Source organism: Delphinus delphis, chromosome 5 (assembly GCF_949987515.2).
Source record: "Delphinus delphis chromosome 5, mDelDel1.2, whole genome shotgun sequence".
NCBI lineage: Eukaryota > Metazoa > Chordata > Mammalia > Artiodactyla > Delphinidae > Delphinus > Delphinus delphis.
Genome location: NC_082687.1, coordinates 18,310,599 through 18,454,777, shown reverse-complemented (window position 1 = coordinate 18,454,777; position 144,179 = coordinate 18,310,599). Strand labels below are relative to the sequence as shown.

The window sequence follows — 144,179 nt, the reverse complement described above, 5'->3', positions numbered from 1 at the left end:
AGATTGATTATATAAGTCTGGAAATGTCAGATATAAGCCAAATATCATTTTAAATGAAGATTCCAAATGTGGACAGAGTTTTCTATAAAAATAAAAACCAGACTTGGTACTAGATGTACTATTTCTAATTTATGCATAATTATTCTTCCACCAAAAAAAATAAACTGGAATGACATTTATTGCTAGTTTCTAATTCATACTGCCATAAAAACTTATTTCGTTTCTATTTTTCAGTTTCTTTTTCAATAAAATAAATACCTTGCAATTGATAATAGCTATCATCTGTTCTATATTTAAAATTCTAAGCTACAAATGGATGTTATCATTTCTTTTTTAGCCTTGACAAATTTTTGCAAAAAAGGTAAAATGATCTAAGGAACCAAACTAGAAGAGGCGAATTCAGGCTGTGTATCTCAGTCTCTAATGAAGCCATAGACAATTATTTAATCCACAGAATTATCTGAATCTTCCAACATTTTTACAAACTTAAAATGAAGCTGATTCTTAAGTTTTGAAAACTGTTTTTCTGGAATCCAATAACAATAGATAATATAATGTCAGTCACTGTGCTAATCATTTTATCAAAATCACCTCACCTGTTTTATGTAACTCCAAAATTTTTTTGATGTCTCCATTTGTAGATGACGAAAGTGAGTTATGGAAATTTTAAATAACTTGTTCATAGTCAAAATGTTAACTTGTGGAAGCAGAAAGCTAAAACTACTGTCTGTCTAACTTTAAAGCTCAAGTTGACACCAATGATAATAATTCTGGCATTAAATGTTAAAGTGCATAGATAATTTCTATTTCATTTTGACTTGTGTTTATAAACCCAAAAACTTCCTGATAAGAGATTCAAATTTCAGAAATGAAAATTATAATATGAAAAGAAGGTTTGGAGTTTGCTATGATTCTAGCCAAAATTTCCATCCTCCTACAAATATTCTTCTGAATTCAGAAGCAAAAATATTTATAATTACTGTTACTGTTCATCTCTGTCCAGGTAATCAGTACATGACAAAAACTTACCTTGAAAGTGTCATTATTTTTTAGGGTAAAGAACAGATCTGTCATGGCCATCAATTCAGAATACCATCACAATGATGAAAAGAATCTAAACCATTCATCTACTCAGTCCATTTTTTTTTTTTTAAGAAAGAAAGAGACATTGAAGATATGTTTTCTTGCTCATGCTAGCAAAGGCTGTGTGCTTCCAATTTGAGTAATGCTCCTAAGTCATTTTTGCAGGTAGATAAGGAAAAGGATGGGGAAGGCAGAGGACCGTGCTTCTGTATAGAATTAATGTGTTTATGTAAAATTTGTGTCACATTTAGGTAGTATTTTTATGCATAAAATCCTTGAACTCAAAGTAATTTTACAGAAAAAGAGTTATATGCATAGAATATCCATTTCAGTGAGTTAAGCACTTCTGAAGACCCTTTCTTCATACAAGAGTGAAAAATACTAGGTATGAGTTGGTGGGCTGCAGTTCTAGTTTATCATTCACTAGCTAGGAGATCTGGGCTAATCCCTTCGCTTCTCTTAGCTTCAGATTTTCATCTGAAAAATGGTGATAATATAGAGTTTTGTGAGCTTAGTGGTCAGCAGAGCACTCCCTAAAGGGCAATAATAATTATAGCGCTTATTCATCATTTCATTGCATGCTATTCTCTGCTCTCCCTCCTCCTAGGATGCTCAATAGTCTACCTCCATGGTTTTGAGATACATGATGAAAATTCCCTATGCTCCCCCCCTCTTCAACTACTATTTAAATCAATTAGTTTCTCCTTATATTAACTCATTTATTTAATATATCCTGATATATCTGCCTTGCCTTATCTATTTTAGATATGCCCTTCAAGCGCACCAGTTTTGTTCATACACTGTTATCATGGTATTGCTATCTATTTACATATTTGTCTCTCCAACTTCACAAAAACTTCTAACAGCAGGTACCGTGCCCTGTTCCATTTTTCCATCTTCATCATTTTAGCACAGCATCTGTTAGCAAATGTTTGATGAATGAGCGTTTCTTTTGCTTCACAGATTGATCACTACTGTATGCTAAGAAGTATTCAAGCACTTCTTTTGATGATCACAGTGAAATGAAGACTAAAAATAATAAGTTTGAACAGTAGGTATATAATAGTATAGTAATAGAGAATATTGTAGTTATCAGAAAATAAATATAAGTTTTAAAATCAGATCAGATCTTTAAATGGCTTCACTGCCAGTGAGGTATATATTTTTCAGCATCCTTCTGTAAAGTCCTCACCAATCCACTCCAAAAATAAAAAAATGCTACATGTCAAATATGATACTGGATTTTAACAGTGAGGATTCTACACTTTACTCATGCATTTTAGTCAACAAATATTTATTGAACTTGCTATGATGAGCGCTTTGTTAGGTGCTGGGGAGCTTATGGTGGGTCAGAAGGAAAGAGTCTCTGCCTGCACAGAGCTCACAGCCCCCTAGGGAAGTGGGACATATGGACAAGTTACTGATGATTACAACCTGCGGTGAGGGCTATGATGGGCAAGCAGAGGGAGCTGGTACAGCATCAGGAAGGCCACTCCCACCTTCTAGAAGCTCTAGCAGTCACCTCAGTTCACTGTGACACTTGACTCCTCTCCCATTGGGATCTCATTGCTTTTGTAACTTCCACTTTCAGTCAAATGATCCATCTTCACTCTGAATTATTTTTTATGAAATTGAAGGCATCTTGGGGGGTTCTCATTTATTTAGATTACTGGTTACTCAGTTATCAACTGAAAAAGTAATGTTCTTTGAACTGAAGATCATCTAACCACTAAATCCAATGTTCATTAGATGAAGCATTTTAAAGCTAACCCTGAATCACTTTTAGGACTAGTGAACTACAAAAATAAGAAACTTCACAAGACAATAAGGAAAAAAAATCCAACCACACTTTTACATAGAATCAGAGAGATTTCCCATTAGAAGTGTTTGCAGCAGACACCCGTCCACCATCTTCCTTTAATTTGATAAGACTTTATCTTCTTAAAGTCTCCTTTGGCATAGAGAGCTCACTCTCGGAAAGGTTAGCATTCCATTTTTGGATACCTCTACTCATTTTAAAGATTTCATTTTATCACAGAAAAAACATGTTTAACTTCCTCTGAAACTACTAGATAAACAATCTCACCCATCTTTTACATGATAGGCCCTCCTTTACTTACAGGCAGCTGTTATCACTCTGTTAAACCTTTTCTTTAGATGAAAATTTTCAGTTCTTTTTTTCTATGCCCCATGTTACACAGTGTCCCTGATTTATTAATTCAACGCATATTTACTGAGTGCCAGTTTTATTCCAGACCCACAGCTAAGCAGTAGAGATATGGGCGTAGTTAAAATATTCATTGATCTTTCCACTCTTTGTATCTGTCTCTTTTGGGTGAACTTTATTATGGCAATGTATCACTTAAAATACGCTTTGTGTGGTCGTGCCAATGAAAAGAAACGAGGCTGAGATGGATCTATCTACATGAAAAGCCATTTTATACTGTTGCCTACAATTGAATTTGTAATAATTAAAATCTTCTGGGACTTTTTTTTTTAATCATACGATGAAATATTAAGCCACAAATCTTCCCTTTGTTAACACTGAATTTTTTAAACTCAGTGTAAAACTTTTTATTTCTCTGTTAAATTTCATGTGGTCTATTGACGTATCAAAATTGGGTTGCATTTTTATTTAGAACGCAATATGTTAGCTGTTCTTCATAATTTTCAGCATCTAGAATTTTTTAAAATACGCCTCATGCCTTCATTTGTGATGTAGATTAAAATGTATTAAAAGAGGGTCAACAACAGAGCCCTATGGCAAGTCACTAAAGACTTTTTTCCAATAAGCTTTTGAGATAATTTTCAACCAGCAGCACACACATCTACATGTATCATTAAACATTAAGACATCAGAAATACGTGTGTTGAAATATTTGAGATGTGTTGTCAAATACTTTTCTGAAATGATAATCATTTGCAAATTAAATATGATACGTACTTCTGGGAATCACACAGCCTCCTCATGATTACTACTTATTTTTAAGTGTTCATATATCATTGGTGAAAAACCTGTTCTTAAGTCGACATTGGATTTGCCTATTTATAGTTTCTGAAATATATATACATATATATTCCCCCTTTGAATACTCAAGTATTTGTACTTTTGTAGTATCCTAGGAATTGCTATATTTCCAATTTTGTAGAATGACAACTGATATTCTACAACTACACCTGCAATTACCTTTGCACCTAGGTTGTGACTCATATGAACTTTTACTCTCTAATTAAGAGAGAGTCACAGAATAGAAAGGAGAAAATTACATGGCTTCTAATGTCAGACAGGGTTAGATCCCCGTTTCAGTGTTTCCTTTAAATATGCGTTATATCTGTGGGTGGCTTAATGACCTTCTCTTAGCCTCAATTTCCTCTTCTGTAAAGGTAATGATACCTCTTAAATTCCTAGGAATGCATGAGATGTGTGTATAAAATTTCACTGGTGATCAAAGCTTTTGAACTCATGTATTTAAGTTACTCATCCCTATACTCCCAGAGTCTGTAAGAGAACATGTAGCAAATTTCCCAAAAAGTAATTTTTGAATAAATGTATGGCACTGAGTAGTTACCAATTAACATAGGTTTAATTTCTTCTTCCTCGCCTACTTTGGGCCTAACTTCTTCTTAGCAAAGTTCTACCCTGTACACTTTGAAGATCATTGGCTTTCATGTGGAAAGTAGAGGTACAATAAACTCATGGCCAAGACTAATCCTTCCTTTATGGTCTTTTTTCATATAAAATAGAAAAACAGACATTTTTGTTGTCCTCAGTATATTTCACAAACCCTAACTTATTCGGGATTTTAATATTTTTGTGATGAATTTTCTAGCTGGAATACTTTATATTCTTCCATTGAAATTGTGCTTCTTTCTCCATGATGTTGCATTCTTAGATAACTCCCTCTAGAGCTACACTGATTTCTTTAGAAGTCACCTCCTTTCCCTTATTTAGAGGTTTATTTATTTTTTTTTTTTCCGGTACGCGGGCCTCTCACTGTGTGGCCTCACCCGTTGCGGAGCACAGGCTCCGGACGCGCAGGCTCAGCAGCCATGACTCACGGGCCCAGCCACTCCGCGGTATGTGGGATCTTCCCGGACCGGGGCACGAACCGTGTCCCCTGCATCGGCAGGTGGACTCTCAACCACTGCGCCACCAGGTAAGCCCTAGAGGATTATTATTATTATTATTATTTTCGGTACGCGGGCCTCTCACTGCCGTGGCCTCTCCCATTGCGGAGCACAGGCTCCGGACGGGCAGGCTCAGCGGCCATGGCTCACGGACCCAGCCGCTCCGCGGCATGTGGGATCCTCCCGGACCGGGGCACGAACCCGCGTCCCCTGCATCGGCAGGCGGACTCTCAACCACTGCACCACCAGGGAAGCCCTGAATAGTCAGAATTTATTTTCTTAGAGATTCCTACCCTTTTTGAATTACCCTCTTCTTTTAAGTTCCTGAACACAGACTCCTGTTTTTTATGAATATTTTGAAGCTGCTTTTCTAAAGGCCAGTGCACACATCAGACGATACCCTGTATGCACCCTTCCTTTGATTTTATGCCAATGTTTATACACCAAAAATCAGCTCTTCTTTTTTTTTTTTGCAATGATTTTCAAAGTAGCAATCCCCATAGTTGCTTCCATCACCTTCTAGAAAATGAATCTATTAGTGAGAAGAGTCAATAATGTATCAGGTTTTCTATTTTAAATGGAATGAAGCTTCTAAGACATCTTTATATATAAGGGCTGCAGTATACTTCTGTACCTTTTATATGTTAGTTACACCTCGGTATCCCTGTATTTTAATTGCATTATACAACTTAACCAACTCATCTAATATGTTAGCTTCTAAAATAGCAGCTGCTAGTACTTTTCTGTCCTTTATTTTTCTTTCAAATGCCTTCCAAATGCAAACCACCACAATAACCTCATGATTTCCCCTACAGTTGAATGCTACAATAACTTGAATGAGACTTGGTTGTGAGCTCTGTGAGATTCTTATCCAAAAATGTCAGCACGAAGATGCTGGGTCAGGCTGAAGTGACACTGACATAGTATGATCCACCCGAATTTCAGGGCTGGCCCTTAGGTGGGGATGAGATGAGCAGCTGAAATTCATTATCTAGTTTTGCTTGTAACAAACCAAGCTAGAGTTCATCTGGTGGGGAAAATACAGCAGCATTATTTCAGACTATAGGTTGAAACTGGAAGTCAGATGGACAGAGAAGAGCCCTCAAGTCTACGACAACAGTAACTACTGCTGAGTAAGGATGGGAAAAGCAGGGGTAAGTACACCTTCTTACACATGCAAGTACGCCACCCTTTCTAATCAGCTCAGCTCCATAAATAAAGCTTTCTTTTCTGGGAACACTTGTGCTCTGTTGGTGGGATTGTAAACTGATGCAGCCACTATGGAAAATAGTGTGGAGGTTTCTCAAAAAATTAAAAATAAAACTACCATATAATCCAGCAATTCTATGTCTGGGAATATATCCAAAGGAAATTAAAACACTAACTTGAAAAGATATCTGCACCCCTATGTTTATAACAGCATTATTTACAGTAGCCAAAACATGGAAACAACCTAAGTGTCCATCAGTAGATGAATGGATAAAGAAGATGTGGCATATATATATATGAATACTATTCACTTTTTTATTTTATTTATTTATTTATTTATTTTTGGCTGCATTGGTTTTTCATTGCTGTTTGCAGGCTTATCTAATCGTGAAGAGCAGGGGCTACTCTTCATTGGGGTGCATGGGCTTCTCATTGCAGTGGTTTCTGTTGTTGCAGAGCACAGGCTCTAGGCACGCGGGCTCCAGTAGCTGTGGCAGGCAGGCTCAGCAGTTGTGGCTCACAGGCTGTAGAGCACAGGCTCAGTAGTTGTGGCACATGGGCTTAGTTCCTCTGCGGCATGTGGGATCTTCCCAGACCGGGGCTCAAACTCATGTCCCTTGCATTGGCAGGTGGATTCTTAACCTCGGTATCCCTGTACCACCAGGGAAGTTGTGGTACATATATACAATGGAATATTACTCAGCCATAAAAAGGAACGAAATTGAGTCATTTGTTGAGACGTGCATGGATCTAGAGACTGTCATACAGAGTGAAGTAAGTCAGAAAGAGAAAAACAAATATCGTATATTAACACATGTATGTGGAACCTAGAAAAATGGTACAGATGAACTGGTTTGCAGGGCAGAATTTGAGACACAGATGTAGAGAACAAATGTGTGGACACCAAGTGGGGAAAGCCGCAGTGGGGGTTGGGGATGGGGGTGTGCTGAACTGGGCGATTGGAATTGACATGTATACACTGATATGTATAAAACTGATGACTAATAAGAACCTGCTGTATAAAAAAATTAAATTAAATTAAAAAAAGAATTCTAAACTTTCTTTGGGTTATTTATATGGAAATATGTTAATATAAATGTTTCAGACATTACATGAAATTCCTAAATATCTTATATGTTCTTGTATAATGTTATAAGGCATAATTCTAGTTGTTACTTTAAAATATATATCTCAGAAATAACTAAATTTCCTTGTCAATTGCATTATTATGAACTTTTCATCAAATCTTTAACCGTGGTCATTTTTAAGTCTTTTGTCATTTACAGACAGTTCTGGGTGTACTCTGATGCTTTTGCAAAAATGCTCCTATAAAAGGGTTTCATCTTCAAGGAATACATGGAAAAGACTCTGACAAGTACAGGTTTCTGGTAACTGACTATACTGCTGAACTGAATGAATAAACATTTTCAGAACTCTAATGGAAAACTGATGAACTCATAAAAGTGGTAAGAAAAGATCAAGATAAAAAAATTAATTACATGAGACTGAGTGAACTGATGAGGATGATTATAATTTTTATGACTTTCTGTTTGAATAAAAAAAAAATGTTAAAAAAATGCATTCCAATATGCATCAGGTGCAGACAAATACTGGTTGATTCCACTTATATGAGGTACCTAGAACAGTCAGTTATAGGTCAAAAAGTACAGTGGTAGATGCCAAGGGGGGGTGGGGTGGAATGGGGAGTTAGTGTTTAAAGGGGACAGAGTTTCACTCTGGGAAGGTGAAAAAGTCAGGTGATGGATGATGGTGAGAGTTGCACAACAATGTGAATGTACTTAGTGCCGCTGAACTGTACAGTTAAATATGGTTAAATAGTATGTTTTATATTATGTGACTTTTACCATAATACAAAAATTTAAAAAGAAACCACGTTTTCCTTGTGATGAGAACTGATGATTTACTCTCAACAACTTTCATATATAACATACAGCAGTGTTAATTATATTTATCATGTTGCACATTACATCCCTAGTACTTACTTATAACTGGAAGTTTGTACCTTTTGACTACCTTCATCCAATCCCCCCTCCCCCAATCCTTCGCCTCTGGCAACCACAAACCTGGTCTCTTTTTCTATAAATTCATTTGTTTGTTTTTGAAGTATAATTGACCTACAACACTATGTTAGTTTTTGGTACACAACATAGTGATTCAATATTTCTATACATTTCAAAAAGGTCACCACAATATGTCTAGTTATCATCTGTTACCATACAATATTACATTATTATTGACTATACCCCCCACACTCTACATTTCATACCTGTGACTCATTTATTTTGTAACTGAAAATTTATACCTCTTAATCTCCCTCACCTATTTCTTTCTTAGAAATATCTCTCATAGGAAATATCTGTTTACTTATTGAGAAATAGCCATTGGCTCTAAATTCCAATTTATAATGTTTACTTCTTTGAACATAATCTTAATTGAAACATTAAAACATATTTTGCTTTTCTCTTCATTTTTATTCTTGAAGAGAAAATGATGAAAACCTGTGGGCATCATCTTATAGTCAACTTTTAAAACACTTTTCAAAGGCCTGACTCTGTTGCTAATTGTTCTTTAGCATTTATGTCACATGTTGACTTTTGAAATCTTGGTTATGCTATCAAAAATTTGTTCAATAAATCATTTTAGTTATGTGAATACTAATTTTAAATAGGACCACTTTTTTACATTTAAATACTATAGCTTTAATATTATAATAATATTTATTTTACCTTGACATTCATTTGTCCAGGTTTCTGGAGTAAGTCCTCTGTGCTAATTAGATTTTTCCATTTTCTATAGTCCGAAATTGAAGAATTTAAAGAATTTGCATGTGGAGTCACAGGCACTATATTTTTATAATCTTAGTTAACATTTCATTATTCCTACTCACTATTAATAAAGAAGGAAAACAAGCCAGTGAAATTTATACAGTGATCTCCACCGCGAATTAAAGCAGAAGAGAGAATAAATGTGGAGTGAATGCTGAAATACACTTGGGATATCACCTTCCTACGCTGCCCATTAAAGGTGACATAGGCCCAGAAGAATGAGCTCCTCCTGATCAGAGGAAAAAGGAGACAAGATTAGTGTCTGGGTAGATAGTGATTGAATTTTTCAGTCTTCTGGAAAATTAAAGCCTGACCCAAACATACACTTCTGTTTTGTTTCCTTTGAGACAGCCAAGAGTATGAGATAATAATTCCAAGCATTTCAAATACCAAGAGATGCCAAGACTGATGCACTGTTTCCTATTTCATGAGCTCAGGACAGGATGCTCAGCTCATAAACACATTTAGGGAGCTTCATGGGACACAAAATCACTTACACAGCACTATGAGTCGCCATGTTTAATTCCCCTCCAAATTAATTTTTATGACTTCTCAGGGAGTCTTTTCAATTCCCTACACAGGTCATGAAATTTTGATTAAACATTTAATGAGATTCTTTGCATAGATCTTATTTCCCAAGCTTCTTCATTCTACCATGTGTATTCAATTCAGTGGCCCATCCCTAAAATAAACTATTAAAAGAAACTCATTATCCCTTCATAGTTTTAGAGCATACAATTTTGCAGTCTCGGCCTCCATAGTTGTAAGTTTTTTAAAAATATGTTTTTATCTAACGTTCGTTGGGAGCCTACTACGTGCTAGTCACTGTGCTGGAGGGTAAAAAAGAGATAAATAAAAATGGTGCTTTTTTTTTCTCTCAAATAATTCACAATATATTTGGAGATGTCAAGAAAGGTATTTGCAGTGTGAAGGTGAGATGAACACAAATTGCTAGGAAATATCTGGTGCACTGGTACTTCCTGGCACATGATTTTTTTTCAGTATGGTGTGGATACAAATTCACTCAGAAATTAATCTAGATTTAGCTGTTCAAGGCAAACAATAAAATTAGTCACTGCATCTTGACTCTTCTACCAATAAACATGCAGCATATCACATATACAAATATTAAAAAAAACCTTTATATTATTATTATGGTGATAGTTATTAATGTGTGTCTGGTGTCCAATATTTCAAGCGTATACTATAGATTTTGATGTTAAAATAAGGTAAAATAATGATAGAAGAAGAAATTAAAGCACTGTTGATGTAAGAATAGTAAGAACAGAGAACAGAGAATAATGAGGAAGAAGCTACTAACTCTGCCTGAGGCTGAGGAATTAGGCAAGGCTTGACAAGAGAATCACATTTATATTGAGATTCAAAGAATAGACATATAGATAGACACATAGCTAGCTCGTTAACTAGATGATTAGATGGATAGATAGATCGATTGATCGATAGATAAAGAGTTCGTGGTCAGGAAGAGATGGGAGAGAGAACACCTTAGTCAGTAAGAAAAGTAAATGTATGATTAAATTTGTTATTAAATATCTTACCGTAAAGAAATTCAGATCCAGATGATTTAATTGGTATTTCATACCACACATTTAACGAAGAAATAAAGCAATGTTATCCAAACTCTTTTGGAAAATATAGAAGGGAACATATCCAAACTTGTTTAACGAGGCATGCTTAGCTCTATTACCAAAACTTGACAAATACACTAGAAAAACTAGAGTCCATTAAACCTCCATGAACATAGTGACAAAAATCCTTAACAGTAGCAAAAAAAATTCAGCAATATACAAAATAAATAATTCACTATTGAGGGATGCAAGGCAAAAGCAGTCAATGTAATTCACCATATTAAAGAGAATAAAGGGAAAAATACCTAAAAAATGCAGAAAAAGCATTGGACACAATTTAAAACATACTCATCAAAGTTGGAATCAAAGAGAATCTCCTCAATCTGATATAGAGCATCTACAAAAAATACCTGTAACACATATTTAATAGTAAAAAAAAAAAGAACGTTTTCCCATGAAGATTGAAAAAAAAGAGAAAAGTGTCTGCTCTCATCGTTTCATTCAACTTTCTATTGGAGGTCCTAATCAATGCAATAAGTTAAGATAAAGAAACAATAGCCATAACGTTTAAAAGAAAGAGTTAAAACTCTCTTTAACAGGTGCCAAAATTGTTACATACAAAATGTTTAAAACTTTAAAAAAATAAGCTTATAGAACTCAGAAATAATTTTAACAAAATCACAGGATATAAAGTCAATATACAAAATCAACTGTATTTTTTAAAGCTAGAGGCAATAAATTGGAAAGGAAATTTTAAAAACCCATTTACAGTAACGTAAAAAATATAAAATACTTAGGATTAAATTTAATGAAAGATGATAAACCACTGCACATTGAAAACTATCAAACGTTTATGAGGAAAACTGGAGAGATGAGCCATGGTCAGGAGTTGAAAAACGGTTGTTAAGATAGTAATTCTCTCCATTGATCTACAGATGCAACTCAATCCCAATCAACATCCCAATAGACTCTTTTGTAGAAATTTAACAACTGATTTTAAATTTATGAAAACACAAAGGATCTGGGATAACCAAAATAATTTTTAATAAGAACCAAATCTGGCTTCAAGACTTTCTATCAGGCCACTTTAATCATGCTAGCATGAAAACAAAGTGACCAGTGGAACAGAGTCATTTGTTTTTTTAAAAAGGTGCCCAGGTAATTCAATTGGGATAGAAAAAATCTTTTTAGCAAATTTTGCTGAAACAGCTAGCTAATATATAGAAACACAAACTTAAACACTTGTCTCACACCACACACATACATGCAAATGCAATTCAGATGGATCTTAGACTTAAATGTAAAAGTTAAAACTACTAAGCTTCTTGAAAACAATAAAACGTTATGAACCTGGAGTACGCACTGTTTCTTTCAAGATGACAAAGAAAGCACTACTGGTAAAAGAAAAAAAATAAATTGTACTACGTTAAAATTAAAACCTTCTGCTTCACCAACCAGCATTAAGAGAAAGAAAAGGGAAGTCCTAGACGGGGAAAAGATATTTTTAGTACATATATCTGATAAAGTCTTGTATCCTGAGTATATAAAAACTTCTATAAACCAACTTGTAAAACAAGTAATTCAATTAAAAAATGAGCAAAATACTTTGTTCCAGTTTTCTATCACTGAGTAATGAGCCACCCCAAGATTAATGACTTGAAACAAAAACTATCATTTATTTTGCTCACAAATCTGCAATTGGAGCACGACTCAGAAGGGATAGCGTATAACTGCTTTATACGGTGAGAGCTCAAATGGCATGAAGACCGAGGGTAACTCAATGCCTGGCGGTTGGAATGAATTATCTGAAGGCTTACTTATTTGCATATCTGGAAGTTGTTTTTGGATGAAGACTGGTACCTCATCAGGGACTGTTGTGCGTAACACACTGCACGTGTCCTGCCCATGTGGCTGCTTGGCTTCCTCGTAGTGCAGCAGTTGGGTTCCAAGAGTAAGCATCCCAAGAGAATGTGGAAGCTTCAGGTTATTAAGGTCTACTCAGAAACTGGCACTGTTGAGTAAGTGGCATCTGTTGCCTATTATCAGGAGTAGAAGTCTGAACACTTTTGCCCATCGCATCTTGGTATTGAAGTTGCCAAGGAAAATACAAGACAGTCAAACACGTGTATAGAGAAGAGACAGAGCTTGCTTCAGTAGTGGGTGTCTGTCTCCCATAGCCTGTGGGTTCCTCCTTGCATCCTATGCAGGGCAGTGAGCCTGCACACATCCTTCCTGTGCTGCAGCAGAAGGATCCTATACCCTTCTTACAGGTGACAGATATTGCAATGGGGCTGGTCAGGTGCTGTGTGACATGTTTAAGCAGAACAGAGGAGTACACATTGAGTGTCAAACAGGGAAAGATATTTTCACACAAGTTGAAAAGTCCAGCACTGGCTATGAGGAAGAAAGTGTTTGGTGAGGAAGTGTTTTGGTCGCAAGGCCCATTCTTATGTGACTAAGTAGGGGTTGGAAGACTGCAGGCACAAGACTCTTTCCCAAATGTCACAATGCTTTTTCTGCCATATAAGATTAGTCAAACTGTCACAGAGCCTAGAACAATGAAAGGAGCTATAGAACCTAATGAAAGAAGTGTCAGTGAACCTTGGGACCATGTTTTAGAACTGCCACCATCTACCTTCTAGCCACAAATTACTAGTATTCCTTTCACAATGGAAATACACTCACCCCCTTCAAAAAACCCTTAAGTACATATCTCATCCATTACTTCATCAGGCGCAATTTTAAAGTCCAGGATTTTGTCATCTAAGTGAGATATTGGTGAAGACAACGTGAATTTGTTTTAACTTCTAAATGTGGTTCGTTTCAATATGAAGATGTGTGAACTAAAGAAACAAGTCATCCATCCTGTCCCCCCATTCCCCCGCCATCCAACATATACTGGTGAAAGAGGCAAAGAGTAACTGAATAACTGCTACAGACACGTTCAAAAGGAGGGAAAATTGGAGACACATATCAGTTACCAGTCAGTAGCAAGTTAGAGATCCAGCCGGGCATACGTCATCACTTTCTTGATTAGGGTCAAGTACTGCTCCCTGAAAATGATTTTCTGTAACTCATGGCTTCATACTTTTTTTTCTACTTAAAAGATTTTATGAAGCATCGCCTTAGATCTTCCTGAGCTCTTAACAATGGATCTTAAGGTATCCCCCTAGATTGAATTTTTTTCTCTGAAATTTTTTCTTACTTTGAGAATTTTCTGCCATCTGGAAAGGCTGGGAATGAGGAACAGTTTTATTTTCAAATCCAGAAAGTACGGGCTGCTTTATATTTAACCAGTCATCCTTAAACGCATCTCTCTCTTGAATTTTATCACAAACAAGAATACATAAGGTGGACCTTTCAATATTCTACCTGGATATCTCTTTAACTGTATGAGGGCAGACTATGTCCTGCGATATGATGTCTATTTCTGTAAACAAAGTTTTACTATAATACAGACGTGCACATTCATTTATGTATTTTCCATGCTTGTTTTCACACAACAATGGCATAGTTCAGTAGTTTTGACAGAGATTGTACAGCCAGATAGCCTGAAATATTTACTTTCTGGCCCTTTAAGAAAAAGTTTGCTGACCCCTGATAAACTTATCATGGAGTTCGTTTGATAAATTTGGCAAATTTCCTATTTTGCATGTAACCTCAGATGCCAGTATCACCACATATCTCACCAATAAATTACGAGGGTCCCCTTTCCTCCTGCTTCCAGTATTTTCTTCACATAACTTTAAACCTTCACTGCCAGCCTTCTCTTAAGCTTCTACTTGATGTCTTTAGGATTTTACTAACATCCTTTGGTTTTCTCTCACCATTTAATCACAAAGCCATTGTCACATGCTTTAGTTGTTGTTATAAAGCAACCGAAGTATATTCTAACGTTGCATAGCAAACCATTCTACAGCTAAGTCTCAAAACAAAAACAATCATTTGTTTTGCTCATCAGTCTGCAATCTGAGTAAATCTCAGTGGAGACAGTTTGACTCTGTTCCACTTGGTATCAGCTAAGGCAATTCAAATGGGGCTAGAGGACCCACTTGCAAGATGGTGCACTCACATGATACAAGATGGTGCACTCACATGATACAAGTTGGTGCTGGCTGTCTCTTCTTATCCACGGGGATCTCTCCACAAGGCGGCATGGGTTTTCAAACTGTGTGATGGCTGGGTTTCAAGAGAGAGCATCCCCAGAAAACCAGGTAAGGTAGGCACTGTCTCACTTGTTTTTAAGATGCAGTGACATACACCCCTAGTGGCAGGAATGTCAAGAAAGCATTGTATGAGAAACATACGTTATGGGCGATATTATTGTGGCTATTTTTATTATCATTATTTTGGAAAATGTATCTGCAACAGATTTCAACAGATCCTTCACAAAAGAAGATAAGATAGATGAGGGGTGAGCACACACAAAAAGAAGTGCTCAACGTCACTTGTCAACAGGGAAATGCATTTCCAGGGTTTCCAGGGAAACCCCAACAAGGCACTATTTCACAGCTACAACCATTTCATTTGACTAAAATTGAAAAGACTGGTAACACCACACTAAACACTTGCAAAGATGTGGAGCGATTGGAACTTTCATATGTTGCTGGTGAGGACATAATATGGTACAACCACTTTGGAAAACTGGCAGTTCCTTAGAAAGTTAATAGCAATTCCACACCTACGTATTCACTCAATAGAAAGAAAACATTGTCCGCAAAAGCCTTGTATAAGCATTTTTGTAGCTGCCTTATTTATAAAAGCCAGAATACAAGATACAACCCAACTGTCCATCAGTAGGAGAATGGATGAGTGAGTGTGGTATGTTTGTACAGGGATGAATAAATAAAAAGTAGTTAATTATTGATATGTGCAACAAAGTGAGGTGACTCTCAAAAGCATTATGTTGAGGCAAAGTGTCTAGATACAAAAAAGTACATAATAATACTTAATATATACTACGTAATTAAGAACAAGTAAAACTATCTATGGTGATAGAAATTAGAGCAGTAGTTGCCTTTGGGGATGAAAATTAATTTGGTATGATGAATATGATATATATCCTGGTCAGAGTGGTAACTGCCTGGGTGTATACATTTGTCAAAAGTTATCATGGATTTTTTTGCATGTAAATACCTCATTAAAATAGTTTTAAAACTCCTTGAGTTGTACACATGATTTGTGCATTTTTTCTTTTATGTTCTATTATAGTAAAAAAAACATTTGAAGAAAAATTGAGATAAATCTGTGTGAGTTTTTAGGAAAAATGTGTGAAAGGTATCTGTCCTGCCTGTGACCCTCATCACCTCTGCCCCCTCTTTAAGAGCTATGTGGATGCCCCTGAGTTATTCTTGGCAGTTTTATATAATTTGAATTTGCTTTTGAATTCCCAGTCTCTGTGTGATTCCGAACTCTGAACTCTCACATTTTCAACATCAACTACATCTCTTGACATTGAAATCCCAGCTCTCACTAGTGTAGCACTTTTCAAACTTTACGGTGCCCAGGAATCTTGTCAAACTGCAGATTCTGACTCAGGAGGTCTGGAGTGGGATTTGAGAGTCTGTACTTCTAACAAGCTCCTAGGTGATGTTGCAGCTGCTGGTTCAGAGGCTGTCCTTAGAGTGACAAAGCTCTAGTGCACACTGTGTGGCTTTCCTCTCTGACTCTCACTGCCCTGAGTGGTCTCAGGCAGGAATCCTCCCCAGTTTCTGGCACCATAAATACAAATTATGACACTACCCGCCAGACCACTTCCTAAGCCAGGCTAGCCCCAGGTCCAATACAAGGGAATTATTTAACCACTAACCACATGGAAAGTATGTTAAGTATCTCATTTATCTGGGGATAAATTTTTCCACTTCTGTTAATTTTCCAAATAACTGAAATTTACTCTAATCTACATTAATATTATTTTTGTGCATCTAACTCTTTGTAAGACTCATTACACTTCCCAGAAGTCATATTTGGAGAATACTAAAAATGATTGAATCTTTCATTAGTAACTCAGGGACATTACCAGTCTGAAATTCAGTGATACCGTCTGGAGCTATTGAGATCTGTTTATCCCTACTTAAAAAGGTCCTAGACTGCCATTCTTTCTGGGCTTTTATTTCCAAAAAACTTTTGGAAATAGTTTTTGTTTTCCTCATTCCCCAACCGACTCTCAGCTGTTCTTAGTATTAGACTTCAGCTTGCCTGCCTCTAGCAGGCATCTTTCTCTCTTCTAATTGCTGTTTTGATTCAATTATAAAAATTAAAATAAATGATCAAGCATTATTCATTTGTTTAAAATAAAATTTTAAAAAGCTCTTAATGAGGCCATAGAATTTCCTCCTGTTGGAAGACGCTGGAGCTTTAGTGTCTAACTTTCACCAATTTGGTAACTTAGAAGCTAGTTTTGCCTTCTTTTTATTATGGACTATGTTCTACAACAGTGTTTGTTTGTATCTGGTTTATAGACAATGTACAATAGGATCAGCTGTGGGACTGACATAAAATTAAGACTCTAGGGCCCAGCGTTAGAGGTACTCACACTTAGATCCTGAGTTGGACCCAGGAGTCTGCGTTGAGCAAACACTTTGGAGGCTTCCTGTCTCAAGCAAATTTGAAACCCACCGTTCCTGTGCAAGTGTCACTACTCATCTGAGGATCATTGTGCCTTCTTTAAATTCTCTTTACAGTATCTCTTTTATCTCCCATCTTCTCGATTATAGCTGAGACACTCTTCATGCTGCATTAGAAGACTCGTTTGTCACAATTAGGAAGCTTCTTGTCACTTAATGACTCAATCCTTTCCATTTCTCGGGGGTAGAAAATCAGAAGGGAATGTACTAACTTACATATCAGTCCTCCACACCTGATCTGTGACCCTTCAAACTTAAACACTGACTGGGTAGAGCATCTAAGCTGCAAATTCACAGATCTGCCAACAAATACACGTTTTTCCTAGATGAAAAAAACGGGTGTAGAACTTAAGGTTTAAACTGAAGCTCCTCTTGTGGATGTGGAAACAATTTCCTCTATTTGAAATACGTATCATGTATCCAACAATTAATAACTCTTGTCTGAAATTTAAGAAGTCCTCCAAAAGTGACTCATCTTTCATTCTTTTCTGTCTAAAGTTGCATGAGACATAAAAGGAAATCCAAGATTTTGTCTAAGGTAGAAAACCAGAGAGAAAAGACATCTCTGAGACCAATTCTGGTGGAAGAAAAGCCCTCTCCTTCTCTGTCTCCCTGTGCCTGTCTCCCAGCAATTGACAGCTGTGGAAGGAAATCACATACTCGTGGTCACCACTCTCAACTTTGTTCCTGTATTACCTTAGCAAGTTTTAATAAGCACCTGACTCTCCACTCTCTATAACAATTCATTTATTCCACAAATATTTATTGAGCATCTATGAGGCAGGAACTGTGCTAGTTGCTAGGGATACAGGAGCAAAAAAGGAGATTAAAAAGCTCTGCTTTCCTTGCTTTTACATCCTAGTGGGAAAGGTAGACAATAAACAAGACAAAAAATTAAGTGTATAGTATGATAGGTAATTATAAGTGCTAAGGAGAAAATAATAAAAAAGGGATGGAGATAAGAAATGTTGGTAGGACAGTTGACATCTTAGTGTGGCCAGGAAAATCTTCTCTGAGAGGCGAGTTTGGGGTAATCCTGAAAGATGTGAAGAAACTAGCCACTTGGACATCCGGAGAAAGGGAATCCCAGGCTGAGGAAGTAGTGAGTGCAAAGGTCTTGCACTGAGATCATGGCTGGTGTTTTCATGGAAGGCTGAAGCTGAGTGAACAAGGGAGAGAGGAGTAGGGGAAGATCTCAGACAGGAGACTAGGAGGGACAGAGGCGAATGATATGATGCACAACAGGTCTTAATTCTTGCCCGGTTCTTCATCTGAACCAGACAAGTCATTGGTGGGCTTGAACAGAATGATATGATGTGAATTGAGTTTTAACAGGATCATGCTGCTGCTACATTGAGAACAGATTGGAGACAGATGAAGATAGAAGCAGTATGAATGGACTAGAGGTTATTGCAATAACCTAGGCTAGAGATGAAATGATTTCTACTTTTCTATACTGTTATCAAGTTCCCAACATACCCTTTTCCTGCTCACTCTTAGATGATGGTACCATCCACCGGGAAATGTGGAGCAATCCCACGAGAAGTCCCTCACCTTCCCACCATGAACTTAATTCATATCTGCAACTGTGGCGAACCTCTCTTCCTTTCTTCTAACCACAATGGAGGAAATTATCTTCTTCTAATAAAAGGTACGTAGTAAAATACACTGAGTGAATACTGGCTCTGGAACTAGATGCTTGAAATATAATTTTGTCTCCTCCACTTCAATTTTCTGTGACTTGGGAAAATTCCCTGTAGTTCTACACCTCAGTTTCTTCATCTGCAATATGAGGACAATGGTGAAAATCACTTCAACACATTGCGTGAGAACTAGAAAAATAATAATGGTATATTCCTGTCATTGAGAAGGGAGCCTGGCACATAATTAGAGCTCAGTAAAACTTGGTTTCACTTTCCACGCATGCTCTGGAGCCCCTCTTGCCTCTGTCCTTGAAAACGACACCCCAGTGATGAGTCTCCCTTTCTCCTGCAGTTTCAACAGTTTCTTCCCGACAAGATCCTTTTCTTCAGTGATTAAACGTGCTCAGGTCTCCCCTATCTTTAAAAAAAAAAAGGGTCCCTGGACTCTTTTATTAGCTCAGGTTTACTATTAACTAGGAAGCCTGTGACAAAAACTGAAGCACGAATGCCATATTTGAAAGGAAAAGAAAAGTGAGGCAGGGAAGGCGTAAAGCAACATAAAATGAGGTGTTATCAAACAGCTACCCCTTCGTTATTAGCTCTCAAGTATGCAGAGGGTTATTCAACAGATAGGACTGCTTGACTCTTGCACTTTCTCCGGAAAGGCTGCAAGAAGAAAATGTGCCCCTAGGAATACCGGGAGGAAGAAAGGTGAGGGAATCGATTTGCCTAACTCTTGTGTAGCTCTTGTTTTCCAGAGGGCTATGCATGGCCTTTGAGGAGTGAATTTCTCTGCCCTTTAGAGTTTGTGGTCTGAGTCTCTGGGATGCCAGAATCCATACTGGAATACGTCAGTCTGGCTGTGGTTGCGATTCATCCAAGTTTAGAAGTGACAGGAGAAGCCAGAAGATCCTGTGGTGCAACTGGTCAGCTTGGCCACCTAAAGGAGCCTAGAGAGAGCCTATTGCGCTTAGGGGCAAGTGATGGGTCAGGCCCAGACAAGGAACCTGTGTTGGTCAGAGCTGTTTAGCTGCCACTGAGGCTGAGCATCTGAGAGGCGGGTGGTGCCAAAGGAATATGAGTCACAAAGTACGTATGGCTGATGCAGCCTCATAGCAGCTCACATTTACTCCTGTTTCTTCAACTCTTTACCAATTTCTTGAAATAGCAGTCTATACACTCTGTCTCTTCTTTACATCCTATTAGTTCTGAAGTTGTTTTCACACTAACCCTAACCGTGTATTCAAATGGCTCCCGGTATAGTCATCAGCGACCTCTATGAGCCTAAATCCAAGTGACGTTTTTCAATCCTTATCTTATTTGACTTGTCAGCATCATTTGCTGCAGATTGATAATCTTCTTCTCTAGTCATTCTCTGCCCTTGCCTGCCAAGACAGGGACTTCTAGATTTCCTCCTATCTTTCGGCTTGCTGCTTTCCTTCTCCTCTACCGCGATTCCTTTAGGTGGTAGAGTTCCTCAGGGTTGCATTCCAGATTGTCTTCCCTCCTTTCTCTACTTGCTCTCCCTTGATATCGCATCCATTGCATGGCTTTAATTACCACGTATAATCCAGAGCTGCCTCCTATGAAACTATACCTTTGACCCAATCTTCTCTTCTGAGGCCCAACCCAACTTCTGTTTATTTTTATTTGGTGTTTTTATAGACACCTCAAACTTAATCCATACTCAAAATTTAATGCTCAACGTGGGAATCATCCTTGACTCCTATGTCTGTCTGTCTCTCTCTCTGTGTACATATAATCACCATGTCTTGCATATTTTACTTTCAAAATCTTTCTTGAATTCATCTAGCTCAAGCCATTTCTTTCCTAGGTCAAGCCATCTTTTGCCTGTATGAAAACAATGACCTTATCTTTAGTTTCCTCTCATGGGCCACTCCAATCTGTTTGCCACACTGCAGTGTAAGTGATCTTTCAAAACTATTTCCTAGGCCCTACACCCATCTCCCAGTAGTAACTTCCCTCTCCTCTCTTCTCAGCTGAGCAGAAAAATCTCTAATATGTACTTGGAATCTACATTTCCTGTTTCCCATCTCCTAATCATAATTGGCCCACTCCAAATGAGTTTCCACCTCCCAGTAATTCCCTCTCTTCTCCAATTCTTCCCAGTTAAACTAAAAAAAATTAAAATTGCTGATATAATTGCAGTCTACATTTTCTCAGGATAGTTCCCAATCTTCTAATCATGCATTAAACCATTCCAAGATGGCTTCCATCCACATTGCCTGCTGAGATGTTGCTAAATCCACAGGGGCACTTTAAAGTCCTCATCTTATTTAACCTCATAGCAGCATTCCAGAGTGTGGGTCTCTCCACTTTTCTTGAGATACTCTTCTTTTTTCTCTGTCAAGAGGTTTTAATCTTATATTTTAGAAGTTCCTTTTGTCTTCATAGACTCCTCATCTTTCATCCAACAATCATGTGTTAGAATTACCATAGACCCTTTCTTCCTTTTCAATTTTATCCATTGCATTTATTTTAAAGGACAGTGTATGTATAACATACACTAAATTCACATCTCTAGCTCATGCTTTTTCTCTTATCTTCAGATAGATATATGCATGTGGCTACTTATATCTCATCTTGAATAGCTCAAGAGAACCTAAAACTCAACATCTTCAAAACCAAACTTAGGAGCTCACTCCTGAAACCTTGTGTATTTTTATTGTTCTTTGTCAGTGAATGGCACCACTAGTCTTTGAAGTTTACAAGTCAGAATCTTAGCAACATTTTACTGTCCTCAATTGTTAATTCAGTCCTGCATCAGGTCAGCTCAATATAACCTTCTGCATATCTCCTTAAATAATATTTTCTTTCGCAAGGCATCAGCAGCTCACTCCCCTGCCTAGAATAATTCCCTGAAAACTTTTGACCCTTATGATAAATTTCAATATCCTTATCACGGCAGGCTTTTGCATGACCTGGGTCCTGACGATCTTTCTGATCTCATATTGTATTACCCCCTCTTGCTCATTTCTCTCTAACCACAATGACCTCTTTTCCTCTGCCTTGAATGCAATAAGGTTTTCAGTTTCTGGGCTTTCACAATTTCCCAACGAGGTCTCTCTTTGCATATCTAAGACTCACTCATCTTCTAGGTCTTGAGTTAATGTCTAGTCCTCAGAGAATTCTAAACGACTAGAATAGAGTTTCTTTGTTATATATTTTCACTGCATAATTTACATTTCTTTTGTAACTCTCATTACATCTTTAATTAAATAATGATTTTAATGGTTTTATATTTTTTATTAAGTAAGTGCTATGGACTGAATCCCCCCCCCCCCCCCCCCGCTCCAATTCATTTGTTTAAGTCTTAAGCCCCAGTGTGATGGTATTTGGAGATAGGGCCTTTGGGAAATAATTAGGTTTAGATAAGGTCATGAGGTTGGGCCCTCATGATGAGATTCATGCCCTTAGAAAAGAGACACCAGAGAGCTGGCTCTTTCTCTCCCACCATGTGAGGACATAGTGAGAAGGAGACCCTCTGCAAGCCAGGAAGAGGGTTCTCACCAGAAACTGAATCAGCAGCATCTTGATTCAGTCTCAAGAACTTCCAGCCTCCACAACTGTGAGAAATAAATTTCTATTGTTTAAACCACCAGTCTGTGGTATTTTATTATGGCCGTTTGAGCAAACTAATACAATAAATCATTAAATATTATTAATTAAATGATTTAAAAATAAGATTTGCATTCACATCTTAGATATCATGAGAGCAGGGACTATATCTGTCTTATTGTTTTATACCTGTTCCCTACACCAGGGATGAGCTCATAATAGGTACTCAATAGATATTTGCTGAACAAATGATGATTTTATCTTTATAAACTGCTGTATCTTATTTGCTTGATTCCAGTTATTCTGAGAATTCCAAAATTGTCCACAAGTCTTGAACTCTAACTAGGTTTTAAGCCCTGGGTTTATTTTTTATTTTATTTTATTTTTTGCGGTACACGGGCCTCTCACTGTTGTGGCCTCTCCCATCGCGGAGCACAGGCTCCGGACGCACAGGCTCAGCAGCCATGGCTCACAGGCCCAGCCGCTCCGCGGTATGTGGGATCCTCCCGGACCAGGGCACGAACCCGTGTCCCCTGCATCGGCAGGCGGACTCTCAACCACTGCGCCACCAGGGAAGCCCCCTGGGTTTATTTTGTGATGCTGAACCTTAATCCATTGCTATTTTAGACCTACCATCTCTTGCTGGAGTTCTGGACAGAGAATAGGAGTATAACCAGAAAAGCACTGGACCAAGAGCAGGGAGGCTTGTTCAGAGCCTGACACTGACCTAGTTAGCTTCTGAGACTTTAGTATGAGTGTTATACCAAATGAGGACCTCGCAAGTTTATTAGCATAAACTCATCCAGCTAAATGTTTTTCCTTTACTTCAAAGACTTTGTACAAAAAAATAAATCCAGTCAGTAGTTTTGTAGATTTAGTTATATATGATCTATTCATCTGATCAAGGAATATCTTCCTTCTGGTTTTCTCAGAGAGAACAGAGCCTTTCTTCCACATGATTTTGAGTTGTGTTCTTAGTTAGCATCTGCAGCATAAGTAATCAAGGACAACTGCTCAGAAATATAAGAGGAGTTTAAAGATTTTCTCTCAGGAACCCAGAGCAGGTAAACATTGTTTAGAGACATAAAGGCTTGAGAAGAGTGATCTTTCCAAGTAGATTTGGAGTCAATAGAGGGGAAGTATTATTTGGTCTTTTGGGGAAACAAGAAAACAAAGTTACTGTAGAATTCCCTCACTGAGGCTTAGTGATTATCTATGCAAATTACAATGTTGAATGTAGAGAATGTCTGTTCTGTTCTCTAAAGTATGAAAAGCCAAGACAGCCTCTGTGTGTGTGTGTGTGTGTGTGTGTGTGTGTGTGTGCGTGTGTGTATGTGTGTGTTAGAGAGAAAGAGAGAAAGAGAGAGAGAATGAAAATGAAAAACAGAGAACTGGTACAGTTTCATGCTACCTGTACAGATTTAGAGACATTTTTCCAGAACCATATTATTTTTTAGTTGAATATTTTAGACATTTTAACGTCCTCCATTTAGCTCCTCCAGGAAGGACAAGAAAAAGATTTTGTGGGAACTGAAGCTTATAAAAAGTGATAGTTATTTTTAAGGAAAAGATATAAGGTATGAAGGCAATTATTCATTTAGAATGAGAGGAAAAAAGCACAACTGATGATGTATTTTAAAAGCCAACAAGTATCACAAAAGTCACAAAATACACAGTTCTGTAATACTTATTTTCTACATATTTTGGCTTTGTAATATTTGATCACTTCCTCATATGACAAAAATTTTGTAAAATCATTTTCTACAGGGAGAAGAGAAAGATAATCATTCTTTCTCTAGCTGGGTTGAACAAAATTTGTTCTAGGTTACTTATAGTTGAGATGTCTAAACCTGTGACTGCACACGTTTATACTTGCTACTTCTGCTACTAATCTAAGAAATACTGGCAACGTGATAAATTCTATTTCTCATGATTCTTATCAAAAAAGAAAAAAATTACATTGCATTTTTATGTGAATATGTGGCATTTGTTGTTTTCCTGACAGAAGGGAACAAAAGGAACCACATGTTCAGCATGTAATTTGATGCATCTCATGAGTAGAATTATTCACAAACTACCATTTGACTCCATACATTTCAAATATTATTTTGCTTCCACAGTCCACAAAATTCCAGTTCCAAGAGCTCTCAAATGCATTCATATCATAATCAGACACATGCCTATCCATGTACAGCGCAAGGCCTGTCAGTGCAGTGACCGGTAAAGACATTCCTGAAAGGCAGTAGTGCGTTGAAGCAACTAGCAACTTAATAATACATAGAAGTGACTGTAAACCACAAAAAATACCTGTCACCAAGTCCTAACTAAATTCCCAACTCAATTTCCCCTAAGCCATATCCTCATAATATTCATTCCAATGCTACCCAGCAGAAGAGGAAGGGAGACAAGGGAGAGAGAGACAATAATCCTAACTGATTTCAGCTAAAGTGTCTTCCTTTTATAAAGTTTATAGCAAAAACATATAACTACATGAAAACTTTGCTAAGTCCCACCTAGATAACCTTGATATTAGTATATGCAAGTGAAAGTCTCTGAAACATAAGTTTCATTAGCTTTGTGATAAATCTGCTTTTGCCCCGAGGTCTGTCTCCGGTGGAAGTTTCATTCATCAGTGTATGGGGTTTCATGCAGAATGAAGACTGTGGAAAGGACAGTAGGTGGAGAGGAAGCCTGGCCTCCTGCAGAGTAGAGGTTCCACATGGCCTCTTAAAGGGCCATTAGTCCTGAGCCTCATATTTTGTCTTCTCCATCTTTGTCTCTTGGAACATCAAAGGGGAAAAATATGTTTAGTATAGCAGGAGCTTCCATTTTTCATTAGTTTCATCATGAAGAAAATCAACCAAAGGAATAAGCACTGCTTTTCCAGTGTTGCCCAGGCAGGGCTGTCATAGAGGGAATACGTGGTTGGGCCACAGTGGATCAGTATCTAGCGTTCAGTTTTGTAGCCCCAGAAACTCAAACTTGTTGAATCTGGAGAATTAAACCAAGCTAGTTACACTCAAAGAAGCTGGTTGGAGAAAAACACAAATGCTAATATAGTAATTTAACAGAACATAATTACTGCTAAGGAGCTGAGACATTTGCCCTATGGGTCAATATGTTTTTTGGTTGTTTTTGGTTTTTGTTTTTTCCCAAGAGAATTCTACTTGGGTTGCGAAGGTGTTATTAGAAGATTATTTGGGCAGCACGAAACAAAACATGGTATTATAAACTGATTAGATAGAATGCCCTTCTAATAGAATCACACCTTGGTCACCATGTCTCAAATTTGAGTGTTCACAAAAACACCTCGGCCAAATAGAAAGGAAAAAATCTAAAACCACTTTGAATATAACCATTACTTCACGAGTTGGCAGTATTTTATTCTTGTTCTATGAATCAGGATGCAAATATAATGAGATTTAAAAGGGGTTCATGAACAATTATTCAAGGCAGTTTGGAATGTTTGGGATTTAAGAGCTCAGAATCATAAAAACTAAATATGTCTTTCCACATGGCCACTTGAAAAGATCATGACAGGCTTAATTAGCTGTGAGGCTGACAATATAAATGGAATTAATGGAATTTATATTTTAATTTAAAGCAATAAAAATTCTGTAAAAGTGAGTTTCTGAGATATTGTTGCTGCTTTTTTTTTTATTTTTGCAGTATGCGGGCCTCTCACTGTTGTGGCTTCTCCCGTTGCAGAGCACAGGCTCCCGACGCGCAGGCTCAGCGATCATGGCTCACGGGCCCAGCCGCTCCGCGGCATGTGGGATCTTCCCGGACCGGGGCACGAACCCGTGTCCCCTGCATCGGCAGGCGGACTCTCAACCGCTGCGCCACCAGGGAAGCCCGTCAGCCAGTTTTGACAAGAGTCAGGGTGGGGTGTATGGAACATCATAATCTGGGAAATCTCTCCACAGGTTAGTAAAATGTTGATCTGGGATACAGTATCCAAGGGGAAACCAAACTGAAACACCAGTAGGTAGAGGCCATTATGAAGGGCATCGACTGGATCCTGGGAGGGAATGACCAAAGAAGATTGGGAACAAAATAGACAAAGAGAGCAAACAGCAGTTTCTTGAATCCCCGGGGGAGTCGCCCAGGAGCCATTAGTAAGGTAACTCTTTCACTGAGTTATGTGTAAAGAGTGGTTTATTAAGAGGAATGAACCAGTACAGACACTCCGTTTCTAACTTTAAGTTTATATGTTTCTATGAATACCAGAAAGCTGTGCCTGCAGTTGGCTTTCTTTATTTGGAAAAAAAGAGAAAAAACAACCCAGTTTCTAGAGAATTAACTTCAACTTCCATTTGTCTGGAAGTTTGGAAGGGCGAAGTAAATAAATCCCTCATCATGCTTTTAAATTGTTTCCGATCTAGTCCTATGAAAGATTCCTCTGAGTATTACGAAATGGCCACAGAGATGAACAATGCAAAAAGGGATTGGGGAAACAGAATAAGAACTAAAATGGGTAGAAAAAAGGAGGAAAATCTGAATAGGTAAATTAGTTAAGCTGGATGGAGTATATATGAAGTGAAAGCACTTAGATGCCATGCAGTTAAGTCACACTTTTGTATGAACATAACTGTAAAAAATCCCTGGCATAGACTACTCACTCAATTTTTATTAGGTATCATTTGACATAAGAAAAGAATATTCCCCTAAGATACTATTTCTAGCACACCAAAAATAAGACATCGGAGCAGAAATCTTGGACATAGGGTGTGTGGTAACAGCTGAGCTAAATGGAAAGTTGAGTAAATAATGAAGTACTTTATATTTGCTTATTTATCAGTATTTCTGAGTTCATTTACATATTACAGAACTCCAAGGAAGTAATCATACCTGTGCTTCATTAGATATAATTCAATGAATTATATTCTATCTTATTCCCCAAAAGTGCTTGTAAAAATCTCATTTCCTTATTAATAGAATTAATGGAAAAAACCCTTAAGCTCAGTTTTGTACACAAAAAAACCAATTTATGACAATGATTTCCAAAGCTTCTTAAGGCAGATAAGGATGAGACATGGTGATTGAACTTTTTAACAAGAAGCATAGCCCAACAGGAGAACTGCCTCACAGAGTAATTTCTACTTTTGACATGCAAGCTCGTTCACCATTTGTCAGGGGGATTCCTGACAAATGATGATGCTACTAAGAATTTTGTACTAAAGTAACTTTTTTGAATATCTTATCCACGAGCGACTGTGCTTTTACAATTTTCCCATATTTATGCCCTTATATATCGAGACTTAGAGACTGAACCCTATAAGGTTAGGGAGTTAGTGTGAGGTGAGAGCCTTGTCTTTATATGTTGAGGTGTAAAATTATAATGGACCATTGCAGAATGTAAAAGACAAGCTCTTCGGAAACTTCAAAAATCAGCGTACCGTGTCTTCTTTTAACTTGAGCAATAATGAAATAGCACTGGCCCTTGGCCACTGGGAGTTGATTATTAGTAAGTGAGGAAGATATTTTACCGACATAAGTTTGGCCAAATGACTGGGCCCGCCCACTATTGATCCTCGTATCCATTTTGGCTTTGCAGGAGGGGGACTTAATATCTCTAGGACCACGAGCCTGTTTGTCTTCAGCTCTGTTCCCAATACCTTCAGGAGATTCCCCAATTGCCATTTCAGATAGACAAGTAACAAAAGGAATCTGTTAGGTTCTATCTCCACTGAAGAAAGGACCTGATATTTAAAGAAACTTAAAAGTGGAACATGGAATAAATTCCTAAATATAAGATTTGAGAGTCTGTTTAATCTGCTGTCAACAATATTTTGGGACTCTCATCATCGGAATACTTCTTAGGAAACTGGTCAATCACTTTGGAATAATATGGTTTATTTAAAATCTGAACAACCTGAAAGCATACCATGGAACGAAGACAATCTATTTTAGCCTAAACTACAAGGTTAAGGTTTGTCGGTTTTAATATACAATTTTAGAAGACTTTCTGGAATCTCACTTAATTCTCTAAACACATTTGAAGTTTCCATGGTGATTATCCCCTTTTTTTCATGGGGAGACCAAGGCATAAAGAGGCCAAGTAATTCAGTTGAGCCATGAAGGACCAAAAGAAGGAGCCAGGATTGAACACAGAGCTCACGCTCTTTGCTAGTTCATGATCCCTTTTTTTTTTTTTTTGCGGTACGCGGGTCTCTCACTGTTGTGGCCTCTCCCGTTGCGGAGCACAGGCTTCGGACGCGCAGGCCCAGCGGCCCGCACGCGGCATGTGGAATCGTCCCGGACCGGGGCACGAACACGTGTCCCCCGCATCGGCAGGCAGACTCTCAACCACTGCGCCACCAGGGAAGCCCCATGATCACCTTTTGGCCTTCCTACCATTTTAGGTGATTTTATTCAGTGACGCGCTAGGAGAGAGGAAGGAGGCAAGGATGGAAAGGAAGTTTAATTTGGGGCTCAGTAATAGTGCCGGCTGAATAATCTTCTCAGCACCACACAAGTTAAAGTAATGCCCATCAGTGTTGGAGTCTTCACTATACAATTTCTTCAGTGTCAAAGATGTCAATTGCAAACCTTGAGATGTGCTGGGAAAGAATTCTGAGATTGCTCTTGCATGACCTCACAACAGCTTATCTCTCAGATTCAACAAGAATACAGAGGACGCATTGTGAAAAAAACAAAAGCAAAAACATCTTTTCATTTCTCAGATTAGAGTGGTTTAGTTCTCTTCACAGGTTTTCTTTTAATAAAGTGCTCTTAAATCACACACTTCCAAATAATGAAAACATTCAAGTAGGTTAGAATAAAAAATGTTTGTATAAATATTCCCTCAAAATATTAAATTAAACAAAAAGTATCAGGTCAAACAAAAGTTTTGTTTTGTTTTGTTTTATGATAGAGATAATACGTTTTACTCTGAAAATTTTTAAGAAAAATAAAAAAATACAAGATAAAAACCATCCACAATTCGCTGCCAGAATATAAGCACTGTTAACATTTTCTATTCTAAATACATGTATATGTTCACACATATGTATATATGCACATGGACATACAAATGCATAGATACATGCAACAAAATATCATGAAGGTGTTTCCACATCCATAAAAAATGTTTTAATACTATTTTGTGGCAGAATATTCCATCTTATTCCCCAATACTTAATGTCCTTGACAAGTGTTTATAATAACATAAACTTTAATGAGCATCTTCCTTTTTAGAATAAGTTCCTAAACGTATCATTGCAAGTTCAAAGAGTATGGTTCTTTAACATAGATGTGTATTGTTTTGGTGTATCAATAACCTTGATGTATATTGTCAGGTCACACTCCCCTGAAAGGTCATACCCCAAGAATAAGACAGTAACTTTCCTTGAACATTAATTAAAACTGGGTATTGTCAGAAAAGATACCTAATTATATTGGAAAGGCAAAAAAAAAAAATCTGTTATCTCAGTTCTTGAATATCCATGTGTTTAATTTCTACTGAGATAAATATACTTTTCCATTTTGTTTGCCTTCTGTTTCTTCTATGATGTTGTTATTTTCAGGTACAAAGTCATTGTTTTATTATTGATTAGCAAAAGGTCTTTTCATATGAAGGATATCAAATCTGTATTATGTATTATTTTTTCATGAACTTTTACATTTGCCTTTTCATCTTGTGTGTTGAGCCAAAAATCTTTTAATTCCTATGTAAGAAAAAAGATCAAGTCTTTCTTTTATGTATTCTGCTTTTGGAGTTATGCATAAAATGTCCTCTCTACCCCAGTTATATGCAAATAGTCACCCATGTTATCTTTTAGAATGTTATAATTTTGGTTTTTATGTTTAAATCTTTAACATATAAGAAATTTATTTTGGTATTTGAAGTAGATGCCTAACTTTAATTTTTTTAAGATGGTTAAAAACCTGTCAAAAATCACCTATTAAATAATACATTCTGCTCATCACATTTGCTGAGATGAATTTGATATTAAATTCATCTATATCTAAGCTCGCCACACACACATATGGGCAAATATACCTATGTATATATGTAGATAGCTATATATATTTCTGTGTCTGTACTTTCTATTTTATACCATTGATCTGTCTCTTCTTGCAGTCGCCACTGTTTCAATGAATTCTTTTACCTTAAAGATACCCCTGATCTATTAAGATAAAGCTGACCTACTGTATTACTCCTATTTTTCCTTTTTTTTTTTTTTTGCCTAACCATTTAAAAATGCATTTCTCAGATTTTGTTTTTATTTTCTTCATCTACAGGTCTTATCTTTTAAATAGACATAATATTCTATTATCAAGCATTCTTGGAATAGGCATCTAATGTTTTTCACGGAAATGCCTAGCAGTCAGGCATCAGAATCAAAGAAATCAAAATGCTATTGAATTCCTGCAACAATGATTGTGACCAACATCAGGACTGACCATGTGTGCTGAAAACTCCCTAGTTAAAGCAGAGGAAGGAGCAGGAAGTGAGGTAATGTGAGTGGCTCCACTGTGAGTTCATGGCCACACCCCAATTTATTTCTGGAAAGTGCATGTGACATCTATTCACATACATTGCTATCTTTATACTCTCCAGGATATGACAAATAAAGTAACAGCTCCAAAGGCAGTCTGTTTTAGAAAATTACTTAGAAGAAAGGGTAAAATTAGGTTTTATACACAAAATAGACACTTAGAGGCTCTTCTGAGACTTGGTATAACTTAGGATAAAACAACCTAGTTTTTGGGGTGTTTTGATCAATCAACTTGCTCTATCCACTCTCGGAATAAGTCCTTCCCTGCACCGTGCAGCAGTGAAATGTATGTCCTCCTTATAAACAGATAAAGGTGTACTTTTGGAATAGTTTTCTTGGCGGAACAGATGAATTAATATTGACCCACTGACACTCTTTTGTCCAGGGGCTTCATGCCTAAAGGTATATAAAGGACGATTGGCTGAGTTTAGACGTGTAGCCTGTGGCTGGGGAGAAGTGTAGAATTACTTGGCGCACACACACAGGGATTTTAGTCAGGGCTGAGCCTGCGTTAGCACCATGTTTTAATCAATTGCTATTAACATCAAAGAGATCCTTAATACACAGAGTATCTTGCCTGATTGACATTCTGGTCCAAAGACTCCATCTCTCCCTACTTCATTGACTTGTTACAAGGGCATTCCATCCCAGTGCCATTCCCATCACATTTCCTAGAGAAGAGTATCCACAGGGTATTATAAGTATTTTTTCCTTTTCCTTCATCGAATTCCAACAATAAGACCAGGAATGAGCCGTGGGCACTCACGGGTCTTTACTTAATTCTATTAGAAATATCCTGAAAAACCTCCCTGGCCATCAGATAAGAAGTCTTTTCACTTACTCAAGTCAGAGCATGATCTACTTAATAAAGTTTTGCACTTATCTCCAGAAGGTGGTCTTTACTGATCTGGCTTTCAAGTTGGAAAGAGAGAAGAAAAGTTGATTCTTTGTGGATTCTGCTCTCAAATTTAACCCTCAGGCAATTAAAGCCTCTTTATCCAAACCAAGTCGTTGTTTAATAAGGCCCCTTTATAAACACTCCAAAACATGCTTTCAAAACAAAAGTTAGAAAGCCTGTAAGATCCATTCTCAAGAAAGATCTCTTTCTGTTCAAAACCCGTCCTGACCTTTTTGTTGAAGAAGAACAAAATAATGTAGTAACAAAAACACAAGTGGCTGCCAAAGGAAGAGAAAAAAAAAAGTTCCTGTAAGGGACTGAAACAATAAATCTCCTCTCTGCTGAACTCCCAAAGGGAGTGTGTGCATTTCCTCCTGTTCTTTATCAGAGCCCCCGAAATAAGTAGGCATGGGCAGTGGCTGTTCAAGTCCAGCACACCTTTTCCATTTGCTGAGAAGGCCCTGCCAGGCTGGGAGGGAGTTGTCCCTGCCTGACTCTGGAGAGAAGAGCCACTGTGACGAGCCACAGGCACCATGAAACTGCTTCAAGGGACCATACTTTGTCTTCTTCTGTCCAGTCTTTGTAGCGGTTTGGACGACACAGGTACCCTTTTCTCTTATTGTTCTGACGGTGTGGATCAGAAATCACTAGTGGGCGGCTCTGAGCCTCAGTTTACCTTCAGGGAGCCTCCCCTGAGAAGTAGACGCAGCAGTGCGTTTGCTGAGTTGAGTGTGTGTGCGTGGACGGGGGGATGCGTGGAGAAGGCTCCGCAGAGAGGATGTTTGTTTTCACGGAAGGAAAGTGTTTGCTGCTGCAGCGGCCTTGAAGTGTGTTCCATGGCATCGTAAAGGTACCGGGAATATACAATAGCCTTTTCAGAGAGTAACAATCTGGGGATCAAATGCTGGCTAAAAATGGACTATTTCTCAAAAATGTGCTCTTTTCAGACGTAAGTCTAGAAATAACAAGATTGTCATGTACCGGTGAAAGGCTGTAATCAGAAACATTGCTCTGCAGACGCTGGCCTATATTTGTCCCAACTATCTTTTGGCTCTGATAAATTGAGAGGTTGGATAAAACTGCCTGGGCAAGTGAATCTTAATATCTTGAGGGTGAGGGTGAGAATGGAGGAGAGTCACTTGATTAAAGTTTATGGATGCTTGCTCTAGAAATTAACACAGATCTACACACATACGTACAATATTTTGCATAACATTTCAGGGAATTTATAGACATAAAAACCCTACCCATTGACTGCAGGTTCTGAAACTTAGATAAAGGATATATATGCACCTACATAAGCCCTGACTATATTACTGACCAGTTGCAAGAAATTATTACATTTGACTTTTAACCCTTCCGGAGGGATTTACTGTAAGCAATTAGATTTAATCAATATTTATTAGGCTCTCACCATGTATTCAGCAGTGCAAGGAATACAAAAATGAGTTAAGACATTGTCCTTGCCCACAGTGGCAAATGCACTATTGGGAGAAATAAGCATGTAAATCTAACATAAGACAGATTTAATAGGTGCGAAAACTAAAGTACAAACTATCATAAAAGAACACGGTTGGGACACATTGATTCTGGCTCTGAGGAGCCCTGGAAAAACCTCAATTCTAATTTTATTGTGCATGTGCTCTTTTCAAACTTCACTGCTTACAAAATTCCATTTGCAGTGATTAGGTAGGAAAAAATAAACACACTCCTTCTTGAACAATATTTATCATTAATTTCTCAAAATATGTTATATAAATCTAGTACAAATGCCCAAACACTGCAAAATCACATACGATTGATTACAATCCATCTGGGACTTTCCAGGGTTAAGCTGAAGTGGGTATAAGACCAGAAAATTTCACTTAGATGAGTTACAAAGTTCTGATTTTTTTTTAATAAAGAATATTTATGAGATGACACAGAAATCAATGCACTAGCTTATAAGTAACTCTTCAGTTTGCATGGGAGAGATAGATAGGAATGGATTACATGTACTTCAGAAAGCAAAGTGGAATAGAATCAATAGAAGTAGCCTACAAAACCTGACCGTAAGGAAGCTGGAAAGGTGAAGGATAACCCAGAGATGACCTGGAAGATTTTTCTATTATGATCATTGTAGGAATAAAACCAGCGTCCTTTAGCTCATTGGTAATGAGCCCAACCTCTCTATTAATAGTGTCTTCTTTCTAATGAACTATTAACCAAAGTAAGATAATTTCTTTTCTTTAATTTAATTTTGTTTATATTTTTATACAGCAGGTTCTTATTAGTTACCCATTTTATACATATTAGTGTATATATGTCAATAGTAAGATAATTTCTTATTTGAGCAGAGACAGCGGTTACATAATGACTATCTCTTTCAACCTCTGCCAGGGAGCCTTTGTTAATTTTAAGGCAAGTGTCTGTAAAATCTACCCCATTTATCCTAGAAAAAGAAGTGCTGGTTCAGGAGCATAAATTGACCATCGGAGTGAGGCCTACAAGGAACTGGAGGAGATTTTCCCATCCACGTGTATGATTTTTTTTGCACCTGGTTCTGCCTGTTTTATGTTTTCCTTCCCAGATACGGTTCAGGAAATGAAGCATTTCCTAAGCTGATTTATTAAGTTCTTTTCCTAACCCCCTGTACCGGAAACACATTGATTTCAAAGCTTTATATGTTCCCCAAGCTTAGAATGCTTAACATATTTCATCAGCAGAGTTGATTATAGGAGTACAGAAGGAGGCATTTCATCTGCCTTAAATTCACAAGTTGTCAAGAAGATCCATGCTTTTTTGCATAGTAATTTATTCCTAAATAATGATCTTTTAGAGAAATTGACTACTTTTCTTTTTCTTTCTGTCTTTTTTGTCAGTTTCAGATTTAAATAAATACAATATAGTTTTTTGTGCTCTTCGTGAAAACCAAGGAAATCTTTCTGCATGGCAGTGAGTGACTTTATTACTTGGTGAGCAGTACAATATTTTACAGTTTCCAATTTGGAAAGCTGTTCTATTGAAATATGTATGGGAGGTTCTTGAAAAGGAACTGTCATTCTTTCCCAAGGTTTTCTAAATTGTATTTAAAACTGAACAGACCCCTGCGTGGCTTTTAAGCTCCTTTGGCTTTTAAGTCTAGACTGATGAGCTTTAGACTGTCAGGACTGAGAAAAGTTAAATGAAGAAGGATTCCAAGAAAAAAGAGGCCCTGGAAGCAATTTACTTTTCAAGTGCCATTTGCTTTTTGAACTTTACATTAATTTAGGAAAGATTAAAATGTTTTAGCCATCTGCAAGCAGGAACACACGTCACTTTATTGGTGTCTGAAGAAGAATTTAATTGCTTGTTGAAATTCATTTGTTAGGGATTGAACATTCAGTGTCATGGAAAAAAAAAATGGATTGAACACCCTCTAAGACAAACACTATGCTAGACGCTGTAGGTTTATAGCGATCACTGTGACTCAGCCCTTGTCCTAGAAGTGGTGGGGAGAGAGGAGCGCCAAATAATTACAAGTTTGATTCTATCGTAAGTCTTAAGTGGTAAATAAAGAATGCTGTGGAGAATTCACAACTAGCTTAGTTTTGGGTGTAGGAACATCAGAAAAGCCTTCATATAAAAGTGGAAATTATGATAAACTTTGAAACTTGAGAAACAGGTTGGATGGATGGAATTTCTTGAATAGGAACTTTAAAACATCAGTATGTTCCAGTCTAGAAATGTAAGGAGGTCACAGATTGGACAGAGTTTAAGTGTTGGAAATATAGCCTCAGGATATGTTGAATACCAGGATGAGTAATATTGACTCAGGTAGTTAATTACATTGGATTCTCTAAATGTGTTTGAGCATGGGAATTATCTGATTGGGACCATAAACTGAGAAGATTAATCTGTCAACAGGGTATACATTAGACTATTGCAGTCAGGAGAGAGAAAAGCTAAAGAAAATGGTTCAAATGTTATTCCAAGTCTGAAAGTCTGTCAATAAAATGAAAAGAAGGGTCTAGGGAAGAGCTTTAAAGAAGTAGGAAGTTTGTGACGCCGTATTATTGACTGGCTATGAGAGAGATAGTGACTGAGGTGTAGCGTGTTATTTGAATAACAGAAGTAGGGAAATGGATTGGGACCAGACGTATGGAAAGATAGGAGGAGATGGTTTCGGGAGAAAGTGATGAACTTGATTTTGGACATGGTGAGTTCGAAGTCTTAATAAGATATTCAAATAGAGATGTCCAATGGTAGGTTAAAATCGTCTGGTTGGTAGGTGGAATGCCCCTGGAGGTGATGGTGGGGGATGAGTGTTCTTTACACTTGTCTGCCAAGAGATTTTAGTCCTGTCCTACTCACTGGAAGATTAGTAACATAGCGAGGCAATTTATTTCTCTGCTGGACGCCCATATTTGTAACTCTCTTATGGCCCTTATTTTCCAACTTTATCTTAGTTATTTGTGTGCACATCTTATCCCCTGTACCAGACTATAAGCACCATGAAAGTAAGGGTCATATTTATTATAGTCTGGATAGTAACAGTTCTAAACACATAATAAGGATATAATAAGCTGAATGAATGCATAAATGAATGATATAGTTGCCTATCCATTTTTAATTTCTTCCTCTGATAATCACTTTTTGTTTACTACCTTATCCTTGTGAAAGAGTTGTGGACAGGTATGAATCACAGAACATAACATGAAAACAAGTGGAGTATTTTGATCCCTGGCTATGAAAGCGCGAGCCAAATACATGGAAAGGGGCTTCTTATCAAAGTAGGTCAATTCCCAAACTCCAGCAGAGGAGAAGATGTTAGGGGTAGGTGGACAACCTAGTACCAGGTGACAGTAATTTACAGCAAACCTGGACGAATAAACTACTCTGACTATAATCATTGGGAGGAAGAATATCTAAATAAAATTGATTCTACTTCTCCTTTTTTGGGTATCAAATACTTTATGTAATATCTTCTATGGCTATAAATATTCAAGGAGAAACCTTATTACCAACCAATTTCTCAAAAATACAAAATGCCTTTTTTTCTAAAAGCAAAGTTCACATAAGAGAAGTTGGAAAAAAATTAAATAAATATCGTACATCATTAACTCATGTGTTATTTTAAGTAACATATGTGTTGCTTCAGAGCAGATTATCTTACTTGTTACTTCCTCTTAGCTTAGTCACTATCAATAGATCTTACCTGAAGTGGGTGATCTATTATAGAAAGAGTGAATGAGTGTGGAAACAAATTCAATGGGAAAAGTTTCCAAGCCTTTTATTTGGCATGCTTTCCTTACTACTCTTTTTTTCTTCAATGATCTTTAAAAGTAGAAGTGATCATTCTAGAATTCTTATTTTTAAGAGACTCATAACAGTTGTCACTGGCAAATTGGCAATTTTATCTTGCTGATTGTAATTATTCAGATGTTGAGAAAAAAAGATGAACGTCTGAACGTTTCAAAAAGCTTCTAATTTACTGGATAGTTGCCCATCCTTTCCTTTTCATTGATGACATTATATTTCAAGCTTCAGGTAGATATTTTAACTTGTAAATAATTATCTAGTCCAAGTTCCTTATATTCTTTTTTTCTTAGTCATCACTTTCCAACTTCCTCTTTACCTCTGAGAACAATCTGAGATGTGTTTTTCTAAACCTTGAATGTCAAAGCAGGAATTGACTCTAAACGACATTCCATTCCATTCCCGTGTAGTAAATGTCTCCATTCCTGTTAGTGAATTCCTGTGGGTCATTATAGCTCTGTCAGGTTAGGCTAATAATGCCTGTTGAGTGTTAAAAGAAGTTCTTTTAGTTAACAAGTAAGATCCTTTTTCCTTTTCTACTGTTGCACACAATATCAACAGTAGCATGGGAAAAATTAGTGGTGTCAATCACATCTAGAAGGGCCACTATATGATTCCCAAAGTTCGGCAACCATAAAAAAAATAGTTTTCTAAACTTGAATAGAGGTTTTGTGTCTTGTAGAATGACATATCAGTAGAGGTAATCATAACTAGTCTCTATATAGAAGCAGCCACCTACATCCTCTCTGGATGCCTTTAATCTAACCATTGCTATGGCAACCTCTCAGGTGTAGCTTGACAGTATCTTGTCTCGCATGAATGAGTATCTCTTGCTTTCCTGTCTCCTGTTGTTCTCATACTAAGGCATGCTTCACCTACAGAAACCCACCTGGCACTGTTGTGTGTCTGAGCTAGAAGTGCAGGAGCCTTAGCACTCTATGAGACAGGCTTTGCCCAAAAGAAGAATGGGGCCAGTGAATAAATGCTTTCCTCTTCTATTGCTGCTCCATTTTCACTATTTTAGTTCTCTACTCCTTTTCTTGACATCACTTTCCTTTACAAACTGCATACAAACCCTTGTCTCAGGCTCTGCTTTTTGGAGAAATTCAGGATTGATTATTTTCTGATGGGAACATTTTGGTTTGGATGATAATATATACATTATACCAGAGTTTCTCTGATATTCTAATTGATATTCACTACCTTTCTTCCTCTTCATTTCAAGAAAAAATTCGATAAAGCTTTTGTTGAATAAGTTAAACAATATTCTAAGCAAGTCCTTTCCTAAGGCAATCATTTGTCTGTATAGAGTCAATAAGGAACTATATTGTGAGGTTGGTAGTCAAAAATGTCAATGTCATTGATTCTATTCTTAGTGTGCTGCTCATCTGAAATGTAAACTGATTTTTATTCTGTTTAATCAGTCATATTCTGGCCTAAACCTAAATTAGTTGTGTCAAAAAACAGAGAATGGAGACTCCCCTGGTGGTCCAGTGGTTAAGACTTCCACTGCACTTCCACTGCAGGGAGTGTGTGTTCTATCCCCGGCTGGGGAACTAAGATCCTGCAAGCTGCAAGATGCGGCCAAAAAAAAAGAAAAAAAGAAAAATGGAGATCACAGCTAGGTCTGGTCCAAGTTAACCAAGATATGTATTGTTACAACATCTACTGACATCTACCATTTGTTGTACCTGGCACTTTACACACATTACTTCCATCACAACATTTCAAGGCCAGCTTTGTCATTCCCATTTTACTGATTAGGACACCGAGGCTTGGAGATAGTGTAAAGTTATCCTAGAGTGATAGTGCTTAAAATCAAATCAGAGAATATTATTCTTCAAAATCTTCCCTTCTAGCTTGCTATCTTCCAATGCAGTACAACTGCAATAAGTTGAGTTTTTCTGATCAAAAGAATAAGGGTAGAGACGTTCCACTTGAGTCGTTTGGAAGCACTGCTGCCTCTCATAGCCCCTTCAGCACCTCTAAACTGCAAACTAAGACCACAGTGCTATGAATGAATTTCTACTTAGTGCTAATTAGCCACTTAATATCCTGGATTCAATTAATTATTAGGGGATGGGTTAAAGGAGTTGTAGGCATTTCCCTACCTACTCACTGTTATGTTGGTTGGAAAAAAATAATGTTCTTGGCTCTGATACAAATGTCAGTGCAGCTAATATGGGACTTAGAAGAGAAGGAAAGAAGCAAAGAGGAAATAACTATTAGTGAAATAATTACTTAGTGTCACATCTATAATTCTTCTGGAGCCAGACTGTCTGGGTTCAAATTCCAGCTCTGCCACTTACTATCTGTGTGAACTCGGGCAAGTTACTTAACCTTCAGCTTTCTCAGCTATAAAATAGGGATAAGTACAGTCTCACCTCATAGGGATATTGGGAGGATCGTGTGAGGTAATACACAAAAACACTGAGAATAGTGTCCAGTATACAATGACTCTATGTTTTGCTGAGTTTGGGAACTCAGAATCCTACAGATTATAATATCCAATTCCTTAGACAAACTACTTTATTGCCAAGTTGATTCCAATGTGGAATCAGCAAATATTTAAATAATTACAATGTTCATTCTCACAAAGAGAAAAACCAGCACATAATTTTTCACAATAGAATTGAAGTAGGAATGAAATACGATTGCCAGTTATGCTCTTAATCATAATATATACAGGCACAATTTGACATATACAGACTGGTATATTATCTAAGATGCTTTTCAGATTTGTAAGTTATTTAACTCACCGTATAAACTAATCACTCAAATTAATAAGCAAAATTGTACTTGTGTTTAACGAAAATTCTAACTTTTTAGTCTGAGAATAGTCAGCATCCTCAAATATTATTTCTTATCTTAAAGTATTGAGCATTGCTTACTCTTAGAGGTGGGATAGGTTAGTGGAAGGAACTTTGTTCTTAATGTGAGAACCAACCAACTTTGGATCCAGCTTCTTAGTATGCTGAAGCCGGCCAAGACACTAAATGCTTGTTACCCTCAGTTTCTTTATCTAAAAATGAGAAAAATGGTAATTGTTGACACAATATTGGTGTTAAATGATAATTGGAAAACCTATTTTAGATGCTCTGTAAGTCATAAATCACTATGAAAATTTAGTTATTAATATGCAACCTAACATTTAACTCACGGAATCAACAGATGAAGGGGAATGTACTTCATAATTTGAGGATTTTTCTTTACTGTCTGGGCCTTTAACTGCCAATCCGTCATTGCTCTTTGAGCCATGTACCTTTACATATTTTTTTATGGCTGCTACACACTCAAATTGCTATGTGTTGAAATTATGCCCAAGTTAAAAAAAACACACACACAAAACACAGAATATCATTTGTATCACACATTGAACTTATTTTTTTTTCCCACATCTTTATTGGAGTATAAATGCTTTACAATGTTGTGTTAGTTTCTGCTGTACAAAAAAGTGAATCAGCTACAAGTATACATATATCCCCATATATCCTCCCTCTTGTGTCTCCCTCCCACCCTCCCTATCCCACCCCCCTAGGTCTTCACAAAGCATCGAGTTGATCTCCTTGTGTTACGCAGCAGCTTCCCACTAGCTATCTATTTCACGTTTGATAGTGTATATATGTCCATGCCACTCTCTCACTTCATCCCAGCTTCCCCTTCCCCCCGAACTTATTTTTAACTGAAGTGGGAAAAGGAATGATTTGTGTGTGTGTGTGTGTGTGTATGTGTGGTATGAACTGTGAAATTGTCCTCCTAGGGCATTCAGCAAGTATGAGGACATAAATGCTGAACTCTCACACACTTTCCCTAGGGAAGAGAGGCCACTCCTGCATTTGTCAGCTCAAGGCTATTCTGACAACTCCTCTGTCCAACAGTGAGACATCCCCCAGTTATCTCTCCCCCGCAAATCCAATTTTAAAAAGTGAGAATCACCTTTTTAAATGCACATAATTAACTAATTTAAAGGTTTATTAATGGTAATTGCATTATTGGGATTAAGATATTTAAATTATGTGAATCTATAAACTTTTATTTTCTTTTTCATTTTCTGAAGGCCTCATTTGTTGGGTGCAAGTTTTATATCAATTAATGTTTAAAACTCTATAGATTTGCAAAGTAGAAGAAAAATGACAATGTTGTCAATCATTTAAAAAACCCTTATTAGAGTCCATTACAACCTAACTAAACATAAATCTCTTGGAAGCAAGGACAATGTCTAATTGATCATTGTTTTCCCCATGACCTATCTTTGAACACATAGGTGATGCTTACCAACTGGCTCTTGCTTTAATTTGGAGAACTGTATTTCTTCAAAAGTCAGCAGAGTTGAAAATACCCAAGGCATTCCTGGCTTTGTTTTCAGTGACTTGAGGACAATATTTATTTATTTATTTATTTATTTATTTATTTATTTTGCGGTACACGGGCCTTTCACTGTTGTGGCCTCTCCCGCTGCGGAGCACAGGCTCCGGACGCGCAGGCTCAGCGGCCATGGCTCACGGGCCCAGCCGCTCCGCGGCATGTGGGATCTTCCCGGACCGGGGCACGAACCGGCGTACCCTGCATCGGCAGGCAGACTCTCAACCACTGCGCCACCAGGGAAGCCCACAATATTTATTTTTATCCTTGGCCTGGGTTGTGGAGAAGCTGTGAGTGTCATTTTAGGATACTCTCTTCATTGGCTGAACTTATTTGATTTGCTCTATGAAGTTGACCTACTGTCTTATATTTGTATGAATAACAGAAAATGCCTGCCTTTCGTTTACATCAACTGTCCAAATCACACCAGAATGGTGTGATTATCTGAAGGCAAGTATTGAATCATTCCTGTGTCTTGCTCACAAGAAAAAATTGGTATCCTTTTATTCTAGGCACCATTCATCAGGTAATCCTGAATCATTTAGCTCAGAATAATCCTTACCCCCACCAGAACAAAATGTAAAATTATGGAAATTCAAGACACGCTGATTACAGAAGTCACCTCTCTGTTTCTGAAGTCTTGGTTCAGAAGGTCGAATAAATAACTTTATCCTATCTGATCCTGTTCAGAAGTAAAGGGATCCAATAATTCAATTATTCCCAGATTTTTAAATTGTCACTGATCAATAAATAATCAAAATGCCATCTGGGCAGTTGACATGGGACGAACAGCTTTTTCCTTTGTCAAATAAAAACACAGAAGTCCTACAACGCATATACCATTTTACGATCGTATCACATAAAAGAAAACCTGCTGTAGCTCCTTCCATATATTTGGAATATAAGATGTTCTCTTCCCTTCTTTTCTCATTGAGCTCTGGCTGGTGTCACAGACCAACGCTGTGCACCTGTGCGGGGTGCGCCGTCCTCTGAGCCAAGACCCTTTGGCTTTCGTCACCAGCAGCCGCAAGCTTGCTGTGTGACTGAGCTAAGCAATTTTTTTTTTTAACCTCTCAAGACTTTCATTTCTCCATCTATAACATGATGTGGTTTGACTAATCGATATCGAAGTTTTCTCCTGGATCTACAATTGTACGATCTTCCTGTAGCGAGCCATTTCTGTACATTTCGCCTCAAGTTATCTTGCTCCATTTTCATTCTGTGATTCCTAAATATGTTCATTCTGGAGCAAGATGTTCAATTCTGTTCCCTAATGTTTACCTCCTTCGGGAATTTTCAGATAGGGCTGTTAGAACGGATCTTCTTTGCATGTGAAAAAGCCAATTCTCTGCCGTGAGCAACACTTCTCAGAGTACATACCAATGAAAGATCTTTTTTCCATTTTTCTACATGGCATTATTTGTATTTGGCTTGGCTGAGGGAGGGGTAGAAAAAAGGACTGCGAGAGAGAGAAGGAAATTTTCTGACATCAGAAAAAGATTGAGAGGAAAAATGAGGTTAAAAGAGATGGAGAAAGTGATAGAGGCTGATAGAGAGGCAGAGGCTCTCTGAAGGGGCTGGGATGGAGAAAGGTCAAGAATGAGAAGTGGAGGAAGGCTGATAGAGAGATGGGGAGACATTCTTTTTTTTAACATCATTATTGGAGTATAATTGCTTTACAATGGTGTGTTATTTTCTGCTGTATAACAAAGTGAATGAGCTATACATATACATATGTTCCTATATCTCCTCCCTCTTGCTCTCCTTCCCACCCTCCCTATCCCACCCCTCTAGGTGGTCTCAAAGCACCGAGCTGATCTCCCTGTGCTATGTGGCTGCTTCCCACTAGCTATCTATTTTACATTTGGTAGTGTATATATGTCCATGCCACTCTCTCACTTCGTCCCAGCTTACCCTTCCCCCTCCTGTGTCCTCAAGTCCATTCTCTACTTCTGGGTCTTTATTACTGTCCTGCCCCTAGGTTCTTCAGAGCCAATTTTTTTTTTTTTTTTAAGATTCCATATATATGTGTTAGCATACGGTATTTGTCTTTCTCTTTTTGACTTACTGCAGTCAGTATAACAGACTGTAGGTCCATCCACCTCACTACAAATAGATGGGGAGACATTCTAAATGCTCTAATGATTTGGGAGGAGCTTTCCCCATCGGCCCTCTAGCCACTTTTACAGATCCAATACCTTGTAGATTTCTTTCTTATCATTAAATCTCTTGCCAGTTCATTCCTCCATCCATTGCTTTGGCTGAATGCTGAATTTTTCAAAGCACTTTCACTGATCAAATATCTCATTTAATCCTTGACATTTGCCAGGGGATTGGCCAAGCTGGTGTTATCTGTGCTCATTATCAGAGGAGAAAAGCCCAAGGACTCGCACTTAGTGACTCAAAGCAGTAGCCCTCAATGTTAAAATATCTATTAAAATATTTTTTCCCAGTGATCTCCAGGCCACTCCCTTTCAGTAAAACACAGAAAACTATTTTTCCAGCAGTTACTGCAGATAATTTTTATACACTTGTACACTGAAATACCCTCTGAGAAACCCTAGACTAGACTCAAGTTTGTGACTAGTCATCTGAGCTCTTTTCACTGTCCCATACCTGCAAGATAACCAGAGGTGTCTGGAGGTGTTTATCTTTCAGAAAAGTGCTAGGGTGTAGTGCCTTCAGGGAAAATTTTGGTATTAATTCAGTATAACCTAATTTCTTCTTTTCTTTTTTACTTATACTAGTTTAGGATAATAGGAAACTTGATTTGGTCAAGACAAATATTAGTGGAAACGTTGAAATCTTCCTAGTCACATAGGCTTAAATTCCAGCTTTTTTTGGCCATCTCTTTATAAAGAGAGAGTCTTTACTCCCAACTCATTGTAAGATCTTATTGATTGCTTTCCATTCTGCTATTAATCTCCCTTCTGTTTTCATTAATACCAAAAGACCAGGAGCCTCTGCTGTATAGGCTACTCAAGAAAATTAGCCACCTTGAATAATGGATTGATTAGGGAAACAGCTGTAGTAGTCCTATCAAAGTTTCAAGTGGGGTCAGGATGTGTGTGATAATCCAAACACAAGTATTTCTGGTTCCCAGAGAACTGTTAAGAGCCAGAGGAATTTGAGAAGGTAGGGAGGATTAAATGATTAGCATTTGAGCATGAAGAGAAATGGAGAAGCGGTGAAGTTATGAATCTGGGCAATATATACAGGAAAACCTCCAGTATTAGAAAATGACAAACAAATCTGTAAACTGGTCATTACCCTGCTATTTCTTAATAAACCAGGATAAGATAAGTTTTAGAAAGAAGTCAACAGCCTCTCTTCCAGAGTTTTACAAACTAGAAACCTCTGATATCTAACTGGCAGAAGTGTGTTGTTTGGCCACACAATGTTTTATGACTACAAGCTACTATTTAAAAATCAGCAAGTTTCACAAAACAACAATGGCGACAGAGAAAGAAAGAGAAAATCTTATTTTCAGCTCTTTTGGCAACTCTAGGTTTCATATTTCCTCACAGCAGCACTCGGTTAAACCTGAGTAATAAGTGCCCCCTTTAAATTGGGGAATGCTCTCATTCCTACAAAAGTATGTGCACTTCCACCCAATCTGACTCTCTCATTTGCTGCTTCGCAGATGTGGGCATAGGGTTAATCCCTTCACCTGTAGGATTTCATCTAAGCATTACGTGTGCAATTTGCAAAGCTATCACCATGTGCATGGTGGTTCAATAGATTTTTGAAAGGACAGGGTTCTGAGACAACTTTCTACAACTAACTAGGCTTGCCAGCTCAATCTCAGAATTTTAAAGACATTCCAGTCACCATTTTCTTTTTTATTTTTCTTAAAGATTAATGCTTTTATTACAATATGCTATAAATAATTAACTTAGCCCTGATTAGTACTCTTGTTTCACAGTCTCGAGAAAGCATAAAACTTAGAAAATAATTTAAAGAATTTAGAAACGACAAATCATAGCACACGATTAAAATGTTGCTTGGGGTTTCCTTTGCCTTTACACCTTTTTCTGATGTATTTATTTTTACCCTGTTTTACTAAATTTGCACATTTTTTGCATTTGCTCTTTTGTTGTTTATATTTATTCCTACTAAACTTCGTCCTGTAAATGAATAATAATTTAATTATTTTATATTGCAAATTTCCTTACTATTATCCAAGATATTAAAAATGCAGCTCAACACACTCTCCTTTAAAAACCTGATTTAGATTCTAACTGGATTATTGTAGGTCATATGGCCCCTTTTTTTAATACAGTTGATCCTTGAACAACATGGGTTTGAACTGTGTGGGTCCACTTATATGTGGATTTTTTTAAATAGTAAATACTACAGTACTATGCAATTGGAGGTTGGTTGAATCCATGGATGCAAAACCTCAAATACAGAGGATAAGGAAGAATTGTGGAGAAGGAGGGCAGACTATAAACTATGTGTAGACTGCACAGAGGGTCAGCACCCCTAGCCCCCATGTTGTTCAAGGATCAACTGTATAACATTTTCTCCACATAGGTATTTGAGACATTAGATAATTATTGATCACCTATTCAGCCCTTAGTTTCTACTTGTATTATCAGTCCCTTAAACAATACTAAGCTTTGGGCTGCTTTGACCCTGATTGTTAAAGAAAGATGGGAATAACGCATAGTGGTATGAGATGAAAAGGGAAGGATAAAAATGGAGTTTGGGCTGACGTTCTGTCATATGGAGAAGCTAAAATTTAGGACATTACAAGGTACTTTAAAACTTACTGAGTGGGGGGGCTTCCCTGGTAGCGCAGTGGTTAAAAATCCACCTGCCAAGGCAGGGGACGCAGGTTCGAGCCCTGGTCCAGGAAGATCCCACATGCCGCGGAGCAGCTAAGCCCGTGTGCCACAACGACTGAGCCTGCACTCTAGAGTCTGTGAGCCACAACTACTGAGCCCATGTACCACAACTACAGAAGCCCACACACCTAGAGCCCATGCTCCACAACAAGAGAAGCCACTGCAATGAGAAGCCCTTGCACCACAACGAAGAGTAGCGCCCGCAACTAGAGAAAGCCCGTGCGCAGCCACAAAGACCCAATGCAGCCACAAATAAATAATAAATAAATAAACTTATTTAAAAAAAAAAAAAAAAAAACTTACTGAGTGGGGACTTCCCTGGTGGTGTAGTGGTTAAGAATCCGCCAGCCAATGCAGGGGACACGGGTTCAAGCCCTGGTCCAGGAAGATCCCACATTCCACGGAGTAACTAAACCCATGTGCCACAACTACCTAGCCTGTGCCCTAGAGACTGTGAGTCACAACTACTGAGCCCACAAGCCACAACAACTGAAGCCCACGCACCTAGAGCTCCATGAGAAGAGAAGCCACTGCAACAAGAGAAGCCACTGCAATGAGAAGCCCGCAGACTGCAATGAAGAGTAGCCCCTGCTCGCCACAACTAGAGAAAGCCCATGCGCAGCAACGAAGACCCAACACAGCCAAAAATAAATAAATAAATATATTTTTTTAAAAAAAAGACTTACTGAGTGGCCTTAAAAGGCTCTCACCTAAAGCAGTATTTCCAGGGTGTGTAATGGGTACAACTGGTTGTACTTGAGATAATTTTAGGCATAAACGGAATTAAACAATATTGACTCAAATCTCTATGATTCTTACAGTTATACAGTGTATGTTTGGTGTTATGTCTTACTGTGCTGTAACACTCATTAATTTCACTTTTCAACATAGGGAGAGCAGGACTCAAGCATGGAACCATCATAGTCAATGATATCTTTACAGAATATGAATTTTATCATAGTATTTATTTATTTATTTACGGTACGCGGGCCTCTCACTGTTGTGGCCTCTCCCGTTGCGGAGCACAGGCTCTCGACGGGCAGGCTCAGCGGCCATGGCTCACGGGCCCAGCCGCTCCGCGGCATGTGGGATCTTCCCGGACCGGGGCACGAACCCGTGTCCCCTGCATCGGCAGGCGGACTCTCAACCACTGCTTCACCAGGGAAGCCCCCATTGTGTTTATTTTTATAGTTAATTTTTTAAGTGAGTTGATTTTAAGAAAAAGAGTAAGGAACCAATAGCAGATAGAGAGTATGAATAAGCTCATAAAACTCGTACAGGAGTGAATGAAATTTTGGACACACTTTACTAGAGATTAAACCTTAGGAGGCTGCTGTAACCAAATATGGCGTTTCCTTTTGCCAGCTTTTCTTTTCTCACTAGGAAGTTGCTAAAATGCACAAGAGTTTTAAAGACACTTTTATAGTTGGTAAGTGACTCTTCTGAATTTTAACAAACATATTTCACTTCAACCTTTATCACCCAGGAGAATAGGAAGTGTAATGCTTTCAAATGTTACAGAAGTCTCACTAGAAATAAGAAAAATGCCCAAAACATAGAAAATTCCCCACAAATTCTTCCCAGATTTTAAAATGACCCATATATCAGAAAAAAATCATAAATCCAAGTTTATGCAGCATTCAACACTGTTGAGTTCACAAAAAAAGCAGAGAAATGTTTACAAATAGTAGTAAAGCATAAAGGAATAATGATTCAGCAACAAATTTAAACTCAGAAATTTTATTTCAGTATGAAGTTTCAATAGTAGATCATACGTTCAATATAAATTCAACCCAAGTTTGTATTTTCTATTTTTAGTTTAAAGTGATAGATTAATTAAAATAGTTTGAAGATTCTGGCTATTCCGGTAAAACTTATATTTAGCATATAATAAACAGTTAATAAACACCTATTGTCAAGCACTAGTAATGGGAGATACACAGATAAATGTTAATGCTATTAGAATTGCTTGAAAATTGCTTATTCTGGTATATTTTACATAATGATTCTAAACTAATAAAAATGTTTAGTTATCACTAATCAGTAGAGAAATGCAAACCAAAACTACAATGAGTTATCACCTCACACCGGTCAGAATGGTCATCGTAAAAAATCTACAAACAATAAATGCTGGAGAGGGTGTGGAGAAAAGGGAACCGTCTTGCACTGTTGGTAGGAATGTAAATTGATACAGCCACTATGGAGAACAGTATGGAGGTTCCTTAAAAAACTAAAAATAGGGGCTTCCCTGGTGGCGCAGTGGTTGAGAGTCCGCCTGCCGATGCAGGGGGCACGGGTTCGTGCCCCGGTCTGGGAAGATCCCACATGCCGCAGAGCGGCTGGACCCGTGAGCCATGGCCACTGAGCCTGCGCGTCCGGACCCTGTGTCCCGCAACGGGAGAGGCCACAACAGTGAGAGGCCCGCGTACCGCAAAAAACAACAACAACAACAACAAAAACTAAAAATAGAACTACCACACGACCCAGCAATCCCACTATTGGGCATATACCCTGAGAAAACCATAATTCAAAAAGAGTCATGTACCACAATGATCACTGAAGCACTATTTACAATAGCCAGGACATGGAAGCAGCCTAAGTGTCCATCAACAGATGAATGGATAAAGAAGATGTGGCACATATATACAATGGAATATTACTCAGCCATAAAAAGACGAAATTGAGTTATTTGTAGTGAGGTGGATGGACCTAGAGTCTGTCCTACAGAGTGAAGTCAGAAAGAGAAAAACAAATACCCTATGCTAACACATATATATGGAATCTAAAAAAAAAAAAAAAAAAAAAAAGGTCCTCATGAACCTAGGGGCGGGAAAGGAATAAAGACCCAGACATAGAGAATGGACTTGAGGCCATGGGAAGGGGGAAGGGTAAGCTGGGATGAAATGAGAGAGTAGCATTGACATATATACACTACCAAATGTAAAATAGATAGCTAGTGGGAAGCAGCCGCATAGCACAGGGAGGTCAGCTCAGTGCTTTGTGACCACCTAGAGGGGTGGGATAGGGAGGGTGGGAGGATACCCAAGAGGGAGGGGTTATGAGGATATATGTATATGTATAGCTGATTCACTTTGTTGTAAAGCAGAAACTAACACACCATTGTAAAGCAATTATACTCCAATAAAGACGTTAAAAAAATGTTTAGTTATACAGAGCACCATGCTTCTTAGGCATACTGGATAAAAGAAACTAAGTATGTATCAATAATAATGCGAGATTACATCTATTGGTTTTCTCTCATTAATATTGCTGTTAGGAAAGTAAATTTAATTGTTCTGGCATGAATTCATCTTCAAAACCAGAAAAATCAGTTTACAAATAAATGCCAACTGCAATCTAATGGTAACCTTCACACTTAGAAAACACTTTATTACTTAATAATGGTGGTATCTCAGATTTAAGTAATTATCGCTGCTGCACTGAAGTGCTTGTCCTATAGCTCCGTAGTCTATTTATTCTGATTATCCATCCTGCCATATTTGTGAAGCAAACAATTTATAGCCAACTCTGGAATAATTTGGTATACAGCAAATTTACAATTATCTTCTGCAGCAAGCACATAACTGTGACTCAGCCAATTTGATTCTGAGTCTGGTAAACAGCATTTAATAAAATAAAAATAATTTTATATAATTCAGATCGCTCCTGGATATCTCCAACTTTAATGTAAAAACATGTTCAGATTATAGACTTCCTTGCTGCTCTGGGAAAAAGCCCAATGCAGCCCATTTCTTCAAATCTTTCGTGGTGGAGGGAGGATTGAGTTCTCATGTTCACCTTTCTTTCCACCTTCTTGCACCCTTCAAATTTTGTACTCCACTTGGTTTCTTGTGACATTTTCTTTAACTTTGCACTGGCAACAACCAAAATGTAGTTCTCCTTTCTTTCCTGCATGCCCAGAAAGATCCACTTAACTAAAGTCTTGCTGGGTATTTGCGGACTGCATGTGGAATAGGTGACTTTACTGAAGGAAGGGAGGTTTTACAACAGAGTGGTGCAAAGTTAAGAATGTGTTTTAGATATCTCCGTTCTTGAAAGTCTTTTGGATGCTTTACCTTCTTTCTTGGTCTATTCTCTCTCCTCCTCCCCCATATCTTCTCCTCTCTTACCCTCAAGGGTAAAAAATAACAGATCATTTCCATTTTCTTGGGCAGAACAATTCAGTTCTCTCTAGCTCTTTCTCTTACATTTCTTAAAGTTTTGGACATCCTTTTGAATTTCCAAAATCACTCTGACAAGTGTACACCTGACTGTTTGCTCTTAAATAAGAACAAATTTTCCATCCTAGTCATCATCTTGGCATTTGGGAAGGGATTTTGGAATGGTTCTTTCTTCTAGTTAAATTTGAATGATATTATGCGAGAGGGCACTACTTTTAAATGATGAGGCAAATTTGAGTTGATTGAGAAATAAAAGTATACAGTCATCCTTCTCTCTAAATATGGATTTCCTGATTTCTTCCATTGTCAGCAGAGCTGAATGTATCAGAAAGATACTTTCCAACCAGGCTTTGAAAACATATTCTGTAAACATGTCTGTTGCCTACTATTAAATAACAAAAATCTGTTGCAATGTTCAGTGTAAGCTCTTTCTTTTTCCAAAGGCTGCATCTGTCCCACAACACGCAGCGTTATTTTTAAATGTGTTAGATTTAATTAACCCATCACAAGGGACTCTTCGATGGCATCCTAAAGGTATGTTCAAAATATTTTTAATTTGGAAAATATGCCATATAAAAGCTAGTCTCCAAAATCAGAAAGTAGACACCGTGACTTCTTCTCTGTTCTTATATAAATACATGATAGGCTTCTACTGGGCATGTGGTTCCATCTGAGCAAAACTGAGCAGCTCTTCCATCTCCAGCGTGGAGAAACCGATTCACAGAAAGAAGAAGTATGCTGTTATTCTAGCACTTAGAGCCGGCACATATTGGAAACAAAGAGCCATAAATCCCCTTCTCTGTAAGTCGCTGCTTGTTTGTTTCTAATTAAAAAGTATGAGTCATGGGTGTTTAAAGACTGACCCTAATTATTTGCAGGGAATGGATAAGACAAGATATCAAATTCCGGCTCAGTTTGTGATGCTATATAAAGTCATCAGTCAAATAAACAAAATTGTACTGTTACTGACATACTAAGATCCACAAAGGAGTGGTCCCCCAATGTTTTGAAGATAAGTGCCTCATTTACATGGAAAGTGTGAACCCCTTCCCAGTAAGATAATAATTGCACCCACTAATTGAGAAGACAGAATGCTGCTAAATATTTAGCAATTTTTAAACAGTTGTATTTCATTAATCACAATAGAAACTATATAAATTTTAAAATGGTAGCGTATATGTGTGAATCATTTTTTTTCAATATGCAGACAATAGTTACTTGGAATATAGATTCAGCGATCCCTGGTTGAAGCTCTGTAGATCCCAATTGTACCAGGCCCACCACATGGTAGCAACCATGGACCTATGGAACAGCAACATGGAAAACCTCTTTCTTCTACTACATGAAACTGACTTTCATGTTTTCTTTATTCTATCCTGGAATCTTTCTGTTCCATTATTATAATCACAGTTTCTTAAAAGAAATGGTATAAGGATATCAGAAAAAGATAATACTAAAAATAATTTATAAAATCTGGCAAAGTTGTTGTCAAATTTAGGATGTAATTGGAAGAATCAGGTTATGATTTAGGGAGGAGCTTACGTTTTATTTAGAAAGACTTTACTAGCTTGAACTTACTGACTGTGTTGGACATGGCTCTGTAAATAGTTAATCAAGTATTTAGGGACAGTATAAGCAAGAAACATCAATTTGTCTGACCTATTGGTAGAGCTCTAAAATGTATCTCATGTCATCGACTTTTTTTTTTTTTTTTTTTTTGGTACGCGGGACTCTCACTGTTGTGGCCTCTCCCGTTGCGGAGCACAGGCTCCGGACGCGCAGGCCCAGCGGCCATGGCTCACGGGCCCAGCCGCTCTGCGGCATGTGGGATCTTCCCGGACTGGGGCCCAAACCCATGTCCCCTGCATCGGCAGGCGGACTCTCAACAACTGCGCCACCAGGGAAGCCCGTCATCGACTTTTTAATCAGGATAAATTCAAGTGTAACCTAGATGTTAGCTGCATCTCTCAAGCTTTTATATATATTAATGTTTTGCTCTGCACAGAAACCCTATGTTTCTATAATTTTAAAAACAGAGGCTAAAGAGATTAAGTAATTTGCATAAGGTCACATAGCTCGTAAATTGTGGAGACCTGCAGTCACCTACTTCCTACACTACACTGCCTCTTGTTTTATTCTGTGCTAAAATATTTTTTTCATTTATTTAGTGTCTTTTCTTGCATTCACAAGAGACCCTGAATATATATGCTAAAAATAATTTGATGCAAATGAAATAAAGAAGGCAAAATAGTTCTTTGATGTGATCAATGTAAATTAATTGGTGATTTTGCTGTAAAAGTGAGACTGAACAATAATATATTCACTATATCACTGTTGCTTTACCCCAAAACAAGAAAGGAAAAAAAAAATTTTTTTTATCATTTCCCTAAATCCAGAACTAACAAATAAAGGACACTGAAAAAAATCATGTCTTAGAAAGCCCTTCATAAATTTTCTTAGTCATATGATATTACAATAAAAGTTGACTTTCTTACTTTAAAATTTTTTAATAAAGTTGTTTCGCACTAATATTCTATTGATGAACAAGATAAGATATAACTTTGAGTGAAGAGATTTTGCTCTGTTTTATTTAATAATCCCTGATGGATGATGTGACTGGTCAACAAAAACAAAAAAAACGGAGGTACTACTGATGACAAATGCTTTTTACTTTCAGTAATTTACCTTAATTAGTTTCATTTGTTTTCATAATTAATAGCAACAATATGAGAAAAACAATTGTGCTCTAAAGTACTCTAAATAATACCGAATAGTAGCACAGAAATACTGCAACCACAAACGTGACATTGCAGTTCTAAGACTAGCCAGTGTAGAGGAAAATCACAAGAAAGATGGGATTAGAACATCTGAGTGTAAACAAGGCTCTAACATCTTCCGCTGCTGCAGAAGATAATTGTAACTGTGACTCTTGGCAAGTCACAATCAGACCTCAGTTTCTTCATCTATGAAATGAAGATAACAGTATTGTCTGTTCTACTGTTCTATGAAATTGTTAAAATCAAATGATGTCAGTGAAAGCAATTATTGTTACACATGTTTGCATTCTTGGAATGTCTGTCATTTATAAAGTTTTTTGTCACTTCAAATAATTCTTTTTAGGGCAAGAAAAGATTGTCTTTGACTTTTCAGAAGATAGAAATAACATTTTGTCCTTTTATTTTACCCCTTAATAACTGAAATTACCATCTTTCAACAGATACAAATTAAAAAGCATTTAAAATCAGTTAGAGAGTTTTTCTTTACACTTAGAGAAGACAAAAATAGAGTAGATGAGGTGATAAATATGACATCTCAAAGTCAGCCAAATATCATTTTCTAGCTTCAAATGCAATACTGTAGACTTTTGTACAAACTCAGCTGTCACTCATTAAGTGTAGACATGAACACACACACACAGACCTACACATACACATTGCTGAGAAGGAGCTGTCTAGCTTATTGTATATGAGCTCTATTCATTCACGTAGATGCTAGTTTACCTATAATAAAATATTTCATCATTTGTTCTGCTATGTAAAAGAAAAGTTTCGGGCTTCCCTGGTGGCGCAGTGGTTGAGAGTCCGCCTGCCGATGCAAGGGACACGGGTTCGTGCCCCGGTCCAGGAGGATCCCACATGCCACGGAGCGGCTGGGCCTGTGAGCCATGGCCACTGAGCCTGCACGTCCGGAGCCTGTGCCCCGCAGCGGGAGACGCCACAACAGTGAGAGGCCCGCGTACCGCAAAAAAAAAAAAAAAAAGTTTCAACACAAAGTATTCCAAATACCTATTCCCAACTTTGTCTTTCACATTTTCTCTATTTCTGGGTAGACTAACACCCTAAAGGGAAATACATTTTGTCCAGGTAACATTATCAGATTGCAAATAAACATAATCATTTTCTCCCTTGTAATACAGAATGCCTTTTGGGGCTTAGATTTCTCCCAGGTGATGAGTTTATAACTCTATAAAGCCTTTGTATATAACTGCTAAAGTACAAGCCTCCTTCTTGGTATGTAGAAATGCAACTTATGCTCAATTATTTGCCATAATGGATATTTACATTGTAATTTAATCTTACAGGTAATATAATTTTACAGTTGAAGAGATTTTGTTCAACAGACACTTTTCATAGAGAGGAAACTGAGGCCCAAAGTGGTGAAGTGGCTCACACAGTTACATAATTAGTTGATGTCACAATTGCCAAGGCTGTGTGTCCTTCCACCTCCCGTGGTGTCATTTCATGTGTGTCAATCACTCTTCTAATGTCACTGCTGGTGGAAAGTGTCTAGTGAGACCTTCCCTGTTCCTGAAGAAATGCCAGGAGAGCCTGTAGTGAAGACCCAGGATTTCAAGTGGCGACATTCTAAGCTCAGAGGAAAGCTGGGGGCGCCATTAGAGAGAGAAGAGGAACACCTCCTGCTCCGTTATCACTGCCCCTGTGTGGAGCCCAGACAAGGGACAGAGCAGTGCTGTTCCTCCCAGGACTGAGAGGGCCCTTGATTGATCCCCTTCCTGAGACAAGCCCAAGAGACTTGCTTGTAAGGTTTGCTGGTGCCGACAAGAACCTGCAAAGCCTAAGCATCTTGTTTCCTGGGAAGATGCTTTTTGAGCCACAGAATCACAGCTCCTCTCTGGGGTCAGAGCAGAGCATGGTAGGAGGGATCTGGGGATGGTTGATCTAAGAGCCCAGGAGTATGGCCAGGTCACTCCTTTCCCCTAATACTCTCACTCCTATAAATATTAAATATAACCTTTGCTTTTTTTATACCTCAAAGAGCTGAAACTTTCCAAACCTGATACAGTATACAAAAAGTCCCCTTATAATAGAGTCCACAATCTCAAATATCTTGTTATTATGCAACCTGAGTTTTAAAGAATCACAATTAGTTTGTGAAGGAAAAATACCTGCATTGCCCCATAATTTCAAACCTGACACGTGGGTGAGTGGAGGAAACTTGCCTTGGGAGGCTCCACCTGTGTGTCAGCCAGAACACCTTGGATTCTCAGGTCCATTTTGCAGATATTGTTGTTTTCTGTTTAAGAAACTCGCCAATGTACTGCTGCCTTCCCATTCTCCCCAGAGGGGCCAGGTGGCTGAGACACCTGTCCATGCTTGAGCCTGCCAGGCCTGGCACTCCTTCCCCACCTCACAGATGGCTGGCAACCTGAGGAGATTCGTCTTTAAGGCATAGCTCTCTCCCACTTACCTGCATATTTTCCTCTCTGTGAGAGATGAGATCTCCTTCTTTTTATTTTTATTTTTTTAACATCTTTATTGGAGTATAATTGCTTTACAATGTTGCATTAGTTTCTGCTGTATAACAAAGTGAATCAGCTATACGTATACATATATCCCCATATCCCTTCCCTCTTGCATCTTCCTCCCACCCTCCCTATCCCACCCCTCTAGGTGGTCACAAAACACCGAGCTGATCTCCCTGTGCTATGCGGCCGCTTCCCACTAGCTATCTATTTTACATTTGGTAGTGTATATAAGCCCATGCCTCTCTCTCACTTTGTCCCAGCTTACCCTTCCCCCTCCCCGTGTCCTCAAGTCCATTCTCTACATCTTCGTCTTTATTCTAACTTATCCCCCAAATTCATTCCACCTAGGAAAGGTAAGCATTCTAAAACCTTTTGTGCTCACTACAGTATTTTGTTAGCCTTAATCGAAAAAGTAAACTTCAAATCCTTTTTTTTTTTTGAGTTGCCACTAGCTCTGATGTTTTCATTGAAAATTAAATTTTTCTGTTTTCCTCTCCCCAAAGATTCTATTTTTAAGTGTCTAATATCCCCAAGGCCCCATTTCAGGCCTTATGTTATATAGCCTCTGTTTTATTTGGCACTATTGTCTTTGCCCTTCTCTTTGAATATCCTTTCTTCTTTTTCTACCATGAAGCATGATTTTTCTTTCTTTCTTGTGCTCATTTATCTGATTCCTTTTGAAATCTGTTCCACGGAGAAAATGATTCTCATTATCCTAGACACATAGAGAGACATCACCTTACTTTGATTTCACTCGTATAGGATGAGCTACGCATAGCATTAATTATACAGCACCATTTTCCTGTGGCACCTTAGCATAACCTTATAGGTGTTTCATGCATGTAGAGCTTGAGTATCAAAATAAAGTCTAAGATCCTCTAGGAAAAACATATTTTTAATTTTTGCTTAGGTCTTATTGAAATAGATGCTTAGTAAACGTTTATTGAGGTAGGTTACTCATTGGCTAGTAGTTTACTTATAAATTTCATATAAGGTATCATGAAATTTTTAGATCAATGCAAGTAGAAGTCATCAGGAATACATCATCATGTAATAATTGTTGTTTTCTTTGAATTGAGGAAAAAAATTAACTTCATTTAATTTGGTTGGCAATGAACCAAAGTGACCTGTGCTGTATAAAAGAGCAAGGACCACCATTAATGGAAAAACGTGTTGCTATGACACTGATAATCAAAAGGAGTTGGTGCCCCGTCTTTCACAAAGGCTCTCTTTTGATGGGAATATAGAAAGGGTATCATATTTCCTTTATTTATTTTTATTATATTACTATAGAAATATATTTTACTTATATATAAATTTTGTATATTATACTATGTAATTAACATTTTAATATATTTTTAATGGGTGAGGGAAAATTGAAATTTTCCACTTAAACTTTGCTAATTCTTTGTTACTTCTTTTCTGACAAAGAAGATATAGCGTATATGTTGAACAAAAATTATAATGCTAGTAACTACTGACAAAGTACTACGAAAAAGGACCTTCTCACTATTTATGATACCCCAATTTGTGCACTGCCATCACATACAAACGTTAAGAAGTGGATCTCTATTCACTATAAGCCATGATGCATAGGGGAGAAGCAACCACAAATGACAACTGAAAATTGACAATTACTTTATTTCAAGATAAAATCTGTATAAAGTTCCTAAAAGCCTAAGGGGTGGCATATATGGGAGGTGGCACTGCATGAAGACAATATGAAATAGTAGAAATAGTATGTTGTAAGCTATTGAAATATAAAATTAGCTACTTTACCATCAATTCCATAGAGCAGTTGATCTAAGTGATGAGATTATTACCTAATAATGGTACTTTGAAGGTTTATAAGACCATTTAGTAGTTAGCATTTTGAATTTACTGTAATTATATATTTCTAAAGAAACCGTTCTTCTGTTTCCTTAAAGAACTTAAAACCTTCTTCTGAAATTGTGTTTATGGTTAAAACTAGCAAAGTAAATATTTTCAAAGGGAAACTTCAGCACTGTCTCTGCCACAATTGCATTCCACATACCCAAATGGTAGAATTAGAAAAAAAAATCAACTTTTTACTAATTGGTGCTATGATCTTTTGAAACTACCTTAAACTCATACATTTTCTGAGCTATAAAATGTAGGACTTCTATTACATTAAGATCTTTTTGAAAAGTTCTTTCCAGATCTCAAGTTCTAGAATTCTAAGTTACTGTCATTCGGTGTTTGTGTTGATCTAGAAGAAGCAAGATCAATCTTCTTTAGTAGTGGATTTTCAGTGGACTTTAGAAACAGAATTGGTAGGGAAAAAGAAAGCTAGAGAAGCAATTGCTCCTTATGAGGATGGATGAAATTCTAACTCTTAGAGACTATTCGTGAGTTACCTCTAAATGTAATTACAAAGCATGTCTGAGAAGATTGGAGTCGATGACTTGATCATTTGAAAACAGGAGAAAGTATGAATCTTGGTTTCTAGCCATAAACTGAATTCTCAAAGTTCTTATGATTTTTATAATTAAAATAGTTATTTTATTAAAATCCCAATAATGCTTCATCCTTTCATAGCATAGGAAACTGGTGCTATGGCATCCCTTGTGCTCTCTCAGTTGGAGTGTATGGATATAGGGTAGAGTCAGGATGAAATGCCATCTGTTTCTCCCCAAAGCAGCACTATCTGGTTTGGCACAAGCAAAGCTGTGAGGCACAGGTCTCCTTGTTAAATTATTCTTTAATCACTTTGGAGATAAAGAGAGGGGAAATGCTACCTCACAGTGTCCTATGAAAACACTTCAGAATTAACCATTTTCCTCAATGGTTTATTATGAGATCAAATCAGACCTAGAAGAGATTTACAGATAATACAGTAAAAGCATAATTGATGGTTACTTGAATCCTGGTCAATAAAACCTTCAACAGTGGTAGTTACAGGGAATAATTCTTTTCCACCGTATGAGGAGAGAAAGTTTCTATTTGCAGCATTTTTTTAAACTCAGTAAATCTCTATTTTTATTTTTCAATTATAAATAGTTTTAAAAGATTGGAAATATTTTAAAGCTTTCAGTCTACTATGGAAAAATTTTATATGTGTGTTTATGTATAGGTACACGACAGTATGAATGCTTGTTATTAAAAAAGAAAAAAACAGTGAGGTGTTTTGTCTGTTTCCTCATCCTAGGCACGTAGAGGTAAAACATCGGTGCATCTAGTCACTTCCACATTTTTGATATCACACTCCGTCAAAGGCAGAAAGCAGGTGGGGCAGGGGTATGTGGCTTGGCATGGAGCCACCTTCCCATGGCCAGATGTGTGACGCTTCAGGGTATCTTCTCCGGAGTCAAAGGTGTCTGGATTCAAATTCCAACTGTATTACTTCCTATAATATGGACAAGTTGCTTACCATTTTTGATCCTCTTCTGTAAAATGGTGATCTAAGCGTATAAACATTGTAGGGTCTTAGAATTAAATGATATAATCCATGGAAAGTATTCACATACTACCTGGCGCAGAGTGACGCTCAGTATTCTTAGGGGTTGCTTGTCAGTCCTTGCCAAAAGAGGGAATACTCTCTGTTGAACAATCTGAAGAACTAGTAATGGAGACATTGATGAGTGCTAATGGATTAAGGTTTTACTCAGGGAAATCCGTGGCCAAATGTGTAGAAGGGCGGTAAGAAGGAGAAGCCTTACAGCACATTTCAACCTGACCACATAAGTAGCTAGAAATGTGTCTTGTTGTAGTTTGCCTCAAGTCATTGTATGGATGAGAACTCACTGATCTCACATGATGACTTCAAGAGGGCCGACCACATTGGTAAACATAAAAATGGCGGCTTTCAATTCTGTTCCACTGGTATCTTCTCATTCTCTGCCCCACTTATTTCCCCATTGTGTTTCCTACGGTTGAATTTCCATTTGGTCACTTCCTATGGCTCCCCACAGACTCGTAAATAAAGTCCTAAGTCTCTGGCTTGGTGTTCAAAGTCCTTTACAATCTGGTCTCCAGAATTTTACCAGACACATCCACCATGTCCTGTCGTAGTACACAGCAATCCAGCCAAACAGAGCTCTTTGCAGTGCCCTCAGATATGTCTCACTCTCCCACTTCAGACCTTTACTCATGCTCTTTCCTCTTCCTGTGTCACCATATTACTCACTCTTCAAGCTCCAGCTCCTATGTCAACTCTCTCATGAAGTATTCCTTGCTCATGCCAGCAGGGTGGTCATTTTTTATTTTTTTTTTAATTTTGCTGTACGTGGGCCTCTCACTGTTGTGGCCTCTCCCATTGCGGAGCACAGGCTCCGGACGCGCAGGCTCAGCGGCCATGGCTCACGGGCCCAGCCGCTCCACGACATGTGGGATCTTTCCGGACCGGGGCACGAACCCGTGTCCCCTGCCTCGGGAGGCGGACTCTCAACCACTGCGCCACCAGGGAAGCCCAGGGTGATCATTTTTTATCTTATAAATTCTTGCCCTAACTTTTTCTTGTCCCACAGTTTTCACATTTTTAGCTGGAATCACAGTAAGAGATACATTTTGCATTCACACACATTTCATTCTCAAACACACACACACACACAATGCTAAACAAAAGCTTCATGAAACAATACTTACCCTCATTATTTGCAGTATTAATCTAATATTGCCTCTTTTCTCTCTTTCATTTGGAAAAAAAAAGCTCTGGCTGCAATGTATTAAATAGACTTAAATTACTCTTTTTTTTTTTTTTTTTTTTGGCGGTACGCGGGCCTCTCACTGCTGTGGCCTCTCCCGTTGCGGAGCACAGGCTCCGGACGTGCAGGCTCAGCGGCCATGGCTCACGGGCCCAGCCGCTCCGCGGCATGTGGGATCCTCCCGGACCGGGGCACGAACCCGTGTCCCCTGCATCGGCAGGCGGACTCTCAACCACTGCGCCACCAGGGAAGCCCCTAAATTACTCTTTAATTGTATCATAACCTGAAGTTTGAAAAACACTGGTCTACACAACTCATACAGAATATTCTTTATTATTTATTGTGTATAGGCATTATGTTCCCTACCAGATTAAAAGCTACTCAAGGGTGATACTATGTGGAGCAACATAGAGTCTTTTGCAGTATCTAATCATGCTTTTCATATTAGTTCCCCAATAAGTATGTGTGGAAGCAAAAAAGGAAAGAAAAAAGTAAGGGAGGGAGGAAAGAAATATGAAAAATATCTCTGGAGTTGTTGATTATACTCAGAAATTAAGGTTGTTGCTATTTAGCAAGTCAACAGAGAGATATCATTCAAGTTATTTACTGGTGAAATTTCCAGTCCATGGGGTATATGCCTCTTCAAATAACTTCTTCAATCTCAGTTTAAACTTAGAAATTAATGTTACCTCATGGACTCTAGGACAGAAAGAAAAATAGTGAGAACAAAATGACTAATAGAGAAAAGGTAACCTCATACACGCTGTGCTCCTTTTCTCTGCTGAGTATTGAGGGGAAGGAGAGGATGGGAGTAAGACCAAGGGTGTGAAGTGTTTCTCCAGAGATGAAAAATGCTTTTGACTTGATTTCGGTAAAGCCCTTGAAAAAGCTGTTCTGTCATTCTTGTATGTGCGGAACACATCGGTATGTGCTGCATACACCAAGCAATTTCTGTGAGCTGTCTGTAAACAAAGTCAGCGCTAAGCATAAACACTCCCAAGGCCCTCAAGTCTATAAAATAAAACAGGAAGTACACTCTATCTCATGACATCTCAAATATTGCTTTTCAATGACTTGAAAGATTTTTGGGTTTTTTTCTCAGATTCAAAGAGGAAAATTTTGGATGAAATTTAAATTTGAGAAGTCATACAAATGACATACAATTACTGTAATGACATACTCAGTTTGACTGGGATTTGAACATGAGTCTTTGTTATTCAAAGTCCATCCTCTCAACTACCTGTTGTACTGACTCTGTATACAACTGACCCTTAAATAGCATGAGTTTGTACTGTGTGGGTCCACTTATACACAGATTTTTTTCAATAGTAAATACTACAGTGCTAAAATCTGAAGTTGTTTGAATCTTTGGATGCAGAGAAACCTCGGATAGGAAGGGCCACATATAAGTTATACTTGGATTTTCTATCGCGTGGAAGGTAGACGCCCCTAACCCCCAAGTTGTTAAAGGGTCAACTGTTCTGTATACAAAGGAACAACATAAAAATAGTGCTTTCCATGAACAGGAATATTTTTTCCACATCCTTTGTAAACATTTGTTTGCTGTTTTTTGATCTGCAACATAACAGTAAGTATACAGAGACAAGTCCAACAAATGCAGGATTAAAAAAGTATATAAATGCCAATAAGCTACAATAATATTATATGAAACAAATCTTTCCATAGATCACTGAGAATTAAACCCTATATACTTCACTTTTAAAAAATAATATTGCAATGGAAGTTTTAAGAATTATTGTAAGATATTGGCTTTCTATTGCCAAAAAATAATTATTAAAAATAAACATAGGGCTTCCCTCGTGGCACAGTGGTTGAGAACCCACCTGCCGATGCAGGGGACACGGGTTCGTACCCTGGTCCGGGAAGATCCCACATGCCGCGGAGCGGCTGGGCCCGTGAGCCATGGCCACTGAGCCTGCGCGTCTGGAGCCTGTGCTCCGCAACGGGAGACGCCACAACAGTGACAGGCGCGCGTACTGAAAAAAAAAAAAAAAATATATATATATATATATATATAATATACATAACAATGTATTGTCTTCACTTCTGTGCCTTTGAGAGAAATAAGTCATTTGAAAAGGCAGATTTATGGTGGCTCTATTCCCAAGAATGTAGGCTTGTTGCAATTGTTGAATTTCTTTAAAATTTATTTTCTCTTTAGAATATATATGTAGTATATGGAGAGAGAGAGAGAAATGCTATGTACCAAAAAAAGATGCACTAATACTGAGATTTTAGTATTTAGTAACTTTAACATGCTCTAAAGCATTCAGTAAAATACCCACTGCCCAGAGAGTGCCTGTTTAATTATTTCATCGGACAATGTTAGTTCAGTTGGATTAAAAATATTGTTAAGCTTCAAACTCATACATTTATTCCTCACTAGTTTTGTCAGATATTATTTTGTTTCGGAACCACAGACTGATTCTGCCAACCATCTTAAAAATTCACGCCGTTGGTGAGAAGCAGATGGAGTTAGTGAATGAATACAGAAATCAAGGCTGAATTCATTACAATTAGAAAATTAATTCCAAAACCATACCCGATGCAGTAGTATACATACAGTTTACTTTGTTTAAATATACTAGGCTGTTGATTGGCAAAATAAATGTAAATTTTAATGCAACTGCTTTAACACAATTTACTTTTTTCCAAAGTCAAAGATACAGCCACTCCTGTATTATCATCAATTTCTGCAACAAAAACATCTGTACCAACATCAAACACAACGTCATCACCAAATGTTGCAGAGAAATCAACAGTTGAAATATCTGCTAAAGGTAGGATTAACTCTTCATGACACTTACTTTAACAAATTAAATTAGTAGCACCCATGTAAATTAATCATAGGAAAATAATTTGGGAATCTCATATCTGTGTTATAAAGGTCTAGGTTATTTCACTATTTTGAAACTCATGTGTTATTTTGGGTTGAATACAGAACCGTGAGATCACAGTGGGCTTCTTCGATGATATCGCTTTGGGTCACTTCCTGTTTGGGAATGATCCTATTGTGATGGTTACATATACAAAGTTTATTTTTAGAGAAGAAAAAATTGTCATTTCTCAGTCATAAAAATATCTTTCTAAATATTCCAGTTGCCCACTTAAGCAGCACAGCTCACAAGGTGAAACTGTATTAATAACAGAGCTGCTTGTATATTTTGGAGATTAATCCTTTGTCAGTTGCTTCCTTTGTCAGTTGCTTTGTTTGCATAGTACAGGGAGATCAGCTGGATGCTTTGTGACAATTTAGAGGGGTGGGATAGCGAGGGTGGGAGGGAGGCTCACGAGGGAGAGGATATGGGGATGTATGTATACATATAGCTGATTCACTTTGTTGTACAGCAGAAACTAAACACAACATTGTAAATCAATTATACTCCAATAAAGATATAAAAAAATAAAGTACTAGGTAAACTGTGCAGAGCCAAATATCTCCTCCCCCAAACACAGCATGTGTATATATAAGAACCAAGATTTTATGAATGTCACATAGTAAAAATAGAACCCTTGCCCTAATCACAAAAGGACATTCTAACATGTTTTAAGAGAAAAGGGAATGCTACCATGAGTAGCAAATCAGTAAGTTGTGTTCCCTACTTAAAGCAGATCTTTATCCTTTTGTTGGTCCCCCTGTCCTGTGTGAGTGCCATCTTGTCTGAAACAACATTTGCTACATGCTCACTCTATGCCAGGAATTATTCTTCATACGACGAAGATTAAAAAGATGACTAAGGGCCAGTCGGAGCATGCAGCAACTGCGGGGAGTGGGGGGAGGGGCATGGGAAAAAAGAGGTGACTAAGGGTTAGGTACTGCCCTCAGAAGCCTAGGAGAGGGCTTTGTACAGAGTGGGAAATCAATGAATTGTATCATAAATGAAAAAAATTAATTACAGGAGTTTGCAAGTTCCTTTATTATTTATGTTTATTGGAAGTTTCAAAGCCACAACTAAATCAACAAAATGAAATCTCATTTTGGGAAAAAAAGGCACATTACTCCTAGGTCCTATTGACCAGGTAATTTTTCCCACTGGGAAAAATAAAATGATTTTAAATACTTCACTTTTAAAGAGACCTAAGTAACAATCTGCAGTAGAAATTTGCTTTTGGGACCTCTCATACAAAAGTGTGTGTGTGTGTGTGTGTGTGTGTGTGTGTGTGTATTTATCGGGCCACCCAAGCATTCAGTACTTACATTCCTCACCTTGGACAAAAGAAGCTGGAAAATGGAAAAATAAAGATAGACAAAGGTTTACCCAGTACCTATAGAAGGATTTTAATTCACCTTCAGATTTGACTTACTTTTCTTTACTCCATGACAGGTGAGATGAAATTGTAATTAATAATAATGTCATCTATCTAGGAGCTACCAGCAAGGAACCCTTAGAAACATCTCTGCTGTCAACACTGTCTTCAGTAACCACAGCAGTTAATGGTGAGTAATGTATCTGCTTTGCCACCATTTTTCTTTTATGTATATCATCACATACCATACCATAATAGTCACCCTTTTAAAGTATTCAATTAAGTGGGCTTTAGCATATTCACAAGCTTCTGCACACATCTGGGACATTTTCATCACCCCCAAAAGAAACCCTACATCTATTACCAATCACTCCCCCACCCTTCCTCTAACCCCTGGCAACCACTACTTTCTGTTTCTATAAATTTACCTATTCTAGAAATTTCATATAAATGGAATCATATGATATATGATCTTTTGTGTCTGGCTTCTTTCACTTAGCATAATGTTCTTAGATTCATCCATGCTATAACATGTATCTGTAGTTTATTTTTTTCTATTACTGAATGATATTTCATTGTGTAGACAGACCACATTTTGTTTATCTGTTTATTAGTTGATGGACATTTGGGTTGTTTCTACTTTTTTGCCTATTGTAAATAATGATGCTAAGAACAATTATGTACATGTTTTTGTGTGGCCATGTGTTTTCATTTCTCTTGGGTATTCTCAAAAATTAATGAACAGAAACCTCAGTATTTTAAATAGAGTTGATGGGCCAGAAGAGGGAGCTCTCACACCCTGAGACAACAGCAGAGCCCAACAGGAAGCAGAGACTCTCTTCTTTCCTGGCAAGGACTCAATCAATGAAAAGTCAGGGACTCTTTGTGTACTATCGCCCTCCCCACTTCCTTTTCCCCTCTATAAAAATTTCTTCTTCCCTTGCCATGTGGGAACTTACACATGACTTGCCATGGTTGCAGACCCTGAATTGCAGTTCTCTTCTGATCCCAAGTAAGTGCATCTTGGCTGGAGAAATATCTGTCAGTCCGTTGGCTTCAGGTCAACAGTGAATACCTTGAAGTGGAATTGTGGAGTCACATGGTAACTCTATGTTTAACTTTTTGAGGAACTGATTTCCAAAGCAGCTTCACTATATTACATTCCCACCAGAAAGGTATAAGGGTACCTTCTCTGCACTGATGAGTCTGTCTCCGGTAAAAGGAAAATTTATATCCTGCCTTTAGGCAGATAAGGGAGGCATTTTTATGCATTTGCTACTTCTTAATTGCATTCAGTTTAAAATAATTTTATATCAAAGATGCATATTTTGGGGTGACATATTCTGGTTTCCTTTAGTAGTTTATGCTGTGGATCAAATCAGAGAAATACTTGCTCAACTCAAGATCACAAAGATTTAGACCAACGTTTTCTTCTAAGAAGTTGATACTTTCAGCTTTTAAAGTCTTTGATATAGTGTGAGTTAGATGTCCAGCTTCATTCTTTTGCATGTAGTCATCCAGTTGTCCTAACACCATTTGTTGAATAGACTATTCTTTTCCCATTTGAATTATGGTAGAACCCTTGATAAAAGTCAGCTGGCCATAAAGGTATGTTTTTACTCCTGGACTTTCAATTCTAATCCATTTATCTATATATCTATTCTTATGCCAGAATCATACAGTCTTGGTTATCATAGCTTTGCGTTAAGTTTTGAAATTGGGAAATGTGAATCCTCCAACTTTTTCTTCTTTTTCTAGATTGTTTTGACTATTCTGGGTCACTTGAATTTCCATATGAATTTTAGGATAAACTTGTCCTAACTTTCTGCAAAAAGTCAGCTGGGATTGTGATAGGGATTGCATTGAATCTATAGATCAATTTGGGAAGTACGGCCATCTTCACAGCTGTAAGTCTTCCAAATCATGAATACAGGATGCCTTTATTTAGGTCTTCTTTAATATCCTTTGATAATGTTTATAGTTTTCAGTGCAGAAGACATTCACTTCTTTTGTTCAATTTATTCCTAATATTTTATTCATTTTATTGCTACTGTAAATGGAATCATTTTCCTCAATTTTGTTTTTGGATTGTTCATTGCTACTGTATAGAAATACAATTTATTTTCATATACTGGTATTATATCCTTCCACCTTGTTGAACTCATTTATTGGTTCAAGTTGTGTGTGTGTGTGGTGTGTGTTTTCCTTAGTATTTTCTATATATAAGATTCATCTGCAAGTGGAGATAGTTTTACTTCCTCCTTTCCAATATGGATGTCTTTTATTTTCTTGCCTATTTGCCCTGACTAGAACTTCCAGTTCAATATTGAATAGAAGTGGTGAGAGAGGGCTCCTTTTCTTGTTCCCAATCTTAGGGGAATGCTTTCAGTATGTCACCATTAAGTATGATATTATTGTAGGTTTTTCAGAGATGCCCTTAATCAGGTTGAGGAAGTCCTCTTATATTACTAGTTTGCTGAGTGTTTTCATCATGCAAAAGTGTTAGATTTTGTTAAATGCCGTTCTTAGTGTATTAATATTATTCTGTGGTTTTTAATCCCTTATTTTATTAATATGGTATATGACACTGATTTTCACATGTGGGACCAATCTTGCATTCCTGTGGTAAATCCCACCTGGTGATGGTATATCATGCCTTTTATATGTTGCTAGATTTGTTATCAATTATTTTGTTAAGAATTTTCATGTCTGTATTCATAAGAGATATAAGTTTGTAGTTTTCTTCTGTTGTCTTCGTCTGATTTTGGTATCGGGTTAATAATAGCCCCATAGGATGCACTGTGAAGTGTTTTCGTCTCTACTAATTTTTGGAAAAATTTGTAAACAATTGATGGTAAATATTCTTTAAATGTTTGGTAGAAGGTACCAGTGAAAATCTGGGATTTTCTTTGTGGAAAGCTTTTGATTACTAATTCAATCTCTTTACTTGGTATAGGCCTTTTCAGATTTTCTATTTCTTCTTGACTCAGTTTTGGTAGTTGATGCAACTGGGGTGTTAAAGTCTTCTATTATTATTGTGTTATTGTCAATTCTCCCTTTATTTTTGTTAATATTTGCCTTATATATGTAGGTGCTGCTATGTTGGATGCATGTATATTTACAATTATTTGATCTTGTGGGTTGATCCCTTGATCATTAGATAATGTCTTTCTTCATCTCTTGTTGCAGTCTTATTTTAAAGTCTATTTTGAGTAACTCAAAGTGGAGTAAATACTGCCAGAAGTTTACGTTCAAGAGTTCAGAATGCTACTCCCACTGGAAGGGCTGTGTCCTGGCAAGCTGCCCTCTGCCTGACTTCCTAGAATGCTCTGGACCGTGCATTTTTCAGACCAACAGTCAGAATTAATTACTTTTTCAATTGCTAAAATGTGGGGGCCAGAGCTGTGTAGACTTAGATGAAAGGGAGGAAAATATTTCGATTTTGCAACTCCAGCCTGAATGGGCAATATTGCACATTGCTCAGCTTGATTTGTTTGTTAATTCAATTAAACTCAACAGCCCACCTACAGGGGTTTGGTTAAATAAATTATAATACATGGATTTAAAAAGAAGTAAGTAGCTCTAATATATACCATCATAAAAATGTGTCTAAGGTATGAAGTGTTTAATGGACTTTGAGCAATCATACCCCAATAAAGTGGTTTTTTAAAAATAAATTTTAAAAAAAGTCTAAATTGTCTGTTATGAGTACTGCTACCCCAGCTTTCTTTTCATTTTCATTTGCATGGAATACCTTTTTCCATCCTCTCACATTCAGTCTATGTGTGTCTTTAGATCTGAAGTGAGTCTCCTGTAGGCAGTGTATATATGGGTCTTGTTTTTCGTTTTGTTTTTTTAATCCGTTCAGCCACTCTATGTCTTTTGACTGGAACAGTTAATTCACTTACATTTAAGGTAATTATTGATAGGTATGTATTTATTTTCATTTTGTTAATTGTTTTCTGGTTGTTTTGTACTTCTTTTCTCTTCCTTTCTTCTTTTGCTCTATTCCCTTATGATTTGATGACAATCTTTAGTGTTATGTTTGGATTTCTTTCTCTTTTTTGTGTCTCTATTATAGATTTTTGGTTTGTGATTATCATGAGATTTATATATAATTCTCTCTCTCTTTCTCTCCCTCTATATATGTTTAATGTTTTTGACATCAACTTCTACATCTTTTTGTTTTAGGTATCCCTTAAATACTTATTGTTGGTCTAGATGATTTTACTGCCTTGTCTTTTAACTTTCCTACTAGCTTTATGAGGTTGATCTACTACATTTACTGTATGTTTGCTTTTACCAATGAGATCTCTACTTTCATAATTTTCATATTTCTAGTTGTGGTCTTTTCTACTTCACTTAGGGAAATCCCTTTAACATTTCTTGTAGAGCTGGTTTAGTGGTGCTGAACTCTTTTAGCCTTTGCTTGCCTGTAAAACTCTTTATCTCTTCTTCAAATCTGAATGATATGTTTTCCAGTTAGATTATTCTTGGTTGTAGGTGTTTTCCTTTCATTACCTTGAATATATCATGCCACTCCCTTCCGGCTTACAAAGATTCTGCTGAAAATTCAGCTCACAGTCTTATGGGAGTTCTCTTGTATGTAACTAGTTGCTTTTCTCTTGGTGCTTTTAAGAGTCTCTTCTTATCTTTAATATTTGTCATTTTAATTATGTTTCTTGCTGTAAACCACTTTAGGTTCATCTTGTCTGGAACTCTCTGTACTTTCCAGAAATAGATGCATGTTTCCTTTCCCAGCTTAGGGGAGTTTTCAGCTATTATTTCTTCAAATATGTTCTCTGCTTCTTTCTGTCTTTCTTCTCCTTCTAGGACCCCTTATAATGTGAATGTTAGTATGCTTGATCTTATCCCAGAGGTCTCTTAAACTGTCCCCACCTTTTAAAATTCTTTTTCTCTTTTTTGTTCAGCTTGGGTGATTTTTCACTCCTCAGTCTCCAGTTCACTGATCGTTCCTCTGTATCATCTAATCTCCTGTTGATTCCTTCTACTGTATTTTTTATTTCAGTTATTGTATTCTTCAGCTCCATTTGATTCTTTTTATATTTTCTAACTCTTCATTAACTTCTCAACGTGATCATTCATTCTTCTCCCAAGTTCACTGAGCATTTTCATGATCATTACCTTGACCTCTTCATCATGTAGATTACTTATCTCCACTTCACTTAGTTCTTCTTCTTGGGTTTTGTCTTGTTCCTTCATTTGGAACATATTCTTTTGTCTCTTCATTTTGCCTATCTCTGTACATTTATTTCTATGTCTTAGGTAGGTTGGTTATGTTTTCCAGTCTTTGAGAAGTGGCCTTATGTAGGAGACATCCTATGGGGCTCAGCAGCCCACATCTTTCTGGTCACCAGAGCTGTATGCTCTAGGGGTGCCCCCTGTGGTGACTGTGTGGGTCCTTCTGTTGTGGTGGAACCAACTACTGTGGGCACACTGGTAGGCAGGGCTGGCCCCAGGACAGTTGGCTGCCAAGCTGTGACTCATATGGTGGCTGCCAGCCCACGGGTAGGTAGGGCCAGGATCTGGCATGGCTGGCTGTGTGACCCAGCAGGTCCCGGAGCTGGTGCCTTCCTGCTGGTAGATAGGACCAGGTCCCAGTGTGGCTGCTGTGCAACCTGGGGAGTCCTAGGGCTGGTGACAGCCTGTTGGCAGGTGGGGTTGGGACCCGGAGCAGCTGGTTGCAGAGCCCCAGATCTCTAGGGACTGGTGCCTGCCTGCTGGTGGGTGGGTAAGTCCCTGGCGCTTCAAGGCTGGAGGGAGGTTTCCAAAATTGTGCTTGTCATCGCCAGCATCCTCACGGTAGAACAAGCTCCCCAGAATGTTTGCTGCCAGCATCTATGTTCCCAAGGGGAATCCGCGTGGCTTCCTCTCTCTCTGTGAGGCTCTCCAAGATCAGCAAATGAATCTGACGCAGGCTCCTTTCAAATTACTGCCTCTGGACTGGAACTCGGAGCATGTGAAACTTTGCGTGAGCCCTTTAAGAGTGGGGTCTCTGTTTCCTATAGCCCTCTGGCTCTCCCATTGCACAAGCCCTGCAGGCCTTCAAAGCCAGGTGTTCTGGGCACTCATTTTCCTGGGAGTGTAGGACATGCAGGTAGTGGGTCCCAATGTAGAATTCAGACCCCTCGCTCCTTGGGGAGAGCCTCTGGAATTGTGATAATCCTCCCGTTTGTGTGTCACCTATCCGTGGGTGTGGGTCTTCACTATACTTCATCTCTACCCCTCCTACCTGTCCTGTTGTGGTTCCTTCTTTGTATCTTTAGTTGTGGAAAATCTTTTCTGCTAGTCTTCAGGTGACTTTCATAGACAGTTTTCCTGTAAATAGTTGTAATTTTGCTGTACCTGTGGGCAGAGTTAGCTCAGCGTCTTCCTACCCCATCCTCTTGCCCACACCTCAGGATATATTATCATTTTTTAAAGATTATTTTAAAATTGTTTAAAAACCGAAAAACTGAGTTTCAGAGAGCTTAGATGACTTAACAAGAAAGCACAAAATTCGTAATAACAATTTGGAATTTGAAAGTTGGCTCTTTAATTTTAAATTTTTCTCTCTATTGAACTAATTCATAATCAACTATTACTTAATGAGTATTACTATTTTAATCTCAACTATTTAGACTTCACTATTTAATAGTGAGCCCCTCAGGTTTTAACAGTGCTTATATAGCACTTTTCTTTCCTACACAAAATAGTCACAGAATTCTGTAACTTTTTGCCTTTCTTTTCCCTTTTTGGTGCATGTTCTCATTCTTTCCCTGCTTTTAGGCTATATTTTGGGTGAGATTGCCAGCCTTCTATGAATGGTTATTTCTTTTAGGTTGCTCCTTTAAGTGGAAAACACATACACACATACATAAACACACACAACCAACTTGTTAGCATTGTGTTTTAAAAAGAGTAAATAAGTCCAAGTGAAAGGTGATATTCTTGAGCATAGTGTAGAAACATTATTAGCACATGAATTTCACAATAACACAAGATCTTGTTATTTCTGCCTACTCTGCTGTTCATCTTACTTTCAGTGTGGTCAGACAATGTCTGATTTTAGGACCCTCATAATTAATGCAATTAGTTGTTGTCTAAAATTGTTTGTAATTAGCAGGAACGTTTCTCATAAAATTTTTTGCAAAAGTCCAAAATGTGAATATATCAGACAAATAGAAGTTGAACCGCCCAGTTTGAAGCAGTGTGGTGGTATGTGCAGGGTGGACTGCCAGCCATTTCTCTCTCTTACCGCCAAGCCTGTGAGGCTTCCCTACTGGACCCTTAGGACTTTAATAGTACAGTTAAAATTTACTGAAATAAGTCATTATTCTGTTTAGTTAAATTCTATTCATAGTAAAATAAGTAATGAATGTGTTCTACAACTGGAAAACAAACAAAGCAATTCTTTTGCACCCTCCATCTAAGCTGGGAATAACCTCATCTGTAATGGTTAATTACAGTTTTTCCAAAGGGGCAGCTCAAATGTTTGAGAAGCTTTTAATGTCCCCATAAGCACTGTTGCTGATTTTTCCTATGTAAGAATTTATGGGTAAATAGGATCAATTGATATGAGAAAATAAAGAAGAAGCTCCTACCAATATTTGCTCTGGCTCCAAGAAACACTGTTAAAATAGATCTTAAGGAAATAGAAAGTCAACATCTATTTGTTAGTGAAGTCTCCAAGAAAGAACGAAGGGATTAAAACATTACTACATTGCTCCGAGGGCACCAAATACCTCAACCCACTTGATTTGGGGGATATATAATGCAAAAAGCCACTCTAAGTACAGATGTAAGTTTATTCATGACCTAGGATCAGTCCCAAGTTCCTATATGAGCTTACCTTGGTAAATTGGGTTAGAGAATTGATAAATCTGGAGACACCTAAACACCTTATTAGGCCAGGCCTAAACAGCAGGGAGCTCTCAGCAGTCTGCTGGGGCCTACTTTCCTGGGGTCATACTACACGGTACTTGATGGTTTTGCAAGAGGTAGGATATTGCTAAACACCCAATTCCAAGGGACCCTTAATGCCTACCTTAATCTACCCTCTAAATAATATGGAAAAGAAAAAGGAAATTTAAATCTATATAGAAATAAAACTTTCCCCTCTTCTTGTCTCCCACTGAAAGCTATAGTCCTACTTTACGTACATTCCTCCACCAGCACCATTTTGTGCTTCTCCAGAATCTCTGGGGACACCAGGATAGTCTGGTTGCATGATCTGAGCTCCTCTTCCTCAGGAGTGAGTACTGGAGAGAACGACGTCTTACGTTCTCTTTGAATTGTTCAGGTATTTGGCCGACATTCCTTCACATCTTTTTCCCTTGGGTTTAGCATTTTAACTTATTTACATTCTGAGGTATTGCTTTTCACTCCAATGGAGGCGTTCAGAAGAATCTGAGCAAAACCTCAAGCAGCTTCTTTTCCGTTCTTTGCCACTGCTTTGACACATCTTCCTAGGATCATTGGTATAAACATATAGGCCCTTCACAGTCTTTCTGTGGGCTCTTTAATATTACCTCAGAAGTCACTTGAGTAAATCAGGATATTAAATAATTTTACCCCAGACTACCCTCATTGCTATGGGTACATAATTTCTATGAAGCACTAGCCCATAAAACGATGCCTGAAAATGGAGCTACGTGGGCAATTGTTTTAGAAAATACTACCCTCAGAGGGTTTTACAAGGCACAATAACATCTGTAAAAATTCTCAGTAATCCTAACACAAAGACATTCATTTGATGTTTTTTCAGAAACTATGCAGCTCCAAATAATTTGACTATAAAAGTGTTTTTTAACATAAACAAAGTAACATACCAAAGTACTAGTATTCTATAGCATGTTTTAGTAAATGTTGATTTCGTCAAAAAGTCACTTATCCCATATTCTATTTCTGAAGACAAAGTGACCACACAAGAAGCTTTTGTTACGCATATTGGACAAAACAATACCGTAAGTCAAATTATGTAATTTCAAAGGAATAAAGCTGCTTAATCCCCTTTGCTTCGCAATTGAACTCCATACATCCTCCCTTCCAAGTCAGTCCGTTGTAAACACACCTTAAATTCCTAATATAATTAAAGTTCACATTTGTTGCTTACTCCCCAAAATTTAACCCCCCAAAACATACAACATGAATCTCACATTGATAATACCAAGACAAATTATAAAACAGCCCATATTCCTCATTCTGCTTAGTTCTAGCCAATGGTTCTAACTTAGGGCTCTGGTTGGAGTCAAAGTCTCTTCTCTGCATTTACACTCTGGTATCGATGAGACTTTCTCAAGCATCTCTTGTGTTTGATTCTTTATTTCAAGTTCAATATGGTTTAAAAATTCCTCATATTTTGTCTTTCATACATTCCACCTGTATCAAATTCTAAGACTTAAAAGAACATAAATTTCAAAAACACAAGTCCTAAAGGTAAAGCCACTATTATCTTGATGCTGTGATTTAAATTAGTATTGCTCAAGCAAAATAATGTTTGTCAAATCTAATACATATATTATTACCTAGACTTAACAGTGTGAGTCACACCTGTAGACCACTGCTGATATATAGTGTTTTCTGGGGGAAAATGGACAGACAGAAAAACTGAAAGAGAGCAAACCGTATAAGTTTAAAGAACAGCTTTGAGATTGATTTCCTTTTGCTCTGGGGTGTCAATCACTTCTTGGCAGAAGTCCAGAATCTACTACCTGTGAACCTGAAGTGCAATTGGGAACATTTTCCCAAGAAAATGTTAGTATAAGACTATGATTCTCATATTTTAATAAATGTAGGTTACTCATTTTCTTTTCTTCTGAGATTAGGATTTGAAATATTTAGTACACCAGTAAAGTTTGAAAGTTTATGCCTGTGGCAGCATTAGTCTCCACATTTTTCATTCTTTTCACTTTTCATTCAATACATCTTTCATTCTATTCTATTTTCATAGTCCACCATGAATATTTCTAAATATTTGGATCACTTTCAAAACATTCCTGTCTCCTTCCATGGCCTAATTGACATGTGTAATTGACAACCTGTCCTGAATTGAGTGTGGGCTCTAATTCTATTCTCATTTGTGAAGTATATTCCACATTAATAATAAGCAATTCTCTAAATAAAATTTTGGGGGTTGTACCCCCAGCTACTCCATTATTCTCCTTTTCTCTTTGTATTTTCGTAAACTGGCAGCTCCTCGCATCTTCCTTAGCTATACATTCTATTTTTTCCCATCACCGAGACTGTTGAGTCTGCTTTATACAAGGGAATTCTTTAGCCCATCAGGATAGCTTTTTCATGGTTTCCAATTTTAGCTCAGAAGAATTCTTCTCTGAAGATTTCTGAAGAAGAACTCCTGTTCTGATGTTTTCAAAGCATATGTTCTTGGAGTTCCAGTGAGAAGCAAGATCTTTATCCCCACGTTCCTTCATCCTCAAGTGTTGAGTTTCTGTAACTTTCCCACTTCCATACTATTACAAAGATCAATTTCTGCTTTCCTTACATAATAAGACATTTCTTTTCTTCCTCAAGTATTTCCCTCTCAATTTAATCAAGATTCCTCTGAAGTTGGTGACCATTTTCACTCATTCTTTCTCATATGCAGTGTTAATCCTATAGCCTCTATTCAAATTTATTCACTTTCTTTAGCATATCAATTTCTAAAGGCTTTTTGCCTGAAGACATATTTACCCACCGTCTATGAGGTCTTCCTGCAAACTATAAACTTCTCCAGCATGAATCTCTCAAGTGCACTAAGAATTTGCATTGCACTATAGATGCTTATTGCCACAGAATGAAAGCTGATTGGCACTTCTGGAAGGCACCAGCAGTTCAGGCTTCCAGACCTCTTTGTGGGAGGAGTCTATCAAACTGTCTTCCCCCCATCTCCAGCCAACATCATATCTAGCTAAGCGTGCACTAACCAGCATGCCTATCTTTTCTTTACTAACTCAATGTTCCCCATGCTAGACTTTGAAAAGACTGAAGGTCATCAATCATTTTGTTTTATAATATTTGTGCAAATATAGACTATTTAAAGTAATCTTATTCCAATGCTATTTCTGAAAACTCAGCTTATTTTTTCTTTGTTGCTGAATTTCCTTTTTGCCCCCCCAAAATGAACTAAATATAATTAAAAGTTTATTCTGTTTACTTCTTGTTATCTCTCTCCTCCCTGCTATTCCACCTACCTGAAAATTCTCTCCTAGACAGCATGGGAATCATACTACCGCTTTCAACTACTACTGCTGCCTTACCACCCCATTTCTAGGGTAGCTGAGCAACTAAGTTTTACATCAGAAACGTTTGGCTCTCTGTGACTGGGGGAAAATTATATAACTTTTCAGAATCATACGTAAAATTATGATCATAATTACTACTTAATTCATAGAATTACTGTTATGATCAAGTGAAATAACCTATATCAGACATGTAGGAGAGTCTAATGTCCCTCCACTTTTAAAAATGTAGTTAACTGACTCACCAAAAGACAGACATCAAAACACTGGATTTCTATATCTTGATCAGAGGACTTTAAGTAACTAATCTTCAAGTTGTAACTGGATGTTTATATTAATATTAATGATATGATCTAGTGATTGTTTACACCCCTGATGGCTACTCATTCTTTTTTACATAATTAGGATCTACAGCCAAAGGTGTCACGAAGACTGCGTTCATCACTACAAGAACAACAGTGATAAATCTTCCACTTCCAAATGCTACTTCAACATTACAAAGTCCCCAATCCAAGAGTAAGTACAAGAATTTGTGCTGAAATGTTAAACTAGTATATTGGATAGAACTAAACTCAGAATGTTTTCCAGCCCACAGCTACCAAAGAACAATGCCTTACTTATATTCTCTCCTTGTCTCTACCAAATGGGACAACCATTTAGCGACTTTGCTTTGTACAGTGATACTCTATCCCTCCATAGCCACAAATGAGTGGATGCCAAGGAGGATCAGTCCAAGCCTGAGCAATAATCTATGATATCACCTGGCACAAAAAGGTGAGCTTGGCCAAAAAATGAGACAACTTTGATGAAATGGAAAAATTCTTAGAAACAAATTGCTAAAACTGCCTCAAGAAGATAGGAAGACTGAAAAGACCTAAAGCAATTTAAGATTCTGCATTAGAAAGTTAAAAATGGGCCCATGGAGAAAACTCCAAGCAGGATGGCATCAAGTGTGGATTCTATCAAAATATTCACAAAAGAAGTAATACTAATTCTTCTCAAACTCTTTCATGATGTAGAGGAAACATCGCACAGATAATTATCTGAGACCAGTATTACCCTAACACCAAAGATAGAAAAGAATGAAAAGAAAACACAAATAAAGAAAGCTACAGACCAATATCCATCATGAACACAGATACAAATATCCTTAATAAAATATTACAAAAAAATCTGTAACATATGAAAAGTGATATAAAGAATGAACAAATGGAATTTATCCAGGAATGCAAGGTTGGTTTAACATATGAAAATCAAGTAATGTAATACACCATATTAGTAGACTCAGTAAATGCAGAAAAAGTATTTGACAAAATATAACACCCACTCATAATTAAAACTCCATTAAATATAAATAAAATGGAACTTCCTCAAACTGGTAAAGGATATCTATGAAAAATATACAGCAAACATCATACTTAATAGCGAAAGACTTAATACTTTACTCTTAAGATCTGGAACAAAACAAAGATTCCACTCTCCCCAACTCTATTCAAAATTATAACTAGAGGTTCTAGACAGTGCAATAAGCTGATAGATAGGTAGATAGATAGATAGATAGATAGATAGATAGATAGATAGATAGATAGAAAGGGACAGATAGAATGATTCATCCAGATTGGAAAGGAGGAAATAAATGTGTTTCTCTCAGTAGACTGCATCATTATCTATGTAGAAAACCCAAAGATTTCACAGTAAAGCTACTAGAACTAATAAAGAGTATTCTATACCAGAGGATCCAAGATATGCACAAATAAATCATATTTCTTTACGTTAGCAATGGCAATCCAAAAAATAAGGAAACAATTCCATTCATAATAGCATCAGAAAGAATAAAGTATTTAAGAGTAAATTTAACAATAGAAATGCAAGATTTGTACACTGAACTATAAAACACTTCTGTGAGAAATTAAATATATAAATGGAAATTTCTGATTTGGTGAACATGTGAAGATTTGAGGAGAGTGGTGCACTAGGAGAGGACATGGAAGCTCCACATCCTTTCTCCATACCTTGTCCCGTGCATCTCTTCCATCTGGCTGTCCCTGAGTTATATCCTTTTATCATAAGCCAGTGATCTAATGAGGTAATGGAGTGAATTATCAAGAAAGATTTGTCCCCATCAGTAGGGCTAGTGAGTACCAGAATTAACAACTGGGCATATCTGATTCCTTGCCCTGTGTTCTCTTCTTCATTGCACACTGCCACCTCCCTGAGTTTTTTGTCTTAAGGCAGATAGTCATATGAGTATAACTGAACTAAGTAAGACTAGTCAGTGGTACCTGGCACATCAGCTGGAGGGGCTCTAGTGGGTGTCTGGGACCCTAAAAAGGACACATCATGGGGTCAGTTTCCAGGCAAGAGGAGCAAAAGAACTAAGGGACCCCCAAAGCCAAAGCAGAGCTGAGCCTGTTCTGATCACATGCTCTGGACATTCACATTGTGGAGCCTAGTATCAGAGCACATACGGGAGATGTGGCAGGTGTGAGCCAGCAGGCCAGACACAGCAGAGCAGGGAGCGAAAGGCAATATATGCATTTTTAATGTAATGCACACACAATTTAAATAATACATTTATTTTAGTATTATATGAAAAGACCACTTGTTAGTTTTAGTGATTCAGACAAGCCCACTAAGGATCAAAAAAGAAAATTTTTCATTAGTACAATTACATCTGGTACTTGAGCAAAGAAATCAGATTTTAAAACATTACTGCCGGTGGGAAAGTGCTAGTGAGATGCAAAAATGACATCATTTTGATTCTGACTTTAGCCACACAAAGCCATTTCAAGGGTTCACAAGAAAGATGGAATCGCGGGGGAAAGAAAAGTAGAATGTGAGTGTGTTGCTTCTGTATGTTTAAAATTTTTTTAAAGCCAATGATGAATGTTTTGAACATTTGCTTCCTTAGGTTTTATACTGTAATAACCTACCGTCAATTTTCGTAACAAATATATTTGTTTCTAAGTATATGACCATCAACAAAGACAGAAATAGAAAAAGTTAAATGCAAACAGAAATACTTTACCTAACCATATATAAAATTGTTTAAAAAGCACACAAAAAGAATCCAAGTACTTTAAACAACATAGTCTTAGCTGCATACCCTCCTCAGTAGAACAGATAAAGAGGGGGAGAGAAAAGGAAAACACTGCAGAGAAATCCTGAAATTCACTTGATGAGTTTGTTTTATTGAAATGAATATAGCGAATCTAAATACTTGGTACTACAAGATTGAAAAAACATATAGATGTGTTCTCAATGTGAAAAGGGGAGATACAAATACAGAATGGGGGAAGGAAAGAAAACACTGCATTATCATATTGAAACCAAAGGCATCAGCATAACCTCACGATTAAAATTCAAATACGTATTTAACATTGCAAAGAATAAATAAATAAATAAACAAACAAACATTACATGTTTATGGATTGGAAGACTTGATATTTTAAGACGGCGGTTGCTTCCAAGTTGATCAATAATTGATAAATTAGTCAGTGCAATCCCTATTAGAATACCAGCAGGTTTTTTGCATAGAAATTGATAAATCAATCCTAAAATATATATGGAAATGAAAAGGACCTTGAATAGTCAAAACACTTTTGAAAAAGAACAACAAGATTGGAAGACTCGAACACAGCCAATTTCAAAATTTACTCTAAAGCTATAGTAATCAAAACAGGGTGTGATTAATGTGTTAAGAATAGCATGATTCATAATGGTCAAACACTGAAAATAATCCAAATGTCCATTAAGTGGCGAAATAGAATATCTCATTTGATTTTCCATTTGGAATTCATCTGTAATATTCCAAAACATGGGATATCCATATAATAGAATACTATTCAGCAATTTAAAGGAACAAAATCCTGATACATTCTGTAATAGCATGAATCTGAAAAACATCATACAGTGAAAGAAGTCTTTCTCAAAATACAACGTATATGATTCCGTTTCTGTGAAATATCCAGAAAGGATATTTTTATAGGGACAGAAAGCAGATAAGTGGCTGTCTACACCTGGAGATGGGCCTGGGGATTGACTGCAGAGAGACCCAAGGAAGTTTTTTGTGTTGAAGAAAAGGTTCTAAAACTGTAGTACAGTGATGGTCACACAACCCTATACATTTACTAAATATTATTGGGTTGTGTACTTAAAATGAGTGCATTAAGTGGTGAGTTTCCAAATAAAGATTTGTTTAAAAAGAAAGAGAATGTTGATCTAGGCCAATAAAATTCCCTTCTGGGTAATCTGAACTAGAAAACCCAAAAAAACCAAAAAGTCAGAGGAACTGTAGTAGCAAGGTTTTAGTAGAGTGAGTCTGAGACAGCCACGGTGATTGGTGTGTATGCCTGCGGCATAAGGAAGCAGGTATTATGAGTAAGCAGAGTTGGTAGAAGAAGAATGGAGAGAGACTATGTGCGGAAATAGAGAGACCCCGCGAGCAAGATTAAGTTGTTCAGGCGAGACAGAGAGAGTAGCAGTTCTGAGAGATCCCCTGATTCCTGACAGTTTTCCAGTTCCAGTCCACATGTATCTTCACAACAAGGACTTCCCTTACTCTGGCCTCTGTGACTGGAAGTAATCTGTACTTTTAGTCAAGCTATCCTGAGTACAAAAGCTAGCAATCTTCTGTAAGAGCCTTATCAGATCCCGTTCATTATAAACACAGGATGCACTGTTGGCATACCCATAGTCCTTAAGAAAAAGCAGCTGCAGGTGACTCACAGTCTCCAAGTCTCTTCTTGGGAGACCTCTAGGGTAGAATGACACAGCAAGTGGGGACTGTGGACGCCCAAGGCCCACTGTTGTCTAGAAACACATCGAGAACCTCCCTTTCCCCCCTTTTTTATTGTAATCATCTTAGGCACGACATAAAAAAGGTTATCTAGAAAAAGTTGAATTTCACACCATAATTGTAAACTAATCATTCTATTTAATTAGTCACCACATAAAGGAACTTAAAGAAGAGGGTAATTTTTCCTTCATAAGAAGAACATTGTTTTGTGGTAGTGTTGTGGGCTCTGATGAGTAGAACCTATTTTGTAGGCAATATATGTCTGAAAAGTACCTTTGGCAAACCAAAACCTCATCCATCTCATAATATGACTGCACCCAAGACAAACAAGAATAAAAGTGAATACACATCTGCAAAATGTGTAGCAGTTGAGGATTAAACTCAAATAATTTGTACTTTGCCCTGACACCCACCCAGGCAGTGCCTGATGTGGAAAATGTCATTCAAGAACCATGGTTTATTAAAATTAGCACTTAGAAGTCTGTGGTCAATCCCATGGGTCACTTGAGGTTCCTAATTCTGCCTTGATTCATGCAATAAAATGCCCTCTGCATCTCAGTTCTGGAGACGCCTGTATTTACTTAGCTTCTAAACACAGTCTGAAGTGGCTTTCTTCCAAGTAGTTTAAAAAATACACCCACAAAATCATTTCTTGAAAAATGAAACACCCTGGAAAGCAAGGTAATGAAAGAAGGGTACTTACTGTTTCCCGTTGCATTTGCCATTTGATTAACCAGTTCTATGCTAAGTCCTTTAGAAATTTTGTTATAAAACTCATTCTTTGGGCAGCCATCCTCCCTAGATCTCTCTCATTCCTCAAGGTGCTCCCTGCTAAGCATGGACTCCACTTGATATAATGAGTTTGCACACATTTCCATCGGCGCCTGACGAGACCAGGAGTCTGCCCAGATTCCTGGTTAGCAGGGCAATGCTCCCTTTCCATCTCCACCCCTCACACACACAAGCATTCAAAATTAGTGGAACCAAGACAGAGAAACAGAAGGAGAACAAAACAATCTATAGGCACGGGAAGGTTGAACACCTCTTAAACATATGGGCAATGGGTCCTCGCAGAGTGACTCTCAGATAAAGGCACTGTGGGTACATTATCTCAAATGCAGGCTTGTTTTAGAGTAGAGAAGAGCTATTGAGGTCTGTTGCTTTACCCCCTAGAAAGGTGGAATGTAGATCAAAAAAGCATGTTCTCCAAACATTTCTAATCGTTTCCCATTCTCTTAAAGTTGTGTGTATTTCTCCTGTTTTCTTTTATTCTGCCTGTAGAAGACAAATTTCTAGACTACTAGGATTTTTAAGATAGAAATCCTCATTAATTCAGTGACCTGACTTTATAAAGAAACGCGGGCCCTTTGGATTAATTAGTAAATTAATTTATTCACTAAAAATCTTTTGGAGCGCATCGGTGACCTGACATGTCCCCTAGCTTCTGGAAATTGCCAGTAATTCTCTGCATTCCTTGGCTTAGAGATACATCACTCTAATCTCTGCCTCTGTCTTCACATTGTCTTTTTCCCTGTGTGTCTACATACGGCCTTCCCTTCTGTGTCTCCTCTTCTGTCTGTGTCTTCTTTTTTTATAGAGACAATTTCTTGGGATTTTGGGCCCACCCCAATGATTTCATCTCAAGATCCATAATTACACTGGCAAAGATCCTTTTTCTAATAAGGCTGTATTCACCGGTTCTAGGTACGCATATCTTTCCAAGGAAGTCAGGGGGAGGGGGATGTCACCATTTAGCCTACTCCAGACCATGTCCTGAATTTACCCTTGTTACGCCTAGATTTCAACCTCCATGCATTTGTCACTGTCCATTGGTAGGGCTACCTCACTGGGCACTGAGGAGTGATTCAAAGAAATGTCAATCACAGGAGTCTCCATCCTCCAGTATCTAAACTGTGGGAAAATTGGACGTAAAACTCTGTTGTAAAATTACAAATCTTCTCTTCCTGAGTTCCCTGTTTCTGCCAGTGGCTTAAAAATGTGGCATCCTCTCTGACTCTTTTCATTTCCTTTGCATACCTGATGGTTTCTGAAGAGAGAAGAGAAAAGTAGAAGGAGGATGGAGGGGAGAAAGCAAAATAGATGCTTTTCTTGCTGGAAACTTAGTCATTCAGATATCTATAACCAGATTTGAAAGCAGGTATAGTTCACACTGTAAGAGATTGACAGGGAAGGAGAGACCATTGCTCTTTCTCCCTTTGGTGGATTTTATCTTAGATGAGGAGAGAATGTGGAATAAGGTTATAGGTAGAAGACAAACTGAGATGGGCGAATGTCAGGACATAACTCTACTAAGGCAAGTGCGTGGATAAAAATACTTCTCAGGCTTTTGCCACTTAGAGCTTCTGCTACCACAGCATATACAATATTACAGACTGGAAGTCTGAAGGGAAAAATCTGACTTTTGTTAAGTAAAAACGAGTAACATTTATAAGTAATCAGTAGGTTATTTAGTCAGAGTTAATAACATTTATATGTAACAAATAGTTTATCGTATATGTTTCCTTTTTGCATAATTTATCCTAGTTTAGTATGGAGTTTGTTTAACACAAAAATCACATATAATTGTAGTAATCAAGTAGCCTCTTCAGATATACTACTGGTTGAACATGAGGATGGCCTCTGCCCCAGCCTGTGCTTTTCAAGGCACCACAACCTTCTTAAAATAAAAAAAAAAAGGGATCTACAATCATGCCAAGAGGAAGTTAGCTTATGGGTTACAAACAATGATTCTGAAATCAGATAGCTTAGGTTCCAATAATAGCACAACCATTTATTTGGACTGTGGCCTTTGGTAAGCTCCTTAACTTCTCAGTTTCCTCATCTGTAAAGTGGTTGTAATAAGACTACACCCTTACGGGATTCATGTGAAGATTAAAAGAGGTAAAATTATATAAAGCTTAAAACAGTGTCTGGAAAGTAAATAATACATTTTAGCTATTCTTTTATTAATGATAATCCTTATAAAAGCCAGGCAAAGTTGGTATTTATGATACCAGTTTCACAAATAAGGAAGCAGGTTCAGAAAGACTAAATGACTTGGCCAAGGTTAAATTAAAAGATGAAATTCAGACCCTGTTTTTCTCGCCTCAAATCCCATAAAAGTCACTATACCACACTTGTTCTCATTACACCTGTTTTACATAAGGTATCTAAAGGAATGAGACAACAACTAGCTTTCAATTGGGTGCATCATATGCTTGACAAGCAGAAGTTCAATCAATATGAGAGACTGACGGACTGATAGGCTGGTTGAATATAAACCTGTGATTCTCACCAGGGTGGTTCTCTTGCTGTTACCAGATTTATTCCTGACTGTGGTATTTGTTCATGCTGCCCTCCTTATCTGTATGGTCCTTCTTTCATCCCCTTGTCCTTCCTCCACTTGCTTATTCAAATTCTACACAACTATCAAGAGCCTCTGCAAGATGCTACCTCAATACTTCCCACAACTTAATGAGTGTTGCCAGATATGCGTACCATCTGCACTATTATTTATTTAGTACTTTCTTTCAATTGATGCACTTTTTATTCTTAAATTTGTTTGAAAAGTAAACCATCATAAATGAAAAACCAGTTTGACTTGGCATAAACAGAAGCTAGAAAGTCACTATGATGTAAGCAAAATAAAACAAAATTCTAGTTAGATTTTGTTGCTTGCCAAAGGCTCTGAGTTTGAGGCTTGCTTGTCCTTGTTTAAGAAAATAAATCAAATCCTTACCTGGAAGGGGAGATACCAGGATCATGAAGGTGGTTTTCCCCCGTCGAGGCTTATCCATAGCACTCTGGATGTGCTGTGCTGACCCCTGTGATTTTTCCAAACGTGGAAAACTCCACTGAATAATTTGTGATTGTTGGGGACTGCATTCTTCCCGCTGTGGGGTGAAAAAAAAATGATATAAGCACATGCTACGTATTAATGACATATTTGCATCAAATTGAAATTTTGAAACTTCGTCATTGAAACAAACAAAAAAGCTGAAAAGAAAATAACTTTCTCATTTAGTGTTTCAATCTTATTTAATGTCACTTTCCAGTACTGCCTCATAGAATCTCTCTTACAATGCTACGCATCTCATGCTTTGGAAAACACTAATTTATCTGATCACCTATCCTCATTAGTTCTCTTGTGAATGTCATCATTTATCTATGACATTTATTTGGGAACTTAATTACAATGTTTCTTACATGATATTTAATAAGTTTGTATCATTTCATGTGGGCTGATAAAGGAGGAATACTCAGGATAACAAGGTCTTAGTCACAAGACACAGATTAGCCAAACCAGAACTCATCTCATGTACAGTGGCTCAGTCAATACTTTGTTTGGAAGGGCGGCGTGGAAATAAGAAGGAAAATCTGAATTGGTCCTAGTAAATTATTTTTAAGCAAATCAGAAAAGAATTATGTATGGGAATGGCTGTATATATTTTTTCTCCTGGGCCTGTTAATGATAAATCATGTTCTGTGTGTTAATTATATACAGCTATATATAGCTGTAAATATAATGGCCTTCATAAGATAAGAATATTTAGCAAAGTTACTTGTTGTAGTATTGCTTATTATTTCTGTTTTAAAAGCTGATAGTTTAAGCAAAGTTTAGCTTTGGATTAAATTGTGGATTAAAGTTTAGCATTTCAACGTTCATTTGCATTTCATAAGACTTCAGTTTCATATTAGAGACAAACTCAACCAAGAAATTTTAAGTTGCCAGCCACCCTGATTAAGGATTTGGTTTTTACTGAACATCTAAGTTTGAGACTAGGTTACACACTTATTTGCTATTTGACTTCACCTACTTCCTTTTCTTAAAAACACATTTGCATTATGAAATTTATAAATAAAAAAAAACAAGAATAATACTTTAGCCATATTCCATAGCATTCCTCTCTATTAAGATTTTATATCCACAGAACTGAATCCAAATTTGAAAATAGTATGCCATATGAAAACACTTTATTATCTTCAGAATAATACATCCTTTATTTTAGGATAAAAAGCTATATATATTCCAGTATTGATTAAATATTTAAGATTTACAGAATTTTGTCCTCCGAATAATAACATATTCATTCATATATAAAATTCTGGACCTATTAAGATTCAGTAAAAGGATTTTGAATTTTTTTTAAATAAATTTATTTATTTTCTCTTTGGCCGCGTTTGGGTCTTTGTTGCTGCGTGCGGGCTTTTCTCTGTTTGCAGCGAGCAGGGTCTACTCTTCGTTGCTGGGAGTGGGCTTCTCTTGTTGCAGAGCACCGGCTCTAGGTGTGTGGGCTTCAGTAGTTGTGGCACACAGGCTCAGTAGTTGTGGCTCGCAGGCTCTAGAGAGCAGGCTCAGTGGTGCACCGGCTTAGTTACTCTGCAGCATGTGGGATCTTCCTGGACCAGGGTTTGAACCCATGTCCCCTGCATTGGCAGGCGGATTCTTAACCACTGCACCACCAGGGAAGCCCAGATTTTGAATTGTTATATGTTATTTTTTTAATATTCAGCTACATCTTTAAGGCATAGTTATTTTTCTTTTGTGTAATATGTCCCTCTAAAATCATTATGCATTTTTTAAAACATCTTTATTGGAGTATAATTGCTTTACAATGGCGAGTTAGTTTCTGCTGTATAACAAAGTGAATCAGCCATACGTATACATATATCCCCATATCCCCTCCCTCTTGCGTCTCCCTCCCAGCCTCCCTATCCCACCCCTCTAGGTGGTCACAAAGCACTGAACTGATCTCCCTGTGCTATGCAGCTGCTTCCCATTAGCTATCTATTTTACAACCAGTACTGTATATATGTCCATGCCACTCTCTCACTTGGTCCCAGCTTACCATTCCCCCTCCCTGTGTCCCCAAGTCCATTCTCTCATTATGCATTTTTGAAGGATGAAAAAAATGCAAAAAAGGATAGTCAGAAGGTTTTGTCTGATATGAGTTTAAAAATTTTTCATTCTCTGTAAAGTCTATCAGCAAGAAGGTTATGACCTGATATTAAAAGCAGGAGGAACAAAAGGTTTGGATTTCATTTGTATTCTAATCCTCTGGCAGCTGATAAATATTTTAACTGCAACTTTCAAGTACAACATTATGCCATGTTCAAAAGTATTTTAACTAGTTATCAAAAGTAGGAATTAATTACATAAGCTTTCCACTCAGAACAGTTTAGTGGAAGGAAAAGCTGTCTCTTTGAGTAAAAGAGAATGGACCTTAGAGCCAACAGATCTGAATTATAATCACGGTCCTCCCTTTGAGAAAGCAGTTTCACTGCTTTCAACAATATTTGCAGATCTGCAAAATGGAAATAATAACGTCTTTCTTGTAGACATCAGAAATTAATATATGGAACTGATCATAAGAGTTGCTTGAAAAATAGTAGCTATAATTATCCAAGCAGGAATATTAAGTAAGGCATTCATTTTCTCTTAAAAATTGAATTCAAAGAGGTAGAACTAGGTTTATTATTATTACTTTCTACTGTTATTCATTCATTCCTTATATTTTTACCAGAGACCTGGTAGTAGGCTCTGCAATTACGGCTCTGAGTAAAACAAGAAATCTTTTTCCTCCTGGAGTTACATTCTAACTAACAACAAGCATATTTTTAAAGAATCAATGTCCCTGGAGTGATAAAAGTACTGTTGAGCAGATGAGGCAGAGTGGTGGACTAGAGTGGAGGGAAATGAGGCTTGTGCCCCTGGGAGACAATTGTACCATGCTTTGATCTAAGATGGTGAGGGCGGAGGTGGGTTTGAGGATGCTAGTCAAGAGTTATGAATGCATAAAGAAGATGTGGTATATAGATACGATGGAATATTACTCAGCCATAAAAAAGAATGAAATAATGCCATTTGCAGCAACATGGATGGACCTAGAGATTATCATGCTAAGTGAAGTAAGTGAGACAGGGAAAGTGTAATATTATACTATTGCTTATATGTGGAATCTAAAACAAAAAGATACAGATGAACTTATTTACAGGAATAGACTCACAGACGTAGAGAACAAACTTATGGCTACCAAAGGGGAAGTGAGGGAGATAAATTAGGAGTTTGGGATTAACATATACATATTACTGTATGTAAAATAGACAACCAACAGGGACTTACTATATAGCACAGGGAATTATACTCTATATTTTGTAATAACATATAAGGGGAAAAAATCTGAAAAAGAATAAAAAGAATATATATATATATAAAATATATATATATATAAACTGAATTACTATCACTGTGCTGTACATCTGTGTGTTATAATATTAACACAACATTATAAATCAACTATACTTCAGTAAAAAAGAGTTCTGTTTCAGGCATGTTAAATTTGAGATGATGATGAGACAGTCAAGTGAAAATACACAGGAAGCAAGTGAATATTTTTAAACTATCATTATTGGGCTTCTATTTGTTTCAATTTTTTCCTATATTTTTTCATGTGGCAAATCTTGGTTCATGGTGCAAACACTCCAAGTTGTTGAAGTGATCTTTGATTATAATTCTCAGGTGATTTTATTTGTAGAAGCGCTTCTGAGCTATATTTCCTTTAGAGGAATTCCCTAAGTTTCAGAGGAATCTGTCTGAACCATTCTGAATCTTCCTCGGGTCAGGAGATGCACAATAGCTTAGTAGGAATACGACACATGGCAGTGCCACTCATGAAGTGCCTACCAAAGTTTTGTAGTTGTCCGGGTTATCTAGGCATATTCAAGATGTGGGGTTGTACTAGGTGCTCCAAAAGAGGATTCAGCAAAATACAGCTCACAGGCCAATCCAGACCCACACCTGTTTTTGTAAATAAAGTTTAATGGGAATACAGCCATACATATTCTTTGGGTATTATGTATAGCTGCATTCACACTACAATGGCAAAGCTGAATAGTCACTAGAGACTTATGACCCACAAAGCTTAAAATACTATTTGGCCCTTTAAGAAAAAGTTGGCTGACCCCTGCTCTGAAGTTTCTTCTAATCAGGAAGCCTCTTGATTTTATGATTTGATGAAAGTAAATCGGAAATGAGCTAAGGTCTATATCTATTTACCACCTGAAGTAATTGTGAGAGTACATTTGATATTCAACATTTAATTTTAGCAATTTTCTTTTCTTTCCTCTAAAGCTGAGATTCAGAGTTCAATCAAAGCCACAGAAACAACAGGTAAGTTAATTTTCTTTCTCTGAAAATATTCCCGGGTAAAATCCCAAGAAAGAGACAAAGTAGATCAATCAGTCTGAGGACAGAGTGAAATAGCACAAAGGAAAACATTACATGGCAACTAAAATATTTAGGAAATCTTGTGTTAAAAAAATGCAGTCCCGGAGAATATACAATGATGTGCCTCAGTGCTCTGGGGCTGGGATGAGTGGAACCAGTTCTGGTAAATGCATAAAGCCTGTGGAATTTTCCTCTGCTCAGAACCTACTGTTCCTGGTCTGTTTCTGTGGTCAGCTTGCCCTCTCTCAGAAGTATAGAGTGTGTGTTTGCTGTCTTCTCTACTTTCTAACAAAGCCTGGTCCTGGCATCCGAAGAGATGATGTTATAAACCACAGTTAACAGCCTAAAATGTTATCACTTAAAGAAGTGCTCATGCTTTGCCATCCTTAGTTTTAAACTGAATAAATTCTGGATGATGGAGCAACAGAAATTGAAAAAGATTATTGGGCAGAGGAAAATGATGATGTTGAATCTTCCTATTGTTTTGAAATTATAATTGTTTGGGGGATTTTTACCTTCCTACATCCTACCTGGTACTTATATACATGACAAATCTCTTAGGTTCTCAATAATAACCACCTTTGGTATATATAAAATGAGAAATACATGAAGTAAACTTGTAAGATCATGTAACTTTTTAAAAAATTGGAAAAATAAAGGCTTGAAAATTATGAGCGACTCTGATAACATTTTCACAGCAAATGTCCTAAATAATCATCATAGTTTACCTTCAAAGAATTAGAAATGAAAATTATTATGCTTTTAACTTTTCATCATTTATCTTCTACATAATACATCAAACGAATAAAGAAGTTATTTTTATATTGTTAACTCTATTTCACCTTATCGCCATATTTTTTTATTCTTATTTCCATCTACATAGTCTAGAAATGCAACAGAAAAAACATTGGGAAAAGCAAAGCAAAACAAAGCATAAATATAGTACATCCAGGCAAAGAGGGTAGCTTTACATCGGCTGATGCTTTGCACTGTTCTGGAGAAGTCCTGTCCGCCCGCTTCATGGATTGGTTATCAAGGAGAAGTTACAGATGAAAGACAATTGGGAAGCTGACAAAGTGTCAGCTCATTTTAAGGGGAGACTGAAGCATCTTTTATTTTGTTTAAAATAATGGTATCAACACAATGCCAACTTTAGCTATAATTGATTTTTAAATGTAATAAAAAGCCCATTTAGACTTTAATTTTGAATTATAGAAACTAATGCTCCTAAAACAATTAATAGACAAACCACTGATTTGAATAGCAGACTAGAAGGAAATGAGGCTGATTCTATCAGCTGTAGAAAAGTCAGTCTCAAACTTCAGATGTATGTTTGGGCTGAAGACTAAATCCAGATACACTCAAAAAATTCACAAATATTCACCCAAATGATCAAGGAGAGGCATCTTCCTTAAAATAATTAGCATTTCTCTTTTAGGTAAAGTTGAGGTAGACTTCTTGACCACAGAATTATTAGTACTGCTTCCTTCCATAAATATGAGTTAAATATACATTTAATGTTTGACTAGAACATACTGAGTTCTCATGTTTGATACTTTCTTTCAGATTATGCATCTGACTTTAATTTTCTTGAAAAATTATGTTTTTACCACTCTCTTCAAAAACTATTTTTAAGGATCTAGAAATTGTTGATTGTTTTATGTAGGATCTTTTTTTGGAATTCAGGATAAGTAAGGCAACTATATATAAAATGTGAATTATAAGCAACTATACATAGATATGACATTCAATTTTACATAATAAAGATTAAAGAAAGATAGTCATAGTTAGATGGAAATGATCAGTCAAAGTCAGAAGACATGTCCATTCATTCCACTCAACAGAGCAAAGGTAGTATGAATGGACAACTGAGTTTAACAATGCTAAGCATGAGGAATTCATGCCCAATATCTAAAGCATGTGGGAAAGTCAAACTTCACCTGACCACTGTAACATACCTGGTGAGACTCCAAATTTTGTATAATCCCCTGTCAAATATACAGAATGGTATATTCAACCAATCACCACTAACTGAGGCATTCAATAAATATTTGTTCTGTTCCATCACACATAGCACTAGCTAAGAGTTTGAGTGTTACATGGAGCCTGCCATTAAGGGTTACTAGTCAATATAATAAATAACTATAATCACTCCGGCAGTCATGTAGGTATAAAGTGATGTGTCATAGATGAGCCTCAGATAACCTTATGCTAAGATCAGAGAAGGAAGAGAGTTTTTTCCCTTTAGCTGTTGTTGTGGTATACATTGGGTGGGAAAAAGCAGTCTAAGAAAGATGAGGAAGGGGTTCATGAAAAAAGCGACCTTCTAGCTGCCAGATTTTTCTACCTACTCATTTTTTTAGCTCTGAATTCAGAGCGAATGAGGAGATAGAAAGACCCACTAAAAAGTGATGAAAAACTGTTTATTCCCCAGAGAAAGATGCAGCCATCATGCGGCCATTACAACAATTTAAAGCAATGATAGAATTCACTTTTCTTTAGCCTTATCATTTTCTCACAGACAGGCAGAGCTAATAATTTGTCCTTGAAAATGAACCTCTTGATTTCTTTGATAAGAGACCTCAGCTCCAGAGGAAAATGGAACAATATGCCTCAGAGTATTGGGAAAGGAATAAATCATCTGCCCTTAACTTTCTGAAAATATAACTATATTTGTCAGGGTTTTCCAGAGAAACAGAACAAAAAGAATATATATATATATATATATATATATATATATATATATATATATGTATGTATTTGTATATATGCATGGAAATCTCTAAAGAGGTTGATTATGAAGAATTGGCTCATGCATTACAGAGTCTGAGAAGTCCTAAGATCTCAGTTGGCAAACTAGAGGCCTGGAAAGGTAGGAGAATGGATGGTATAGTTCTAGTCCGTCCAAAGGGCTGAGGGCCAGGAGAGCAAATGGTGTAAGTTCCAGTCTGAAAGCTGGCAAGCTCAAGACCCAAGAAGAGTCGATATCTCAGTTCAAAGGCAAAGGAAACACTGATATCCCAGCTCAAGGCAATCCGGCAGAAAGAGTTCTTCTTACTCCATGGAGCCTTTCTGTTCTATACAGACCTTCAACTGATTGGATCAGAGCCACCCTAATGGAGGGTAATCTATTTCACTCAGTCTACTGATCTGAATGTTAATCTCATCCAAAAACACATTCACAGGCACACCCAGAATAATGCTTGACCAAATATCTGAGAACCCCATGGCCAAGTCTAGTTGACACATAAAACTACTCACCACAACAACATTCTCATAGTCACCAGCACAGCTTGTGAAAGTTCTCATTGTACCCATCTTCTTGACTTTCTCAACTGTGTTTCAGGACCTCAGTTGTATTGTAGACATTAATTTTGATGGAAAATCAGAAGCCAGTACAGGCAAAAGTCCCATCAAAACTGACTACTGGCCTTTGGAAAGGAGGATGCTCTGTCTTGGTTCATTCATTATGCTTGACATCTTATGTAATGCCTGGGATTGGTTACTCATCTCTCAGAATTCATATAATGTGAAGCATGAATTATTTTTATACAGAGGATTACTTACCTGAATGTTTGAACTTTGAATGACAGAATCTTTGTTCAGGTAGAACTTTGTTCGGGTAGAACTATTGACAGATACTATTGTTCAGGTAGAACGCACTCAAACTAGAAATATACCCATAGCGAAGTGATATCCAGAGTTGTTTTTGTTAACTTGGAAATTTTATGCTGTTTGAAAATTAGTTGAGAATAAAATATCTCAGTTATGGAATGAAAAATATACCAATATTTATGTGATAGGGTCTGGCATAAACTTCCACTTAGGAAATTGTATGAATCTATAAATCTAGGTATGGCTATGTGGGTTCTTCTCTAGTTCAGGGATCTGATAACGCTCTAAGAAGTGCTCGGCCCTGTTCTTGTGGCTCTCTAGTCTACACTGAAAGGTCATAAAAACTCACAGTCTCAACTGATTAGCTAGCCAACACTCACTTTAAGAACCAACACATTTCAATGATATTGCTAAGGGTGTGAGCTCTTCCAATGAGCTCTACAATGTGTTTTATTTAATACACTAGGAATAATTCTGTCTGCTTGTATGTATATGCAGAGTCTGGTTTGGCCTATTGAAGGAAGGAGGTGTTTAGTTTACCTTGGTAGGAAGAATACCTTCTCAATTGGAGCCGAAATTGAAATAGATAACATTTCATGTAACAAAAATAAGAGGCATGCCCTTATAACTCATTCCGACTGAGGAGCAGAAGCTTAGGCAGCACAGAATTGTGGTTGACAGAACAGAGTCTAGAGTTTGCATTCAAACCCCAGCTCTGTGTGACTTTGAGCAAATTATTTACACTCTCTGGGCTTCAGTTTCCACTTTATGAAATGAAAATATTATGAATACAATAGTGAGTGTAAAACTCTTAGAACAATGCCTGGCATGCAGTGTCCCATAACTTGAAAATAAAGTCCTTTTTAACATTTTCATGTCCGTGTTTTGGATTGCTTACGCTCACATTCTCAGAAAGCATATGGCACAGGAAGAGTTACACGTTGAAAAGCTTCTCAGTGTTTTCAGGTCGTACTATCCAAATGGTGAATTTCAGGTAAGATGATGTATATATTTTGGGAGAGAGATGAGAACATTCTAAAACTTTCAGAATGCTGAGAAAAAAATTTCATTGGTCTCATTGATAATGATACCATTAACAAGTAAGATGAACTCAACTCACTTGAAACCTGTTCGTTGCACGGCATAATGGAAAGGAAACAGATAGGGTTTTGAGTCATACTTGGCTTATGTCTTAGCCCTTCTGCTTATTGCCAGACATGTTACCTTATCTCTCTGAGCCACAGTATCTCTCATCTTTAAAGCACATAATAAAAATGTTTAAGAATAAGGTGAGTTAGCACATATGGAAGTAATTAACAGTGCCCCATTCAGTCTTTGTGCATTGTATATAATTTTCTGGAAATTAATAACTATTTATATTAAGTCACAAAAGAAAAATATGCCCTCCTTCTTCAACGTATATTTCTACAGAGTTACCTAAAGTAAACAAATCTCTAGTCACAGTTATTACTGGGTTAGAGGATGCTATTACTTCTGGTTAGTTATGCTGATGGCCCAAAGCAAAGTGAAAGAACTTCGAGATAAAAATTGTTTTTGCATAGCTTGAAGTGTACAACTAGGTCAGAAAGTTCAGGTCTGATGAGAGCAGAAATTAATTTTTATCATGTGAAGGCAGAAAAGTTTCCTTTTGTCATTTTGCTCATTAAGTAGATGAGGGGATCCTGTTAAAAGTGAAAATGCAGACTAGCTATGACAAAATCTGAATTGAAAGGAACCCTGACAAGAATCTAAATCTTAAAGCTAGAAGAGACCTCAGGGATCATACCAGCATATTCCCCTCCCAAAACAGAGAATGGGACCAACCATACTCATAGCATTTACTGACTGGGCCGCTGATGTGCCACTTACGTATATAATAGACCATTTTCCACTCTGATAATGAAAGCCTAGAGTAAACCATGCTCCCTTTCCCTGAGTGTCAGGATGCTCAGAACCAATTCTTATGGCCAACGCCAGCAACCATATTGATGCTTGGTATTAACTCTTAGAAGGAGCTTATTTGTTTCTTCCGGTTTCCTTTGTTCTGATTTCTCATTTTTATTTTATTCATCTTATGGCCTATATCATTGCTTAAGCACCTCTAATTCTTTCTGTTGAGAATTAATTTATAAGTAAAATTCAATTAACAATAACATGGTATCTCTTATTTTAATCCTTGACGTACTGTTTGTTTTTTTCACATCAATCAACTTTGTGCTGTTCACCTTCCCTGTGGGAGCTCCTTAAATGAAATAACTCTCTCATGTACTCTGTTGTATTTCCTTCAGCATCTACTGTTGGACCCAGAGTAGGTGTCTATTTTTTTCTATTACTTCAGAATGAATGAAAAAAAATAATGAAAATGATTTTAAATAAGTACCCGTCCTAATATTAAGGCAAAAAAGGAAAACACATGAATTCACTTCCTCCTCAACAATAGTCGCATCTGCTGCCAAAAAATTTGTTTGTCCATTCAGCAAAACTTATGGTCGCTACTTGTACACACTGCTCTAGCGCTTGGGAAATATCAGTAAGCAAAATAAAGATTCTTGCCCTCGAGGATCTTATATTCTAGTATAAGTATAGACAAACTATAATCAATACACGTATTAATTAACCAAATTATAAAGCAAGGTGGGAGGTGATAAGTGCTATGAGAAAGAGAAGATGTAGAACAGTGTAGAAGGGAGGGATTATGGGTGCCAGAGAGGTGGGGACCATTTTCAGTATTGAAAAAGTGGTCAAGAAAGTCATAAAAAGGTTTGAGAAAATACAAGAAGGAAGTGAGCCACCTAATACGTGGGGGAAGAGCATCTAAACAGAGCTACAACTTGAGGAGAGGACTGGTGTGTTAAATAAACAGGGCAGGGAGAAAGGCAGGGGATATACCAGGCAGATTACCTAAGATTTGGTGGGTTATTTCAAGGACTGTGATTTTTTCTGTAAGTGGAATGGAAAAACACTGAGGATTTTAAACAGAGGGGTGACATGATCTGACTCATGTTTTATAAGTATAACTCTGATTGCTGAGGAGAGACTGTCAAATGAAGCAAGATTATCTTTTGCAAATTTTCGAGGAGAGAAATGATGGTAGCTTGGACCAGTGTGGTCATAGGGTCATAGGGTGGCATGCAATCTCCAAATTCCAAATATATTTTGGAGGTGGAGCCTATAGACATTCTTGACGATTGCATTTGGAATAGTATAGAAAGAGATGAATCAAAAATAACTCTGAGGCTTTTGGCCTGAGCAACTGGAAGGAATATCTGCCATCAGCTAAGATAGAAAGGCTGCAGATAGAGCAGAAATTCAAGTTTGGACATGTTGAGTTTCAGATTTTTATTATTTGCCATGATTATGAGTCTGAAATTTAGGAAAGAGGTCTAGGCTGGAAGCATAAATTAGGAGATCATCTGCACTGATATTCTATTTAAACCTTGAAATTGACTGAAATCACCAATGAAATTAGTGTAGTTAGACATGAGGACAAAGGACTGCATTCTGGGGCCCTCCAAGACTGAGTCAGAAAGAAGAGACAAAACCAGCCAAGGAGACTGAGAAGAATAAGACATAAAGTAGGAGAAAAACCAGCAGTGTGTGCTCTGCTGGAGCCACATGGAGAAAATGTGTTAAGGAGGAGGGAATGAGTTATGTGACAAGTGCTGGAAAGTTCTTTTTAAAAGTGAGACATGAATCCATCAAATTGCAGTTAGAGACCAGTTCCAATTATTTATAAATAATGAGAAAAATGAATAAGCATTCCGTTCAATTGAATTTAGTCCCTCAAACACATATCAAATGCGTACATGTCAAAAAGAAGAATAGGAAACATGGTGAAATGAAAACAGAACACACAGTTTTATTTTCTTTCTCACACTAGAATATTTTATCCTCTACTGCCTCTCACACTTTTTCTCCTGTTAATATCTGTGTATGGTATGCCTTCCTTTAAGGAAGGTTTGAGAAGGCCATCAGGGACTCCTCCAGCTCAAGTCCCTCCTCAGGGAAACCCATGGTTCCCAGGAGCAGACCTGCTTTCATATACTTGCCAGGCTCAATCACTGGCTGGGAGCAGCCCGCAGGAGGTATGGCATCAGCACAAACACATCTCTGAATGATGGAATTCAGAGAGCAGGTGGGGAACCTCGGTCAATTACACTGTAGTTCGCCTTCCATGAGGTGCATTCTCATAACCACCAGAGGTACCCTTGGACATCAATAAGGTCTTCTGTCTTTAAAACTTCCAATGATTTACCTAGTAATTGGTTTACAGCAAGAGCCAAATGTGTTCCACTGTCAGATGGCAATAGGGTAAATTTGTTTTTTTTTAACTTTTTACTTTATATTGGAGTATAGCCAATTAACAATGTTGTGATAGTTTCAGGTGCACAGCAAAGGGACTCAGCCATACATATACATGTATCCATTCTCTCCCAAACTCCCCTCCCATCCAGGCTGCCACATAACATTGAGCAGAGTTCCCTGTGCCATACAGTAGGCCCTTGTTGGTTATCCATCTTAAATATAGCGGTGTGTACATGTCAATCCCAAACTCACTGACTATCCCTTTCCCCCATTTTCCCCCCGGTAACCATAAGTTCGTTCTCTAAGTCTGTGAGTCTGTTTCTGTTTTGTAAATAAGTTCATTTGTATCATTTCTTTTTAGATTCCGCATATAAGGGATATCACGATATTTCTCTTTCTCTGTCTGACTTACTTCACTCAGTATGAGAATCTCTAGGTCCCTCCATGTTGCTGTGAATGGCATTGTTTTCATTCTTTTTAATGGCTGAGTAATATTCTTGTGTGTGTGTGTGTGTGTGTGTGTGTGTGTGTGTGTATACCACATCTTCTTTATGTATTCCTCTATCGAGGGGGATTTAGGTTGCTTCCATGTCTTGGCTATTGTAAACAGTGCTGCAATGAACACTGGGGTGCATGTATCCTTTTGGACCATGTTTTTCTCCAGATATATGCCCAAGAGTGGGATTGCATGGTCACATAGTAGCTCTATTTTTAGTTTTTTAAGAAACCTCCATACTGTTCTCCATAGTGGCTGCACCAATTTACACTCCCACCATCAGTGTAGGAGGGTTCCCTTCTCTCCACACCCTCTCCAGCATTTATTGTTTGTGGATTTTTTGATGATAGTCATTCTAACTGGTGTGAAGTGATACCTCATTGTAGTTTTGATTTGCATTTCTCTAATAATTAGTGGTGTTGACCATCTTTTCATGTGCCTTTTGGCCATCTGTATGTCTTCTTTCGAGAACTGTCTGTTTAGGTCTGCCCACTTTTTGATTGGGTTGTTTGTTTTGAGGATATTAAGCCTCATGAGCTGTTTGTAAATTTTGGAGACTAATCCATCGGGTAAATTTGGGTACACATTATTACAATAGACTTGGTTCTTCAAGTCTCTTTATTACAACAGACTTTATTCTGAGGTCTCTGCCTCAAACAGCCTGCTCCAATTTCTGGCCTGAAGTTTGCAAACTAAATTTAAGTCATAACATACCATATCTGCAATTCAATAATCATTACAATCACCAAAAGTCAAGGTCTAAGAGCAAACTGATGTCATCTAAGAACACCATATACTCCAGTTTCTCCAGTTCCTGACTAGAGCAAGGAAGCTTCTGAAAACATGTAAGTGTCTGAAGAGTCATATAGCTTTACACTTAGAATACCTGAGAAAATTAGATAAATGGACTTTGGTGAAAGACTCAACTCTGTAGGTGCCTAATCACAATATAACAATAGGATATTATTATAAAATAATATATTAATATAATATAAATTAACATAATTTTATAGTAATTATATATATTATAAACATATCAGTATCAACACTTCTAAGCAATTTAAATTTATTCTTACTCATTTAATTTTCACAACACTATGATGTAGAAAAATTATAATCACCATTTGTAGATGTGGAAACTCAGACACAAAGAGTTTAAGTGCCTTGCCTAAGATTCCACAGCAAATAAGTGCTAGAGTCAGATTTGAGCCCGCGTACTCAGCCTTCAGAATCATGCTCTCAACCATCCACTGTACCTCTCCTGTACCTCCTCTGCCGATGCCGCTTTAGTAGAACGTGGCATAATACAGTCTCAGTGAAATCCACAGAAATCATAAGCTCTGAACATACCATGGCTCCATCTTAATTGCAGGAAGAATTACATTAAACTCACAATTTATGAATTCAGCCAAGACCTGTAATTTCATCAATATGATCATGCTAATGGACAGGGTTTCTCAAACTGTAAGTTAATTCCCATTAGCGGGTCATGACTACTATTTTTTAAAATGAAGTAAAACACCAGAAATCAGTCAGTGTAATAGAGGTGAAGTGTGTGTATGTGTGTGTGTGTGTGTGTGTGTGCTGGTTTCAGAAATGATTTATTAACTAAAGTTTGCGGTTAAAAGAAAAAAAAATAAGTCTTTGTTCAAGGAGCCAACAAATCCTCTTTTAAGAAGGGTTAATTCTATTGCCTCTCTGTGGATCACTAGCAATAATGGCACTGGACAGTCAACACGTTTTAACCTTTTAAGGAGGAAAGCTTGGAGTTTCATCTGAACCAGATAGATTATACTCAGAACTGTAGCCGCCACTTAGCCTGTCTATGAGAAGGTAATAAGGTAGAACGTGGAGTCTTGAAAATTAACCCTTGGGAAATCCCAGGGGAATTAATGCCATTGGTTATTTAATCAGCCATCTCATTCTCTACCAACACAACCAAAAGACCATTCATCCTCACTAGAACACTTCACACTGGAAAAAGCAACTAAGTACTGAGGTTTGAGCTAGTTCCCACTCTTGTATTTAAGATTCCTTTTTCTGCCTGCTCAGTGCACGAGCCTGACATTTTTCTTTGTTCTTACGGGCATATATCTAGCTTCCTCCCACAGATCTCTTGCCTGGCAAGAACAGAGTCTTAACATTATTCTCCCCCCACAAATGTCAAAAATGCATAAGCATGCAGCGCGTGCTGGGCTGTGGGTGACAAAGAGAGAAAGATACAAGGCAGTCATAGGCAATATCAATTTCTTTCATGCAATTATGCATGGGCTTCACACTCCTAAGGGGGCCATAATTGTAAGAGGTGCCTCTTAGTTTATCCAAGCAGTCAGCTACATCTTACTGCATACCCACTGTGGTGAGAGCTTCGTGTGGTGGATGGTGGGAATTACAGCCCTCACACTCCAGGAGCTTGCAATTCAGTGTAGAGACAAGGCAAACAGGTGTGATTAAAAGATATTACTTCATATTTCAAGAAAAAGAGAATTATTTTTCAAAAAATGTTCAAAATACAAATTACATTTTATTACAGATTCACAAGAATAAACGTTGTACACTTATAAAACATATACTTATCTATGTTTCCTTGAAATTTATTGAGATTTATGAGTTTTGAATAATAAATTCTTATTTATTATTTTTTTGTTTTAGTCCTTCTGACTAAAGATGGCAAATGTTGACTTATGCAAACAAATAATAATAATCAATTTAAAATTAACATTTGCCATGGTAAAAAGAGCATGGACAGTGGTCGAAATGCATCCAAGCAGCAGTTACTCTAGAAAAGGCCTACAACTGTAAACCACTGCTGAGATAAAAATGAAGGGATCTTCTATTATTTTTTTCCCCAGTTCTTCCAACCAAAGTCTCAATTGCAATCTTTCTCTTTGACCACTAAGAAACATTATAAAATCTGAAGTCCTGTGTATTTATGTCCATTTTAAGTATTTATAGTGAAAAGAATCACTATCAAAGTTGTAATATCTAGACTGTGATTAATGCTTCTGCATTGATTTGCATTCTTATGGGATGCAGAACTTCATGCAGTAGGTGATACAGTCTGTAGCCTAAGATGAGAAACTTGCTCACGTTTTTTTGGCCAGTTCTTGAAGGTATACTACTAACACCCAAGTTTTCTCATTCCAAATTTAATCATCTCTACAGGAGGAGATAGAATGAACTCATGATTTAATGTATAACTGTATGCATCCCATTATTCAACAATAAGCAGTTTTTTACAGATCATCAGAAATACAAATTGTTTGAATCTGCAAAGAAATCCAGTAAGAAGAGCAAATACTATCATCTGACGCTACATTTATCATTTTCCTACAGTTAACACTCTACAACCAGATGCGTCACCTACCAGAATCCCTACGTTATCCTCAATATCAGTAACAATTCTGGAAAACATCTCCCAGTCTCAAGGTATGACTTCTGTGTGTATGAGTGGAAGCTTGCTTCGCCTGACCCCTCCTCACTGAGAAAACCTCACCCATTTAAAAAACAGCTTATTGAGGTATAATTTATACACAACAAAACTACACATCCTCAAACAAGGGAGGGGACACAAGGAAACTTTTGGAGGTGATGACTCTGTCTAGTACCTTGATTGTGGGGATGGTTTCATGGGTATATGCATGTGTCCAAACTCATCAGATTGTATACATTAACTCCCTACCAATCTTGAGTCATGAAACAGAACTCTTTCAGAATGAGATAAAATGTTTTCACTCCAAGACTCATACCTATAAATCACAGAGGCTTACCTAAACGGGGAGTGGGGGAGGTGGGGGGAGGAGTGTGAGAATTGGCACACATTAACCAAAGGTGACTTTTTTTCTTTCTTAAAATAATAGGCACTGAGAACGCAAAAAATGCAAGCTCTTCTTCAGCCAGCCCCTCTTATTCCAGTGAGTAATACGTGCATCTTCATTCAAGGCAGTAGAACTGCAGAAAGTTTGAATGTTACCAATAAGGGAAGGGACTCAACTATAGACAGCCTTTTCTCAACTTTACTGAACCTGCAATCCCATTATAATCCTATATAATTGCTACCTGCTTTGAAAGTTTCCTCCCATTGAGTCTGGTTTTAATAAATACACTTTGGGGATTTTTTTTTTTCTTACCTTAGTGCTAAGCAGCTACCACCAGGCGTCAAGGTGAATTGATGGGACTAATCTCTGATAAGCCAAAGTGCATGGGCAGAGATTCCATAAAAATGAATTTTCACCTTTACAAAACTTTATCTTAATGTTAAAAATGGCCTTTTCAGAAAAGTTCCATTTTAGCAAAAACATATATATGTCAGCCACTGTTTATGCTAGGACTGAATAGAGAATATTCATTAATTTCCCTGAAAATTAAGAATAAGATGAATATATATGAAGCTGTGATAATAAAAGATTATCTTAGGTTTAGGTAAAGCCATTCCATTCAATAAGTCAGTACTGCATTTATTGAGCTGCTGATTCATGCCATCTTCGTTTTGGGAGGCACTAATGATCTCATGTAAGGTCTAATATGAACCCAGCAGAACTTACTTAAAACAAATATTTAACCATAACAGTGAAGTGTAACCCACCCTACAAATGAATCTCCTAGCTATTCTCAATCCCCCGGTAAATATAAGGAGTACATATGCCAGCAGATGAGAACACCTAACTAAACAGTAACTATAACATCTATATCTCTACTTATATCCCTATGACAGCTTTTTCCTTTCTTCACTCTTGTTTTAACCTGGGAAATGACTGTCAGAAAAGAAGGCAGATGCTAAAACAAACAAACAAACAGCAAAGACCTTCTTTTAATGAGAACAGCAAAAACTCACCCTAGTTTACTGTAGCAACACCACTCCCCCAAGCAGACATTCACAAATACACACATGCTTATCTTTCTTGGACCATATTGTTCCACCATGATATCCATCTATATCCACTTATGTTATTGTATGCCTTTTTAGTCCTAAGGTATTTTTACAGAAAGATATTAGTGATTTTTTTTTTTAAGAAGCCAGCTTTATGACTAGAGCATTTCCACTAGAATCAGTAGAGGATATATATTTCTTTTTCTTCCAGTTTTATTAAGATATAATTGACATACAGCACTGCATAAGTTTTAGGTGTACAGCATAATGATTTGACTTACATACATCATGAAACTTATCACAGTAAGTTAGTGAACATCCATCACCTCATATGGATACAAAATTAAAGAAATAGAAAAATGTTTTTTCTTGTGATGAGAACTCTGGGGACTTGCTCTCTTAACAACTTTCATATGTAACATACAACAGAGTTAATTCTATTTATCATGTTATACATTAAAACCCTAGTGCTTATTTATCTTATAATTGGAAGTTTGTGCCTTCTGAATGCCTTCATCCAAGCTATGTATTAGTAACTTCACTATAAACTAGTAAAGAATATAAAGTGTGAATATGGTTCTGACCATAGGGGACAGCTTCTTCCTGGCCAGTCTCCCACCTCCTCATTCCTTCAGTCACCAGGAAAGTGGGAACTGTCTTCCTTAGGTTTGGAGTTTTATTTCAGAAAGGCTACAAGACTGACATCAAGTGGATACATCAGAAATGACAACTAGGGCAAAACCCAGGAATCAGATAATTATCTTCTTTGCTTAAAAAAAAAATCTTCTTTTAAATAAAATGATGTTTAAAGAAGAAAGGAAGCATACATGCTTTTCCTCAGTTCATGAATGATTTGTTGTGAAATTCAATAGCCACTCTAACTGACAATGTCTCCAATACTTTTTAGGTATCATTTTGCCTGTGGTTATTGCTTTGATTGCAATAACACTTTCAGTCTTTGCTTTGGTGGGTTTGTATCGAATGTGCTGGAAGACAGACCCAGGTAGGTAACAGTGTTTTGTTTCATTTTGTTTCCCTAAAAGGAGAATAAACATGCTTAGTCTAAACTTGAACTTAAACTCTTAAGAGGAGAGAGGCATTATACACAGAAACGAACTGCTGTATTGCTTGATCACAGAGGTAGAGGGAAAGGGGCAGAGAAATCCACTGAATGCCGGTGAAGGTAAGGAGTAGAAATTAGCTACTGATGGCAAATAATATTGAATATGGACACATTTTTTTAAAATGAAAAAGCCCTGGTTTTGTGGGTGGTCAGGGGAATACGGTAGTAAAGAAGGCATAAAGTGACATGTGTTAACTATAGCGAAGATTTGTTCCATTTCCGTATAACAGAGAATAAAGGGAAGTATCGCTAAGAATTTCACTTTGGGACCCATAATTTCAAGAAGAGTGTTTTGTGACTTACTTCCCTCCTGGGAGGCACAGCTGCCTTCCTATGAAGGTGTCTTCCACAACTGTGTGTTCTGCTAATTGAATCAGTTCCTCAGGATTGGACACGATTGCAATTTTTAGAGGGATTCTAGCCCAACAATTCTTTATTATCCTCTTAATCTCTCCATTAGCTTTGGAAAGTCTTTCTTCTTTCATTGAAAATGACGCTGCCTTCTTTTACATCCTCACTCTTTTTCTTCTTTTTGCTGCTTCATCTTCTTCTCCCTGCCTCTTGAATATTTATGATTCCCATAATGGCATTACATTTTAAAGTCTTTTTTTAAATAAACTTTTAAACCTTAGGATAGATTTAGATTTACAGAAAAGTTGTGAAGATAGGTGGAGAGTTCCCATCTACCCTTATGATTAATATCTTACGTTAGTATGGTATATTTGTCACAATTAATTGACCCAAATTGATACATTATTAACTAAAGTCCCGATTTTATTGAGATTTCTTTTGGTCTTTATTCAGTCTTTTTTCTGTTCCAGGAACTTGAGGTCTCTTTTTATTTCATGCTTCCTCTGAATCCCCCTCCAGTTCCTGGGAACTCGCCTATGTTATCTTAAACTTCAATCTATCTTTCCATTTCAGACACCTTCCTGGTTGTATAATGTAATGCCATGTATTCTGCTTCATCCATGTTATTCCTTCTCTTGGAATGTTCAGCCCACTGCTTAACTTTTATAACACACCTAATCTCCATCTTATCCTTTAGAATCTAGCTTAAAAACAAACTTAGTCCATATTTTTTCGACACCCCATCTCTTTAAGCAGAGTGGAGTGTTCTATTACTTCTAATTCCACAGAATTTAATGATAGCATTCATCACACTATAATATAGTTACTTCTCTATAAGCCTGCTTCCTCTGAAAGTCAAACATCTTATTCTGTCTAGGCTGCTCTAACAAAAATGCCATAGATTGGGTGGCTTAAACAACAAACATCTATTTCTCGCAGCTCCCGAGGCTGACAAGTTCAACCAACACACCATCAGATTTGACGTCTGATGAGCGCACTCTTCCTGGTTTTCAGATCTGCCTGTGTCTTCTTGTGGCAGAGGGGACAAGAGAATTCTCTGGGATCTCTTTTATAAGGGCACTAAGCCATTCCTAAGGACTCTGCCCTCATGACCTAATCACTTTCCAAAGGCCCAGCATCCTAATACCATCACATTGGGCATTAAGATTTAACATATGAATTTTGAGGGGACACAAACATTCAGTCCATAACTTCAGGCAACCCCTCCAAGTCACAAACTATGTATGACTCACATGGCATTGTGCATAATAAATAGCAGAGAGAGCCTTATGATACGCTTGTTGAGTTAAATTTTGTAATTTTCAGTAAAATAGAACCTTTCCTTTCCTTACTTTAATTCTAAACAGTTCACTAACAGAACTCTACCTAAGTCTCATATACTGTTAAAAAGTAAAAATGAATCATTTTTATGAGCCACGCTCTTCTTTGTTTACCCCATGGACAATGTGCCCCCAGGACACTAATGAATGCTGTTCCTGAGGCCAATCGCTGACTGTGCAGGGCGCGGACAGTTTGGCGCCTGAGCAAGACAGTGCAAGGGAAAGTAATGATATGAAAACAGCAGTGTTCATTTTAGCTCTTGCTGTAAAATAAGAAGAAAACAAATCAACGTCTTTCCCTCTGGGAGTTAGTGAATAAACTTCTTAATAAAGTCTGAAATATGTTTCTTCACTCAGTTTCCAGAGGGGAAATAGCATTTTTATAAATCAGTTTAATTTCTCTAAGTTTCTAAACCACCAATCCTATCTTTTATGGGAACTCAACCAATCTAGTTGAAGCCAGTGGGTGTTGAGTATACAGGATAGGGGAAAAAACTGTGGGCTAAATCCATCAGTAAAAATACCCTGTAGTGAAAAACTGCTTTGCATAGGAAGATTTGCAAATAAGTTATTTGAAAAGTTGACGCTTTCTATTAAAGGGGACTTTATAGGTGAACTGGATTGTTGTTAAAACCCTACTGATGGTAGGGAAGATGAAGTTAGAGCTAGTTGGTGAATAGCATACCGTGCCATGAATTAAATTCTAGGGATTAAGATTCATGTTGGAGTAACTTAGCCAAGGTGACAGAAATAGCAGTAGCCAAAATTTTCGTGGAGATCAACGTCTTTATAAAACAATGATGGTCAAAGTCAAGAGAATGATATTCAAAAGGCATATCCTGATATGAGCTACCTTAGAGAGGAAAAGAAATCCAAGAGATGGGAGCCGAGCCATGGAATAAAATCACAGCAAAATCCGGAATAAAGCAAGGCCCTTAAGTGATTCCATTAAATATTTTGCCTAATAGGCCACAGATCAATGCAAGGTTTGACCAGCATGATCTGCTCCCAAGAGGCCATGCTCTTGTGCAGGATGAATCACTCTGCGTTCTCACGAGCCCGGCTTGCTTTCTACCGACCCTCGTGGAACAGCCCGGCAAAGCGGACAGAAGATTAGTTACAGTTAGTAGGCTCAGTGACGTTTTGTAGGGCACTTCTGAGAAGCTGAATCCGTGGGCTTCAGATGCAATTAGAAGCAATAGCAGCATCGTGGCTCACCACAAATACAGAGATTTAGGTCCCCAGAGAGAGCAACATATAAAGAAAAGCCAAAAATTCAATTCTTTGTTTTAAGAAGGTAATTCAATACTCTGAGAAGAATTTGTTTCCAGAGATACTGAAACCTTTTTTGGTGTCTGTGGGATGTACAATAATGGATAATAGTTCCACACAGTGATACGAAACTATAAGATTAAAATTAGTCCAGAGCTAAGTTCAGTGGAGTTGGCCTAGTTGAGACTATACCATGAATGGATTAGCTGTGACTGAGGAATGAGTAGTCACCACGTCTGAGGAAATGGTCAGTGGGGCGGGGAATGGGGCGAGAGACTGAAAAGTTAAAAACTGGCTTTAGAGACATCTTTAAGCAGAAAGTGGCAGGGGTCTCAGGTTTTTTGCAGCTAAGCTCCTCACAGCTCTAATAACAATTCCCTCCTCTCCTAGGCACACCTGAAAATGGAAATGACCAGTAAGTAATGCTACATCATTGTTTTCTTCTAGAAGCTCTGACCCTGTCATTTATATAGAGGAAAGTATTGATCCTCTACTCATACTTCTTCGGGTTTTTCAAGCATTTTGCAGAAGGCATAGTATATGGGGTTTGGCTACCTATTTGTCAGAGAGCTCTCAAGTATGAGAAATTCCAACAACTGGCTCTTAATCTTGGGTAAAGTGGTAAAATCAGAAATCAAAAGTTGCCCAAAAAATCATAGAAAAACATAGCTAGAGTTTTAAAATAGCTTTCCCATTGAAATTTTCAATATGCTTCTCACAATTAGGGAAAAATCATGCCTGCACCTTGAGACAGCTCTGAGTGGCTTTACTTTAATAACAGATGGTTATTTTGCTTCGACTTTACTAAAACAAACAAAGCAGTTGTTAGCAATCCTACCAACTGTTACAATCAAGGTGCTGCAAAGAGACAAACTATTGTAATGTCAAAACCAAATTCTGTGGTTAAGTTTTCTGTGTTGACCTGACTTTGTAGCCTGCCTTTTTGTGGGTGTTTTTGTATATTCATTGGGATGTGAACTTTAAGAATAATGTCCCAGGCTTCCCTGGTGGCGCAGTGGTTGAGAGTCCGCCTGCCGATGGGGACACGGGTTCGTGCCCTGGTCCGGGAAGATCCCACATGCCGCGGAGCGGCTGGGCCCGTGAGCCATGGCCGCTGAGCCTGCGCGTCCGGAGCCTGTGCTCCGCAACGGGAGAGGCCACAACAGTGAGAGGCCCGCATACTGGAAAAAAAAAAGAATAATGTCCCTACACCACCTACCATTCTTAATTAAAAGTAGAGGTTCTTGAGATGTCCAAGGAGAGGAATTGGGGTTTGAAACTATTTTGAGTCTGAGAAGGGATAGGTGGGAACTCTTGTTGAAATAGACAGTTCAGACACACTATACTGCAGTATCCACGACCTCATGAAAAGGAATTACCCAGAACTCAGATCAGTCCAAAAGGTTTGGAAACATTTCTATGTCTTCCCCTCACAATTAGTAAGTGGAAGCATGTGCAACACGGACCTCATGACAGGTGGGTTTTTTTTTTTTTTTTTTTTTTCCGGCTGTGCCGCTTGGCATGAGGGATGTTAGTTCTCCCACCAGGGATCGAACCTGTGCCCCCTGCATTGGGATCGCGGAGTCTTAACCACTGGACTGCCAGGGAAGTCCCTACGTGACCCATCTTGATGTTTAATTTAGCTGATGATCATCACCATAACAGAATAACAGAGATTTATTGGCTTGATTCCAGAAATGAAAGTGCTATAAAAGTATATGTGTCTGTACATGAAGAAACACAAGTTTTGCCATAGAAACACACAAAAATATATATGCACGTGTATATTCTTCTTTCTGTTTGTATCATGTTTACTTTCCTTCACAGATATGTAATGCTAATTACTGTGGCGCTAACTTAATGTTTTCTGTTTCCAAATAGACCTCAGTCCGATAAAGAGAGTGTGAAGCTTCTCACTGTTAAGACAATTTCTCATGAGTCTGGTAAGCTCCCAGATTGTCGATTAGATGAAAAATGGCTATTTCAAAATCTAACTTGGATTTTGTTCATGTGAACATAACCAAAAAGCATAACTTCTCTAGAAAAACTCAATCATTAACTCCCAAGAAATACAAAATTCTCCTATGAAGAAAAGATGAGCCCTAGAAATATCATTTTTGGTAAGATTATTAGACTCTCTGGCTTTTGGAGGTTGCGTGCAGATGTGTTCTAAAGAATGGGTGGTGACTAGAGGCATTTTCTATTCTGCAGTAGTGGCAGAAAAAACACTAAGTATGCCGCAGGGTTTTTTTTATAGTATTGCTGTTGTTTTGTTTCATTTTTGGTAATGGCTGTGTACAGTCAACCGGAACTAGGATTCATCAGTTAAAATGTATATCATATTTTATATCACTTCAAATACTTTAATTGAGCTTCTCAGTAAGGACAAAACACAATTTCCTACTGATAAAATTTACATTTCTTTTTTCTAGTTTCTTAGGTTTTGATTTTGTTTGGTCTGCAATCTAAAAAGATTTTCAAAATACAGCTATGATTTGTATGAATTATATTTGTATTGAAAGCAATGAAAAATGAGATGCTAGATAGTTTTTAAAAATTAAAAAAACACAGATTACATTTTTGTTTTGAGTAAACAAAATATTTAAAACATCAATATGACCAAAAAAATAAAAAGTATATAAATAAAAAGTAATTATGAGTTTTATGAAACAACCTATGTGGCTCTAATTTAAATATCAAGTTACATCAAGACATTTACTATATTCAGTCCCCCCAATTTTACCTATACAAAATACTCCCACAATACATATGTTATGTGAAGTGAGAGCTATCAGATGATAAACATTATAAATATGTTGCAAAAACGATTTTGTAAAACAAAAGGCTATAAATATAGTCCCAATTGAAGAGCAAGATATCAAAGGCTGAATAAGGTCCCCATTTCAGGTAGGAGATTCTAACTAGAACAAATTACAACAGATAAACAAAAGAGGTTGAAAAGCAAGGGCACCCAAAATCTGCAACGACATGGCCAAATCCCTCATGGGAGCCATTTTCTCTTAAGAGAGACTTTCATTCTCATATCTCTTACACATTTCTTTATTCCCACACTGTTCTCTTGAAGGTAACTATATGAATGAATGAAAGAGTAAAATTCCTCCACAGGATAATTGGAAACCACTCACCAGTTTCTCCTGGCTGTTTACCAGCCTTGACTAAGTAGCTGAGCCTATTCTACTTGGTCAAGGAAAACCTCCAGGCAAGGAGACTAAACGTGGACCAGTCCTGAGTAAGGTTATGAAGGACCCGGAGTGCGACTACACCATTTATCAAGAAAAGCTCTCAGAATCTGCCTGTGACTTGTGAGCAGCATGACAACCTGTAATTTCATGCACGCTCCTTTATCCCCTCGGGATTTAAACCGAACACTCGGCAGCTTCTGGGGGTCTCCAAGCTGTGGACCAGAAGCCTCCGTATAGGAGCCCTTGGCTCTCCTGGTGAGGAGGGGCCTGAGATCAGGACCACCTGCTCTGCTACCTGTGTCTACCAGGGAAATGACAAGTGACACCAGAATCGCGGCTTTCAGGAGGGGAAATCCACAGAGAAACCTTGTGTTTCTTGGTTGCTAATTTGCTTTCTGATTCTTCTTCAAGGCCCAAGGATAATTCTGTGTAAGCTACTATCTCCCACCGTCATACTAACTGCAATAATAAGTGGGTAGATCACGGTGGGATAGTTAAGAAGACCCTGAACTACCCAAAGTTCCTTTTCTTCATAAGTAGCTTTTCAGGTCATAGGTCTAAGGAGGAAATATTACTATGGAAATAATAAGATCTAGTCTCTGGTACTTTTATTTCTGCCAACCTCAAGTTAGGAAGCACACTTCTTTTAAGAAAATAATCTCTCAAAAGTCAACCTAGCTGATTATAGAAAATATTTGGTAATAGGGGAAAACTAAAACGGGTGACTCTGAGTTGATTTCAGTAGCCTAGAACTGATAATCTAAAACAATGCCCTCCAAATTCTCTTTGTACTACCACAGTTTTTATTAAAGTCTGTCCACCATTAACAGGATTTGATGGTTCCTGAAACACCTGCAAACAAATCTCTTTCTACCTTCTTTCAAAACTTATTCAAACATGCTTTCGTTATAAAATTATGCTCACCACACTCAATAGAAATTACATTATTATAATTATTTTCACTTAAATCTCTCTTCCCTAATAGTGACATCATTCTAAAATATAACTAGAATAGTCTGAAATGATTAGGTTTTATATAAGTTCACAGGTTTAGCCTAAATTTCCACTATCTCCTATATAAAAATTTTTAAATAGTTAAAAAATACAGAAAAAGAATTTGATAGAATATGTGACTATTCACCACTCAGAACTGATGATTGTTATATATTTCATATTATGTGCTACATGGCCTAAGGGACATAGTATTAATTAATGCACCAATGTGGGTAACAACATGAAATTTGAGATTCAATGGTCTTAAGAATTCATTGGATTGGTCAGTATGTCAATTTATAAACTCTGGTCTTATATCTCAAAATCAATTTTGCCATTTTAGAGGTCAATATATCATGTTTCCAAGGAAACAGAGCTCTGCAGCAACTCACCTTCAGGGGAATGCCAGTGGATGCTAAATTTTCTGGGTTTCTACAAGCCTCTATGTGTAATGGTTATTGTTCTGAGTATTTTCTCTGGATAAGACAGTTCCTTGCCTCAAGTCCTCCTCCTCTAATTGGCCATGGTGTTCATCCATCCACACTTCCTGCTTCTTCTAAATATGTTCTTTGTCAAGCAGGGTTCTTCCGTTGAAAATGTGGCCCATAATGTTTAAAATTTGATTATTTCAATTGGGAGCTTTCTTTAATGTAAAAGAGAAAGCCTACTAGGGTATACACAAGAACGTGCTTTCAGAAAAAAATGAGCACCAAACATAGCAGATCACGGAGTCCTTTATGAGAACATATAAGATGCCACTCAGGTTTAGTAAGAAGTCTTGCCAAGTTAAACATCCTCATGATTTACTACAAAATATACATGTGACATGATGCATTTTCAAGATGATTCCCACTTACACCACTCCTCAGAAAGTTAATGTACATTATCTCATTTTTAACATGTAAGGCTATACAAATATGAAGAAAATTGCCTAAATTAAGGAATACATGATTCCACAAAAGAAAGAAAATACTGTATCACTGAATTTAATTTCAAAGCATCACTTGGTTTTGAACTATTTGGAGGAAGAAAAAGCAGATCTGAATCCATTTATAATTTTCCTTTGCTTAGAAAACCCTGATAAGTTTTAATTACTTAAGATTAAGTTCCAACACTTTAGCACGTCTACAAGGCCTTTCATGATGTGCCAGATTGCACTTGCTCAAATTTTGAACCACTTAATAACATGTACTTCCCAGATGTCACTCATCTCCTATCCTCTGTGTTCCTCACTGAGCTCAAGCTCTTTTGAAGGGGGAGACAGCACCTTGGTCTCCTTTGTCACTCCCACCTCCCCTCCTACGCATTGTGGTAATTACATATTATTCATATATTATTAGTAAACTAATACTAATTAGTATATTATGGTAATTACTCATTAAATGTACAGTTACTTTTCTGTTTATTTATGTTTTACAAACGTTCATTAACAACTGGAAATGAACAACTGTAAAGATGAGGGAAAGATTCATAGATGTATAAAACCATACAGAGATTCGGCATGTTTTCACAGCCCCTCAATAGTTGTTGCGTCAGTCTCTGCATTTACACCAAGGCTTCCTTGACTGTCCCAACTGTACGTGGTCTTTCTCTCCTCTAACTGTTGATTGGCAAGTCAGCATGCACTACTGCCTTGAATATCTCTTCGTGGCTTAAACTGCCATTTTAATATCTGACCACGTTATGCATAATGGAGAATGGGGGAAAATGGTGACTAGAAAAGAATTTAAAATTACTTATGAGAGAAAACCTTGATATGATCAGTATTGGCATTTGGTGTATTTCTTTCCAGTTGTTTTTTTCTAGGTGTATATGTACTTTGTTTGCTTTTACCGTATATATCATTATTGTAACTGTTATTTGAATCATATGGTTATTGAATCTTTCCACACTTTCTATTCCCAGTTAGACAGACTTTTGGAGGTATTAAGAATTGAAGTTTTTCATATGAGTTGTTTTACATGACTCTGGCAGACAGTTGGGGTTCAATAAATGTTTCTTTTGTTTACTTCTTATTCCTGTACTTTATAGCCATGGATTCCAGGACATGCTGTGCTTTTTGTTAAATAAACAATAGTGAGCAAAGGGCTATAGCGGGTCAGGGGCTTGTGAGGGCTGTTGCTCTGAGCCTGACATTTTTTGAAGCAGAAGACTTAAGGATCTCTTGAAGGGGAGCCCTAGGTTTGTTCTTCTTAGGTCTCTGGTACTATTTACTATCGCCATGACAGTGCAGGTAACGGGTGACATCAATGGAGTCCCCAGAAGACTGGTTTCCTAGCTGGCAGATAAAAGCTGGAGCAAAACAATGACATTTGTTCTCAAAGCTGGACGCTTGGACCCATACTGCTTTTATATAATGTGACTGTTGTTGTTACTTGAATCTACATGAAAGACACAGGTAATGTGAAATGCTTTGAACACAAATCCAAGAGCAAGTAAAAATGCTTGGGGGCTTCCCTGGTGACGCAGTGGTTAAGAATCCGCCTGCCAATGCAGGGGACACGGGTTCGAGCCCTGGGCCGGGAAGATCCCACATGCCGCGGAGCAACTAAGCCCATGTGCCACAACTACTGAGCCCGCGCACCTAGAGCCCGTGCTCTGCAACAAGAGAAGCCACTGCAGTGAGAAGCCTGAGCACCACAATGAAGAGTAGCCCCTGCTCGCCGCAACTAGAGAAAGCCCCCGTGCAGCAACGAAGACCCAATGCAGCCAAAAATAAATTAAATAAATAAATTTAAAAAAAAATGCTTGGAGCCTCTCAGCTCCCCATCATCCTAAGTTAATATTTATCTTTATATTGATGATGGAATAACATGGTTATTTTGAGCAACGTTCCCTGTGCTGCTTTGTACGTCACCAAAGTATTCATGCTGGCCTATAAATTCATTTTCACAAAACTCTCACTCAATTATTTAAACAAAGGACCCTAGAATGTTTTCCTGATAAAATGGCATTTTAAATATATGATGCAGTTTTGCTCAGGCACAGCCAGCTTATGGAACAAGCAAAATTCAATAACTTATTCCCTAGGGCGCCTCTCTTGCTATCACCTCCCAACTCACACCCCCTATCTGCAGGGAGTGAGTTAGCATTGCTCCTCTAGGGTAAAAATAAACAATGGCCGAATAAAGCTCATAAATCTTGGTGAACAATTTCCAGGCAATACCAAGAGGTAAGTTGTGGCTCTAATGACGTTCTTGAAGGGAAATTGGACTTTCCTTGAAAAACAGAAAACAAGCCAAGAAACTTTTATTTTCATCGTTATTCACTCTCTGAGCTTATAGATCAAAGCATATCTTCTGCTTTTAGGTGAGCACTCTGCACAAGGAAAAACCAAGAACTGACAGCTTGATGAATCCTCTCCACACCTGGGCAATAAATATGTAAGTTCTCTAATTCCACTCACTGAGATACTCATTAATATCTGTTTTGTTAGCCTGCTGCAGCTCAGATTATTTTTAAAGACTTTTATAACCTGAAAAGTTAATAGCTTGTGTCAGTTAAACCATCATTTTCTATTTGTCTAAAAACAAACTCTAAGAACATTTGCCAGAGAAATAAATGTCTTGGGGGCTGAAGAAGATTCTTCCAGTTGCCCTGCCTACCTCAGGAATGATACCATTCCTCCTTTCTGCCTGTTCGTAATGTTTCCTCATAGATGTAGTTTGCCTCTGCCTGGGTCAGCATATATATACTTAACAGTGGCAGTTAGACAGGGTTCTATTGCTAAGGAAGATTTGCAGGACCCAAAATGACAGTAAAAAAAAAAAAAAAATAGTATATGACATAGGAGCTGCATTAAGGTAAGAATGCGCATCACAGCCAAAGGTTGGCTCAGGGAGAGGGGTCCAGAGATGCCAGGTGGGAGGTCCAATTGTCCTCTCTCAGTAAGAACCATACCCAGATGTACTTTCTCTCTGGAGCCAGGAACCATGGATGTGTGCACAAAGTACCTCAAACAAGGTGATCCAAAATGCACTCTCAGCTGGGGTCTCTTATACAGTAAGTCCCCTACATATGAACCTTCAAGTTGCGAACTTTCAAAGATGCGAACATGCATTCCATCAACGTCAGGCATGAGTGAAATTGCACTCTGTCTCCTATTGCTAACGACCCTTCAGCTCTACCATCTCCCACCTCCTCTCCCTCCTCCAGTCAGTAACTCTTCTTGCCTGTTGACTCGATGCCAGCCCCTGTATGCCAGCTGTTGTACTACTGTACTTTTCAAAGTACCATACTGTAAGAGTAAAAATGTTTCCTTCATTTTTTGTTTTTTTTTAATGTATTATTTGTGTGAAAAGTATTATAAACCTATGACAGTACAGTACTATACAGCTGATTGTGTTAGTTGGGTACCTAGGCTAACTTTGTTGGACTTACGAACAAATTGGACTTACGAACACACTCTTGGAACAGAACTCGTTAGTATATAGGGAACTTACAGTACCCAGATGGTCATGTAGGCACATTCTTGCTATATAACTATATGAACGACAGAGCCCTCCATGTGTCTCAATGAGACCAGATGCAAGGTGATCAATCTCATTACATTAATTGTTAATCAATGAATAATTGAAGCCTCTCAAAACTATGATTACAAGCAACTGCTATTCTGTGTGTTCCATTCTTTGACCAGGAGTCAGTGCAATGCAGGTACATGTCTTATTTCAGTAAAACAACTCAGCCCGATTTCAGGCCTGCTGGAATTAACCTTTCCAGTTTAGCATGGGACCGTCTTTTGCTTTTCTAGAATTAGGTAAGAAAAGTTTCTTTTGACTTATTTTTCACAAGCAGCATTGATTAAGTGCCCTCACAATTAGGGTTTGATCATTTTTAGAACCTGCAGAGAAATTTACCCTTTAGCAACTAATAGTAAAAAAGCAAAAGAACAGATAAATAGGTGTATGCCCAGAATTGGCCTAAACACAATGGTAGTCACTCTGGGTAGCGTCCGGGGGGAATATCATTGTTATGCCCACTACCTATGTCTACTTCCCAGCACAAAGACAGTGCTGTTATGGATACTCAGCCAGTGTTTATTGCATAAATGATGCCAGCCATGCTTCTCTGGCCAGGAGCAAGAGATGTAAACAAAGGAGTGTCATCCAGACATGCATCAGTGTCAGAATTTCATCCTTCTCTAGCCAGCAAGGGGTGGGTTAGGATGAGAGGAATCTGGGCCTTTGCCTATCCTTTTGCAATGCACTCTTTCAGATGCAAGATTCAAGAACCTGAGAAGTGTGAGAAATTTGTGGAGACGTGGTCCAGCCCTCTCTAGTATATGGCAAGCTTCCTTCCGTACAAGCTATGGTTTCTTTGCAATCCTGTGGCTAGTAAAAGGATGCCTTCCAGATTGTTAAAATGCTCAAATCTTAGTGACTAATTGTCCAGTTTGGAGGAAGAAGAAGTCTTCTGTTCAGTTGGGAAGAGAAAGAAAGAAGAGTCTCTATGCAGGAGACAGTCTCTATACAGAAGAAAAGGAAGAGTACTGACCCAAACAAGCTCAACAAAATGAATTATTATCCAACTCCCATTCCTTTCAATTTTTGTACTTGAAAAAATATTCCTAGCCTCTAATCTCATGTCTTTTGATCTGCAGAGGTAAATAGCTTCTGTTGCCTTTCTGAGTAATTGTGGAATTACATAACAATGTTCTGAAGAGTAAAGATGAAAGTAATGGGAAGAAACATATTTGAAATTGGTCAGTTCTATTGTCTATTTGTCTTACTCTTTTTCAATATATTTCTATTAGCAACCATTGTACTTTAAATGTAGTAACCGCTGAGTAATTGCTTCCTCCTAGAAATCAGATATCACCTAGAAATAAGATATCAACTCAGAAATTCAGGATAAATAGGAATGCATTTATCAGAGCTAGAAGTTGAGAAAAGAAATTGAGAAGTCTTTGGATTGGTATGCAACCGCAAACACTGATACGGACACATTCACTCATGTTAAAATTTTTCACCTCAGGATAAATTTCTAGATGTATTTAATGCCTGCTGCTTCGTATAACGATCATCTATTTTGTGCTGAATGTTATATTTAATGGAATTCCAAAATACCTTTAATCTATGACCCTTGCCCTCTCTGCAAAGCTTTGTCTAGTGAGAACATGAAATCGCACATAAGAAATAAGAAAATAGAGAAAGAAGTTAAAAAGCTATATGGGCATGATTGATACAACTCATCAATTCAATCTAGTTCTAAAATCTCTTAAGACTTTTATGTCAACAAGAGGAAGGTTGATAGGAGTTTCAAAAAATATTATCCTTCACTGCAGATTTATTGCTATATTTAGGGACCATAATTTATTTAGAATAAGAAAATGATTATTTTAGTTTAAGCTTTCCCTGTATAATTCATTTTCCTCCCAGCTACTAGCTGATACCTCCCTCAAAATGGCTGTTAGTGCAAAAGTAACTTGTGGTAAGTTTTGAAGGCCGCTGGAATCAAAGATTAGAGATACATTCGCTGTATGCACTTCTACACATATTTGTGCTCACTTGTAATGCAAATATGCTCTGTTATCTTCTTCTGAGATTAATTCTTTTATGACAAGAGATTAATTATTTTATGACAAAGTGACAAGGAATTGATTTGCTGTTACATAGGACTTCTGCTAAGGCCAGAATTTTTATGCCAAAATGCAGAGCAGGAAAGCACATCCTTTTCTTACTGATGCCAACAAATGGTCTGAACAATTTGGTTAATAACGAGTGTGAAGGGACATTAGCTAATAATATCTATATGGGGAAAATATATAAAAAAACTAAATGTAAAAAAAACTAGAAGAAAAATTTGTTAGGTTGTATTATGTGCCTGATTAAGAATTTTCAGACCAGGAAACAATATAACACAATGGAAATAATAGGAATTCTACTACATCATGACTTAAAATTTCCAAACATAAAAATTATCATAAAGAAAACTATAAATTATAAATCAGGAATATGTTTGTCATAAATATGAGACCAATTCATTAATATTTTAAATATACAAAGACAGTTATACAAATCATAAATTTTTTAAATGAGCAAAGGCCAGGAACAGGCAATTCACAGAGGAGGAAATAAAAATGGTAATGTAAAATTATAGAAGAGTTCCTGTACTATTACTAATCAAAAACGGAATTAAGACCAAAAAAATTATAACCTTCAATTACTTGAGTTTTTCTTTTCCTAATTTTTAAAAATCATACTGGTGAAGCAAATAGTATCATATGCTGCATTTGACAGTATAAATTGGATTAACTGGATTAATCTTTCCAAAGAGCAGTTTGGTAATATTCACTAAGAGACTTAAAATATTCACATTTGTCACCTAGTAACTTCACTTTTAGGAAATTTTCAAAAGGAAATTGTTTGAAATGTGATTAAAGATTAATATACAAAGAATGGTAGCAAACATTTAGAAACAGCATGTCCAGTGGTATGGAAATTTCAGATAAATTAGGTATGATCCAATCAATGACATTATACAACTAGCAAAAGTGATTATCAAGACAATTTTTAAATTGCATGTAGACATGTCCAAGATATATCTTATATGAGGGGAAAAACAATTTTAGAACTGAAAAGAAAGTCTTTTGATTGTTCTGAGAGCAATCCTGTGCTTTAGAAGGGAGGAGACCTACTGCCACCTGGCCGCTCCCTCTCCAGTAGGTCTCCTGTCCGTTCTGTTCCAAGCCACCTGCCAGTTTAAGAAGTGAGGGGAGTTTCAGATCAACGAAGAACCAAGGCGCAGCAAGACCAATAACTTGTATGAAAGTCTCATCCCACAGATCCTCAACAAAGTGGAATGTTACCCATTTCTATTTTTCTTGCAGATGCAATTCACTGTACTTCTGTAATTTTCTAAATGATATCCTTGATAATCTAAAAGCATCTTTGTGAACTTCCAGAAAAGCTTAACATGTTCTTCAATTATTTTTCTTACATTTTAAAATGAAGAATGAGGGCTAAAAAGAAAACATCACAAGTAAAGCAAGATTTATTTTCTGATCCTAGTCTATGGCCTTCAACAAATTTCTTTATAATGCTTTGCAGTAGGTTCCACATCTATAAAACCAGGATAGAATGACCTTTTCTCCTAGAACCATTGTGCTTCTTTGCTTATAAAGTGTTGTCAATATGATTAAAGAATCTATCATGGGGGCTTCCCTGGTGGCGCAGTGGTTGGGAGCCCGCCTGCCGATGCAGGGGACACGGGTTCGTGCCCCGGTCTGGGAAGATCCCACATGCCGCGGAGCGGCTGGGCCCGTGAGCCATGGCCGCTGAGCCTGCGCGTCCGGAGCCTGTGCTCCGCAACGGGAGAGACCACAGCAGTGAGAGGCCCGCGTACCAAAAAAAAAAAAGAAAGAAATGCCCTGCTTTACAGTCCTTTCCACAGACTAAGACTTGACCTGGATCCTGTGTCCACTCTCTGGTCTTCCAACTGTCCCGCAAGACACAGTAACCAGTGTCCGGCTCCCGCACTGCAAGGCAGCAATGCAACCATCCCTAGCAAAGGCCCTGCCTCACCGATCATGCCATGAGGGAGCAAGATGCAGGTCTCCACGCTGGTCCACTGCTCACCCTCACCCCCACCATATCATCCTCCTCCCAGACTCCAGCAAACCACCAGCACTGCCATCTGCAGCACGACAGCACCTACCCTGCCATGCCGGGCATGTGCCCCTTTCCCAATTAAAGCACAGAAGCTTCCATCTCCTGCTGTTTTGGGGCGCCAATACAGAAACTTCTTTCTGTACCGCAAACAAGAACACCCAAAGTAATAAACCAAAGCCCTGACTCTCCTTTCTGTGAAGGAGAAGTGCAGAGTTGCCTGTTCACTCTTCTCCCTGATAAGTACACGGAAGCAAAGCATGAAACTTGCCAATCAATTTCTTAATTACTCACATTGTTACCCCAAGCAACAGACCTCGAACGATGTCGCGTTAGTGATAGGGTGCGGTGAAGTGCTTTAATCAGAAGAGGAGTACGATGAGATTTGTGCTTGAGACACATCACTGAGTGTTCAGTGTGGAAGATTAATTCAACAGGAGTAAGACTGGAAGCGGAGAGGTCAGAGGGCTATTTCAGTATTCCCCGGGAAAAGAACAAGGGCTTCACCAGGTCTGCAGATACAGTAGGGATACAGAGGAAGAGGCAGAATAGAATAAAGAATTGTCTGGAAGGTGACATTCTCCAGAAGTAGGGATTGTGCAAATGTAGGCATTGGGGAAGAACTATTAGGGGTATAGATTATGCCCACACATCTAGCATGAGTGCCTGGATGGATCATGAAGGTAAGAGCAAAGATTGGAATTACGGAGCGAGAGGGAATAGGTTTGGGAGGCAGTCTAGTGGGTTTCCTTTCAGACTTGTTGAGGTTGAAGTGCTTATGAGACATTCCAGTGACTCTACTGGGTGGAAAAATTCAGCTGGTCGCTAATATTTCTTACCAAGAGATGGTGTCCCCCAGCATCTCTACGTCTTCACTTTCTTAGAATCTGACCATTTTTGTTTCCCCCTTTCCCACCCCACAGGCTTACTCTTCAGCTTCTGTGCTCCACGGTTAGAAAGGGAGAAAGCCCTGTGGATTCAATCCTGACCTCCAATCCTGCTCGCCAGTGTGCACCTGTCCCAATAAAGTGATGTCCAGATGACACGCAATAATCTAAGAGAATCGGAAACCATCCTGGGCCTTTCCTGTCCTTTAAGATGTGAAAAAACACATTACCACATTTTATAGGAACATTCCTAGGGGAGGGAATTTTAGGAGGGGCATCTGTGAGCAGGTAACCTGACAGCCCAGGCAGGTGCCTTCACTGATGAAATGACTGTCCCTTGAGTTTAAAGTTTTCAGAACTAACATTTCTTATCCACGGAGACTTTCCTACTTTCTCAGTGTTCTTTTATTACCTAACGTTTGTATTTATTGTTTTCTACTATGTTAATGCAGGGGAAATTTGCAAGTGTATTATTAAATATTGGGTCAAAATCCTGCCATGCCACTTTGTACATAAAGATATTTTATTCATACTTACATGTGTTACTTTTCATGAATAATTGCTGTACTCAACACACTAAAAATATGATAATATGACTGTGAAAATGGCAATGATATTGTCTTCCCATAATTATGAGTATTTTTGGATTGATTATTAGACTATGAGAACTCACTAATGAAAGGCATCTAATAAGTGAGAAAGGGACAAAGGATTCACGTATCAGACCCTGTTCAAGGGAAGTCAATTTACCATTTCTTTGGTCTTTCTCTTTGTAATTCACACTATGTGACAAGGATGTAAGGGCATTTATGACACTGTACTGCATTCATTATGAAGATAACAGGACTGTGATTTTTCATAATCGATTTGATTGACACTATCTCTGTGCATTTTTATTTTCTTTTAGAAATGTACTGATTTGTTCTAGCAATCATTCTTAAATCTCCAGTTTGTAGAAACCAACATTTCATAAATACATAATTGTGATATTATTTTTCAGTGTATCACTTTCCTAAAAATACCGTATGATTATAGCTGCCGCTCCATCAGGGTCAAATTCTTCTGTTGAAGGCTGAATGATAAACCTTGACCACTCCTTGGACACAAGGGATCAAGACATCATGATGGCTGAAGTTCTGTGGAAAGTTCTGGAACAAAAACGCTGCCAGGGGCAGCTCTTTAACTTTTATGATTGCCTAAGCTGATTTCGGTGCTAAATTATCCTAGTGATACAAGGACAATGTAGTAGAGACAGAGGGTACATTTAAAACTACCTTTTACAATTTATTTTGTTGCAGTGTATTTTAAAATGTTCAGCGTTGAGGATTATGTGAATAATCACTTTGGTTTTTGCTCCCTGATGTCTGCACGACTTCTAATCAAGGACCAAACAAGAATACTTATATTTTTTACTGGTGCCTCTTTATGTTTCTTTGAGAAGAAAAATGGGGAATAAAAAAGAAAAAGAACAACAATAGGGTATAGAAAAAGGCTAGGATCTCCAGTACCTACACTTTCCCTTGAGGGATGCTTTGCCCATGCTTAACTCTAACCTAGAAGTCTTTAAATGGGTGCAGCAGTGGCTAGAGCATGCCAACCATGGAGCATTTGTCTTCAAAAGAAAAATATTCCAACACCCCCAGAATGCTTTACAGAGCAAAAGCATTGTTACACAGAATGTAGTAAAGATACAAACTCTTCTGCAATTTAAATTACTACAAGTGATATGCTATTTTGACTTCTAGAAAAACCATTTTCTTGACCTTAATAAATATTGTTCGAAGGGAGTTTATAAGGATCAGGAAGAAGGAAAGCTTTTTAAACATAATGAAAGAATGAAATTCACTCTAGTTCAAGAATTATACATAAGGAATATGCTTTATACTTACAACTATAGCATTAAATCTTTAAAAAGTCAAAGTGATAAGAGGATTGAGATATTTGCAGAGATATTCATGGCATTTTGTAAAGTCAATCTCAAAGGTAATGTCTGCATTTTTATAAGTCAACTTGAATGTCTGTTGAAATAAGGCACTTGGTTTTCAAGCCAAAATTATCATTAATCAGATGTTTTTTTAATTATCTGATTTAGATGATTTACTTTTTTTTGAAGCCCTCCCACCCCACCCTCGCCCCTACTATTTTTATGCCTGATTTCTTATAAGTTTTTTATTCTGATATACAGTTCAAATGTCACTGCAGCCAAGGAAAAAATGTATTTAGATCAAAGGCAAACCTTTCTGTGTGTTTGTTCTGCATGACAATATGAATATAATTTAAGTCTATCAATAGTCAAAACATAAACAAGAGCTAATTAACTGTTGTCATCTAAGAATAAGCGGATGTTGTTGTCTGACACACTGGCTGTGATCAGTCAGCAGAGAAAGACTTCTAAATTCCCCTTGCTGAGCTGAAATATTCCCTTACATATCTGACAAATCTGTATCTTATTTTTTGTCTACCTGCCAAACTTAAGTTCTTGAGGATCAACTTAGGACACCGACAAACCTTCAACAATGAGCAGGCTAGCTCTTCCGCCTGATTTTTCTCCATCGAGAATTTATGGGGTTTTAAAAAGAAAAGTCCTTTAAAAGCTGTTTTTTGAGTGGTAGTCTCAAGACTGTGAATTTGTTAATTATTGCCTAATATTGAAGATATCCGTCATTGTGATTAATTAACTAATAAGTACCTTGAACTGAGAATATGTCATGGATTATCTACAGAACTTCTGGTCAACATTTCCCCACAAACACAAACAAGACTTCTCATGTTCCTTTAAATGAGTATACTTTGTCTTTTCTTCAAGGGGATTTATCCTATGGGCCTGAACACCTTTTTCTTGTTCTGGATACTTTTTAAAGGAAAAACAGTTTTGATAAATAATGAAAAAACCTCTATCTTGTTCATCAATATTACATTCCTGAACTTAAAGTCAGAATTCTACCAAAGTGATTACGGATAATATCATTGGTTAGTGACACTGTGTCTGAGGCACTGTTTCCAGGCACTGTGCTAAAACCTTCACATCTGTCATCTCAGTTAATAAGAAAACAATGATAAGATACAACTTCTAATATTACGTTATATTTGTTTTATTATTTTTCTCAGCAGCAGCATATTCATTTTAGATATATGGAAACCAAGACAGAAAATTAAATAACTTACCCAAGGTGGTACAACTAGTAAGCAGTAAAAATTTGGATTCCAACCTAAACCCCAAATCCCTGCTCTTCATCACTTTATTACTTAGTCTTTCTAATCTCAGTTTACCTATATATAAAAACGGGCTAACAATTATGCTCCTGGCTATAGTTAGTGGTAAAAGGACCACTTTACCATCCCATTATAAACAAAGGTGACAAAGTCATGCATTAATCCTATGAAATCTCCAAAAAACCTACCCAAATTAATAAATTAATTTGTAATAGTTGAAGAATATAAGATCAATATACAGGATCAACTGGTTTCTTTTATTTAGTAACCAAAAAATGAAAATTAAAAAAATATATATACCATTTACAATTATGCCAGTATATATAAAATTCTGAGGGATAAATTTTACAAGATATGTTCACTCCCTGTACACTTAAAAACTGTCAAACTTCTAAGAGAAATTAAAGAATACTAAATCATGCATTAAAAGACTCAGTAGTATTAAGATGTCAGTTCTATTCGAATTGATCTACAGATTTATTACATTTTCAGGCCAAATTTAATTTTCTTCTTTGTAGAAATTGTTAAGATGATTCCAATGTTTATATGGAAATAGAATGGACTTAGAATAGCTAAAACATTTTCTTAAAAGCCTAAATTTGGAGGACTCACAATACTGGATTTAAAAACTTACTTTAAATCAAGACAGTTCAGAACTGACCTAAGAATAGAATTTAATCAATGAAATAAAATAGAGATTACAGAAAGAATCAAATGTATGCTTTTCTCCTATAGACACATGAATATATGGTCAACTGATTTTTGACAAGGGTGCCACAATAATTCAATGGGGAAAGGACAGTCCTCTCAACAAATTGTTCTGGAACTCACGTGATGAAAAAGCAAAGCTCAACGCTTACCTCATACCACACACAAAACTGACTCTAAAGTGTCATAACCTTAAACGTTAAATCCAGATCTATAACATTTGCCTTCTTTAATGTCAGTAAAGATTTCCTAGATAAGGCCCAAAAGGCCAAAATTAAAGACAACATCAGTCGAACTTTAAACTAAAAATTCTGCTCTCCAAATTGAGCGTTAATAAACTGAAAATGCAAAGCCAAAGGATAGGAGAAAATATTTACATTATATATATCTGACATGGCTTAGATCTAGGACATGTGAGGAGCTCAAAAAGCTTAAAAATAAGAAGTCAATCCACTGAAAAACAGAAAAAAATTAGAAAAGACAATTCACTAAAGGGGATATATGATTTTCTGATAAGCACATGAAAAGACACTCAATATCAGTTATTCATCAGGAAAATGCAAATTTAAAACTACAATGAGATACCACTACATATCCACAGGAGTGGCTAAAATTATAAAGGCCAACAATGCCAAGTGTTGATGGAAATAGGGAGAAGCTAGAACTCTCATACATTGCTAGTGGGAATGTAAAATCATTCAACAATTTGAAAAACAATTTAGCAGATTCTTCCTGGGATAAAATTTAAAAAGTTAAATATATATACTTCTTATATGACACACCATCTCCACTCATATGTATTTACCCAAGACAAATGAAAACACATGTCATGGCTATACAAAGACCTGTAACCAAAGGTTCATATTAGCTTTATTCATAATAGCCAAATGTTACTAAACAAATTGTGGTATAGTCACACAATGGAATACCACTCAGAAATAAAATAGAAAAAAACTACTAATACACCCAACAAAATGAATCTAAAAAACATTATGCATTATGCTGCAAAAAAGAAGCCACACATAGTGGAATGCATATTTTATGACTTCATTTATATGAAGCACTAGGAAAGAAATCAGCCCAGTGGCTGTCTTGAGCCAGGATATAAGGGGAATGCCAAGAGAGAGGGAATTTTTTGAGTTGATAGAAATTTCTGTAGTTTGATTATGGCATTGATTACAGAGGTGTACATATTTGCCAAAACTCATGCTGTAGACTTAAAATGGGTATATTTTTATATGTAAAATATACCTTAATAAAATTGACTTTAAAGGTATTTTTAATAATTAGTGATGTTGAGCATCTTTTCATGTGCTTTTTGGCCATCTGTATGTCTTCTTTGGAGAAATGTCTGTTTAGATCTTCTGCCCATTTATAGATTGGGTTGTTTTTGTTTTTTTTGATATTGAGCTGCATGACCTGTTTGTATATTTTGGAGATTAGCCCATTGTCAGTTGCATCGTTTGCAAATATTTTCTCCCATTCTGTGAGTTGTTTATGATTTCCTTTGCTGTGCAAAAGCTTTTACGTTTGATTAGATTTTGAGCACCCTTCTCTAGTATCAGGTGTTTGTGATATCTGTGTATGCCCTTGCTCACAAACATAAACCAAGCCTCTGTGTGTGTGTGTGTGTGTGTGTGTGTGTGAGATAAACTCTGATAAAGGACAGAGTGTCTTTGGCATGCTGGCAACATATTATTAGAGAGCTTCTCCTGCTGCTGTTACAGTACAGTATAATAATGCTGTGTGCATTTAAATTATAAATGTAAGTACAGTACATTATTTATAGCATTTTGCTTGGAACTAAAACTAAAGCAAATGAAAGCATTTAAAACAAAAACTGTCAGCCACTACATTGCTGTTCCCATTGGATTGCCATTTAATGATCTCAAAGAGCTTACATGAGTTGATAGATTGGAGGAGGCACAGATGAGGTTTTCGCGGGATTTGCAGTGAAACCCACTTATTTGCTGAGTGCGGTACCACTGTTTGTGATATGTGTGCTACAAGAGGCAGGTTTTAACTAATTAGTTTTAATAATTAGTTCTATTAGTTAAGAACCATGATTCAGAAAAGTACTGAACTTCACTTTGACATCCGCGACAGATGAGCCCAGTCTCAACTCTTTGTTGGGATATGGCCACTCCCTGGGATTGCCATGAATTTTTATTTCAAAAGAAGACTAGTTCCTCTAAAATCCTGCTAGCTGAGCTTCCCACTCTGTGGAGGTTCAGAATGTGGAGTATAGAAATGAAGTTGAACTGTCTGGATAGAGAAATGTGGGAAGTTTTCAAAGGTTGAAGTTTTTAAAAATGTGTGTGGGAAGGGAATAGAAATTGAAATCATCTATTAATACCGCATTCTAATAGTTATCAACATCATCATCATCATTCTCAATAAAGTTTTATTACCTCCTACTAGCCCAGGGTATTGTTTTAGACACAGCAGTAACCAAAAGACACCATAAGTGATAATTCCCTCTAGGAGCTTATTATATAGAAGATAATACATATAGTTTAAGAGGAGGGCTCTTTGTGACTTACTGCTAACATGGGCAAGTGAGGTGAAGTGATTAAATGGAAAACTAAATGTTATAGGGCATTGCTTGTTCTCCAAGCTGTGTGCACTGGGCACAGAGCACAGGCATGGAATAAACGATGAGCTCTGAGTTAGCGATGAGCTAGGTTCCATCAGTTTTCCTCTCAATTCTGAGATGGTGATATTAAGGTTTTGAGAAGATTAAGTAAAATAATGCATGCAAATCATTTAGCACAATGACTAGCATATAAACCAAGCATGAAAAACAATGACTTCAAAACAAAACCAAATTAAATGTAGCAGAGGGCTGATACAGACAGTTAAGTATACAAGTTTCGAGCATAAATAGAAGCCACATCCTGGAAAAGTTCTGCCTCTCTTTCTATAGGTGCTAAAGAAACTCTACATGTATTTCAGCCAAGTAGAAGCTTATGGAGGCAAGAAATAGTTAAAGGATGATGCCGCAGCAGATCTTTTTTGTTTTGCTTTTAAATTAATGTTAATGCAGAAAGGAAGGAAAAGGGCAGAGTCAAAAATATTTCCAAAAGAATATGTGTGATTTTGATGCTGAGAATAGCTCCTTTGAGTGGCACAATTTAATGCCACGGGATTATATTTCCTTCTCTCAGTCTATTTTAGGGGATAGTTTGGGCCAAAGATCAAGAAAGACTCCCTTCTCCTTGCTGAACCCAATTAATTAATAAGGTACTTTACTAAAGCAGTGAAAGGGTCACACTCTTAAGATACAAACATTCATCTAAAGATTTCCAGAAAAGATCCCTTTATTTGCTACTCAACTCAGTATTAATTAATAATCAACAATTACCCACACTGGATTTTCAGACTTCAGCCACAAGAGTCTCTCTCCTGAATTGTTTCAAAGGCCTGAGATTTTCTGTGACTCACCCCACTCTATCCCCATTTTAAAAGGCATGGATTTTTAAAAATTGATTCATCCAGGATCAAGGTCGACAGATCACTGGATCTGTCCTTTGAGGTAACCTGCCAGCTTCTTTTATCCCAAGATGATGAACAGCAATAATAACCAATTACAATTTATACTGTCCAATTATGGGCATTGGGAAGCAGGTTTCCATTATTCTGTAAAAGACATTGCAAAGTTTCATGTAGGCAAAAATCCTCATGAAAGTGCAAGCTATGACAACTTAAGCACATCTTGTACTGTGTCATCTTATACATAAACTTGCCATAATAACCTCGTGGGTGGGTTGGGTTGCTATTATCAATTTTCCCCTTTTTATATATACGGAAACATATGGTTGGCTCCCAGCAAAATAATTTATTACTAACGAATATGCAGACTGTTTATAAGTGGCCAAGAAAGCTTTGGCTATAATCCAGGTCTTCTGACTTCTAGTTCAAAGCCATTTCCATCAGAGAAGCTGAAATTTATCTTTCCCTAGACTTGAAAGATCAGTTAGCCTACTGACCTTGCCCGGAATGTAATCGTGACTGCTAGATTACCAAAACTGTCATTATTGTCAACAAGAAGTTATTCAGCCAAAGACTTAAAAAGAAAATTCTCTTAACACCTTAGCTTCATGAAGAAAAAAAAGAATTTAATAGGTACTTATTTGGAGACACTTACTATCAGAATGTTTTGGGCTAACAGAATGATTAAACCTTACATATTCACTGATATCTAAGCAAATTATATCACTAGACTCACAATCCTATGACAACTTTTCTATAGTCTAAAGCAATGCTATTCAATAGAAATGTAATGTGAGCCACATATGTAATTTAAAATTTTCTAGTAGTCACATCAAAAATAGAAACAGATGAAATTAATTATTTCAGTATATGTATACATTAACTATGAAAGAAATACGTTCTTTTTTCAAAACTAAGTCTTTGAAATCAGTTGTGCATTTTACACTTACAGCCCATCTCAATTCAGACTTGCCCACATTTCAAATGTTCAATAGCTACCATGTTTCAAGACTACCATATTGGACAGCATACGTCCACGGAGTCTAGGACCCCCAATCCTGATATCTAGTAACTAATACCCAAAACTAAAAAGAGGGAGCAGGAAGACAGAAAAATACTTTAAAATATCAAATAGTTCAGAACCAGTGCTTAGTGATAGAATCAAATACTTGTCAAGCTATACAATTAATTCTTCAAAATAAAGTGTTGTCTATATGATTTTTATAAAGGAAAACTGTGTTAAATTATAAATCAGTTGTCCTACTAGATACTCCCATTCTCCAGTTTTCTTCTCAAAAAAGACTACAACTAGGTTTTTAAATCTAATATATTGCACGTGGACCCAGCAGATATTTCCGCTTGGTATCAATAGTGAGATAACTATTAGGAATGTAGTTAGAGATAAGGTAAGATCATTTTCAATTTTATCAACCACTCAGCATGTTGCAAATTGGTAAAGAGGAACCACCTGTGAACCAACAGGGGCTTATCATTCTCTATCTCTTACACTATAATGTTTCCTTGAGGCATTCACTCATCTGCGTATTCTGTATTCGATTAGTTGTATCTACCTTGAATCTGTGACTCTTTTGTCAGGACATAAGCACGATTAGGCAAAGCAAAAAATCTTCCCCAGTCATTATCACTTTGGTTTATGGTCCACCACCCTTCTGAATCTAGTACTGTCCATGAATTCTAGGTGAAAGTTATCCTCAGTGATCCATGGGTAACTGCATTTTCAAAACCCTTCCAGTTATTTTCCACCCTCTTATTTCGATCACAATTAACTACACGCAAATCCCTGACTATTCCAGACTCTAGGTATTACTACCTTCCCCAGAAATGCTCTTCCTCTTAGACCGCCATCCTCCATAACTCTTAGACTTTATAGCTTTCTCTAAAGACCCACAACAGAATTCACTGTCACTCCTTCTGTGTCTCATTGTACATTTTATATAACTCTATTATATCTCACAATTGATTGCAATGATTTTAATATAAAAATATATTTGTATATTTAACCTGTGTTCTTTGTATTTACATAGCCACTTCCAAATCCTCATTCCCACGCGGCTGGAAAGAATTCTACCACGGCATAGAGCCAACCTTAATAGGCACTCAGTGCATGCATGTGGAATGAACGAGTGATCTTAGTACAATTTCTGGCATATCAAAGTTTCCAAATCAAGTCATTAGCCTATGTTATAGCTATAGCCACATTACTAGGTGGGAAGGAAATAAAATTGGCCCCGAAATTTTAACAAAACCTACCTTAATAGGAAAGCCTAGTTTAAAATTTCTTCTGGCTAATTGTCCTTGATACATTTTTTCCTAATACCCTAGTAATATAACAATGGTGACATACATCAATTTATTAGATGAATTATTTATTGGGAACCTAGGTTGTTCCAAACACTGTCACTATGTCAGAAGTAAAATGGCAAGACAGACATAGCTATTGCCCACTTAGAGGTCAGAGAAAAAGATGAAAACTCATACATTTGCCTAAAACTAAAATTAAAATGATGAAATGCAACTGGAAAAGGCCCCACAAATACTTTGCTTCTGAAAAGAGAGCAAACCTGCTTCTCTGAAAAGCAAGATAATGGAAAGGAACATGTCTTTTTATTTCCTCACTGTTTGCCCACTCAAAAAGAGGATATGACCTAACTAAAACATTGAGCATGAATCCTGTGGCTGCGGGGATTCTATTTTTTGAGGAGAGCAAGATGATATTCTCATGCTTCTTCATCCCCAAGACACCCTACCTCTCTTTCTATAATACCTCTCTATTCTCCATGTAGATAGAGACTGCAACACTCAGAAAACAACAGGCTAGAAAATAGGAACAGGGCTTAAGCGCATGCACAAAAAGAGTCCTAGGAATAGAATATTCGGAGTATTCTTCTTTTTCATCTAGCGTGCTGATTCGAATTGTTACAGAAGGAAGTCGGGGACGGGGAGCTGAAGGAGGGGTGTCACATGATTGAATCTCAACAGGGTTTATCAGGTGAAAGGCTGCCAAACTCCAGAAATGGAAATGGAAACTGTGTAGCAATTTGTTCTCTTGTCATGCATATGATATTGAACAAACACTCAAGTGGATGGTGAGTGAGATCAAGGCAATCTATATAGTGTGTGTTTATAAACACCAGGTCTAGATCCATTTCCTTCAAGGAAGAGTAAACAAGCTAGTAAAATACAGCCTATGAAGAAAAGCTGCAGTACAGGAGAATAGAACAAGATAAGGAAGACTCAGAAGGAGAGCATAGGTCTGAAACCAATTTATCATGAGAATCGTCGCATAAGCTTGGAAAAGAGCGTGACCCCTATGACACAAAGAAACCAACATTAAGAGCACAGGTTAAGAGGCAATGGCAGCATGTGAGCACAAGTGTTTTGAAGATTCCAAGGGAACCAGATATAGTAGAATTAAAATTCTCTTTTGAAACTAAAAATAGAACTATCATATGACCCAGCAATCCCACTACTGGGCATATACCCTGAGAAAACCAGAATTCAAAAAGAGTCATGTACCACAATGTTCATTGCAGCTCTATTTACAATAGCCAGGACATGGAAGCAACCTAAGTGTCCGTCAACAGATGAATGGATAAAGAAGATGTGGCACATATATACAATGGAATATTACTCAGCCATAAAAAGAAACGAAATTGAGTTATTTGTAGTGAGATGGATGGACCTAGAGTCTGTCCTACAGAGTGAAGTAAGTCAGAAAGAGAAAAACAAATACCCTATGCTAACATATATATATGGAATCTAAAAAAAAAAGAAACGAAAATGTTCTGAAGAACCTAGGGGCAGGACAGGAATAAAGATGCAGATGTACAGAATGGACTTGAAGACACGGGGAGGGGGAATGGTAAGCTGGGACAAAGTGAGAGAGTGGCATGGACATATATACACTACCAAATGTAAAATAGATAGCTAGTGGGAAGAAGCTGCATAGCACAGGGAGATCAGCTCAGTGTTTTGTGACCACCTAGAGGGGTGGGATAGGGAGGTTGGGAGGGAGGGAGATGCAAGAGGGAAGAGATATGGGGATATATGTATATGTATAGCTGATTCACTTTGTTATAAAGCAGAAACTAACACACTGTTGTAAAGCAATTATACTCCAATAACGATGTTTAAAAAAAAATTCTCTTTTGAGGCAATAAAGAGTAGGGAAGAAAAAGGAGGGAAAAGACAAACAAAACAAGGAATGAGAAAAGGTCTGTAATAAATACAGAAAAGGTATTTTTTATTAGAAAAGAAAAATCTGTACAATTTTGTACTAATACATTTAAAAATTTTAATGAAATTGATGACTTTATGGGGAAATATAAATAGCACAGATTTACTCAACAATAAATTTAAAAAGCTGAAACTGCCGAGAACGGCATTTTCTTCTCTTCTGTGTACATTCCTCCTGCATAACCAACTGGAGGCTAAAACTGGTGTGAAGTCAGGGTACAGAGAGAAGGCCACCTTCTGTTCCCCAGCCCAGCAAACCAGAGCTCTCTAATGGAATTCGACACCTACCCTTGCTCACCACAAAGTGCGGCAGTCTTGCCTTTGATCCACGTCCTCCATATTTTCCTTGAGTGCCTTGGGAAGAAGAGTGCTGTGATATGATGGAAGATTTAGTTTCTCCTGGGACTCCCTGGACAACACTCTCTAATAGCCCAATCTTGCTGTAAGTTATTAAAACATTTGCGTGCACTCCTCCCTCATTTGTAATAATCTTTCTGAATCCCCTCTTCTCTTCCCTCATTAAGATGTTGTATTAGTTTGCTAGGGCTGTCATAACAAAATACCATACACAGGAGGGTTTAAACAACAGGAGTTTCTTTTCTCACAGTTCTGGAGGCTAGATGTCTAAGATGAAGTTGTCAGCAGGGTTAGTTTCCTCTGAAGCTTCTCTACTTGGCTTGTAGATGGTTGCCTTCTTGCTGCATCCCTGGTGTCTCTTTCTGTATGTCTTAACCTCTGCCTTATAAAGACACCACACTGCTGTTTTTTAAATAGATAACCAACAAGGACCTACTGTAAAATAATAATAATAAATAAATTTAAAAAGGCACCCATCAGATTAAACTAGGGTCCACCTAACAGCCTCATTTTAACCATAATTACCTCTTTAAAGACCCTATCTCCAAATACAGTTACATTCTGACGTACTAGGTGTTAGGACTTCAACATATGAATTTTGAAGGAACACAACTTAGCCCATAACAGATGCTTTCAAACAATGTAAGTATTATGAGTTTAGGCTTCGCAGGCACTTAGCCTATGACCTTTCACTGGAGCATCTACTCAATTTTCTCTGATCTATATTTGTCCACACGTAAGTATGAACAATTTTCCTCTTACCCCTATGGATATCAGATTTCCTCTTCTATAAAATAAAGGGATTTCACCAGATACAATTTATGGTGTCCTCAAACCTTAACAAAATCAGGATCCTAAGTCACTGTGTATAAATTCAGTCAGAGAATGAGAAGGCAAGAGGCTGGTGGGAAAAGGACCAAAGCTCAAAAGAAAGATATAGCCAAGTTTCCTCCTTGTGAGTGAAAGCTCCAGCCCTCTCCTCCCTCCAGCCCTACAGAGGCAGGAAGCAGGAGAAAGACGAGGGAGCAACTCTCCTGCCTTGACCTCTAAACCTCTCAAGGAGGCCTGTCTATACCCAATCAGATGTGGCCTCCTCATTTTTTACAGACATACTGAGCACAAAATGTCATTGCTACCTACCAACCTACACATATACGTGCATAGAACTTCTTACATATGTTTGTAGACTTTACAGTATTTATTTGGCAAATGCCATGTTTGTTGTTTCACTTTTTTTTCACTTTCAACAACTCCAGAAATAGGATGCATCTTAAAATCACTTTGGCCTAGCAGCAGTCATGACGGAGGGGTCATTGCCTGGACATGTGTATATGAATTCTTGAGGTATGGGTGTGAAATTTACAAGAAATTCTCAGAGACAATAGTTGGTCATCTTTTTAAGATGTGTGATCGCCAACGTGCTTGATGACACAGAGGATATTTTGAGGGTGGGGGGATGGGGCAGAGGAGAAAAGAACACCTAAACGAGGTGTTAAAAAATAAATCTCACAACAATGGGGACGTACTTAATGCCACTGAACTGCACATTTAAAATGGTTAAGATGTTAAATTTTATGTGATGTGTAGTTAACCGCAATAAAAAATAAAATGATCGGAAGAGTCAGGTTCCGAATATGAAGATGTTTAGGACACGCGCTTACAAATTTATTCCCCTCTTTCCTTTCATATAAGTACGAGTGATAAGTGATCAAAATCTATACCCACACAAGACTAAACAATGTCTTCTATTAAATACAGAATAAAAATGCTAAATGGTGGGACTTCCCTGGTGGTCCAGTGGTTAAGACTTCGCCTTCCAATACAGGGAGTGCAGGTTCGATCCCTGGTCGGGAAGCTAAGATCCCACATGCCTCGGGGCCAAAAAACAGAAGAAATATTGTAACAAATTCAATAAAGACTTTAAAAATGGTTCACATCAAAAACAAATCTTTAAAAAAATGCTAAATGGCAAAAAAAGTATGATGTCATAGTTCAATTGGAAGTTGTTTTCTTCCTATAGGTAGATGAAATACTGGTGTGTCTTACAATCAATGCATCTTAGATTCAACCAAAGATAGTATTTAATGAGGTCCTACTATGTGTCAGGCACTGTGGTAAGAATGGAGAATATGGAATGAACGCAGGCCCTGCCCTTCAGGAGTTTACATGTTCTCAGTACATATAGTCACTAAAATATGACGTAAGAAAAATAATTAAGGGAGATGGGTGCTATAACACTGGAAAATAGTGCTCTTGGAGCGTACATCAGAGAGGTTTAATCTTGCCTGGGGGATCGTGGAAACCCCCTTGGAAAAATGATAGCTAAACTAGGACAGAAAAATGAGAAGGAGTTAGGCAGGAGTGAGGACATAATATTCTTCACAGAAAGGAGTAGCAGGTGCAAAGTCCTGAAAGCGAGCACAAGCACAGCTAACTATGGAACTAAGAAAAGTCGAACGTAAGTGAAGGAGAGAAAGGGGGAGGAGACATAGATAGAGCTGGAGAGGTAGGCAGGGGCTGTATCACACACAGGCCCAGGTCTTCCTGGGTTACACAGGCTGAGGCTCTACGTGTTCATAGGGGCAGCTTGAGGGGAGTTATGTTCTGCACCTGCCGCTTTGCTCATAGGTTGTAAGAATTTCCTCTGGGTCTTTTTTAGTAAACCATCTGTGACATTTCACAAATTCCCCTCACAGGCAAAGGTGCCTTGTCTGGCAAGAACTCTGCCTTAATTTTGCAGTTTTAAAAGTCTGCTGTCCAATCGATGCCTTAAAATTCCAACACTTAAGGAAGGTCCTAATTATTTTTATACAGTGGTCAGTTTTGAGTCTACTGTCTTTAAAATCAGCCCATTATTCTTAAGTTGTCTGATGCCTGAACAAGATGTTTCTCTATAAGAAGAAATGTCCTTAAAATGTAGTTGAAATTATTTTGCCAGCCAAGCAGATTAATCTTTGAGTAACGTGTGTGTGCTCCTACGAAATTTAAAATATTATGCACATCACCCACATTAGCCATGTATACTTGTCTATATTTCAATGTCGACGTGGTTGATCATTCTGCATAGATTTCAGCCCCACAAAAGAAGCTAATACAATAACAATAAAAATAACCATATTAGCTTGGATGGTTAATTGTATGCAGCAACTTGACTGGGCCACTGGGTGCCCAGATATCTGGTTAAACATTGTCTTCGTCCATTTGGGCTGTTATAACAAAATAGCATAAACTGAGCGGCTTACGGACAACAGAAATGTACTTCTCACAGTTCTGGAGGCTGCAGTCCAAGATAAAGACACCAGGAGATTCAGTGTCTGTTGGGGGCCCACTTCCCAGACAGCTGTCTTTTCCCTGTTACCTCACATGGTCAAAGGAGGAAGGGATCTTTCTAGGGTCTCCCTTATAAAGGGCACTAAACTCTTCCATAAGGGCTTTACCCTCACGACCCTATCACATTTCAAAGACTCCCACCTCCTAATACTATTTCCTAGAGGTTTGGGATTTCAACGTATAAATTTTAGAGGGACATAAATATTCAGTCCATTACAAACATTATTTCTGAGTGTGTCTGGGAGGGTGTTTCTGAATGAGATTAACACTTGAACTGGTAGCCTGAATAAAACAGATCACCCTCCCCAATGTGGATGGGGTTCATTGAAGACCTGAATAGCATAAAAGGCTGATAAAGAACAAATGCTTTCTGCTTGACTGTCTTTGAGCTGGGACCTTGATCTTCTGCCTTTAGACTCAGATTCAGATTGAGATTCACACCATTGTCTCCCCTGGGTATCCAGGTGGCTGACTGCAGATCATGGACTTACTTCTCAGCCTCCACAGCTGTATAAGGCAACTCCTTATAGTTTAAAATATATTATATTATATTATATTATATTATATTATATATTTATATAATTTGTTCTGTTTCTCTAGAGAACTCAGACTAGTTCAATAGCTAACAAAAATAGAGCCCTTAATAGTCCCAGATACTGTAATGAGGTACTTACGTTAAGTCCAATTAGGCTTGTAAATAACTGTAAGGTAGAAACCATTATTATCTCCATTTTGCGGATAAATAGAAATTGAGGCTTAGAGAGGTCAGGTAGATCTCCTAATGTCAGCTAACTTATTCAAATTCTCAGAACGAGTGTGGTATCACTATTTATTTTACAAACACTAATAATAGTAAGTATGCTGAACGTGGTTCTAAGTATTATCCAAACACTACTCAGTTAATCCTCCTAACAGCCTTGCGGGGCAGACACAGAGGTTGAGTAACTTACTATGAACCAGCAGAACCAGAATTCGAACCCAGATCATCTGACTTCGAAGTTCTGAGCCTAACCATTTTCTCAGTCGTTAGAGGCCAGACTAGCCAAAGATGTCCACTTTATGAATTACCAGCTTTATGCCCTTGGTAGAATCGTTTAATCAGAATTAAACTCTGAGCCTAAATTTTCTCATCTTTAAAATGCCAACTACACGAGATGATGTATACATCAAATGAGATGACACACATTTCATTATGATTTTAGTAGTCATTGTGATCCTGCTTAGTCTATCACTTTACAACTATTATTATTGTCACTAATGATTTATATTAATTATATGTTATCATTAATTAAATGATTAATCCTCACAACTATGGGTGCTTCATTACAAGTATTGCAGACTGTTGCCATTGTTTTTTTGTTTGTTTGTTTTTGTTTTTTTTTTTGCGGTACGCGGGCCTCTCACTGTTGTGGCCTTTCCTGTTGCGGAGCACAGGCTCCGGACGCACAGGCTCAGTGGCCACGGCTCACGGGCCCAGCCGCTCCGCGGCACGTGGGATCTTCCCGGACCGGGGCACAAACCCGTGACCCCTGCATCGGCAGGGGGACTCTCAACCACTGCGCCACCAGGGAAGCCCCAGACTGTTACCATTTTTAAGAGGCTCTGTGTAAATGAAGTTTTATCGTCTATTACTTATTGCTGGCTGGGCTCTGTCTCAGTCCTCAACAAGAACAAAGAGGGAGGGAAAGACAACGGGATCAGGGTGAAGTGCCAAGAGACAAAAGGATATGGCTTGGAAACCCATTCTGAGTCACGGATCTCTCTCAAGAGGGAGAGTCAATGTTTATATTGCCACCATCCCAGTTCTTTTTCCAAGTATTGAGGCCATTTTCTGCCATTCTGTCTTGAAGTTTGGAACAACAAGTGCCAAAGACAATCCAAATGGTTCCAGTGCCCTTTGCTACATCCTTTCTTCGAGAATAGTAAATTCCAAGTATAATATCTGAGCAAGGATATGAATAAAGTGACTTCAAGCATACAAAATATGAATCACAAAATACCCAAATTCACCACCAATGAAGCATAATCAGGGAAGTAAAACCTTCCCATCTCACTTGCAGCTGCAGAATACCTGGCCACTTGACTGACTCACCTCCTACCTGGCTTTGTTCTCAGCCATGGGACCTTCCTCAGCTCTACTTCCTCTTTCCCAATCCCTACACATCTGGGGAGACTTCAAGGTATTTTTTCTAGCTAAAGTCAAAACCTCAGTTGGCTGCATGCAACATTTTCTTTTCCTCATCAGCTCCCACTCCAAAATGCCTTAATCCAAAAACATTTGTGTTGCCATGGTGACTCCTATTGTAGTTGCTAGAAGCTTTTGTAAGACGCAGTCAGCGTCTTGTTATATTTCAGTTTTAAAATTTCCAGCAACAAGAAAAATGAAGTTTCCTTTGTTAGAATAGGAAGTGGAGTGTTTAGCAAGTTTATAAGCAAATGACAGAGATCTGGGAGCACATAAGACACCGGATCCCCAGGAAAGAGGGCCTTGAATGCTGACTACAGGGTGAGGTATCTCTAAGGGAGAAGATACCAATGCAAAACACAGAGCCTCCTGTTCTTTTTAGCTTTAAATGGTCTTCTCAGTTTCTAGGGGCCTAAATAAGTGATTGAATAATTCAGCCAAAGGAAATTTCCAATGTGAACTTGAAAGACCAGGGGTCCACAAACTACGGCCCACAGGCCAAACATGCCCTACCACCTGTTTTTTTTTTAAATAAAGTTTTACTGGAACACAGCTATGTCCACTCTTTTATGTGTTGCCTGTGGGTACTTTTACTCTACAATAGCAGAGTTTTGTAGTTGCAGCAGACACCATGTCACCCATAAGCATAAAACATTTACTATCTTGCCCTTTACTGAAATGTTGACCAACCCCTGCTATGCGCTGGGAAGAAGCAAAACAGTTAAAGGAGAGAGAGGGTGACCAAGTACAGTTTGGAATTTCATTAGAATATCTGCCTTTTGTCCCTTAGTTTTTCCCTAATACATTATTCACATCAAATTTAGAGCTCTAAAGTGTGGGAGAAAATCTCTTTCCCTTTTGTTTCAGCTCAGGTCCTCTAAGGAGCAGTTGCCTACACAGTATTAGACCTGCAAGAGATTCATTGGAGCAAGTATGTGAGTCCTCCAGGAGCAGCCCTGCCCAAAGCAAGCCCCGTACAAACACAAGGGAGGACTTGGAAGGCATCATTGGGACCACCCATCAATTACGTTCCCCACGTTAGATCCAAGTGGAGCATTTTCATGGCCCTCACCCTGCCCCATCCTATTATTTCAAATTTATCATATTTCCAACCTGCCCACAATTGTTGAGAGGCCGATGTGCATACAGAGCACTACATTAAGTATTGTGATGGGGAAGCAGAATACAAAGGATAAAAAAATTCACTAAGCTCTGAGCAGCGGAAAGATCACTTCAGAACTGCTGGACAAGGCAATGATCTCTGACTTTCCCTGGCAGCTGTTTGTTAGGTTCTCAGAGCATCTGAAAAACTCTCTTCCTGACTTTGTTCCCAGCCCTCTGACACTCTGGACCACAGAACAAAGGGTCTGTATTATGCTGATTCTCTGATGGCTGTGCTCTGGGCTTCTCTTCTCTGTTGTCTAGATAGAGTGCATGCTGGTGGAGGAGAGATATTAGACACATGAAGTGGAACAGATGTCAAACTGCTTTCAAGTTCCCGATTATTATTCCTGCTTTACAATGGAAACAAGCAGAGATGAGAAAGGGATTTCAAAAAGATGAATCCCTGTAATGTTATTTCACAAGGCAAATGCTTGGCAGTCTTCATGTCTTTTCTTGCTTTCTCTGCCCAACCTCCTTTTGTCAAAATCTGACTGAAGAGTCGCTATGACCACCAGTTGAACACTGAAAATGATGCAGTCCGGAATCACTCCAAGCGTGCCAAGCTATTGTTAAATAAATATATTAGTGGACTGGGATTGATATTGACAGTGTATTATTGCTCTCTCTTCAAGCAACTTAAAAGGATGACCTGGAGTCTCAAGAACTTGTTAACTATTGTTTTAAAAAGCAGAATCCTTCTAGAATGCGCTTTAGTTTCAGAATTAAATGACACCTTTCTTCCATGAAGAGAAGTCGGCAAGTCAGCCTTCTTTCATTGTTTTCTTACCGATACCTTGGAAATCAAGCCAACAGACACAGATATTTGTTCATCTCAAACCTTTGTCACCCTTCTCACTGCCACTTCACAGAGCCCTGTCACCTTTCATCCTTCTCCCTCCAATTCTAATTGGGATTAGGAAGAAAATAGAGAAAAGGACAGAGAGCTTTCTGTTCCCTGAAAGTTAAAAGCCTGGTAGCTTTCAAAGGCTCCTATCTCTGCTTTATGATTTTCTTGCCTTGACAACAACTTTCCTAATAATAAGTTGCTGGTAGAAATTCATGCTAATTCTGTAATAGAAAGAAAGAGACCTAAGCGTCCAGACTCTAGTTTATCAACCATTATACAAAAAGTAGTAAGAACTACTTTAATGAGATTCATAGTAGCAGATATATTTTTAAGGTCAATCACTCATACCTTAAGACCCAGAACTTACTGATGAGAGTAATTTGGTAAAAATGCATTCTAAATTTGGGTCTCCCACAGTCTTATCACCCACATCACCCATCCCGGGCAGAGTAAGGGTGTGGAATTCAAATTTACTGAAGATAATAAAACATGAATAATTTTAGAAGATCATAATTAAAATTAATAATGGTTACAGCTGTCAATATATAGAGAACTCTCTCCTTAATTAATAGGTTTGATGTTCTTTCTTCTGTCCTATTTTAGAACAATATACATATCTGTGCCCATATATACATATAGATGCTGCTATTAATAAGTTATTGATTAAAGGGAAATCAACAGACACTTCTCCTGTGCTGAATTCTATCTCATTTGAGGTCAATGGTTGCCAAAATGTTGAGTTGCCACAGGCCCTTGGAATTATTTTTCTTCTGTGTGTTCCATGTTTTGAAACAGTCTACCGATCAAATGACCAGACTTAAATAGAAATTAATAAATTTTTTCCATTTCTATTCACCAAGGAATATGTAAGTATTCATCAGAGCTTGCACAGAGCTTGTGATATTTCGCTTATCACCATGAGTTGATATAACTTTAGCCCATAGAGGAGAGACAAGGTTTTATCCAGCAGCTGAAGCAGCTTTATTGTCAGTACGTTTACAGTTTCCACAAGGTTGTTTTAAAAAATAATGAACACTGCCGGCAGGTCTCCGTTACTAACTTCGTAAATCCCCAAAGAGCTTGGGACACTGTCGTTAAGCATTGTCCCAAGACAGAAGAGCTTCTTCTCAACATTTGTCCCACTCCAATATCCAGAAGCCACAGCCCACTCTTACAAGTAACTATTGATTACAGTGACAGATTACAGCCATGCTGCCCAGGGGTAGGGATTCCCTAGAATCTCAGGGAGAAATGGAGTCCGTCGAGAGGAGAGAACATATGAGTTGAAAAAGTGTCACAAGTGACGCTGATACAACCTTCACGTCCCCTCCTTAGCTGAAAACGACTTCTAGAAGTGATGTAATTCCTCAATAGAAAGGGCATTTGTATATTCAGTTATGAAAATTAAACCCTTTTCTATGAATCCTGGATGTAACTAGCTGGGGAAATTCTCATGATCTGAAATACTTTTATTAGTTTCTCTGTATTTTCGAACCGGGAAGTAATATCTTTTGTCACTCCTGAAGACTGATCACTCTGAGAAGAAAACAGTGCGGCTCCAGAATCCCTAGAGGCCGAGTTTGGTGCGTAGAACATCTATCCCATTATAAGCACTCACATATTACTCAACACTCTTTTAAAAACACAGGAAAGGGGGCTTTCGGGGACTGCAGCCAAATTTCACCACAAATTCCTCCACACGCTCCTCTCATTCCAGCTCCTGGGTGGCCTTCTGCTTTGGAGGAAGCTACTTTGAACTTCAGATGCTAAGAGACAACAGCATCAGGACCCATACTGAAGGTGGGGGGCAAAGCTCTTGTCCCCTTCCCTGTGATTATGAAAAATGCCTCCCGTGCTCCCAAAGTTAACATTCCAAATGAAACGGTAAACCTGCAATCCAGCAATCTATTTTGGAAACGGTAGTCTCGGATGTGCATGAAGTTGATTCTGTTGAAATTTGATAATCTGCCAATGTCTTCATCATATTTTCCAGGGAGCTTATTATTAGCTGTACTCACAGTCCATGCACACCTTGAATACATTAGAGTAATCCCCATAGCTTTATCTTTCAAAAGATTTTGAACTAGAGCTTTGGCTACTTCTATTCTCCAGTGGAAGTCTAAACCTGCCAAGGACTCACAAGTGGAAGTATGCCCAAAACCGAGCCTATTTCTTTTCAATATATTATCTTTCTCAGCAGAGCTTTGACAAACATAAGAATTGTGCAAGGTTTTAAGCTTGTAGCTTATGCATTAAGTTTCAGGTAGTCAATACTTTGCATTCATGGGGATGGGGATAAGAGAGATATAGCACAGAAGAAGCTAAAGACATAAAGAGAAGGTAGCATAAACAAACTGACTTCCAAATTGAACAAGTAGGTAAGTTTACATCTAAATAACAAAAGGGCTATTATGGAAATATCCTATGTCCACTGGACATTTTTGTTTACATTGAAATTCCCTGCACAGACAACATAGTTATACAGAAATGTATTAGAATAATAGACTCAGCAAACAGGATACATAGGGCACTGAAGCTTCATTAATCTGAAACTCTGATTTCACACAGGAGGAAACTGCTAAGACACTGCATGTTTACATGCATATTTCGGGTCACGCAATGGCAGATCCAGACCGTTTGGGTTTGATTTTTTCCATTACAATATCTAATTACACATGAAGTTCCAAAATGCATTTGATTTTTGATCAAAAAGTATAAGAGTGGAATTAGGAGTAGTAAATCTGGGCTGTGGAGAACACTGAATAACATAGAAAGTAATGATATAGTCGAGATGAACTATTTATTGTATGCGCTGTGGTTGTGCTATTGTGTGACTTCTCAGACTCCTCAGTCTGGGAGAACTTGTTGAACTAAATCTCATTAAAACAAAATATCAATTATTAGTTGTCAATAAAAGACTGACTCCATGTGTTATGTTATGGAATGAAAAATGACATTGGCCACTCTGAGTCTGCCTGACGTTCTTCCTCCACTTTGGAAAGACAGAATTGAGAAGAATTTTCTTTAAAATCTCAGACATTTTTGATGCAATGCCAAGTTCTCGATATGGTTACATTTTAGACATTTACTAAAATCTTATAAAGTTTATTTCATTTTTTGGCATGTGACATAAATCAACTTAATTCAAATGTCAGCACAATTGTGATAATTTGTGACAATTAATCCTCCAATGAATGATGCTTCATTAAAATATAAAAAAGGGTAAACCTCTGATACTCTTAAAGGAGGCTAGCACTTACTGCATTGTACTGAAATTGAGTTTTATTAGAACATCTTCTCTATGTATTCCCTGAAGAGCCTAACAATATCTTATTTACTATTAATATTCACAGACTCTACAGTTGCCCTGCAACAATCTTAGATCCCTATAGTATTTAGTACAAAAATTTGTGTTACATTGAACTGAATAGAATCCTTTTTATTTCTAAATGAAGGCAGAGAACTAGACTAGATCAGATGTGTGCATTCCAATGCAGAAATGATCAGAAAAAACACATCAAAAGGGGATCTGTTGCTATTTTCTGATGGCACACGTGGAGGAGAGTTAACTGCCCACTAAAATCTGCCAGAGTACAAAGGTGACATTGAGAAGTGGCTTCATAGGCACGGCTTACATTTCCCAGCCTCCGCTGCAGGTAGGTGGGAGCATATGATTAATCCTCACTGGATTTCTGTACGTGTGAGAAATAACTTCCCTTGTGTTGAGCGACTGAATTTTGGTGCTTTCAATTATTGCAGCAGCTACTCCGAACCTAATAGAAACCACAAAATATCCCTATGCCTACCAGTCCCTTTTGTGAAACTTTATACACAAATATCGTTTTCTCCTGGATGCGCTGAGCTGGTGAGGTTAACAGTATGTTATTCAGGAGTTGCGACACTGCTTTTGAAGTACTGTATTATGCAACAGGATTTGCTACTTTCAGCTGAATTCATTATCAAAGCGACCCCGCTGACTTTTCTGCTGGTGGCAGATTTTTGAGGAGCTTATTCCACTCTTTAGCAAATCATCATTATTTTTCTCTTCAATCAAGCACAGGTAGATATTTCCTCACTTTCCTCTCTTCCTCCTCTTTCATTCTCCTTCTGTCACCCACGCCTACTTAGATTCGCTAAATACTTACACAAATTTCTTTTTCTAACCAAAAGGCCTGATTTTAACTGCATTTTTTATAATCATAAAATCATTATTTTCCATATCTGATGAATAATTAACAATTGAAGAAGTAGGTATTTGCTTGGATTTTACTTACGACTATGTTGAATTCTCCACTGAATTTGAAATAAGGAAATGCAGACCTGTCA

At 37.6% G+C, this 144,179-nt stretch overlaps 1 protein-coding gene and 1 non-coding gene across 3 annotated transcripts; both read left to right on the top strand.

The window, feature by feature from the left end:
• Positions 1–32,462: 32,462 nt before the first annotated feature.
• Positions 32,463–122,351, top strand: EMCN (endomucin). Of its 2 annotated transcripts, none has more exons than XM_060012041.1 (12): positions 32,463–32,708; positions 63,384–63,506; positions 65,093–65,164; positions 76,620–76,730; positions 89,144–89,182; positions 100,992–101,084; positions 101,516–101,569; positions 103,433–103,528; positions 107,002–107,026; positions 108,493–108,554; positions 114,117–114,190; positions 120,337–122,351. In XM_060012041.1, the coding sequence occupies exons 1-11, from the start codon at positions 32,639–32,641 to the stop codon at positions 114,149–114,151; spliced, it is 780 nt and encodes a 259-aa protein (XP_059868024.1). In that variant the 5' UTR covers positions 32,463–32,638; the 3' UTR covers positions 114,152–114,190; positions 120,337–122,351. The 2 variants fall into 2 exon arrangements, with proteins under 2 accessions (XP_059868024.1, XP_059868025.1); XM_060012042.1 differs by lacking the exon at positions 120,337–122,351 and adding an exon at positions 116,022–116,485.
• On the top strand, positions 84,744–84,906 carry LOC132426399 (U1 spliceosomal RNA). The gene has a single exon (XR_009519692.1). It is a non-coding gene; the product is annotated as a U1 spliceosomal RNA (small nuclear RNA).
• Positions 122,352–144,179: the final 21,828 nt, after the last annotated feature.

What these genes read in the sequence shown, in the direction of transcription:
- EMCN (XM_060012041.1), top strand. Translation starts at nt 32,639, where the DNA reads ATGAAACTGCTTCAAGGGACCATACTTTGTCTTCTTCTGTCCAGTCTT. An exon ending in ACAAAGTCCCCAATCCAAGA is followed by an intron (nt 76,731 to 89,143) that starts GTAAGTACAAGA and finishes TTTCCTCTAAAG; the next exon opens with CTGAGATTCAGAGTTCAATC. An exon ending in GTGCTGGAAGACAGACCCAG is followed by an intron (nt 103,529 to 107,001) that starts GTAGGTAACAGT and finishes CTCCTCTCCTAG; the next exon opens with GCACACCTGAAAATGGAAAT.